This window comes from Aedes aegypti, chromosome 3 (genome assembly GCF_002204515.2).
Source record: "Aedes aegypti strain LVP_AGWG chromosome 3, AaegL5.0 Primary Assembly, whole genome shotgun sequence".
NCBI lineage: Eukaryota > Metazoa > Arthropoda > Insecta > Diptera > Culicidae > Aedes > Aedes aegypti.
The window spans coordinates 342876367-342986054 of record NC_035109.1 but is presented as its reverse complement, the minus strand read 5'-3'; the positions used below and the strand labels follow the sequence as shown (position 1 = coordinate 342986054).

Below are 109688 nucleotides of genomic sequence, written 5' to 3'. Positions count from 1 at the left end.
AAAATGAGGAATTTGTATAGTTCTCTCGCACAACATCAAAAATAGGGATGTAATCTATAGCAGCGACATGAATTCAGACTAAAATAACTAAATTTTCAGACATATTCATCGCTATCAAAAAACGATGCAAATGTTCATATGTCCATGCACTATGTGGGTAAAATGAACAGCTGATGGTGGTAAAATGAACATCATGAAAAAAACGTGAGCAGAACAAATATTTCTGAAATTTGTTATTGCCTTACCGAAAATACATCTATTAATGATTGTAACCCATTCAAAAAGATTTCTAATGATATCAGATTTGACATTATATCATAACGATATTCACCTCACTGAAAAACCTCAAGTCTTCCTAGCTTACGTCAGATCTAATCTTAATTTTCGTTGATATTTTCACTTCAATTGACCTACATATCGACTCGAACACTCCGGTTTATGCTCTAAATATTCCGTGCATTATAAAAATTCATCGAATTTTGTTTTTTCTCGGTAAAAGGTACGGTGTTCATTTTACCACCCCTGTTCATTTTACCCCCCCTTCCCCTACAATGGAACTTTTATTATTTTAGTGAGATTTTCCTCAAACATTGTATTTTTCTTTGCACAGCAACAAAATTAAACTATGTACGGTGTAGACATATTTTATAGCTTCAAGCTATATTAGAATTTGCAGAGGAAATTCAAGTTTGAAGTTGCACTGCCTCTTAGGTGTCCAGATTTCGAGGCAAAACGGTATGTGGAAGTTCATCACATTAATAATCTCAGTTAAGAGCCTTCCTTAGTCGAGTGCCAAACGATAAACGAATGCAAAATGGAAACTTTGGCAAAGAAAGCTCTCAGTTAATATCTGCGGAAGTGATCATAAGAACACTATTTGCTTATGCTAAATAAAAATACTTTTCTTGAACGTTTCTTGCGAGAAATTTCCCACGCATCGCCCTTTGTAGAAACGCTGAAGAAAATCAGATCCAAGGTAGAAAACGCAATTGTGTAAGTTCCATTAAGTGAGATAAACGTCAATCTATATCAGGACTAAACTATATTCAAATATTTTTCTTAATTTGTAATACAATGTTTGTCGATTAAGATTGGTTTAAATGCATAGTTGCCAGTGGAAAAAAAAAAATATTTGTGTATAGCATATTTTTTATTCATAAGATAATAGAAATTGTTTTCACGGAAAGCAATATTCAGAAAACGGGGATGCGAAACCAATCGTGCCTATAATTTTGCACAAATATTTTGACGCCCCAATGAATCCGATTAAAAATTTGAAAGAAAAAAATTTATCACAATTACTCACCCGAGTACACCCGGACACATTCGGAACAAAATGGATAGCTACAATTCTCTTAGACAAAACGTTTTGTACGTTTCTGCTTATATAACTGTAAGTAATAAAAATTCTTCAATTCATCGAGAACAAATGGTATGGTTTGATTTGCATAATACACAACATAAGCATCCCTACAGCGTGCAATCATATCGCACACATCACTTTTTCATAATAGGTAACCGATCGGGAAGTTTGCTACTTCCACCAAGATTATTGCATGTCGCCCCCCAAAGCATGCCACAGTTCTATAGAACTACTTGAGCATACAACACACCCTAACTGGCAACCGGCAGTACCTACCTATAGGGAAAATTGCGAGGCGCATATGCTCTACTCTGCCCATGGAACGCGATCGGAGGTGAACGCTCATCGGGATTCATTCACGTTCGGCGCGTGGTCACCGATCAGTTTCCTTCGTGAGTTCAAACCGTGCGGTCGTGAAAAATCGAAAAACCAGTCAGCAGTTTTGGAAACGTCGAATTTTCTTCCACCCTTGTGCATCGTCTTTTCTCCCTCCCACCATTCAGGGAGCATAGTGGGTGGCACTACTGTGTTTAATCGGTATACATCATCGTTCGATATATCTACGTAGTCATATGCAAATTGGCAAAAAGAGCAGTTTGGGAGCGCTACTGACTGGGGCCTCCTCCTGTGTAAGCTGGCTTCCATCCATATAACTGCGACGGAAGCTGTGTAGCGCTCTGGCTGCTCTGGAGAAAAATCAATGCCAATCGGTGTCAGTGAAAATTTCGGAAAAGCTAGTGTGTGGATGGTGAAAAATTCGCTTAGCATGGCAATTGGATTACAATAGATAGCGCTGGAGTTTGAAGTGCACGGCGTGATGCTCTAGTGACTACAAGCGGATACGGAAACAACCCTAATTGGAAGCGGAAATTGCACTGATGAAAATTTGGATTTGCGACTCATCATTGTCGTTGTTGTTGCGGGGTTCAAATTCACGTTACATAACTGGAATCCTTGTTTGTGATTGTGGAAATCGAACTCTTTTAGTGAATTCATTACGAAAACTAAAATTGGAACCAACTCATAATATTTACCTTTGCCTAATTGCATAACATCCAAAAATTTTCGTCCAAAGGTTTTTCGCCTTTCTAAAACCTTGATGACGTCTGTTGGTGCTGGCAGGGAGAAAAAATGTGCTCTTCCTCGCATACAAGGATTTTCCGGGTTCGGGGTGCGAAAGCATAGCTTACCGTTTTGCGATGCACACAGTGGTTCGGCGAGAGGTGTTTTTAGGGTACCGAAATATGTAGTCCGTTTGTATTAGTGGCTTTCTTCGAGGTTAAATGTGTTTTGATAGTCGTCAATCAATATCAAATATAAAAAGGATTCAAATTGTTTGCGAATCAGTGGTAATATTTTTGTGTGATTTATGTCATATTTTTTAACGAACCTGTTCTCTACTCTTCAGTTTAGCGCAAAAAATGTTCGAATTTCCAATAAAGAACCCCATCGGTATAGTAACAATTAAATTTCTTAGATTACGACTGATAACAACTCGTTCCATGGATATGTATTCAAATCCAATCCATTTGGCTGATTGTGCAAATTCTTTTGGTTATGCTAATGTTCATTGGATTTAAAGGTTAAGAAACGCTGCGCTATTTAAAAAAATGTCGAGCAAGGTCGTCGCTCAGAAGGATGTCGAGCTGAATAAACTTTGGTAAAAATATTTACCCAATTTTAGTTAAAGCACGAAATCGATTGTCTAAAACAAATTTAATGCAAAAGTTAGAATCCATAGTGGAGCAAAAGTTGGCTGATTTAAATATAATGCATCAATGTTTTGGAACAGGCATGCCTACGCATTATCAGCTATGCGTCACTACGTAGCATAAAAATATACACTTAATTTGGATCTAAAATTTATTTCAAATAGGGTTAATTGTAGTATACCCCAAAACAGATATTTTCCGCAAAAATGGTATGACATTTTATATTTTTCTGACCTATTTCGCATGATCAGTGAAATCAAATACAGTGTCATTTTGATTTTGGCAACACGTCCAAAAGTTTCATGTTGCCGAAATTGTACTGTCTTTTCATGGTACAGGGTTCTTTTTCTAACACAATTTATTGTGAATTGAGAAATAAAGTTATCCTACAACCTAAGTTTTATTTAAATTGTAGAAATTGTTGATAATAATTCCCGGAATCTGACCAGTTTTGGAAAACCTCTTCCATTTTGGCACGGTGTTAAAATTAATGTTGTCTAAATCTAACGGTTGCCAAAATCGAATGGTTTCGTGTTGCCAAAATTTTGAGGATAATATGTAAATTCTTGGTGATTTGCAAGTTTTTTCGTGAGAAACTATATAACTTGATCTTTTGTAATACTATGGTACAAAATTAATGTCCACACCTTTGTGCAAAAACTAATGCTTCACAAAGCATTTTTATGATTAAGTCTGCCAACTTTCATATTTATTTATGTGCTTATATTTCTACAGAAATCAGTTCTTAGGTCCTAAAGACAACGAATCAACTATGTTTGTAACACTTTCGTTATCAAAAAATTCTTTTGTTGATTTGAAAAGTATTATATCTGGTTATATATAAGAAACTATGATTTTTTTATAAAGAATGCAAGCATGTTCGAAAATTCTATAAAATTGATATCAAATCGTGCAATTCAAATCAAAATATGTCTCATACAAAATATCAAGTCCTACATTGTATGCTACTTACTTGATAGTTGATTAGCAACAATTCCTAGCTATTGCGTTGAATCTACGCCGAATGAAAAAGTCTTCTCCATTGGACCCGGTTCTGGGCCAGTCGCTTCCAATCGCCGTGGACGTTAAGCGACCTTAAATCCACCTCAACTGCAAAAAGCCATCTAGTGCAAGGTTTGCCACGGAGGCGACGGCCTCTCCCTGGCTCTCTGCTGAATATTAGTTAAACTTGACGTTCCTCCAACATGCGAGCTACATGCCCAGCCCACCGCAGCCTGCTTACAGCTGCAATACGCCTTTTTGCCCGCGGGTAGCATCATTTTCGCAAGTCACTAGTGTTCCAAGGTACACAAATATTTCAATTTCTTCTAAATTATCACCACCTAACACCACCTCACTACCAACATCATCTATGGGTCCACGGTGTCTACCAGCGACAATGTATTTTGTCTTTGTAGTATTGAAAATTAGCCCAACTCGCGTTGTCTCCATGTTAAATATGTCGATATCGTCCGCAAAACCAAGGAGCATATATAGTGCCGTTCCTATGCACACAAGCTATCCTTCTTGCTCCTTCTAACGATATATTAAACAATACATTTGAAAGTGCATCGCAATGCTTGAATCGGTCTAAGGTTGCGAATGATATTGAAATCTCATCCGCAACCCGTATACTTTATTCGATCCTTCCAACGAATCCTTGGACGAACCAGTCTAATTAGCTTCACCGGAAAACCATGTTCCATCATTGTCTCCTACAGCTTGTTTCTTTTCACTGAATCGTACGCCGCCTTGAAATCGATGAACAGATGATGAGTCTGTTAGTTATAATCCAGGAATTTATCGAGGATCTATCGAAGGGTTAACATTAGATCTGACGTTGATCGGCCCTCACGAAAACCAGCTTTGTATTTGCCGACGAAAGACTCTTCAATCGGTCTCAATCTGTATAACAGACAGAATACGTGACATTATTTTGTACACCGATTTGAGGAGCGTTATTCCTCGGTGATTGGCGTACTCTAATCTATCTTTTTTGAACAGAGGGTAAATGAGGCCATCCATCCAGCTAGCAGGCAATTCTTCTTCCCTATATCCTTAGTAGTATATGATGAATTATTCTATGCAACTGCTCACTACACTGCTTGAGAAGCTCGGTCGGGAGCTCATCCTTTCCAGCAGCCTTGTTGTTCTTCAACTCTTCAATCGCCTAGTAATGTTTCGAAGTGCTCTCTCCACTTGGCAGCCACCATCGTTTTATTTGTCAGCAATTACCTTAGTGATCCGAGACAATGTTAGGACCCCTGAATTTCGTAACATCGATGACATCTGAGCAATGTCGCAAATATGTATCACCATGCAAGTGCCTCCAGGTGTTCTTCGGATTATCCAAAGTAGGTGCTGCTGATGGCCATCCCACTAGCACCAGCGATGGACCAATGCACGAGTTCACTAATTTGACGTTTGAGCGGTGCCGAATTCACTCGTTACCATAGTCACGTAAATAACACGGCATCGCTCAAACGTCAGATAGTGAACTCGTGCATCGGTCCATAGTCACTAGTCGTAGGCCGTTGTCATTGGTAACGGAGTGAAGGCTTTCCTTACCGATGATTGGACGGAAAAAGTCCTCTCTTCCATACTGCACGTTTGCATCTCCGATGACGATTTTTACGTCGTGTTTTGGGCATCATCAACATTTTATGCTAGGTAGGGTAAAATATCAAAACTTTTAATGAATCATAGCTTAAATTTCATTCAAACATCAATAAAAACACGTACCGGATAGTGATGGGCGATTTTGAGTCAATTTTCCGAACAACGATTTTTGTTGGTTCCGAGTGAATCGATTTTTTTTTTTTTCATTTGAATCATTTCGATTCAAAATTATGATTTTTTTTTTCAACTTTTCAATTAGTTGATTAACTATAAACCTAGTGTTGAACCAGCCTTGAAATATTCCAAACGTTATTTAATTGAAGGAATTTAATACTCAAATACCATAGCTTGAAAATCAAATCGATTCAAAAACATAGATTCAAACGATTCGATTAATTCGGTGAATCGATTAGACATAACGAATTTGAATCGATTCAGTAACATCAATGTTCTTATTAAATTTGCCCAAAGCTAGAGCCGGAACATTTCTAAATGCTGCGACGGATTCAGCAATCTCAAATTTACTGGAGACATATTATTTGGTTTTTTAATCATGCGAAAAGGTTATTTTGATTCCGCTTTGCATCAGTGTGAGCGATAATGGTATAATCTTTCTAAACAATTCAGTGATAACAAACTGCAACAAAATGTAAACTTTTCTACAGCTTCGATTTCTCTCTTTCTTTTGTAATTTTCTAGAAGATTTTAACTCAAATCTAAAAATTTCAATGTTCCTGTATCCAAACGTTTGGTAAAGGGTAAGGTGCCGTTTTGAATTGCTCAGAAAGTATAATATTTTGTTGGTTTTGATTCCCATTTTTCCATAACAGAAAGTTTTCCAGAAACCTAATCCATTATTGGACAGAAATTGCTAAGTGGGAACATACATTTGAATAGAATACAAGTCTCGTTAGGTGAAAAAAGAGCAGTAAATAATACTCTTCACTAAAATCAGTATTGTATGGAATAGATAACTCGTATTAATATCTATATCATATACGTAGGTGCTTAAATGTTCTTGTGTATAAATCTATTGTCCTAAATTACCAAAGTTGATACCGAGAAGATCCAATTAAGCCAACGTTATTTGATACTTGACTAGAAGATACAGTACATATAGTGATTGTACTAAAACTTTAAAGCGAGATAAATAAGTCATGTAGACAGCATCTAAATATTAGCTTTAGTTTCAACTTGTGAAGTTTTGATCTGCTTAAAGAAGTTGAAGGTATGTAGACATAACTTTTAAAGTCATATTTATGAAAAAGATCCAATATCAATTGAATTGAATTGTAAATCAGAGAAAACCATTTCAGAGGCAATTCTAAAACAGTGGGGATACATAGTCCAGTTTATTTGTTTTTAAACAGAGAACTAATACCGAAATTTCCAATCAATTATTCCACATTCAATGTCTAGGGTAGGTGTATCACCACGGGAATTACTATTGTCACAGCTGGTACACTTTCCTCAGTTATTCTTCAGCGTATGGTTTGAGTGTGCAGTTGGAGTTCTTATGAACTTGAGGAGACAAGGGTGTGAAAATTACCCAAAAATATTGATAAAATTATCACTAGAAGTAAACTAATCCTAGAATTAGTTTCAACACCGCAAACTAATTGAACATGCTCACGGTAAAGTGGGACGCTATTCTAGCTTGGAAAACAACACATTTTTTGTATTGATTTTATTTTAGCCAGTTTTCGGAAGTAATCGGTCAGATTTCCATTTGGCCCAGATTTCCCAATGATAATAAAGAAGTTTTTTGCAATTCGAACATCTAAATGAGTGTTATTTGTTTTATTCATTTATTCTACAACGGGTGACATAAGTGAGTCGTTGGAGTTTATTTTGAATTTCAGGGGAAATGAGAGTCGGATATGAAACTTCAAAAATGTCAATATAGGTAAACCAGTCATAACCTGATTTTACACACCATAAACTGATCCCACCAGTCTGTTGGTGTACTTCATAAGTTATGCTACTTTCTCATCTTGAATTTTCAAGTCTCCTAAAAGTGCAGGAAAAAATGTTGAGACAAACAAATTGTATCATGGGTAATGTGATCATGATGAGAATTTTATCTATGGAAATAAAATGAAATTAAGGTTCTCTGGAAGATTGATGATTTGATTTGGAATGTCACTCATATTGTTCCAACACTAAATTATCTTTCACCAATATTACATTTTAGGTCGTAATTCGGGTTGCGCACAATACGAAGTATTCGCTTGTAACGTTTCTTAGCCTAGTGGTAACATCCGCGGCTGCAAAGCAAAGACATGCAATAAATGTCTCTGCTTGATACACGGCCGTTGTAGGATCTTTTCGTAATGGAAATTTTCTTGACTTAAACGATCACTTCGACATCTGGTGGCTAGTAGGAGAACCGTTAAAAAAGAGGATGGGTTGAGAACGGACCGTGTGCAGCATATGAACGAGCACACAATTTACCCTTTTCTCGGAATTGTTATTTTAAAGACAATCAGAGAGCATTGAAAAACATGATAAGCTTTTTTTCCTTTGAAAATGTAAAGATCCGGTCAGTGCTCATATACGATTAATGGGATAAAATTGGAAAATTGATGTTTGGCAACATAGGTTATAAACTTTCGGATTCTTTGTTAGTGGTTAAATTGGTTGCGAAATCACGCGTATCGCAAGAATGAAGGGTCAACATGATTATGCCAATAGAAAATAGTTCACTAATGAATTGATTATGACCTAATTCTTGGGTTGAAAAATTGAATTTTGGATGTAAACAAACATTTTCAGTGACATTTCTCTCCTTTTTCCCCAGTGACCTCTTTGATGGTGGCGCATTATATTTGCCTATATTAAAATCGTATTGAGACCATGCAAAAACAATTCTCCGCACTCCAAATGATGATAAAAATCTTCAACATTATTGTCGAGACCATGATACAATCAATATTATTCATTAAAAAACTGAAAACTGAATGTTTTTTAAATTTTAAATCTGTGAAATTATTAGAAAGTCTTACATGTTGTGCCTTAAAAAACATCCAGTTTTTCTCTTCAAGTTCCAATTCTCCGAAAAATTCGTTTTTTCCTGAGCCACTGTTCACCGAACTCAACTGGGTATCAACCCCCATTTGCCACTGTGTGCGTGCCAACGGGATACGAATCCTTCGGGGACCGAGTCAAAGTGTTCACCAAACACCAGTGGTCGGTTATTCGTTCGTGCCCGAGTGTAAGTGAATCCGAACCCCGTTCTGAATTCGATGGAATATTCCAACCTTGCACGCCATTCACTTCAACAATAACGCGAGGGGTGTCCCGATGGTCTAAGTGGGGCGAAAGGCGAATTTCATCCCCATCAGGTTTGGTCGCTCACGTGCTTCTGCCGGTGAAATGACACTCACACATATACAGTGTACCAGACAACATTAGTCATAAGAACCAGTGCGGTGGGTTGTGGTACGTTGGGGGGTGTTTGCAGAGCGGGAAATGTTGTTGCGAAACGTGTGTGGAGGCGTTTCAAGAAGGACTGAATGGCGAAACTGTCGCGTGGGTGGTTTGCAGATCGTTATCAGGCAGGTGGCGATTTTGTGTTGTTGTTAGGGCTTGATATGGTTTATTAAACACGGTATGGCGTTGAAGGGTGAAATAAGTTAAAATCTCATGAGCGATGTAGGGGAGAATGTTTCAGAATTAATTAGTCCGGTTTTTATGGCGATCTACACACTCAATCACATTGAGGAATAGTCATATGTACACTACCCATCATAAGTATGGAATCGCGTATTGCAACACTCATACTGAATAACGCAACACCTTGAAAAGATTTGCATCACCTAAAATGAATATTATCTCATTTTTCTGCGGTGCTAGATCAATGTATATTTGAAGTCATCTTTAAAAATACGTCTTTGAACCCCTGCGATTTTTTATTTTTATTGAAAAAACTTTTATGACTGGAAGTTGGGCGATGCTAAACTTGAAAGTGCTGCAATGATTAAATATCGTTTTCCGTTATCTAAAATCGATCTAAGCACGTTTAAGCAATTTATTCGCAAATTTATGCATTTTGTTGTTTGAACTTTTTAATTATTATGGTTAATCATTCCTATCTTTTTTATTTTTTCTAAAAGCCTGTCCTGGTTATCGATTTTTGACAATAAAAAAAACGAATTTTACGATACTTTTGAAAATACTTAAATGTTAATTTATTCTTGGAATATATTTTATTTTCCGTGTAATCAATAAAACAACAGATTTAAAATTATTTCGATATCATCAAGCTATTCTTCTGTGACAGGTTGATTGTAAAAAAACACCCAGGAATTACGACTGAAAATACTAAAACCCTTTATTGTTTGAGTTATTGGTGAAATAAGGCGCGTCATGGTGTGGGTTAGATTCCCGCATTAGACTTGTTGGGGAACTAGGTATAAAATGATCTTTAGGGGTAAAACGCGCCACCGCAATATCTCCATGACAAAAGATAATTTAGTCAAATCCGATCATTCCATACGATATAAATATAAATTTTAGTGCCTCCCACGGAAAACACTTCCCGAATTTCACATAAAAACAACCCAAAAAACGATTTTGGCAACCATAGGAGTAAATGGCGTGGAGCAAATTACGCCAACCTAATGGTTGCTCAGAAACCATCGGATCATGCAAATTCCCAAACTCAAATGGGACATAGAACTTATAGTATCTGCCGCATAATACAGAAAATTGCTGGATTTTTACATAAAAATTCGTTTGGAATTGAGATGACGCGTTAAATCGTTGATTATGGTTTCATTGCTTTTAAATTCAATTTCTAAGCTATGATTGCCTCAATCCAATGACTGGTTTTAGTAATTGTTAACTAATTTATGTAACTTTCCAGTGAACCCAATTATATAACGTTTTTTCCGATATTCACAGTCAAAATTGAGTTTTTTTTCTATACTTACTTATTTAGCTTTACATCAATTATCTTGATAAATCCTCGCCAACAATATTTCGCCAATTCCCTCGGTTCATGGCCGCTTCTCTCCATCCTCGACTGTGACCCACGCTCTCCAGGTCCTGGTGTACCTGGTCAATCCACCTAGCTCGTTGCGCCCCACGCCTTCTTGTTCCGACCGGATTCGTGGCGAACACCATCTTTACAGGGTTGTTGTCCGGCATTCTTGCAACATGCCCTGCCCAGCGTATCCTTCCAGCTTTAGCTACCTTCACGATACTGGGTTCGCCGTAGAGTTGAGCGAGCTCGTGGTTCATCGTTCGCCGCCACACGCCGTTCTCCTGCACGCCGCCGAAGATCGTCCTTAGCACTCGGCGTTCGAAAACCCCAAGAGCTTGCAAGTCCTCCTCGAGCATAGTCCACGCCTCATGCCCATAGAGGACTACCGGTCTTATGAGCGTTTTGTACATCGAGCATTTGGTGCGGGAGAGAATCTTTCTTGACCGCAGTTTCTTCTGGAGCCCATAGTAGGCACGACTTCCGCTGATGATGCGCCTTCGTATTTCCCGACTAACATTGTTGTCAGCCGTCAACAAGGACCCGAGGTAGACGAACTCGTCCACCACCTCGAAGTTATCTCCGTCTATCGTAACACTGCTTCCTAGGCGGGCCCTGTCGCGCTCAGTTCCGCCAACCAGCATGTACTTTGTTTTCGACGCATTCACCATTAGCCCGACTCTTGTTGCTTCGCGTTTCAGGCGGGTGAACAAATCTGCCACCGTTTCAAATTTTCTCCCAATAATATCCATGTCGTCCGCGAAGCAAACAAATTGTCCGGATCTCGTGAAAATCGTGCCTCGACTGTTAAGTCCGGCTCTCCGCATGACACCTTCAAGCGCAATATTGAACAACAGGCACGAAAGTCCGTCGCCCTGTCGTAGTCCCCGCCGAGACTCGAACGAACTGGAGTGTTCGCCCGAGATCTTCACGCAGTTTTGCACACCGTCCATCGTTGCTCTGATCAATCTTGTGAGCTTCCCGGGAAAGCTGTTCTCGTCCATGATTTTCCATAGCTCTATGCGGTCGATACTATCGTATGCCGCCTTGAAATCGATGAACAAATGGTGCGTAGGGACCTGGTACTCACGGCATTTCTGGAGGATTTGCCGCACGGAAAAGATCTGGTCCGTTGTCGAGCGGCCGTCGATGAAACCTGCTTGATAACTTCCCACGAACTCGTTTGCTATAGGTGATAGACGACGGAAGAGAATCTGGGATAGCACTTTATAGGCGGCGTTTAGGATGGTGATTGCACGATAATTTTCACACTCCAGTTTGTCGTCCTTTTTGTAGATAGGGCATATAACGCCTTGCTTCCACTCCTCCGGTAGCTGTTCCGTTTCCCAGATTCTGACTATCAGCCGATGCAGACAAGCGGCCAACCTGTCCGGGCCCATCTTGATGAGTTCAGCTCCGATACCATCCTTGCCAGCGGCTTTGTTGTTCTTGAGCTGTTGAATGGCATCCTTAACTTCCCCCATAGTGGAAGCTGGTTGATTTCCGCTGTCCGCTGTACTGACGTAGCCATCGCCTTCGTTGTCCTGACCTTCTGTGCCCGTGTTCTCTGCGCCATTCAGGTGTTCATCGTAATGCTGCTTCGATCTTTCGATCACCTCGCGTCCGTCCGTCAAGATGCTCCCATCCTTATCCCGGTACATCTCAGCTCGCGGCACGAAGCCTTTGCTGGATGTGTTGAGCTTCTGATAGAACTTCCGCGTTTCTTGAGAACGGTACAGCAACTCCATCTCTTGGCATTCCACCTCTTCCAGGCGGCGCTTTTTGTCCCGGAATAGGCGGGTTTGCTGTTTCCGCTTCAGTGTGTATCGTTCCACGTTTTGCCGCGTACCATGCTGCAGCATTACAGCCCGCGCTGCATTCTTCTCCTCTAAAACCACCTGGCACTCCTCGTCGAACCAATCGTTTCTTGAGCTCCGTTCCACATATCCGACAACGCTTTCGGCAGCGTCGTTAATGGCTGCTTTGACTGTCCTCCAGCAGTCCTCAAGAGGGGCCCTATCGAGCTCGCCCTCATTCGGCAACGCTGCCTCAAGATGCTGCGCGTACGCATTGGCGACATCCGGTTGTTTCAGCCGCTCGAGATTGTACCGGGGTGGGCGTCGGTACCGTACATTGTTGATGACGGATAGTTTTGGGCGCAGTTTCACCATCACCAGGTAGTGGTCGGAGTCAATGTTGGAGCCACGATAGGTTCTGACGTCGGTTATGTCGGAGAAGTGCCGTCCATCGATCAAAACGTGGTCGATTTGCGATTCTGTCTGCTGAGGTGATCTCCAGGTGTACCGATACGGGAGGCTTTTTTCTATAGGAGGCGCTATTACCTCGTCTTCCCTTTGCCTTTCTTCTGAAATGATTCACTGCTGTGCCATCCTTGACCGTTGTATAGTGTAATGTCGGTTCAGCTCGATGGTTTGAGACAACATCCTATGTGTTTTAAAACACTGTTGTTTTGTTTGGTCCCTTTAATGTCGAGTCAGGGAGATTTGACTGTATTCCTTGGAAAACTCAGAACATCGAAATAATAAAATTACTTCAAAATATCAATTTATTCAAACAATTTCAAAACTTTTGTAGTGAAACATTCCGCATAGATTCAAGCAAAATGGGCATTTGGCATACTTAATAAGAATTACAGTCAACTCTCCATAACTCTATAAGGTACCGCGGGGCAAGTGGGAACGAAAAAAACGATAGTTCAAACAAATTGTTCAATAAAATTTTCAAATGTCAATATTTTTCAAATCCAACAACACAATCACGTTTTGGCAACATATTTGCTGGTGTGTGCATGAAACTAATCGAATGATTTCGAAAATGTGAAAACCTTAGAAGAAAGTTTTAGAATGAGCCAATGGACGCAGTTACCTCGCTAAGCGGGGCAAGTGGGACACATCCAATTTCATGCGTCAATCCACATCAGTAAGTCAACCATTACAATAATAGGATTGATGTCATAGATTTTCAAAATATATCATTTATAAGTTGTAAATTAAAATGTAGCACAAAAACAATCAATAATTGACGAAATTATAAATATGTTTTGTTATTATTTATATGCATGGCAGAAAACCACCTTATGAGATGGAATGGTTTTCCATCACTACTCAATTTGGTAGAAATATCAAATAAAGTTCAAATGACATAGAAAAGTAATCGTTCTCATGATGCATTTCAAATTTAAGCTGTGTGTTTGTTCAATTTTGAAGTCGTATTTCAAAAATAAAAAAATTAATAAAAAATAAAGAATAATAACACTTGTCTTCTCCCTCTTATGCAATTACGTAATTTGAGGTTGATCTTTTTTGATAAAAATCATTTGTTTGAATGTTTTAGTGCTACTCTCTAGCAAAATGTATGAAACGTGTACGAAAAGTTTTGATTCTGGTTTTTGTTTTGATAGGTCCCACTTACCCCAGGTACAAATATATATTGGGATAAGATAGACTATCGAAAATTTCATTTGAAATAAAAACAAAATACTGGTTTATCGTTAGCAGCTTGTAATAATACTAAAAATTATAGCTTACTGATGGAAATTCGATTTAAAACACGTTTATTTTTTGCGAGTCAATGCAAGACATGAAACGTGTCAATTTGTCATGCAAGTTGAAAATGGCGCTGAACTGACAACTGTTACATGAACCAAATGGTAATAAAAATAACAATATGTTTAACATCTATTAATGATTGTAACCCATTCAAAAAGAATTCTTAAGGTATCAGATTTGACATCATATCATAACGATATTCACCTCACTGAAAAACCTCAAGTCTTCCGTGCTAAAAATTACGTCATTTCTAATTTTCAAACGTGGTTTTCTTAAATCTCAGTTTTCGTTGATATTTTCACTTTATTTGACCTACGTATCAACTCGAACACTCAGATTTATGCTTAAATCGTCCGTGCGTGATAAAAGTTCATCGAAATTTGTTTTTTCTCGGTAAAAGGCACGGTGTTCATTTTACCATCCCTGTTCATTTTACCACCACTTCCCCTATCGAATTAAACGACACAAAACCAGTGCAAATGCGATCCAAGGGACCATAGAGTTAGCCATGAAAACCAACTTTTACTATGGTTCTCTAACTCGATATCGAGTTACGAAATATCGAGTATGGGAAAGTTGTCTGAATATGCATGTTTAAAATGCCTCCTATTCTTTTATGAATCGACTTTATACTAAACGTCCTTAGAGCCCTTATGCGAAATGATTCACCCTAAACCACACAGTCGTGTGTAAACTGTCTTATCAATGGAAAATAACTAAATTAACCGGTACGAAAAACATACATTGCGCCACCGTAATCTTGTATGTTTCATAGAACTGTTATAATGCTAAATGCCATATACGGTGCTTCCTCTGTTTTGATGCAGTGAGTGCCGAAAGAGTTAACTTCAATTATCCATCTCTCATGTAAAATTTATAAGGGATAGGACTAAAGGCTTGTTCAAATTCTATGAAAACTCACTTGCATGGATTTTGTTTGAAGGGCTATCCAGAGTTTGAAGTATCACTGCGATGTCAGGAATATTATTAGACAAACTTGATTCGAACCATTCGTGGAGCGGAATTGTTACATTAATGAAAGGCAAATGTGAATTCAACCATCGAACGGTTTATCCATGACATATCTTTTGGGATATATCTGCTGTAAAATTATTTTTAGTTTTGAAGCTGAAAACATTTTCTCATATAAACCGTCGACCTTCCTAAAGATGCAATGAATTTGAATATGTAGCGTGTAACGTTTGCATCTCCAATCAGTACGTTAAATGTGTTCAAATGTTTCATACATTCGCAGCATATTTCTCCCAAAAGCCTCCGATATGTGGACAACTCAGTAGGGGTATGGCACTTTCAATGTTTCCAAACAAAAGAAACACCATTGCTTCTAGACTACCAACTGCAACGTTGCTTATCTTTTGTTTGTTTTCCCTTTCTACTGTATACTGTCATTTCGATACTATAGCGCACTATTCTTGCCAAGCACACTAGGTATAGAATTCGCGCAATTGGTGCACTTGACATCGTCGTCATCCGACGACAACGACAGATCACATTTCAGCGTGGGCTTGCACATGCTGTTGTTGCAGCTTCTGCGAGGAAATGCCATCGACATCGCCGCAAACGAAAAACCATTCGGAAAATGTGCTCTTCAACCTCCTGTAGGTGGTTGTGTTGGTTCAGTGGGTGGTGGGTGGCGCCCGTGGAGCCGTTCCTTTCTCTCTCTTCCATTAGTTCACACCAATACACAGAACGGTGAAGGCTAGGATGAACTTGGCTCAGTATTCTCTTCCCTGGTTCAGACTATCTCTAATGGTGAATCCTGGGAGCGTTGGTTCGGAGTGAACCCCCAATTCACGAAGCGCATAAATCGACACGAAGGCCAATAGCGGTATCGTTAGTAGAACTAAAGGGCTGATTCCTCTAGAAGACCGAACCAGAGCAGCTCAATGCAATGGCCTTCTTCATTCCGTAGTCAACCTTCGATCGTGCTGGTCGGTTCAATAGTGCCAGTGAAGCGGTTTTTGTTTTCAATCAACCGCCCCCTCGTGTCGTGTCGTGTTCCCCTCTCGCTCAAATACGAGGTCGTCGTGGAAAATCTTGTCGAGTGCGTAAATATTTCAGGCTTGTTTTGAGTCGCCAGCTACTCAGTAATCAACATAGACGGACGAAAGGAAAATTATAGATTTGCAAGAATATAGATAAACATCTCTCCATCGAAGGGAAGAAAAGGGGAGCCACTTGAGTGTGTGGCCCACCCGGCCACAGTTTTCCCCACCCACCGGTAGCCGAAGCGGGCTGCAGTGTTGGGCAGCAGTGGGTGGATTCCATGTGAGCAAAGTGCTGCTCTACTATACTTGGTCGGAACCAGACACGGCGGCAGGCTGATATCGATTTTTTCAACCCTGAGAACGGAGCGTGGTGAAATGTGGGAAAGTGTGGAAAAATTGACGTGTGAGATTTCCGGTGCAATCTGTATTGGGCTAGGCTCGTGTACCATCACCGGCGCGAGAAAGCGAAGTCCATCAATCAATACGGGAAATCGCAGAAAGGAAGATGCGAGCCGGAATCAAAGTGCCGCGTCGATTATGCATTAAGTGTCGATAGTGTGCTCCATTGATTGGAATGAATTGAGATTGATCACATCGTGGATCAAATGTGTGAATAATTGGGGTGGAAAGTAGGCCTCGCGCTGTTTTGATTGGAGGAAAATTAATCGATGGACTTTTTTCTAAACTGGTAAACTAGACTGATGGTACGAGAAAATTTACATGCCTACGATATTTCCCTAGAGATTTGAAGCACATTTAATTGACAATTGCGTCGAATGGCGAATGATATGATATATGGAAATAAAACGAACTTTGACAATATCACTGCAGAACACGGTTTTGTCTCAAGTACCAAGATATCGCTATTTACTTAATTGGCGATTGCTGATTCCATTGCGGTTTACAAAAGTATCATAGCAAGTCTAGATATCGATATTGAGATATCGGATGTTAAAAATGCAAAATTTGACGATTTCAGCCAACTTGCATGCAAGTTCTACAGCTTGTGTGACGATTTATTTATAGTTTCGATGTTCAAAAGATATTTTTTATGCGCTGTCGAGGCAACACATTTAGAAAAACTTAACATAGAGATACAACCATTAATTCGAAAAGCTAGGTTCTGATATAACTTTCCCGATAATTTCGATTGTCGTTTTGAGTGTGATGAATTAAAATCTCTAACACGCTTTAACCATTTCACAAGTCTAATTGTGACAACGAAAATAATAAAAGATTGACATAAGCGCATTTTTTTGTCATTTTAAACCAAAGCTTTTGATACTTTGAGTGTTTCTGTTGAAACATAGCTTGGTAAATATACTTTCATAGCTGCCTATTTGCCTTTTCAATGCACTGGACAGCAGTTTCCGTTACATCAAACTGACTTGCGGAAATTGACTCGCAATAAATCTGTTTTTTGTCATTGTCTTACCAAAAACCGCTGGTGAAAAAATTTTCAAACCACTTCCAAAGGATGAATGTTATTTGATATACAGAAATCTTATCAAAATTAAATTTCTACGTTCCTTCTAGGCAACTACGAAATCGTAACTTATTCTTGACAAATCATCATCGAACAAATTATGCCAGAAACGGGCCTCTAAATCAAATGATGGCCATTTACAATCAACATTGCGAAACTATTGACTTTACCATGTCTCGGCAAAATCTAAAAACATACTTCAAATCCATTAGGAGGAACAAATAACTCTCCAAAAACTTATGCATACCATATTTTGGTATCATACCAAAATTAGGTATTGTTCAGTTGTTAATACCTCAATTTGGTATTATAATGGTATTGAAAACAAATCTTTAAAAGAATTAAAAATACTTCATTGAGGTATTAAACAGCTATTGAGGTCTTCTGGAGGTATTGAACTACTATAGAAAAATTTCATTTTTATATGAAAATCCATCAAGTATTATTGAGGTATTACAATACCTGATCTAATTATCAGTTTGGTGTTCGTAGAATATGCTTGAGATATTATATGAGGTATTTTACCTCTTATGCAGGGCTCATTCATACCTCATTCAGGTTGTAAGTATTGGAAGTTATCTGGTATGGAATACCTTAGTTTGGTATTCAGAAGTTATTTTCTTCTGCTCGGGATCCTTGATGCATCTTAAAAACGTGAGGATAATGCGATTTTAACGCACTCGCGATCTGATTATTCCTAATTAATAATTTATCTTAAGAAATCAAAAGTTTTAAAATAAAATGTCCCAATTGGAAATTATTTGAAGTTATGAAAAAACCTTGAAAACCAATCCTGGCATTGAAAGACGAAAACAAATTAATACTAACAAATTGCGAAAAAGCTTGCTATGCAATTTGAAAGCCCACACATTTTTAATTTAGGACTCCGATTGATATCCAATCAAAAATCAAATTACTCGGGATTTCCAAAGCATTCTCAATCAAGAGAAAGTTTTCGAATATTCCTGGACGACTGATTTGTAAGAAGCGAAAACTATTGTGAAAAAAATCAAAAATAAGAAGGCCGCTGGCGAAGCGGATGACATAGACCTCCAAAATAATACAAATACGGCTTGCGTGACATCTGAAGTAGATTGCAAAAAAGTATGGATATTTTTTCTTCATACTAACAAAAATGAAAGATTTCTCCTAATGCTTCCACAACTCTACTTATAGTATTCCCAAAAATACCAAAAGATCTTCATTTGAATTAATAAACAACCGAATTTTGTACATTACCATTTAATTTCGCTAGAGTTTGTTTCCTTTGTCAGATACGCGTATTTCGACCTGAACTGTAAGGCCGTCCTCAATGTCGTATACTAGATTTGACTTTTATAAACCTTCAAGCAGACATGTTGTTACTATATGAGGGATCCTAATAAATACGTCAAACGAAGTTAAGTATCTATAGCTCATGCTAGATAAATATTTAAACTTCAAAAACAACATTGAGGGCATTCCAGCTAAATGTAACAATGAACCATGAAATGATACTAATAAAAGCATTAACGTGCTTGTCTCTTTAAAAAAAAGAATCAAATTAAACTTGTTTAGTGTTACGAACTTGATCGTTTGTTTTCTGCATCAAAATGGTTTCGCAGACTCAATTCGATGATAATGCTGTATTTTATTCCAGCCAATTGTATATTTTGTAAAATGTACGAACACGTTTCATCGATTGCACTGAAACTCCAAAACTCGTACTGTTTAACGAAAGATTAGAACCTTATGATTCAGAGGTGGATATCAGTATGACATAGATGAATTTCGATTACAAAATGCTATGTATAATTACAAAACTGTTTACGTACATGCTATGACACGGTTTCATTGCCGAAAATAACGAATGATTTCTTCTGAATGGTAAAGAGGACGAGCTGTTTAATTTTCTTATAGTTAATAACGTGCATATAGCAGGTATTACCGAAACGTATTTAAAACCTGGATCTAAACTCCAGAGAGAGCCTAACTTTTTTGTTCATCGTTATGATCGACTTGATGGGGCATGTGGGGGAGTTGCAATCATCATTCTTAGGCGTATAAAACATCAACTGTTTGCTTCATTTGAAACTAAAGTTTTTGAATCTTTTGGTGTTTCAGTTGAAACACAGCTTGGTAAATATGCTTTCATAACTGCCTTTTTGCCTTTTCAATGCTCTGGACAGCAAGTTAATTAGCTCCAAACTGACTTGCAAAAATTGATTCGCAAAAAGTCAAAAAATTTTGTCATTGGTTACTTTAATGCAAAACATCGGTCATGGAATAATTCTCAAAGTAATTCCAACGGCAGAATTTTATTTGATGAGTGCTCTTCAGGATATTTCTCAATTCAATACCCTGATAGCCCTACATGTTTTTCCTCTTCTAGAAATCCATCTACGATTGACTTGGTCTTAACCGACTCAAGTGATCTTTGTAGCCAATTAGTTACTCATGCTGATTTTGATTCTGATTATGTCCCTGTTAGATTTCAAATATCCCATGAAGCGATTCTCAATCCTATCAGCTCCACTTTCAATTATTTTCGAGCCGACTGGAATACATATGAAACGTATATTGACTCTAATCTTGATGTTAACATTTCTTTACAAACTAAAATTGATATTGACAATGCTCTTGAAACTTTAACAAATTCCATTGTTGAAGCCAGGAGTATTGCAATTCCAAAATGTGAAGTAAAATTTGAATCCGTGATTATTGACGATGATCTTAAACTCTTGATCCGTCTTAAAAACGTGAGGCGATGGCAATTTCAATGCACTCGCGATCCTGCTATGAAAATTATATGACAGGATTTGCAGAAAGAAATCAAGAAACGTTTTGCCCAATTAAGGAACACAAATTTTTAAAATAAGATTTCTCAGTTGGCTCTAAGCTCTTTTGGAAATTATCTAAAATTTTGAAAAAACCTCAGAAGCCAATACCGGCATTGAAAGAAGAAAACAAATTATTACTAACTAATTGCAAAAAAGCTCAAAAACTTGCTATGCATTTTGAAAGCGCGCACAATTTTAATTTAGGACTTACTAGTCCAATTGAAAATCAAGTTACTCAGGACTTCGAAAATATTCTCAATCAAGAGAACGTTTTCGAAAATGCCTGGGAGACTGATTTGGAAGAAGTGAGAATCATTATTAAAAAATTCAAAAATATGAAAGCTCCTGGCGATGATGGCATTTTCTACATCCTCATCAAGAAACTTCCAGAAAGTAGCTTATCATTTTTAGTTGACATATTTAACAAATGTTTTCAATTAGCTAATTTTCCTGACAAATGGAAAAATGCTGAGGTTGTTCCAATTTTAAAATCAGGCAAAAATCCTGCAGAAGCTTCTAGCTATCGTCCAATCAGTTTGCTTTCATCCATCAGTAAACTTTTTGAAAAGGTCGTTTTGAACAGAATGATGGCCCACATCAACGAAAATTCATTTTTTGCCAATCACCAGTTCGGATTCCGCCATGGACACGTGTAACAAATTTGATTCGTTCCAACAAATCTGAAGGCTATTCTACTGGTCTTGTTCTTCTAGACATAGAAAAAGCATTCGACAGTGTTTGGCATGAAGGTTTGATCGTAAAATTAAAAAACTTTAATTTTCCAACAATTCAAGAATAATTCAAAGTTATCTGTCAAATCGTACACTTCAGGTTAATTATCAGTACTCCAGATCTGAAAGACTTCCTGTAAGAGCTGGTGTTCCTCAAGGCAGCATTTAGGGACCAATATTATACAATATTTTCACATCTGACTTACCTGAGTTCAGTGATGCATTTTGAACTGAACGCGAGCCAAAAATGAACGGAGCACGTTCAAATTTTGAACAAGAACGCAGTAAACATTGAACTTTCGAGCCAGAGCCTGTCGTTTCTTAGAACGCAATGCAGTACAACAGTAATCAAAACTTGGGTTTAGGTTTAAAACAACTTTGGCACGTTCAGATGCCGTGAAATCTGTCAAAACCATCTGCGTTCAGTTTTCTGCTCTCTAGCGTACACATTTTTGAACTGAACAATGAGCAAGCCTACTTAATCACTCCGTTCAAAAAATTGAACTGGAACGCGAACTGAACGCGTTCAAATGCATCACTGCCTGAGTTACCTCAGGGATGTCAAAAATCCTTGTTTGCGGATGACACAGGCCTCTCCGCCAAAGGACGAAGCCTGCGTATCATCTGTAGTCGATTGCAAAAAAGTTTGGATACCTTTTCTTCATACTTGCAAAAATGGAAGATTTCTCCTAATGCTTCCAAAACTCAACTAACAATATTCCCACATAAACCAAAAGCTCTTTATTTGAAACCTTCAAGTAGACATGTTGTCACGATGGGAGGGGTTCCAAAATTGGTCAGATGAAGTTAAGTATCTAGGGTTCATGCTAGATAAGAATTTAACTTTCAAAAATCACATTGAGGGCATTCAAGCCAAATGTAATAAATAATGTAAACTTTGTCTCAAGAACAAGCTTTCGATATTCAAATAAATTATCAGGCCAGCCATGTTGTATGCTGTTGGCATAGTAAGCTCTCAGTTAATAACTGTGGAAGTGCTCATAAGAACACTAAGCTGAGAAGCAGGCTCTGTCCCAGTGGGGACGTAACGCCAGAAAAAAAGAAGAAGAATGTTGTATGCTGTACCAATATGGACTAGCTGTTGTAATACCAGGAAGAAAGCTCTGCAAAGAATTCAAAATAAAATTTTGAAAATGATTCTGAGGCTTTCTCGCTGGTATAGTACCAATGAGTTACATAGAATATCCAATGTTGAAACATTGGAACAAATGTCAAATAAAATAATTAATAATTTCAGGCAAAAATCATTGCAATCTTCTATTGCCACGATCAATGCGTTATATGTTTAGGTTAAGTTAGGTTAAGTGAATTAAAAACTTTTTTTCTCTCTTATAAGCAGGTGAAATCAACTCACCAGTAAAAAATCTGAACTGCTACGGCAAATGAAATGTAATATGTTGTTAACAAAATGTTAATAAAATCTTAAATTTGTTTTACCAAATTAGGATGATAATGTTGTCTAATAACACAGAACACCTTGATATAAGAATTGAATGGAATGTTTGGAATGATACTAATAAAAAATAAAAAAAAACGAATGATTTCTTAGTTCAAATGAACGGGTTGATCATATAAAACGAAACTTATTTTAAGTAAGTGAAATTTTTTAGTTCATAAGTTTAAGGATGATTTGGATGACCATGTATAAATAACTTATGTTTTTGAAGCTCTCAGATATGCTAGAGATGGTACTGATAATATATAACATAATTTATTGCGCACCAGCTGTAGTAGACTCTGTAGGTCATGCAAACCTTACCGTCAGAGTGGCTTGACCTGAATAGCCGTTGCTTTTCGGGTTGGAAAACATCTAGACCATAAAGTATATTATTTTACCACGAGTACAAAATTGGGCAATATGCAAATAGCGCTCTTCACTTATTATTGGAAGTACAAGTAAAAAAAAGATGATCTTGAAACGGTTGGTTTGATGAGGAGTGCCAAAAGGTGACAAATGAGAAGAATGTTGCCAGAAGCCGGATGTTAGTGTCAGGTACCCGGAAGAATAGAAAGCGATACAAGGTAGCGAGAGCAGCCAAGAAAAGAATTTACCACAGAAAGAAAAGTAGTATGAAGCGCAGAACAGCATGGGTCAAAATGATATGCGGAGATTTTACGAAGCTGTCAATGGTGTGCGGAGAAAAACAATGTGCAATAACCGTGAAGGTAACTTGCTGGCAGACAAAACCATGGTGGCTGCCAGATGGAACTTTGAGCGTTTGTTGAACGAGGAAAACTTTAACGCGTCTGAGAACAGATGGGTATCAGCGACGATGAACAAGCTGTGGAGCCCTCGACGCTAGATGAGGTTAAAAAGGCAATCAGAGAGTTGAAGAACAGTATGGCTGTTTGAAAAGACGTGCTCCTAGCCGAACTGTTCAAGCAAGGTAGTCAGCAGCTGTACGAAATACTGCACCGTACTCTGCTAAGGGTATGGGAGGAAGAAGAAATACCTGTTAGCTCGAGGGTCTCATCTTCCCTCTGTATAAAAAGGGACACAGAGTAGAGTGCGTCAATAACCGATGAATAATGCTTCTAAATTCGGTGTACAAAGAGTTCAACAGGTTGAGGCCGTTAGAGGCCCTAGTAGCACATATGTTATAATAGAGGCAGAATAACTCTTATATAACCAGATCATATAAGAGTTATTCTGCCTCAATTATAACATGAGTGCTACTCGGGGGAGTCCTTCGTTGGCGAATACTAAACTAGTTTCCGTGAGTTCCGATCAAAAACAGTTCAAATGTTTACCTTGTGACAAATCCTTGATAAGTTCCGGGAATACAACTTGCAGACTCATCATCAGTTTATTGATTTCAAGGTGGCGTACGATTCAATGAAGAGAAATGAGTTATACCAGATAATGATAGAACATGGTTTTCCGACGAAATTGATTAGACTGATTCGTGCAGCGTATGATGGAAGCGAAATCAAGTGTGCGAGTTGCGAATGAAATTTCGACCTCCTTCGTAACCTTAGACGGATTGAAGCAAGGAGATGCGCTATCGAACCTTTTGTTCGACATTACTCTCGAAGGAGCTATTAGGAGAGCAGCCGTGCGAAGAAGCAGTACCATCGTCACGCAGTCACATATGCTCCTAGGTTTTGCAGACGATATCGATATTTTAGGAATCGACCGTCGTGCCATGGAAGAGGCATACGTTCCTTTTAAAACGGAGATTGCGAGGATTGGACTTACCACTAATGCCACCAAAACAAAGCACATGAACTCTTGCCGGTAGACAGCGTGGCCCCAATCATGATATTGGTAGTGAAGCGTTGCTGTATAGCGAACGATTTTAAGCAATGGAAGAATTTGTTTACCTTGGTATTTTAGTGACGTGCGATAATGATGTTTTCCGCGAGGTCTTGTAGCTGCGAATAGAGCTTTTTACGGGCTCGGTAGCCAGCTGAGGTCCCGTAGCCTGCAGACGAAGACAAAATTCGCGTTATACAGGACACTGATCTTTCCGGTTGCTCTATACGGCCATGAAGTCTGAATATCAAAAGAGGTGGACCGAAAACCCAAGCAACCAAGAGTTCGGATTTCACTTGGGCGGCTAACTCAAACGTTCACTTCTAGTTGATTTTGAGTTGAAATGAAACTATATTGCTGAATAAGAGAACATAAGGGATACCAACAGCACTTGATTCTCCAAAACGGTAACTTATGCACTTATAAACTACTTCGAGTCGAACTTTTTCCCTACTTTGTGGTAAACATCATTCTATTTAAGCAACTCAAATGAACCTAACAGAAGTTCGGTTAACTACTTAAAAACGAGAGCTGTTGAAGCCAAAACATGCCCTTTTATCTAAACTGTTGGTTGCTGGGTAAACGTTCGGGGTTTTGGAGCGTAAGGTGCTGCGAACAATACTCGGCGGTAAACAAGAAAATGGTATCTGGCGGCGCCGCATGAATCATCAATTGTAGGGTTCAGAACTACTTGGCACTTCCATGATTTACTTTGGCATGGGAGATTTTTGTCGGTCGAATTATCTGAAACTTTGCTATGAGAAGCAAATCAATACTACGCATATTGTGGCCAAATATGAGCTCAGTAGCTTTCAAAAACCCCTAGCACGACCAACCAAGGTAAACATCAGTCCGGCCCTCGGCCACACGATTTTTTCGACCAAATTGTATCGGTAGCCTAAATTATAAGATAAATTTTGACTTTAGTTCATAGAATACATAGATATACAACAGAGCGTTCATTTGAGGTAAACATTTCTTCTATAGGTCTATTACTGCGGACGCACCAATCATTTATGTTATAAAATGAGACAAAAAGGTTGGGCTGCCCTGACTTAAGGGCACTTAAAGTTCAGGGTGACTGGAAGCGATTGGCTCAGGACCGGATCCAGTGGAGGAGAATTAACCATTCGGCGTAGATTCAATGTAGCGAATTGTAGCCCAGCTTGTATCAAGTAATCTTGTAAAAAAAAAACTATGCTGGAAAACAGTAGAGACGTAACTTTGGAAAGGAGTAGATGAAAAACCAAATTTAGTACTATACCATTTAATTCCACTAGAGTTTGTATCCTTTGACAGATACGCGTTTTTCGACCTCAACTGTAAGCCCGTCTTCAGGCCTTACAGTTGAGGTCGAAATACGCGTATCTGTCAGAGAATACAAACTCTAGTGGAATTAAACGGTATAGTACTAAATTCGGATTTTCATCGACTTATAGGTATTCCACTAAACAGCTCAAAGATTTATCATCATTGGAAAGAAGATCACATGTGAGTCTGGAACACAGTTTACAAGTTCACGATGCAATTTCGCATGTAGGCCACATTTTTGCCTAATCACAAAAACGACAAATGTGTCACAATTCATCAATCGATATTGGAAAAATATCCTTTTTCCCTCTCTGTTTCACGTTCTACAATCTACACACATCCGCATTTCAACACAGCTTTCGGCGCGATACTCTCAACCAATGAAAAGGAAATAAATAGAACATTTGTAGCCACGACATGGTTTGACCGATATAGAGTCAAAAAAGTGCGCGGCATTTCTTGGATCTATATTTAGGTGGAAATAAAACATTTTCCACCACGCTTGGACATTTGCCATCTATGTACTTACGTAGAAGAACTACGTACAACTGCAACTAGGAAAAAAAACACGTCGCCACACTTATCGAATATTCCAATTATATTTTTTCACTGGACGTCTGTTTTTTTTTTTTGCTATTGCAATCTGCACTTGAATCTGCGTCGTAAACCGAAGTTGTACAGGAGTGTCGTCTTGTTAAGATTGCAAGTTATATCGCGAAAACCATCGAAGCAGCATAAATCTATGAAACTTAAGAAACTTTCAAACTCAACAAAAAAAATCACATAGAAAGGCACGGAACGATCCATTACACGGAATCCTTTGCGGAATTATGCGTCCTTGAGGCGTTTGAGAATGAAAAAAAAAATCCTTCCAGCTATTGTCTTCTGCCTGTCTGATGTTGTGCTTGGCATCGTTTGCCTCTCCAGAACTTGTTCTTTTACACAAAAGCAAACAATCGCGTTTGTCCGTCGTCATCGTCATCAACATCACGTTTCTTGTGCCCTACTCTCTCGAGGGGTTGGACGGTCGTCTTACTTGGCTCTCCAGGAGATCCTTTCAGCTCGGCTCACTGTAGTTATGCATGTAGTTATGTACAATGTTTGTCTGAAGGATCTGTGTGCCAAAAAACAGCCGTTGACGATGATTATTACGGATAGAAATATTGGCAAATTAGGTTAGAAAAAAAGAGTGAAATGCGCCGTATGTTGATCATGGCTCAGATTTGCGTTAAGGAGCAAGGAAAGCTAGTCAGAAATGCTCTCATTATGCATATGCTTTCGAAGATTGATCACAATTTGTTATAGCAAAAATGTTGTAGCATGTTATAGCAAGCCTACCCGAGCAGGAATAAATAACTCGCGCCTATCTGTGCATACCATATTATGGTCTCATACCATAATTAGGTATCCTAGACATTATTATGGATTCCATACCATTGCCCGGAATACCATTACCCGGAATGCAATTTACTGGAAGACCATTAACCGGAATGTACCATTACCCGGAAAAACCATTTACCGGAATGCACCATTACCCGGAAAGCCAAATCTTCCATTTCCGACTACCTTTATTAGTACATTTGTATACAATTTTTATTCTCTTTCATTGATGCTCAGCACAAATTATGTCACGCTAACCATGGACATTCTCGACTCCCTCGGTATCCATAAACACTTCTTCAAAAGACATCTCCAAACAGCTATGGACCAAATATGTTGTTCTTTTTGCCGGCGTTACCACACAACTAGGACAAAACCTGGTTTTCAGCTATTCTAGGAACATTTCTACAGTTAATAGCTGAGAGTCGTTTTTCATTCGTTCATAGTTTGACAAGTATGTAAGTACTTTAGCTCCAAAACGTCGCCAAATTTGCCAACCAGAAATAATTTTGAACTGGTGGTATTTAATTCTGCCAACCTCAGCTTGGTCTTTCTTAATAGCTGCATTTTGCCGCAACGTAGGCCTTGAGCTATAAACGAATATTACGATACCAAAATTTGATTGAATATGTCAATTTTTGGCGATTTAATTAGGAAAGAAACGCCTGAATAGATCGGAAAGCTATGTATTAAAATTTAAACTAGAAAACTAAACATTTCAGGCAAGGTTAAAAAGAATGAAAGGCATTATTTTTGTAAGGCTGATACAAATATTAACATTATTTTTTTCCGTGTCCAAGACTACTTGGGAGGTACGAGGGTGGTATAAAAATATATAAGGAACGAAAAAAAAAATAAAATGAAAAAAATAAGTTATTTTTAAAGTTTGAATTTGAACATTAATTGTTGAACTTTTTTCATTCGTCCTCTGGATCGCCATTTTTCCTAATTGACTGATTGAAGGGGGGGTGGTCAATAAAAGAAAATTAATATTTGTGTCAGCCTTATACATATTTGATGCCAAATATTAACCAGGTCAGTATAAATAAATAAAACGTCTTACAAATAAGGTAGGGTGCATTTGAGTAAATGGGACATCTCAGCATTTAAAAATGTTTTGAGTTATGATGGTTTTCTTATTCCCTTAAATTAAAAAAGTTTAGAACCCTATTGTAATATTGTATCAAAATATAAAAAAAAAACACTTATCTTGCGAGGAAGTGACATATAACAGTACAATTCACTTTTCAGCTTTATGGTTTAAGGAAAGCTAAAAAAATTAAGACGAAAGCTAAGAGCGTCTTGGTGATTAAAAGTAGGGACACTATTCGCCATTGTTACGTCCGCCTTCAGATTCCGAAATATTGAACCTCAATAGATTTCCTCAACACTTTTCCTTTGAATTTGCTTGATTGTGCTACTTGTCTGTACCCAGAATTCAATTCCAGGATAATACACTAGAAAGAACAATAAGCAATAAGGTGATGTTGGTCATTTCCGACTAAACACATTTTGCCAAAATTGCCAAGATCGGTGGAACTCAAAAGAACCGCCAAAGTAAAGTTAAATAGTTGTAGCCAAATTTCGCCAGTTCATCCATTACGAGCTGAAAAGATTAGTTGAAAGAACAGCTTATTTTTAAAAGAAGGGTGAATCATCTATGAAATGCAAATATATGAAGATGGTGCATATTGACATGATCAAGTATGAAGATATCTTAGACTCCTCTTCGATGCTTATGTATTTTGAAAGAAGAACCTCCCCTGTCCATTATCGTTGGTGGGCATTTTAAATATTTTTCAGTCAACATATTGACCGGAATTACCGTAAAACGATTGAAAGGACGATAATGAAAAAAGTCAAGAAATGGAGATATAATCTTCCGGTAAATGTTCCTTCCGAGTTTTCCGATAAATGGCCCATTCCGGTAAATGGTTTTCCGGTAAATGGTCTTCCGGTAAATTGCATTCCGGTAAATTGCAATCCGGGTAATGTCGGAGAACCGCGGATATTTCAGGATCCTGACCATTTAGAAGCCTGGCGTGTTTGGGAAAGTTGTTCAGTAAGTTAAGGACTATCACTGTACGAGCTAGTTGATTCAAAATTTTGCCACTAGGATGCGCTAGTGAGCATAAGACTTTTTTTTTGCAGATACTTCAGGATTCCAAACTTTGAAAAAGATGGCACTTTTGGCAAAGTTGTTCAGTAGCTCAAAAGCTATCATTATTTTAGCCAACCTCGAACTTCAAGGATTAAACAAAGAAAGCATTTGAGTTACTGAAAAACTTTGCCGAAGATGACATCTTACTGAGAGGTCGGGCTCCTAAGGTATTAGTAAAACAAAATTTTCATGCTTACTGGCATCACCTGGTGGCATTTTGCCAAAATTGCCAAGATCGGTGGAACTCAAAAGAACCGCCAAAGTAAAGTTAAATAGTTGTAGCCAAATTTCGCCAGTTCAGCCATTACGAGCTGAAAAGATTAGTTGAAAGAACAGCTTATTTTTAAAAGAAGGGTGAATCATCTATGAAATGCAAATATATGAAGATGGTGCATATTGACATGATCAAGTATGAAGATATCTTAGACTCCTCTTCGATGCTTATGTATTTTGAAAGAAGAACCTCCCCTGTCCATTATCGTTAGTGGGCATTTTAAATATTTTTCAGTCAACATATTGACCGGAATTACCGTAAAACGATTGAAAGGACGATAATGAAAAAAGTCAAGAAATGGAGATATAATCTTCCGGTAAATGTTCCTTCCGAGTTTTCCGATAAATGGCCCATTCCGGTAAATGGTTTTCCGGTAAATGGTCTTCCGGTAAATTGCATTCCGGTAAATTGCAATCCGGGTAATGTCGGAGAACCGCGGATATTTCAGGATCCTGACCATTTAGAAGCCTGGCGTGTTTGGGAAAGTTGTTCAGTAAGTTAAGGACTATCACTGTACGAGCTAGTTGATTCAAAATTTTGCCACTAGGATGCGCTAGTGAGCATAAGACTTTTTTTTTGCAGATACTTCAGGCTCCCAAACTTTGAGAAAGATGGCATTTTTGGCAAAGTTGTTCAGTAGCTCTAAAGCTATCATTATTTTAGCCAACCTCGAACTTCAAGGATTAAACAAAGAAAGCATTTGAGTTACTGAAAAACTTTGCCGAAGATGACATCTTACTGAGAGGTCGGGCTCCTAAGGTATTAGTAAAACAAAATTTTCATGCTTACTGGCATCACCTGGTGGCAAAATTTAGAACCAACTAGCACGAACAATGATAGTTGTTGAATTACTGAACAACTTTGCCGAAGACGCCATCTTTCGAAATGGCCAGACTCCTGGGATATTCACAAAACCAAGGGTTCGGGGATATAGAATTCGAGGTGGTAAAATCGTTTTTATACAGCATTCAAATTAAATCATACGAACACAAATACAAAGTAACGGAATAATGGGGCCTTCCTTAGCCTAGTGGTAACATTCGCAGCTACAAAGAATTGCCATGCTGTAGGTTCGATTCTCGGTAATGGAAATTTGCTTGATTTCCTTGGGCATAGAGTATCATCCTACCTGCCGCACGATGTACAAATGCAACGATGACAACTTCCGCAATGAAAGCTTTCGGTTGGAGCTACCTGTCGTTTAAGTTGTATAATCTTTAAATTTAAATTTAATTTGGATCCATATGATTCAGCTTAAAAGACTATTTTATTTTAAAGTAGATGTAGCAGCTATAGTGGTTTCCTATTTTGCCATTAATAATACTAAAATTTCAAATAGTTTTTTGTTGTAGTAACGCATCAAAAATATCTCAACATTATATCATTGTAAAATATTCAAAACTATAAACATTTAGAAAAGCGATATATGCCCAAATATAGAATGATTAAGACCATAACTGCTACACTTTCACTATACATACCTCATTACCACAGTATTCTTTCACCAACAACCAAATCCAGTAAAGTATGTAAGAATATCGATTGTTGAAAACGAAATAAAAAGGTCAAATTTCAACCGGGATCGAATCTCGCGTTGACCCCATTTGCAACATTAGACCATTATAACCATCATCATCCTCATCAATGTATCGATGTTGTTTGGGGATGGAAAACTGTTCTGCGCATTTTGAGGTTAACCGTAAATTCGATTCGAAAACCACATTGTCTTGTTTCCGTTGCCAGCCAACCTCATCCTGCTCCTTTCAAAAGTTACTGTAACAGAAAGGGGTATTCCATGTTAACAGTGGGTGGATATTTTACATGGGATGGCGAAAAGCGGTTTGGCTCTTCATCATGCTGCCAAGGACAAACGAAGCTCGGATTTTCGTCATTGTCATCGCTACCATCATTACTGTCTATCGCATAGCGAGTCAGAATTCCTTAACTGCTAGCTTTCGCAAAGACGTCTGAAGTGAACGGATGGAAAATACGTCCTTTCAGTTGAATGTCTCTGGGTTTTCCAGCTACGACGATGATGGGTTGAAAGGATCTAAAGAAAATCAGTGACCCAGTTATTTTCGGACTACCAAATGTATACGCAACTGCCTGTAGCCTCGAGTGCCATCCTATGGACGCACTAAACACACTACGAAGAAGATGTTACGCGAATAAACGAGTGTTTAGATTGCAAGATTGTGATTTGTGAGTTTGTCTCCGTTTTATTTCGAGCAGCATGTGAAATATTCAACACGCGAGCAGCTGGTTTAATCGATAGTTTGGTGAACTTTTGAGAAGAAGGTGAAGTTCAAGAAGTGATCGAAGCTCTAATTGGAAAAGTTGCAGAATCTGCGGAAAACGTCGAAGGAAACAACAGAAGCTGCTACCCGACAACCACTTGCCCGCCACTCTGGATAGTACCGTTCCTTTTCCGATCGGCACGTGACAGGTAAGAAATCCGCCTTCCCGGCGGCAAAACTGTCAACTCATTTAATCTCTTTTCCGTGATTGGCATCCAATCTTCGCTTCTATGGAACCGGTAGAAACTTTTGAATTTGCACTCGACTCCCGCGGTGAGACTCGTTGGTGGGTGAATTTTAAAGAGAACTGAAGAAAGTTAATCCATAACTGGGTTTTGCAGTGAAGAATTATGAAATTATTTTGAAAATTAGATTCTGCTATAAATCAATGCATTCATGTTTCGCGTTAAAATCGCGAAAGTGTTTCGTGTTAAAATCAATAAATTTGCTTTCAGTACTGATATGTAGATAAATTACTCCTTATCCAATGTTCCATGTTATTCAAACTTTTTTTTAAATAGATCAAACAACGTAGGGAAAATCTTCGACTTCTAAATTTTTTAAGCTAATCTTCGCTCTTACGAAATTTTATGAATGATTCATAAATTTTTGAGTCGTTTGGTTTTATTTACAGTTTTAGTAGATTTCTGAAATTGTACCTAGAGAATTCGATTGAGCACAAAAAAGAGAAAGAGGTGTAATTCTAACATTGCAAATATATCAACTCTTTGAAATTGTACCCATTTTAGTGAGCTGAATTACAAATCCGAACTTCATGTTCTCACCGTTTCTTGTTGATTTATGTATTTATTGAGAAAGTAAAATCCACTCATTGTAGAATTCTAACCAACAATATTCATGAACATTTTCGGTGCGATTTTTTCACTCTTACACTTGAGTACCCTTGAACACACAATTTGCGCAACAGTGAGATTGGGATGTCTCCCCATAATGCAAACACTGGATAATAGGTGGTGGTGGTAAAGTGTTTGTGCGTCAACAGTAGAAGATCTCCCACGAGGCGTCCTTCCTGGAAAAAAAAAAGTTGGAATAGACGGTCTCGAGGGATCATCATCATTTCTTCCTTGTTGTCTGAACACGCCAGTTTTTCCTCTGAATGGGTTAGTCCGTTTCGCATCAATATTTCTCTAGGACCATGTTGAAGCATGTGGGGAATGGGAGGATATACTAGAGTAGGAATCAGTAATGAAACATTCAATGTGGATTTGGTTGTCACGCTTCTTCTTCTTCTTTCTGGCGTTACGTCCCCACTGGGACAGAGCCTGCTTCTCAGATTAGTGTTCTTATGAGCACTTCCACAGTTATTAACTGAGAGCTTACTATGCCAATGACCATTTTTGCATGTGTATATCGTGTGGCAGATACGAAGATACTCTATGCCCTGGGAAGTCGAGAAAATTTCCAACCCGAAAAGATCCTCGACCGGTGGGATTCGAACCCACGACCCTCAGCTTGGTCTTGCTGAATAGCTGCGCGTTTACCGCTACGGCTATCTGGGCCCCTTGTCACGCATAATAGCCCATTTCCCCCGTACCATTTGTATATCGATGTAAGTAACAAGTTGATAGTGCTTGATTTAATTGTATCATGCAATTCATCACAACTAAATAACAAAAATAGGAATTGAATTGACAAAATTCCGAAAGAACTTTCATTGCAGAACTTCTTGAGAGATAACTTCCCTAAGAAAAATGCTAGATACAGAAGACACACAGTTACACAGATATTGTACGATATTTAAAAAAAAGGAAACACATTTCAACTTCAAAACTATATGGATGTAAAATTTAAGTATTCAGACGAACCAAAATAATCTGGTGTTCTCATCGGCACGTAAAAAATATCACGCGATATTTATTTTATTATCATTTGGTTTTCTGTGAACATACAACACAGTGCTACCTAAAGTTAACTATAAAAATACTTAACCCATACAATCCAACTTTTTTTTTTTGATCATTTAGTAATTATGATAACAGTCAGAAACAAAGCACTCTACTCATTGAGAATTAATTTTTAATGAGTTTTCAACCTACTCGATTGAAAAATCAAATGGTATTGTATTGGATGTCCGTAAAAATTTTTTCATTAGTATTGACGTGAACCTCTTAGTACAAAAAATAAATAATTTTAACAATAATTCTGGTCATTTCAATTTTTTATTGTCTTATCCTGCCGTGAATCGCATGTCAGTCCCATATTTAAAAAGTAGGCATTGAGAAAATGGCCTGTGAAGTTTCTGAACTCGTTTTCCATACGAATATTCAAAAAATTCCAGAGAATTGGAACATGTTCATGTTTTAATGAAACTTTTACAATTTGCTTTTCATTCCGGTATCTTTCCGAGAAAAATATATAGATTGTTTTTTGTGTGACATGGTGCGGAAATCTGTAGTGGGACTGATATGCGATTACATTTCATTACGGGACAATTTGACTTGCTGTTTTTTTCCGAATTTTTCTAAATCATAATATCTTATTAGTGCAGTTGAAAAAGCATTGGAAAATATGTTGAAACCTGAACTCAACTCAATGTTGTCCAAAATTCAGATGGGACTGACTTGCGATTCACGGCAGTATACCAAACGTTTAATTATGTGCTTTAAGTTCAACAATTTGACGTAACTGTACAAATAAATGTTCAATTAAGCTTTTTTCATGCTATATGGTTTTGAAATTTCGAAGTTTACAAGTACATGATGAAACACAAATTAACAAATTTAAATTAAAACTGTGAAAAGAAACCACGTGTTCTGGTGGGGATCAAACCTACGACTCCCTATTCGCTAGATGGGCGCTTCAACCTACAAGCTGTGGATTTTGAGAGACCCAGACGCTCGAAAGCGAACTGAACTCGATTACCTAAAAGCACATGGTATTGGTATCATCAGTTCGCAGTCTAAGCTTCGTTCGGATGTATGAAAGATATATTTAACTCATACATTCAATGTGTCAAAGGTACAACTTATACACCCGAAGAAAGTTTAGACGCAAAAAAAATGTTCGCATATGTTCTTCGAAAATTATGAACAATTATGAACAACCTATTACCCATCTAAAAAGTAAATTCGACCAAACGTCCATTCCGTCGATCGTACCGCTTATTAACAAATGGAGGAATTCCACGCTTGAGCTTGATTGGTCGCCCGTGGTTGCTACTCCAATGCACAGTGGTCCAGGAATCAGTTTAACGTGGAGAGATGCATTATGAGCTTTAGAATGAAACATTAGACGAAAACGGTCTTACACAAAGTTGTTTGTATTAGTTAAGTCCTTTGTTTGGTGTTATTAAAAATTAGGGTGGTCTAAGTTTTCATAGAAATTGTGTAACTAACTTTCTTATTTGTAGAAATTACATGCTTCAGCAAAGTAGTAGACCATTAAATTTTAAGCAACTTTGCCAAAAAAAGTTTCCTTGTATCTCTTAAATTGACCGATTCAGAGCTTTTTTCCTACGGTGACATGGGGTGGTTCGAACAAAACTGGTTTTCTGGCTCTAGCGTTTTCAATTCAAATATCTTTTCAAAGTAGTCTATGGAACACTTTTAAAGCTTTAAAAAAATCGTAATTTGGTGAGTGTAAAAACTCGCTATCTCCTTCCGTTTGGGAGTTATTATGGTTTTTCTCACAAAAACATGCCTATTTTGATTGTGAACATCTCTGATTGGGGCAAACATAAAAAATATCTCTTGACGGCATTCAAATGAGAAAATAAAATTGTAAAGTACAGTAATACCTCGATATAACGTAACTCGATTTTTATTTTCGTTACGTTATACTGAGGTTACGTTATATCGAAGCTATTTATTTTTTTCTAAATTTCGTTACATATATATTATTGAACTAGCAGGCATTTTAAGTTTATCTTACATATTTTTTTGAAATATTTTTCCGTGTGTATTTTTTTTTTATTTTTCTATTTGTTTTATTTTTTGTTTTTACCTTTTTATTGCAGTAATCCCTAACGAAATGTATTCAGGAAAAAGCTTTGGAGGAATCCTTGAGCACTCGGAGAAACTATAAAAGAAATTTATAAATGAGATCTATCAGATATCTTTAAAAATGTTAATTTTAAGCAATCCATGAACATTTCTAGCAAGCAGCTATGGAATTTCGAGAATTTTGTTATGAGGAACTCGTGGTAAAACTCCTATAGCAAATCTTTTTGTAATTTCTGGACATAATTTTAGAATTTGTTTTTTTTTTCTGAATTTATGAAGAAATTACTAGAAAACTATCAAAAACAATAACTATTTCGAGTAATTTTTCATGCAAAAATTTCTGAACGAATACGTTGTGGAATAACCGGTAGAATTTCAGGAGAATTTTCTGGGGGATCTCAGGAGGAGGATGCTCATTTTTTGAAATCCCTGAATATATTTTTGCAATTAAAAACAGCCATAGAAAAATTTCTGGACTTATCGTATTAAAGAATTACTTGAAGAACCCAATGAAAAAGAATCATTGAAATCATTTTTTAGAAATTCGTGATGGAATCAATGAAAGATTTCATTTCACAAAGAATGAAGAACCTAAAGTAGTATAATATATAATATAATATAATATAATATAATATAATATAATGTAATATAATATAATATAATATAATATAATATAATATAATATAATATAATATAATATAATATAATATAATATAATATAATATAATATAATCTATATAAATAAAAATGGAGTGGTGTTTGTATGTCACGAAATGGCTTCCGAACGGGTCAACGGATTTGAATGATAATTGTTCCGTTTTGATTGGCAAGGGTTCCGACATGTTTGTGCGCATAAAAATCCCAGGATATTCAACGGAAAAGTCGGAAAACGAGCGTGAAAGGAACTGTCATTCTGTATGGGACGAGGGACGGACCTGGTGTAGTGGTTAGAACACTCGCCTCTCACGCCGAGGACCTGGGATCGAATCCCATCCCCGACATAGTCACTTATGACGTAAAAAGTTATAGTGACGACTTCCTTCGGAAGGGAAGTAAAGCCGTTGGTCCCGAGATGAACTAGCCTAGGGCTAAAAATCTCGTTAATAAAGTCAAAATCAAAACCAATCTGTATGGGACATTTCATAGCGTTTTTCAATAGCCTACTTGATGGCAAGACGAAGTTTGCCGGGACCACTAGTACAATATAATATAATATAATATAATATAATATAATATAATATAATATAATATAATATAATATAATATAATATAATATAATATAATATAATATAATATAATATAATATAATATAATATAATATAATATAATATAATATAATATAATATAATGGTTTCTGCATAAATATTTGTAGAAAGTTCTGAAGAAAAAAATCATAATGAAATTGCTGGAGAAATGCCAAGAAAATTGTTCTTCAGGTTTTTGGATGAATACCTGTACGGTGTTTTGGAATAATTTGTAGAGCATTCCAAGAATTACAACTGAATTGTTCTCTAGAAGGGCCGCTGGAGAAATTCAAAATAATTGAATTTAAAATTCCTAGTATCCAAAATTCCTTAGAAACAGTTTTTGGAGATATTCTGGAGAAATTCCTGAAGGGATATTTGAACCATTTCTTGGTAAAATTGAATGCGAACTTTCTGAAATTCCTCAAGGACTTCTTAAGACAGGAATCCGTTAAGTCAACATGATGAAATTTTCCTAGAAACTCTCAGAGAAATCTCTGAAATTGCTTTAAAAAAAACTGGTGGAATCCCAGGCAGCATTTCTGAAGAACATCTTAGAAGTTTTAAACATGAATATCAGGAGGGTTAACTTATGGAATTTCTGGAATTTCCCTGTCGGAATTATTTTAAGAATATGTTTGAAGTTTCATACATGAATACCAGGACAGTTTAAGATAAGCCCATGGAGCAATTATTGACGGAATCTCTGGAGGCATGCCCAGAATTCGTGGAGAAATTTCGATATCGATTTATGACTGTATTCAGTGATAGTAAACGCTTGAATTGCTTTGATTTAGTATTGGTTGGTGTTTGACTCTTAAAAAATGTTTATAGCAGTTCATAATCCATGTTTTTAATAAAAATTGGAAAAAAATAATGGAATCCAAAAAAGTTGCGTTATATTGAGGTTAAAATAACGTTATATCGAGTTACGTTATAAAGAGGTAACATTATATCGAGGTTACGTTATATCGAGCTTACGTTATATCGAGGTATGACTGTATATAAAAAATAACGGACGTGTTATTTTTGTATTTCTAACAAAATATCTAGAAAAACAAATAATTTTTATCACAAAAACTCCAATAACTTTTGAACTAAAATAGATATCATCAATATTTTTGCTTGAAAATTTCAGTTCTAAAAGTCGTTCATAGACGACTTTGACGAGAAATCAGAAGTACGAAAGATAGGGCTTCAAAAAATTTTTATCATATGTATTTTTCTTTCCGCGTAAAACTGCTTTCTGGACCATAGTGCAGTGTCGCCAGATCAGCTGCAATTACACAAGGAACCAATCGAATGAATGTTTGGGATTTAAAGACACCCTCAATGTATAAGTGCTGGTGATCTTCTATTTTCTAAGCAACAATGACGCTTGCCACGTCAGGATGCTGGCCAATGAGGGGAAGGGGAAGTAGTTGATGCTGCGTTAAAACGGCTCCCACAGTAGACCGTATATACCAATGTGTCTACGCGAGTTCATGCGGGAAGGTGTATGGCTGGTATGTTTTTTTTATGGCGTTAAGGCCTGCTGTTTGGTTAGCAGACTGCTGGAATGATGGAAAAATGGAAGCGTAGCAAATGCTATGAATGAATAGATCAACTGTGATTGATTAAGAAAGGAAAGATACAACTACAAAGTGCGAGGAAAGGGACGGGCCTGGAATTAAACCCATGACCTTCTGATTATGAAGCAGAAGCGGTAGACTACCAAACCCGTCTATTACAAATGGAGAAATTCCACGTGCTATGAACTAAAAAAAAATCTGGTTAAGAATTCATCAAACATCATGTTTTGGTAGAACAACGAATATATCCTAAATGAGACCCTCGTGGAACCTGTGTTAGTGCTCTGGAGATGCCACAGCAAATAATACCTAGTTAATTCTTCGTTTATTAACACGTTCTTTCGAATGCTTATAGACTTAGACGACGCACGGTATGTGTTGATCGTTAAATGGAAAAGTCTCCATGCAGGCCCTGGCGAAGCCTGTGCTAGGTGCTCTGAATTGATCACATTAGTTGACACGGCATCTTTTGAACATAAATTGGAAATTCGCCAGAGAAGCTTTATTGGAAGTTGTCCAAGTACTGAGAGACAAGTTCTGAAGCGTGACTGTTGATACCGACTTAACTTTTCATTATTAGGCCTTGTTCTTTCGATTTCCTGAAGATTAAGTCGTCAAGTTTACGTTATTTGGGGTCGCTGAATTTATTGCCGTTTTCTTGATGATTTGGAAAAGTATTGTGTTTAGCTATAAAAAAAGAAACGAAGAATTTTAAATAGAGACTGCAGAAATGTTCAAAATTTCGATTAAATCAATATTAAATCAGGAAATTTCTTTCACATGTTATGTTTGCTCTGCTGTGTAATTTGCCTTTCTATCTTACCCCAGTCGTTCCAACTTGTTCCGGCGTACCTTAATAGTAAAAAATGATGTTTAAAAATTTCAGTGGAACATGCTAGTTTGACTGCGTTTTTCAAAAAGGGAATGGTAAATTTTAGGTACATACAAGAATATTTTTAAAATTGTTTTTGCATTCTTATCAAACTTCTCAATTACCTTTTCATTTAATTTTCATCTTTTTTATTGTGGAAATACGAAGTACGACTTCGATTGATAATCACTCTATTCTAATTTTTGACGCTTTTGATGTACTTGTTACTGAACAATACAATAAACAGACGCTGATACGAGTCATTCTTGTGTTTGATAGCAAGAACTTTGAGGGCCCTCAATTGCCTTATGATGAGTTCCACGGCTATAAGCAAAGGCAAACTAAAAGTACCGTAAAACTAACTTTGATAGTACAAACCCACAACTTATTAAACGAAATAACGAAGTTAATCAGTTAAGTAAAATGAATGCAAAAGTAAAGAGTATTAGTATGACACTTAATGCCAAAGCTCTTTTCGTTTGAATCATGTGCATTTGAGGATTTATATGCAAATATTAAAAATTTAGAAGATTTTAGCATTTTTGAAACGCTTACAAACAATCTGTTCTACGATCACTATTTGATGAAATCATAATGAGTTCATCACTTATCCTTGACAGCCTAGTTTTAGTAGAACGGTCTCAAATCTCTTAGCGTAATCCATTTTTACAAACTGGGAATATTTTTGTAATCTGAGTCAGAAATTTCCATATAGCGTTAAACGCCTAGAGATATGCAACGCTCTATAAATGTTCCGTAATTCATTCAATTTTGTTCGATTTATACTCCGTAATCAAAGTTATCTAAAACAGAAAACCGACTTTCGATTATATGACAAATAATACATCCATTCTGAATAAATAAATCTGAATTAAAGAATCGTTGTACCTACCACACGATAAAACAGATATGCTCATCAATCACTTATGTGAAAAATAAGGTCCTTACAATTTAACACTAAATTTAGTATGCCAAATCTTCGCTAATTTTAATCGAGATTAGCACAGCCGAGTAGTTGGCAGACAAATTTCATGAGATCTCAAGAAATAGAAGCCGAGTTTCAGAAAATCGTCCTCTGTGGGCTTAAGAAAATGATCCGCTCAGCCGAGCTCGTAGCTTAGCTTAGCTTAGCTTAGACTGACTACACATATCAATGGTTGCTATTCCGTGATTGACCAAAGTCAGTGAAGATGCACAAAAAATCAACTAGAAGTTCGGCTGGGATTGGCCATAATCTTCTTCAGTGTGCATAATTCAGTGCCTCTATTCATACATGGTCAATAACGGCGCCGGCCACGTCCTTGCAGTCAGGTGGGGTTGAGGGAAGGAATGTTAGTGTGTAACCTTTGCTATTTGGAGACCGTGTTTACCTCTGCATCTCCACAAAGGTTACTGGGAGGGATGGTTGTTAATGGGGAGGATCGTTGGGTCACAGGATTCACTTTGATAAGCGATTAGACCATGATAAACGATTATTTGTTTACATGCTTAGGAATATAATATATTCAATTGACATGGAAAATTTTAAAATAGGAGTAAATAATGTCGTTACATGAAGTGACGAACCATTGAAAGTTTGTTGAACAAATAGGTAAAAGCAACATTCCTACAGCTGTTATGACGAAAGCATGTGTAACAATATCTTACTCAAATTGAAAAATATAAATCGATTGGCTGGATCATCACATAATATTCTTATGCCGACACTTACAGTGGCGAACCATTCAAAGTGTTTTGAACAAAATTAACGTTTTGCAAGTCTATACTTCTAGCACAGACAAACAGACCAAACCATTCAAAGCCTTTTTTTTATAAAAATAAAGGTAAAAGGAAGGATTTTATACATAAAAATATGAATTAGAGTTTATGCCGACACTTACAGTGCCGAACCATTCATAGTTTGTTGAATAATCATATTTATGTCCCACCGTTGTAACGATTGAATGTGCGGTCACACATATTTTATAGATTAAAAAAGCATGAGCTCACCAATTGATCCTTCATCCTTGATTGAGCAGCCACAATTTTCAGCTTTATTTGAAGCATACATACTAACTGAGAAACGCGAATATTTTTTCGCACTCGCGCCACGCGGACCGAAAACAATTGGTCTTGATTCCGTCGCTCGCCCTGCAGGAGCATGCCATGGAATCGGAAGACCACACACTACTAACCAATGATCCGCTCAGCCGAGCTCGTGCATAAAAACTAAGTTTGTAGAGAAGTTATTAAAAAAAAAAAGTACAGGAAAAAGTTTCGCTGAAACCGTCTAGGAAAAACGGTTTTTCTAACAAAACTCAAACCGGCCGCCAAAAATGATTAGCTCTAAATGACATCCTTCCTCTATACGATGCCACTCCCAAGTAACATTGGCAGCTGAATAACAGTTTATTCAGCTGTAATTGGATGTATAAAGAGCTTTTAGCTGAAGAATCTGTTATTCGGCTACCAATTTTACTTGCTATGTGTTTCAAGGGAATATCACGTGAAGAAATACCTGACAATTATAATAAAACAGGCTTTAAAGCAAACAACTTTGCAAGCTGGCGTACTAGGGAATCCACCAATTTGAGTGAACCGATCCTCCTTTATTTAAAGCATATACTAGCGATTCGTGACATACAATTGGAATTCTAACGATATGCCGATGGCATCCTGGATTGTGCAAGAATTGCTCATAGGCATGCTGAAGGACGTGCTTTATTGGTCCCTACTTGAAAAAGGGCATTTAATGTATATCATAATCCAAAAATAGCCTAGCAAATCATTTTCTCATTTATCGCTATTTCATAGTTTTTTCTTTTCTATGTCCACAGAAAACCGTGACATTGGAGCACAGAAACGGACCCACAGCAGCCACGTGGTACGCAACGGATCCACCGGCGTTAACAGAACCGTCGATCCCGTCAGAGGTCCATTCCCAACGGCAGCAACGTCCAGCTCGGATACCGCACCCCCGCCGGCGGTCCCCATTCGGCAGCACTAGTACAAACTATGACCACTAAGGTGGACGGCCCTGGTGGTCCTCGGAACAACGGTCACGAAATGGCACCGCTCAATACGCGGGCTCGGGGCGATGGCACTCACGGTGTGACCATCATGCTATCGCCACCGGATCGAAACTCAGTCGGATCTCGGGAGGGAGCTGGTCTCCCCGATGGCGATCCAGATCGGGCCGCCTGGTCCGGAAAGATGCAATTTTTCCTCAGTATTATCGGTTATTCCGTCGGGTTGGGTAACATCTGGCGGTTTCCGTACCTGTGCCAGCAAAACGGTGGAGGTAAGTCATTATTCACTCTATATGGTTGTTGTTTCGAAATTTGGGTTTGACACCATTCGCCCGTTGTAATTGAAAGCATAACTTGGCAACGTGCCATTCTTGCAGCCAGAGTTGTCCTTAATTCTGCCCTGTCAGTAAAAGCAATGCTGCTAGCGAGCTACGAGGTGGATAATGGAAAATATTTCAATTCCTCAAACACATCCTCACTTCATGGGGACTATTCCAAATAAGCAAGTAAATTTATCTAAGTCGAATTAATTGTAAATTGCTTGAGGGATACACATGCATAGCATCCATTCGTGTTGGCTCGAAGCCATCAAACGACCGAATTCGGGGAAAGCCGTCTCCCACATGCATATTGAACGATGCCGATCGTTGAACTGCCAACGCGAATTAAAATGTCAGGTTTATGTCTCATAATTGAGTAAGTGATACATAATTACAATAGTTTCTAATCGGTAGCTTCATATACGAATCTTTTGGAATTTAAGTGAGTTTTCATATTTCACAAATTTTGATACTACTATGTACAATGTACATGTACATTATACATTGTATTGAGTTTTGTATAAAAATATCAATATTTTGCCCAGGGGTTTTAAAAACAAAGTTTAAGGCCTCGTTGCCGTGCGGTTAGTGTTACCAAGCATTTAGCATCATCGAGTCAAGGGGTGTGGGTTCGATTCCCGCTTCATTCCGGAAAACTTTTCGTCAAAAATGTATTTCGACTGTGCCACTGGGCGTTGCATGCTAGTCCATTGCCTAGTGTGGTGCTTCCTTCGAAGGGCAATGGGGCAATTCGCCCACTGGAAGCATTAACGTGTCTTTCAACTGTTCGTCAGAAGACGAGTATCAAGCTTTATGACTTTTTATTCGCCCATTGTCTAGCCTTAAGATCCCAAGAAGAAAAAAGGTCGAATCGATTTGTATATGTGAAGATATTTGGGCTCTTATCCTTAGGTGACCCGTCTTACCCATCCTGACCGTACTTAATGAGTAGGGAATTTGACGTAAATGTAATTTTCGTAACGTAAATGGAATTCATGCTTTTGAAATTCTGATTGCATAATTTTTCGTAAAAATAATATCAAATAGAATACAAACAAGATTGCTTGACAAAGTCTGTATAAGCCACATGAACTTTATGCTAATTTGCCTTGGCCACGAGTTCCGTGGGAACCAGGCTTTCAGATATACAAGCGTAACTAGTGTCCTTTAAAAATGTATACCCAACTAGGCTCATGATTTGAGTTCAACTACCATTTAAAGTTAAACAAAAATTTCTTTATTTATAAGAATCACAGCATGACTTTATTATTATGTAAATTTATCGGCTTTTTTTTAACGCGGTACCTATACTCAGTAAAGTAATGAAATGACAAGATGGATAGAATAGCAAGCGAGTGACGACAGAAATGAAAAGAAGTTGAACATTTGTTTTAACAGGGCCAAACAACACAATCAAAACGAGAAATTGTTGATTAACGTCCTGGCCTTGAACGGCTAGATGTGGTAGTGTTAGTCACTACGAACACTAGACAGGCAAAAATTTGTCGTCTCGACCTGTTAACTATTGTTATTGTTCGGTGTATATAACTGTTCTATCGATCGTTGGCATATTTTCGGAGATTGATACGAAACCCGAGCAGAAGAAAATAACTTCTGAATACCAAACTAAGGTATTCCATACCAGATAATTTCCAATACTTACAACCTGAATGAGGTATGAATGAGCCCTGCATAAGAGGTAAAATACCTCAAATAATATCTCAAGCATATTCTACGAACACCAAACTGATAACTAGATCAGGTATTGTGATACCTCAATAATACTTGATGGATTTTCAAATAAAAGTGAAATTTTTCAATAGTAGTTCAATACCTTCAGCAGACCTCAATAGCTGTTTAATACCTCAATGAAGTATTTTTAATTGTTTTAAACATTTTTTACAATACCATTATAATACCAAATTGAGATATTGACAACTGAACTAGGGCTGTGCAAATATCGATATTATCGATAACATCGATATTATCGGATCGATTTTATCGATACAATATCCGATATCTCTCGGGCCGATATTTTTCGATAACGATAAAACTATTATCGATCCGATATCTGGTCCGATAATCAGAACAGCATTTATTGATTATATTAAATAAATGAAAATTATTGAACCATTTGAGATATCCGTTTGGTATGGCAAAATATCACTACAAAATTTAAATAATGAACTTCATAATACAAAAGTTGGTGTCTACAAAGCCGGAATTGATTCCAAAAAACTCTTTTGAACAATATCGGACATCGGTTCGATATCGATAATTTCAAATCCGATATATCGCCGATACCGATATTGAATCAATATGATATCGCCGATACCGATAAATCCTCAAAGTGCACAGCCCTAAACTGAACAATACCTAATTTTGGTATGATACCAAAATATGGTATGCATAAGTTATTGGGGAGTTATTTGTTCCTGCTCGGGAAGTTACGTTACTTATTGGATTTTTATCGATATGGGCTCATCTTCGACCAAGTTTTAAGTTCAAGTACTACTGAAGGTTATCCAAAACTTGCTTTGAATACAGGTCTTCAGATCTACAAGCGAAACTAATGATCTCTGGAAGGTTCATAAACAACATTTATACACTGATAAACTTATGGAAACATTTTCTGTCAAGTTTTGAGTTTAACTAACGTCAAAGTTATGCAAGAAATTCGAGCAAAGAGCAATCAAAATGCTAATCTACTGCGTGTCTTATTTAAATGATTATTGGTTACCTGGGCATATTCATTTTGAAACTTGATAGGATACATTTCAATGAGAAATTTTTAAACAACTTCAAACAATCGTTTGTTTTTAAACCTGATAGGGCATATTTTATTGAGCCTATTCGGGTATAAACGTTTTTCATAAGCATCAAAAAAGCCACTGGTTATGCATGTAGATTTGAAGTCCTAATTTGCAAAGAGTCTTGGATAACCTTAGATGGGAGTTGTACCTTAATAATAATTTGATCACTATTGTTTGATTTTACATGAGCACAGATCTCTTGGCTTAGCACAAGTTTCAATGTTGCTGGAATACAGAAGACACGCTAAACTTAAGCTTAGAAAATCGATTTACGCAATACTACGTAATAATATGTTATTTTTTTTTAGAGTTTTGTAGAATATTTTTGCAGATTTAAGCGGAAGCAACTCAAAATCAACAAAAATGCGATCTTTACAATTATACTCTTATTTTCAGCTTCTGCGTGTGGCATATTTGTTCCATGATTGATAACATTTGGTATATTATTAGGACAAATATACTGCGTACGACAGTATAATGGTCGCAAAAGAGAGTGGATTAATCATAGGTTAGAATCATCTTATTCGTTAAAAAAAAACACGCTATCTACCCAACTCAAGCTAGTCAGTGGTAACAACGTTCATGGCTAGGGCCCTCTCAACCAATGCAGATGAACAATATGCAGCGCATTGGTAAAGATGGGCAAACCATAAAAACGACAATAATAACTCACATTTGAGTTATTTTGCATATTGTCCCAGTGCACGGCATGAATAACACGGCATCCAAGCTGCAATGTGCTCGACTCGACTACCGATGGCAGTGCATTTAATAACAATGAAAAATTTGTTACCGATTCTCCGTACCTTTACTAGCAGCTCACTGAACGCACAGACCCGTCAATAGATCAATGTCGACGCGAAACGATAGTGCCACTGTACCTATCCAGTATATTGCCAACGCCGGGTCGAGAATCAGTTTCAATCAATTCCAATCAGAGTCAATCGCAAATCTATTAGCTGTAAGCGATCAATAGTGCGCAGCACTATTTATCAACAACCAAGGCGTCAATTTCTATGGAGACGCATGGCACTTAGTATGGCACCGACCTGGCGCAAATTCCTCAGAAGTGAACTTGACCAAGAAACACCGCGATGATGATTTTGTTTGTGATGGGAGTCATGTTCCGAGAAGTGTACCAACGATACTTTTTGATTTGATTTACACTTCGACGGACAGCCGGGAGGAACACTGCGTGAAATTATGATCCCCTGGAGTGTGAAAGCATGGACGGACGAGTCCCGTGAAGCATTCTAGAGCATGGTGGTGCCGTCAGTGCAACTAAACGATGTAAACGCAAAATATGGGTCAAGTTGTGTACATCCTTCACGATATGTCCATCGCTTGATGCATGTGTAGAATGAGTAGCCTGGCAGTAGCAGCGCTGAAATAAATATGTCCAACGAAGCGACAAGTCGGTATATGAGCACATATTGCCAACCCGCGCCACTTTTTGACTAAGGCGTAGAAAATAGATTGCGTTTGCATGTTGGGTATGTTCATATGGACTTTGTCAGGTTTTTTCAGAAAGGTTCAACTATACGTTATACTAGTGAATTCACATTTTTACAAATTTTTTGGGTTCTGTTACTTTTCCCCGAATGTCGGTTCTTCGAATGTCGTTTTCCCGAATTTAAGTATCCCGAGTACCCCATTTCCCTGAATAACCTAATTCCTCGAAAAGTTTTTTGCACTCTTCTTCTCTTTATTGGCATTACTGGGACAGATCCCGCTTCTCAGCTTAGTATTCAATAAGCACTCCAACAGTTATAAATTGAGGGCTTGCTTTGCCAAAGTTTCCATTTTCGCATTCGTATATCGAGTGGCAGGTACGATGATTGACACTCATATGATTGACCTCATATATTATTGGCATAACTTTCATGGGATTGTGCTACTTTTCCCCAAATGTTTTTCATGTAACGGCAGTTCCTTGAATACCCCATTTCCCCGAATAGCTCATTTCCCCTAAAAATGTTTGGCATTATTATAATTTTAAACATATTAACACCGTAAACGAACTGGTCATCTAATATGCACCCTTCTTTATTTGATTGGCGGTTCTTTCGAGTTTCATCGTCCTCAACATTTTGGTAACATGTGCTGCATCGAGATTGATCAAATACCTCCTTATTTTGATTACTTATCGTTCATCCTAGTTCACTATTCCGTCACTGAAGACTATTCGTCTACCAGTTGAATGCAGCAATTTTCGGGGAAACGGGTCACTCGGGGAAAAGGGTCACTCGGCAAAAAATAGCACAATCAGGGTGGAAAACGACCCAATCATGTATATGTATCGTTATTTATAGTTTACCACTCTTTCCTTGAAGTTTCTCAAGGTCATTCTAACAACTTCATGAGCTGCATCACTTTTTGGGAAAACGAATTATTCGGGAAAATTATATTCGGGGTAATGAGTCATTCGGGGAACTTGCGTTCGGGGAAATAACATTAGGGAAGAATAGCTCAATCTTATTGTTGTTATCCTTTGTGTCTCTGTATTGTTCAACTGTTCTGATTCATATTCCAGACAGCTTCAAATTTCAAACACTCTATTTTTGGAAATTTTATATACGAAATATTTCAATTGTTGCACTTTAGATAAGCTTAAGCATTCTCCATAGATATTTATGAAAATTTAGAATAGCTTGGATGTCTTTCAAATGACTTAGTGAATTCAATTTGTGATTTGACTTTTATAATAATAATTTTATGAGCTGTCCGTAATTTAAATCAAAACATCGTGAGGAAGAGTGTGGAATAAGAATCAGGAAAATTTCACATATTTCTATTTATTCAAAATAATTCAAGTTGCGAAACCAACAACTTCACCAACTATAATAAGTAACCTATAAATCGTATTTCAACGATATTTACCGGCACACTTTAGAGGTGAACACCTCAAAGGTATCCCAAATTGATTGATTAACTATGTCACATTTATGAAAAGGTACACATTATTTAAAATCCATTTTTTTACCCGATCAGATGAAATGACATAGAACTTAAATTGTGTGCAAAATGTGTTCGGAAATTGAAAGTCTATTTCACCCTTCATCTTCTTCTTTCTGGCATTACGTCCCAACTGGGCCAAAGCGTGCTTCTCAGATTAGTGTTCTTATGAGCACTTCCACAGTTATTAACTGAGAGTTTTCTTTGCCGATTGACCATTTTTGCATGTGAATATCGTGTGGCAGGTACGAAGATACTCTATGCCCTGGGAATCGAGAAAATTTTCTTTACGAAAAGATCCTCGACCAACGGGATTCAAACCCATGACCCTCAGCATGGTCATGCTGAATAGCTGCGCGTTTACCGCTACGGCTATCTGGGCCCCCTTTTTTCACCCTTCATTTAAATTGGAAAATCTAACCTGAACGTCTGAAAATATGAATTATTTGTTGCTCAGCATTTCAGCAGCGAGTGAAAGATTATAACATCTATTTCAAATAAAGCTGTTGATTTGTACGGCAACAGGCTGTTAGAAGGAAGTCAATGAACAGTATCTTGTAAGGGTTTCACAAATTTGTGACGATGTGCTGCAAGGGGGAAGGGATCCATATTCTTTACAGTACTGGATGCCGACGATGAAGCTTTAAAATGCTGTAACTTCGCCAATTTTGAAGAAAATTTCAAGAACAAAAAGAAACCGATACACTATGTATTTATCTACGTCAAAATGAGCCGAGATTCTGCTGTCACTGTGAGCCGGTATCTTAAAAAGAGGACAAACATGATGAAAACGCGTAATTGATTAAAACAAATTTTCGCATATCCTCAAAGATGACAAAAATGAGACTCAATTCATGCCAATTCTAAAGTAATGTCACGAGACCACATTTTATTCTGATTGAGTATTAATTATTAAAATACGAATCTTTTTACATCTTCCAATAAAAATGAAAATTAGATGCATAGAAAATTATGGTCCTTTTTCTATGTTTGTCTGGAAAGATCGAAGGTACACAACAAAACAAAACTAGCGATTTTTATCAAGTCTGCCTTGATTATCGTTGGCAAGTTGGAGTTATCTTGCAGTTTGATTTAAAAAAAAAACTTTTGTTTTATTGCCTTGGTCATCCGCGAAATTTCAAGAATGTTTCCGCAAATTTCCATTGCCCCTACTAGTGACGTGCTGATTGCTTCATACCATAGAACACTTTTATAAAAAAAAACTGCAGTTGATAGTTCTAGCAAAGAGCTGCATTCAGATATGATTATTTTACAATGAAATACTTCCATTAGTTTATCGTCAGGACCAAGACCCTGACCGCCATCACTTTCCACGAACTTCGATTACACCAATAGATCGTATCCAATTTCCTGCCGCACAGGAATGAATTCCCCCAATAATACCGATTGAGGGTCGATGTAGCAAACTTCCGCATCCGGTTTCCATTACAGACATCACTGCCACAGTTCGCTGCACGAAACCTCATCCCGCTGCCGAACAACTGCGAACCATTCACAGCTATCGCCCAGTCTTTCCTTTACAAGCGGATTGGAATACCATACCTACATGTAGATTGACTTCCAATCAGAGCTTTCATCCTCAGGGTGACTTCCCGTTCCCATTGATTGATGAATGGTATGGGCAATAAGGACACGTGTGTGGCCCACATCCTTGGCATTGGTATTGGCGGACTTTGATGCATTCGTTTGATAAACAAGTTCAAGTTTAATCGATTGAATCCGTATCGGTAAATAACGCGACAAACTTCCTCAAGCGTACAGCAAGTCACGCATCCCATTATTTAGGTATAATCAAACGACGTTGTTTGGGCTTAAAATATAGCAGTGCAATATGGGCAGAATTACATATTATATTTTACATGAAACGTAACGCTATGAAGGACATCAACTCTCCTTACTTACTTTTACTGGCTCTACGGCCTTCAAGACATGACCGGCGCCACAATATTACGCCAACTAACTCGATCCATGGCTGCTAGCCTCCAGTTTCTCGATCGCCCTACATTTCCAAGATCCTCACAGCTAAAAATATGTTGTAAATTTAAGTTTATTTTCATGCACATATTTGGAGCATCAAAATAAACTGAGATGTCAACGATAAATCGCTTATTTTTCAATCAAATGCACTTCTAATTTACACGATCATGCAGCATTGAAGCATCTTTAGTTCAAAATTAAACGAAATGCTGTAACAATAGATGAATTTGGTTTTTTTTTATTCCATGCCTCAGTTTACACCAAAAAAAAGACACGGACACCGTCTTCAGCCATTTAGCTGCACAGACTGTTACTTAACACTAGACAACGGACAAGCATGCTCTAGTAGCACAGCCGAGAAACATTCCTGACGAAAAGTTTCAATGGCTAAAGCGGGAATCGAACCCACACCTAATGACACGATGCACTTAAATGTCTGACAACACTAACCGCACGGCCACGAGGCCCACAACTAGATTGGTCAAACCACCTAGCTCATTGCGCTCCCCTTCGTCTTGAACCGGCCGGATTTGAGGTGAACACCATTTTTGCGGGATTGTTGTCCGGCATTCTCATAGCGTGTCCAGTCCATCGTACTCTTCCAGCTTTGGTGACTTTCTGGATACTGGGTTCACCGTAGAGTTGCGCAAGCTCGTGGTTCATTCTTCTCCTCCATACGCCGTTGTCACATACTCCGCCGAAGATCGTCCTAAGCACACATCGTTCAAAAACTCCTAGCACTTGCAGGTCCTCTTCGAGCATTGTCCACGTCTCATGCCCGTAGAGGACTACCGGTCTTATCAGCGTCTTGAACATAGTACACTTAGTACGGAAGTGAAGTTTACCAGACCGCAAGGTCTTGTCGAGTCCGTAAGCACGACTTCCGGCAATGATACGTCTTCGAATTTCTGTGCTGCAATTGTTATCCGACGTTATCAATGATCCGAGGTAAACAAATTCGTCCACCACCTCGAACTCATCCCCGTCGATTATCACGCGTCTGCCAATGCGAGCTCTATCGCGCTCGGTTCCTCCAGCCAGCAGATATTACGTCTTCGACCTTTCTACCTTCAATCCAACCCGATCTGCCTCACGTTACAACCTGGTATACTGTTCAGAAACCACCCGGAACGACTTTCCAGCTGTTTTGTTGTTCTTAAGCTGTTTGATAGCATCCTTAACTTCACCTATTGTGGGAGTTGGCACGTCTCCCTCATCCGCCGTACTGACGAAGCCATTCCTCCTGCTGTCCTGCTTGGTCTTCTTCCTCTTCGCCGTGTAGGTGGTTATCGTAATACTGTTTCCATCTTTCAATCACCTCACGTTCGTCCGTCAATATACCTCCATGCTTATCCTGGCACATTTCGGCTCGCGGCATAAAGCCTTTTCGGGATGCAATGAGTTTCTTGTAAAACTTACGCGTTTCTTGAGAACGATACAGCTGCTCCATCTCTTCGCACTTCACCAATTCTTCCAGGCGGCGCTTTTATCCCGGAATAGATGGGTTTGCTGTCTTCGCTTCTGTTTGTATCGTTCCACGTTTTGACGGGTGCCTTGCTGCAGCATAATCGCCCGCGCTGCATTCTTCCCGTCCAATACCGTCTGACACTCCTCGTTGAACCAACCGTTCCGTCGATTTCCTTCCACGAACCCAATGGCACCTTCCGCTGCGTTGTTAATGGCTGCTTTGACACTACTCCAGCAGTCCTCAAGAGGAGCTTTGGTGAGCTCTAACTCTTCCGGCAACGCTGCTTCTAGTTATTTCCAGACATTTATTTTATAATTCACGCAATAATCCTAAAAAAAATGTCTAGGTTTCATCCAATATATTCGTAATGTTTTTTTATTGACGTAGGACTACGTCTTTGTTTTCTATATTGGGGTGCACTTTAAAAGTACGGAAAATGAGACATGTAACGAAATTAGGGGAGATTTTGAACGTTAATAACTCAGATGTTTATGAACCAATTATTACGATTTTAGTATCATTCGATCAGAAATGTATCTACGCATCGTTAGTAATATATCCGATAAGTGAATTTTGTTGTTAAACTATTGAAAATTTGATAAATGTTGACCCCTTTCTTATCCAACCAATCACGTTCGAGCACTTTTCGACGGTGTCGCTTCCCACTATAAAAGCAAACGGGTCCCTGCTTCTTCCCTCAGTCTTCTTTTTGCGGTCGGACTGTGAACACGATCGGGCGAGTCATTCTCGCTTTGCTTTTGCACCCGCGTCACAGTCCAATTTGTGTCGTCGGAAGAGGAAGACGCAAGATTGATTTGCGGCGGCGATGACGATGGCTTGGGCGCTTCTCCGAGCGGCAGTACTTCGCCGCTCGGAGAAGCGCCCAAGCCATCGTCATCGCCGCCGCAAATCAATCCGCGCTCCCAGATTTCGACTCGTGATCGGTGGTTAAGAAGCAAGCCCGTTAGGAACCAGAAACCAGAAGCCCCCAGAGTTGCTGATCCGAGGAGATGCTGCTAATCGAGCGTCGGACTGGTGAAATCGCTTTCAAGAGTGAGCATCGTTTCCGGATTTCGACTTGTTCCAGGGAATCCACAACCCGTTGCTGTTGTGCGCCATCCACGTCACGAACCATTCAGCTGGTGCGTCGTATAAGCAAATTCCCCGTTTGACCATGGCAATCAACTGATAATATCCCGTAGTGCTATTTATCTGTAACCGTATCGAGGCTAAGAAAGCCATCGGCCCTTGTCAGGGCCATCAAATTTGTGGAAAAGAGTTGAAGGAATAATATTTCCGACCTTATTACATTTTATATTTCTCAATTAATCTCGCAGCTTCGTACAAAATTTAATTTGTTATGAATAATTGATGGCACGACAATTTGAGACTATTCGTGGATGCTGCTGCAGTGCCGTCGGGGTAAATGCTCAACATTTCACAACGATTGTAAACTAGAGTGGAATTTCCGACAGTGTCTTTGATTTGCCATATTTTATGAGAACACTTTGATTACGAAAATGATCACATGTATCAAAATTGCGTCATGTTTAGAATGCTTTTGAAAAGAAATTTCCATTGAACAATTTTCATAATTTTGGCACCATGGATCAGAAATTTACCTTCATATTGAAGAAAACTATTGATTATCAATAGCGAACTATTGAATATTTAGTAATTGTCAACCCTTTCATTCATGTTCGATCAATTTCTCACGCATTATCATTTTTCGCAATTATCAAGTAATTCTAAGTCCAACTCATTATTGGCACATTTGAATTTCCCAGATTGTCGATTAGAAAGAGAAGAGCACGAAGGGGAGGAGCATAATCTGCTAATCTAAGGGTATATAGCATGCTTCCTTCGTTGGATTCGGTTTCATTCCGTTTCGACTTCCGAGCTGGTAAGAATTCATCCGAACCTGCTTAGCGAGGAGCATCTCGCAGCCAGAAGCCTGCTTAGCTGTTGATCAGCGTCTGGTTTGTGAAATCGCCCTAGATTGACCCGCGCTTCTAGATTTCGACTCAAGATTTCAAAATTGAGCTACATTTCCAGATTTCGACTTCAGCCGTGTGATCCACTACCTGTTGCTGATGTGTGCCATCCCTACCACCAAACATTCAGCTGTTTCGTCGTATAAGCAGAGAACTTATTCAAATGTATACACTTGTGTTGAGGATTCTCCGTTTAACCATGGCAATCAACTAATAACATCCTGTAGTGCGATTCATCTAAGACAACATCCGAGCTAACAAAGCCACCAGGGCCACCAAATGTGCGTAAAAGAGTTAACAGAATAATATTTCCGACTTTATTTATCACATTGCCAAGCAATGAATCATATTTCTCTCAAACCATAAGACCAACAAAGCGATGACCGGAGCTTTTATTACAATCCTATAGACACATTACTATTAAATATTCGCTATTTAGTTTAGCATGGTGAACATTGAGGAACTACTGTTCTTTCCAATGCTATCATATATTTCATAATATACCGTAAGGCGGGGTGACATTGGGCCATAAGCAGGGCCGGATTTACAAATGTGGGGGCCTCGGGGCCACATCTTTGTGGGGGCCATTCATCAGAATTTTTTTTTGATATGTTCTTTGGAATGGACTACGAGATAATTTCATTAATAACTTATGCTAGGCAAGGTTCTAACTACCAGTCGCCAGCTTTAAACTAGCTTGAAGCCTCATAAACGTACCACAAATTAATTTCAATTATGGGTTACCAAATACTGGAGTTTTAATAGTAAGACAACTCTTGTAATTTGTTTTGAAGTATTCTTTCGTGTATGGTTATACGTTCATGGGTAATGCCTATGTAAAGGTTGATTTTTTTTTTTGAAATTCGATAATGTTCACTGATTTATAAATGTATGGAAATTCGCCCATTCTCACCTCACCCCATCGAGTGGGTGACATTGAATCAAAGAAAATGGAATTGGTCTATATTAGGAACGAAGCAGAGGAATTGTCATCTTTTCAAGTTTGATATTATTCACCAATGGCAATGATTGTGATGGAAATCACTATAAAATTTTAAAATAGTGTTCACTCTTCTAAAAGTTCAATGTTTTATGGCATCCCAAATTAGCAATTTAAAAGAGCGTTATTTTCAAGCTTTTCTTAATGATTTATTGAAAATTGACTACTTGTGTCAGAAATCTACTTTTTGGTTGGTAGCTTTTGACCTCTAGAAAGAAGGCTCCAATAAAATTATACATAAATATTTCAAATATTTGCTTAGATATCTCAAATTATGTTTTGATCTATTATGAACACTCTGACTAGCCCTTTGTCTGCTCATCAACGGTGCTATTGAATAAAATGACATTTTAAAATATAGGAACGATCATACTCTAAAGGTTAAAGAACTATTGATATTTATAATTTGTTTGTAGATTTCTTATGTCTTACACATTGAACTTTTCTGGCCTTTTTGTCATCGGTAACATTTATTCGTTTTTTTTTTGTTTGCTGTTCTTTCTATTTGTTTAAATTAAAAAAAAACATCGTAATGCTTTGCTCATGACCGCTAAAGCGATATTCAAATAAATTAAATAAATTGTGTTCTAAAATACTTATGCCCTTCAAGCATACTTAAGTAAATCTTAAATAGAGAGAATGTGTGTGGATGCCGAGTGCTGGAATGCAGTAACTACGGCTGTCACTCACATTATGTTAGAATTGCAGCGCCTATGGCGCGCCGACCAAGAGTTGGCTGCAGAGGATTAGCCCTGCTGAGGCTGGTCCCTTGAAACTATAACCTATCAACTATTGGGTGAATAAATTCTTTACAATTCATGGAAAAGGTTCAACAAATATGGTAGAGACTCAATAAATATGATTAAAAATCTTTTAGATTTCAAACAAAAGGATGACACTCTAATTATTCGACTCACATAGTTGTTGAGTCTTTCTAAACTAACCATCCACGAAAATTTAAATATTTTGCTTTAGTATTTTGATTTGTGTTAGTCTCACCTAGTGACTTCTTTCAAAACTTTAGATGTGGATTAAATAATGTGATACCATTTCATCGTTTTCTGGATAATATACAGTGAACACAGCTGACGCTGAAATATTTCTAACTATGATTTGTGGGGCCCCTAAAATGTGGGGGCCCGGGGGCCATGGCCCCCTTGGACCCCCCCGTAAATGCGGCCCTGGCCATAAGGGTGACTTTGGGCCAATGTTTTTACAGCAACCTAATGCCAGAATAATGAAAACAATGTGTCAAGTTTCAAGAATACGTTATAAATAGCCAATTAATGGTCATAGATTAGTTTTTTAAAGTTCCTATTAACCATGAGATGCATCGAAAGAGGCGGTCAAAGTCACCCCCTAAGCCCAATGTCACCCCGCACGGCGATAATATCAAAATCATCATACAACCTGAAGTGGAATTTCACATCCTCATAGAAAAGTATGACGAATGATTGACCAAATTGTAATGTTCATACAAAACGTACTCACGTTCTTCGGATAAATATAAAGTATATTTGGGACATGATTAAACGCACACTTGGCTGCAAATCGTTATATGCATAAATATTTACGAAAGTTTCAAGCACTGAAAACAGTATGAAGTCAAAACGAGCAACAAGAACGACATCAAAATCAATTACATAAACCGTCGTGGTCCTACGTCACCAGTTCGTACAACCCCATAGGGATGTACCCTTATAGTTTTTTTCAATCAATTCATTCCAGGATTCCTACTGAAATTCATCCTTCTTTTGTGTAAATGCGGCTTTTCTAAGTTTTCTCAGGAATACATCAAACTACTCCTTCAAAGATAGTGGTTTAAAAACTCTTCATAAAAAAATACTTAATAAGATTTATTAGAGATTTTCTCAATGGTTCCTACATAAACTACTCAAAATATTTCTCAATAGATTTTCCAAACCTTCTACTAAGTATTTGTCTATTCAGGTCTTGGGCGATACTTCTCCAATGTTCAACAGCAAATCATCTGCAATCCGAACACTTGATTTCGAACCATCCAGCGTTGCACATATCAGTTTATTTAGTTTCGCCTATGTTCAGACATTATCTACCACAGCTTATTTCTATTCACTGAATCGTACGCTGCTTTGAAATCAATAAACAGATGATGAGCCTGCAAGTCATACTCCTGGAATTCATATAAAATCATTCGCAAGCTAAACATATGGTCCGCTGTGCTGCATTATTGCATCTGATAATAATTTCAATCAAATAATCTGTGTATTTTCTAAAGAACAAAATTCAAAAGTTGACTTCGGAAGATTAACTACAAGATTACGGAACGTATACATTATTTTATCCGAAGAAACAGTGTGTTTGATGAACCATTATATGGATGAATTGACATAAAAACATAGTCACTTCAATAGCAACCTGGTTTATATGCTTAATCATCCGAATAAACAGTTTGAAACCCGGATCTGACCTAACCCGATACAATAATTTAACAGCTATCCTGGACCCAACCCGAATCCGAAAAAAAAATTGTAACAATTTTTGTAAGAAAAATTTGTATAAAAACCGAGGTAAAAATAAATAAATTCAAATTTAGTCAGTTCTGATGAATGAGGAAGATTTCAAGTTGCTGCTGTGTTCACAATGCTCCCAACCCGACTTTCTTTCAAGCCCGAACCCGACCTATATTCGATAGTTTTGTAGCCTTTCAAAACCAACAAACCCAAATCCAAACGTATTGAAATTTTGAAACCCGAGACCTATCCTCTTTAGATTTTTGGTAATCTTAGCATATTATTTCTCCGATCACTTTTGAAAAATTTTACATGATATGTGATGGATTTTTATTGAAATTATTGTCGTATTCCTGTTCCATATTGTATCCCATTTGGAATACTTTGACTGGGTGTTGTTGTTGAGTTTCATACAGGATTCCTTGTGACATCTTATAAAGAAACACGCCAAGATCTTTGTTGAACTCCTACCGATATCCCAGACAATCAGAATGTACATATAACGAAATCACCTTTTGCGTTATGCAATTATTATTATGTGCAAAGATTCCGTCTGAGATGTCGTCAGGAAATCTTAAGTAGAGGCGATTGTGCATTTTTATATGATAAAAAATGCCATACAATGCGAGTGTATAAAATTCATTGCGAAATAATCTGTACTCTTATGAGACTCAATCAAAGATAACAAAGTAGATTTGACAGCGGATTGATTCAACTTGCTTTGTACAATTATATGGAACAAAACAAAGTGCACTCATGAACTCACGTGATTTTCCACATGAAAAGATTGACTCGTGAGATTTTTTTTACTTCAATTAAAAATTCCTAGGACATCCCCATCCTAGTTCTAGGAAGCGTTGTTGCGGAAACTGCTGTACTGTCTGACCCACATAAATTGGATGGTCCTGATTGGACGTCCCACGTGAAATATATCGCAATGAAACTATAATTTGATATTAGATTGGAAATTTGCGAACCGAAATCGGATCAAATCGGCAAACCCAGAGAACCACGGAAACCACAAACGAAACTTTCTTTACGACCGACGCCGGCCGCCGCCTCCAACTATGTCCAGCTTAGTTGCAGGAAGGAATGTTTTAGACTGTCGACTGAGTGCAGTGCAGGAAGGAGGTGGCGCTAATGTGATGCAATCCTGGACAAAAATAGAACGCGGCTCCGATGGACGACAAACATGCCCTTTGGATCCGGCTTGCGTGTTGCGAAGTTTTCCAAGAGAGGGAAGGGAATTAAGCTGACCTTGAAGTAATGCTAGGGAAAATAGAAATGTGGTGCACCCATTGAGGCGCGTTTGTCTGTATATGGATGGCTTAACGACCGGGCAATGGAGAGTAGATGATGCAATGTGTGGATTTGTAAGACTTCTCGTTAAAGAGAATCTTCAAGTGAAACAACACAACATTTCTCGTGAATTAAATTGTACCAGGTATATGTCTGCTGATTGTACTGCACAACTTCTACCGAGAACTGCGTAGCTTTGTGTTCTAGAATATATTTTTAAAAGGTCTTTCTCTTCTTCTTCTGGGCACTACGTCCTCACTAGGATAGAGCCAGCTTCTCAGCATAGTGTTCAATTAGCACTTACACAATTCAAGTTTTTTGGGAGTCAAAAAATACAAACCAATCCTATACGAATTAATATATTTTCCCTGTTGGACGTAAAAATAACCTGAAATACTGTTGCAAAGTTTCAATACACTAGTCTAAGGAATTCACAATAATTTTCATGAGCAAATGTAATATTGGACAGCAACTAATAAACGCACAAACTGTGATATGATTCGGGAAAAAATGTATATGCTATTTTCAAGAAAAGCTGGAAACGCGCTAATCTACCACCGTAATACACATTCCGAAAATATCTGTCAGAAAAGCCTGCCGCAAAATTTAATGCCTGGCTCCATTTTGGAGATTGAACGATAAATAATAAATAACACAGCGTAACAAAAATGACATTGTTGCGTGTCTCAACGATCAAATTATGTGTCTCTAGTAGATTTGGAGTTGCTGAATCTGATGCCATTCTCAGAAATGTTCCAGCACGTCACAATTTTTAGCTACAGGTCGCCAAAGTTGTATAAAACACTGGTTTTATTGATGTTTACATGAAATTTAAAGTACAACTTATCAAACTTTTTTGTAATCTAATGCACCAAATATGCAAAATAAAACTTAAACTTTCATTTCAGATGTAAATTGATTGAAAGTGCACGATTAAATTTCGATTAATCCGATTTTTTCAACATGCTTGCAGTCTCCATAGAAAATTCTTGGTTTCTCTTATATGGCAAAATACAATAATGTTCTAAACCATCAAAAAATAACTTTTCCGCATCGGAAGTGTAATAAACTTTGATGAAAAGTATTGTTATACACATAAATTTTGAATTATGTGGCAAATTAAGCAAAGATATTGCCGTACAAGCTGGCAAACTTGCATGCAAGTTGACTGAAATAGTCAATTTTCGAATTTTTAACAGTCAATATCTCAAAAACTAGACGTGCCAGGACATTTCTGAAAACGACAATGGATTCAGCAAGCCTTAAATAAGTGAATAGCGGTATTTTGATGCTGGAGACAAAAACGTGTTCCGCAGTGTAATCTTAGATTGGCACCTTCAGTGCACCAACTTTTCACCAATTATGTAACCAGAGAACGCCTGGAGTTCTTAAAACCGTTCACTAATGTCATTAGTAGATTGTAAGCGCTCAAGCCTCCAAGCTCATCGTTATAATCGGTTTTCGCTGAACTTGAGCTAACAAAGTATCTAACGTAGAAGTAGTTACAAGGGGGAGGGGTACCGTTTGGTCTCAAATTCCAAACAGACTCATATTCCGAACACTCGGTTTTTGTATGGCTATTTAGTTGAAATGTTTCCTTGAAATATGTCATCAAATTACAAGGAAATGGCGGTCGGTTGCAGTTCAATTTTAACGTCTTCACATCTATTTTATGTCTCTGGAGTAGTGATGACTCTCTAGTTTGAGACCAGTAGAACTAGCTCAAATAAATTTATTTGCGAAATTATTCATTTGAATACGATTTATTCATGCTGTTCGGAATTTGAATCAAGGTGTTCGGAATATGAGACAGAATAAACACAGTGTTCGGCATTTGAATCAAAATGTTGTTCCATACTTTCACGTAAAAACAATACTAAACTAGTTAAAATCAACAATTTTATCAGCACATCCTACAGCTAACAGTTAGACTTTGTGAAGAAATTGACATTTTCACAAATATCAGCTAATTTATGCCTATAAGATGCATTTGAAGTCACTGTTGGCCTTAAGTGTTCGGAATATGAGTCAAAACGGTATCTAAGAATGTATTGCATCAGAATTATAAAATATACAGTAACACAGTTGATTCGTTGCTAGTGGTAACGAAATGATTAACACATGTTTGCGATTGTGTGGAATATAAAAGATGTCATAGGGGAAAGGGTGGTAAAATAAACAACTTAAGGTGATGATAAATCAGATTTGGCATCATATCATAACGATATTTTTCTCACTGAAACAGCTCAAGACTTCCGAGCTAAAAAGTTACGTCAGTTCTAATTTTCAAACGTGATTTTCTAAAATCTTAGTTTTCGTTGATATTTTCACTTCAATTGATGTCCGCATAAACTCGAACACTTCGATTTATGCTCTAAATTGTACGTGCGTGAAAAAAAATCATCGAATTTTTTTTTCTTGGTAAAAAACACGGTGTTCATTTTATTACCCCTGTTCATTTTACCACCCCTTCCCCTGATTTCAATCACTAGAACATGGCTTTGATTTCATGTGAAGATTATGACCACTAGTTCCCGACTTGGTTGAGTTACAATTACCGTGCTGCATCAATATCCGGACACTTAAGCTGTCACAAATGTTAAAGCCGCATTTTCAAAATGTTTCTTTGTGAATTTTATGAAATGTTTTCATGCAACAAACAGTTTAATGATAGATCTTAGTGAGAATGATGAATTCTACGATAAAAATTATTATTATGTCATTAAAATGGTTAAAATACAGAAGCATGTCTTGTCCTTAAATCCGGACACCAGCAAGTCTTGTTAATAAATCCGGACACTTTTGAATCAAAATCCGGACAGCTCTATTTTAACGTAGCATTTTCAAATTAAACCATGCTAAGGCCAACAGAGTTTAAAATGCTTTCAATAACTTAAGCAATGGGAATACAATATAATCATTTTAACATTTAAATGTAAGTGAAGTTTGTAGTTTAATTACCTGATCTGAAATGCCTGTGGTTCGAACTGCAACAATCACTGATTCATTATTTTTTTCTGCCTAAAACGATGCACTGCATTGTTCTTGTTATTCATTTTACATGTTTAAAACATGTCAAAAGCTTCCTTTTTAATATCTATTGGTAAATACGTTCCTACACTATCAAACTACACGATATTCAAGCAATGTCCGGATTTATATACACTTGTTTCGAATGACGGACAGCTCGTTTTCACTGTTGCAATGCAAATATACGTTTATACCATTTTTATGAAATGTGTTGTCACTGAACTCTTCAACTATCACTTTGTAAACTTTTTTCAAGAAACACTACACGAATAGATTAATTTGAATGCTTCAAAGTTTGCTAAATTTTGTGGGTGCATTCGTTGACGCAATCACAAAAATCACCTGTACCGCAAAGAAAGGGCACTCAACTGAAGCAACTTTTTCGTTTTTGTTGTTATTTATTATTTGGCAATGGTAACTAGATTATAAATGAATGTTAAATGATCAGCAATGTTTATGGAAGAAGCTAAGAATTGAAACTAACATATTAACATTTAATTTAGCTCTAAATTAATGAATATTACAAGAGTGTCCGGATATTGGTACCGTCCGGATTTTGATTCACCACGGTATGATTTAAAAAATCTCATTTTTGGAAACACTCTCTATAGAGCTACCGTTTCGACTCATATTCCGAACACTTAAGGCCAACAGGGACTTCAAATACATCTGATTGGCATAAATTAGCTGATATTTGTGTGAATTTTAATTTCATCGCAAAGTCTTCCTGTTAGCTGTTGGGTGTACCAATAATTATGTTGATTTTATTAGTTTTAGTATTGTTTTTACGTAAAAGTATGAAACAACATTTTGACTCAAATGCCGAACACTGTGTTCATTCTGTCTCATATTCCGAACATCCTGATTCAAATTCCGAACAGCACGAATAAATCGTATTCAAATGAATAATTTGGTAAATAAGTTAATCTGAGCTTGTTCTATTGGTCTCAAACTAGAGAATCATCACTACTCCTGCGGTATAAATTATATTGGCGACGTTCAAATTGAATTGCAATTGACTGCCATTTCCTTGTTATTTGGTGACATATTTCAGCGAAACATTTCAACCAAGTCGCCATACAAAAACCGAGTGTTCGGAATATGAGTCTGTTCGGAATTTGAGACAAAACGGTATACCGTGGTGAATCAAAATCCGGACGGTATCAATTACCGGACACTCTGATAATATTCATCAATTAAAGGAAAAATTGATATGTTAACATGTTAAATTTATATTTTAACTTTTGCTTTGAACAACGCTGATCGTTTGACATTTATTAATTATCTAGTTACCATTTGCAATTAATTCAAAATAACAAAACAAAAAAGTAACTCGGGTTGAACGTCATTTATACGCGGTGCAAGTGATTTTGTTGTTAGCGTCGACGAACGCACTCACAACGTTTGGCTGTGAAATTATACGCTTCGTGTAGTGATTTTGAAATAATTGTGCCTGAAGTGGTTGCTCAAGTGATTAGTGACAACACATTGCCGAAATATTAAGAAAACACGCGTTTGAAACAGTGAAAATGTCGACAAAAAAGAGGCTGTCCGGAATTGGAGTCAAGTATTTTCAACCCGGACATTGAAATCAACTATTTAATTATAAGGTGTAAGAACATAATTCACAAGTAAAACTGGAGGAAAACTTTCAAAACAATCTATACATGTGGGATAAGCGATGGAAAATATATAGAGCGTTGTTATATGCAGAAAAAATGAACTAATAAGTAATTGTTCCTGTTCCAATCACAGCCGTCTCAGTCCAGGTAACCAAACCACACATTTGCTCACATTTTAATGTGTTTCAACCATTAGGAAACCTTTACATTGCTCAAATTTGTTAAGAACGTGATAAATTCAGTTGCTTAAAACATGTAGGGTTTATTAATGTATGTCAAAACATAGCTGCCCGGATTTAGATTCAAAAGTGTCCGGATTTATAGACATGATTTGTTGCATGTGTCCGAATTTAAGGACAAGACAACCCTCATTGTTTTAATGATTTTTATGGTAAAATCTTCAATTTTATCGGAATATTGATAATTTTTGCTTACATTAAACATGGAAATATTCGTTGTATAAAAACACTTTGATATTTTTTGAAGAAAACCTTCTCAAAACAGATTTTGAACATTCATGGCAGCTTTAGTGTCCGGATGTTGATGCATCATGGTATACTGGGCCAGTCTACGCCTACAGCATTTGTAGAATTATCTTTCTAATAAATTTTCATGTTTTTTTTTTGTCAAAGACCAAATTATTTGCAAACTTGATAACAAAAGTCCTGCTAAATGAAGAAATAATCTCTAAAGGCTTTTATAATAAACATTAAAAGAAGTTTGTGTCAACATTTCTAGCGAATCAATTCCAAGTTCTGCTAAAATGTATCATCGAAACGGAAATCGCGACAATTGCAGAGCCCTATATCTTCGTGTGATAATCAGCGTTCTGCTAAATTGTTTTATTTGATGAAAGTAATGATTTTTGTAGAATTAGGGGAATTAGTGGCATAATGGACACGTTAAGCAAATGTTCTTTTTAAGACCATAAAATGGCAATGTTTTTAATTTACCCCGGCTAGTTTTCAAGCTTGATGTTAGTACAACGTGCTACATTCATTCATGATGATAAAAATCATATCATATGTCAGAAAAGCGAGATAGAAAATTTGGTCGAAAACAAGGCTGGTAAAAAGGTATCGGGGCGAAATGAACACTTGCATAAAATTTAATTATTACAATATATTTAATGACTGTCAATCGTTCCGATATATTGAAGGGCTCTCCCTCTATCATAATAGCTAAAAAGAACCTTTCTGGGTTCGTTACTTTGCTCAAAAATTAGATTTTTTTCACGGCCTTGCTTATGTGCCAATTTGGAACTGAGAAAAACTTTAAGTCAAATTTTTAAGGGTAATTGAAGCAAAAAATAAACTTTTATACCGTCAAACATTTCAAATGCATTACAGATTTCATGCAGTGTATGAACTTTTTATGAAGTATGCATATTCTCAGATATCGAGGGGGTGTCCATTTCGCCCCGTATGTTCATTATGCCCCTAATCCCCCTACACTAATTGTTTTTGAAATATTTTTAATGCGATTCTCAAATTACAAAATTTGAGTTTCTCAATAACTCAAAAGTTTATGTTCAAAATATTAAGAATTGTATGCTAAGGCAGCCCAACCTGAAAGTGGCAGCTCAGTCAAGGATGAAGGATCCGAGGGTGAGCTCGCTCCATGATTTTATTTCAAATCTTTTTATTATGTATGACTTTGAATAGCTCGATACTATACGCGTCGATTTTCTAAAGGTTCACTTTATTCAACAAACTATGAATGGTTCGTCTTTGTGAGTGTCTTTGAATCCAGCTTTTTACGCTAGCCTGCTATAATATTTGAATCATCCCCTTTTGATATAACTTACATATCTTCTTCTTCTTCTTGGCATAAACGTCCTCACTGGGACAGAGCCTGCTTCTCAACTTAGTGTTCTTATGAGCACTTCCACAGTTATTAACTGAGAGCTTTCTTTGCCAAAGTTGATATTTTTGGATTCGTATTCCGTGTGGCAGAGGTACGATTATACTCTATGCCCAGGGAAGTCAAGGAAATTTCCATTACAAAAAGATCCTGGACCGACCGGGAATCGAACCCAGACACCTTCAGCATGGCTTTGCTTTGTAGCCGCGGACTCTAACCACTGGGCTAAGGAAGTCCCCCTCTCAGTGTCGTTTGATCTAATAATATCATTCAGTTTGTTATACAATATCATCATTGTTATGCAAAAGTCTTTAAAATTCTTCTCCAAATTGAGTTTAAAAACTATTGGCTACAGTGTTTTTTTCCCTATCGTAATTCTAAAATTTCATCTAAACATATTTAATTTAGTATCAGAAATTTGAAGTATCGACAGAAGCCAGTACTATTCTCCATTTGCCGCTTTTGTATGGCGTAATTTTTGATTATATGTAATTATATGACAGGACACCCTGAATTATGAGTTCCAAAAACATTTCGTGAAAATATGTATTTGTGGGAAATTGGCTATGCGAGGAATTGGCATTCGGGGAATTGGCGTTCAGGGAAACGACATTCGGGAAAAAGTAGCACAACCATTTTTAAGGTGTTATAAGGTTATTAAAAATAAAGGCCAATGATAAACGATCAACTTTTAGAATTCATCGGTAAGCCCATAAAATATAATTAAAATGATATTATTAAAAAAAAACAATCGAAGAGCAAAAAAAATATTATAACTTGTATTTGAACCAATCGTTCAAAAAATAAAATTGCATTTGTTTCTTTAAAAAATATGATTGTGCGATGAAAAGATGTCCCCTAAATTCGTTTCCCTGAAAAGTTATGTAATTAAGTAATAGTAACATGATGGATAACTAGAAAGAACAAGATCATTGCGTTCTGAGTTATGATGATTATAAATGACCAGAAATATTAGCATAAGTAAGTGTGAACCAAAGTTGTCATAATGATGTGAAATAAAATATCAGGTTTTATAACCTACTTAATTTAAAAATAATTTTTCAAAATCGTTTAAAAACCAAAAATGTTTTATGGGATTTCATTCCGTAATTGAAAATGTCAATTAGGTGAAACAGTTTAGAATCTAACTTCTATGATTACACTGAAACTTCAAATGCACAAATCTCGCTAAAGAAGCATCCAACAAGAGTGCACTTTTATTTTGGCTTTTCGCACTAGCAGAAAGCTTAAAATGAGAATATCAGGAATGTTTGCCTACTATTTCTCCAGTTGAGTGCCTTTGAAAGCACGAGTAGGGTGACAAGTCGGCCATTGTGACGGCCATCTTTGAATTCCGAGATGTTTCACCTTAGAACAGACTCATTCCACATGCAACCTAAAAACATGCTTTCTATAATATCAACTTTTCATAATGTAAGTATTTGTTCTTTTTGGATTGATTGAAATCCATTTGAATAATGAAAAAGTGCAGTTTCCTTTATATAGAAAATCGTATTCAAAGTTCATCACACCAGTTCACAACATAGCAATGGACCTTTGCACGGGTTCACTATTTGTCGTTTTAGCGGTGTTTTGTTATTTACCTGATCATGGAAACCAGTGGATTCGGCACCGCTCAAACGTCAAATAGTGAACTTGTGCATCGGTCCAAAAGCAATAAAATAACACCGCTCGGTCAATTGACTTTCTTTCTCGACAGAGTGTCATATTGCATTGTCACACCGAAGAAACCTGAATTACCTTCAAAATTGTAATTTTAGCCATTTCTAAACACCGCACCAGCTCACAATTCCCAAGTTCTAAATAAAAGCTCAATGAGAAGTTATACCGTCACCTGATCTACGATAGTCCATTCATTGGAAAGTACAACGGTATCAATAGCTGTCCTCCACCCACGCTAAATGGCGCTTTCGTTGAATGGTTGCGTAGTTTCACCCACACCGATAACATTTATGAATGAATCGTGCCGTAGTGGCATTGGTAACACCAATTTTTGAAAACTGGTCAAAGATTTGTCAGCTGATAAATCCAAGTATCGCATTAGAGCCTGCATAAAACTACTGTAGTTAGTTCATAGACAAAAAGACGCAACAGTTCAACGTTACTGTTAAATATGTTTCGTCAAAAAGGCCATGGATACTTCTTCTTCTTCTTCTTGGCATTACGTCCCCACTGGGACAGAGCCTGCTTCTCAGCTTAGTGTTCTTATGAGCACTTCCACATTTATCAACTGAGCATTCTTTGCCAAAGTTGCCATTTTCGCATTCGTATATCGTGTGACAAGTACGGAGATACTCAAATGACCAGGTGAGTCAAGGAAATTTCCATTACGAAAAGATCCTGGACCGACCGGGAATCGAACCCAGACACATTCAGCATGGCTTTGCTTTGTAGCCGCGGACTCTAACCACTCGGCAAAGGAAGGCCCCATGGATACCATAGCTGCTAATATAAACGAAAAGACTCAACTTATCTATTGTGGCATTATTTAGATATCCTGGGTTAGAGCCTGATTCTCAGCTTCTTTTGTGCATTGGTGTTTCGTGTGGCAAGCAAGTTAGAGAAGTTACAACAACGCTAAGGAAAGCCTCGTTTGTTTCTTTAATTAAATGGAATTTATGGACATTGCAATATTTCTAAGTACTAAGTTGGTTTGTCTGTGCCCATTGATTCGAACTCGTGATCAATAAGCCATTTGTTATTTCCACTTGTTGTGCTGTACCTGACTATGTATACTCCAGATTGCGTGAGCATCCATCAACGATACATCTCTACGCCTAACGAAACCCAGCAAAAGCATGCCATTCTGAATTGCCCGCTGCCCAGTTTCCACCATATTTTCCACCTAAAGCGGTTAAATGAATGACTGATGGCGTCTACATACGGAAGGGTAATCAGTACTTGTAGATCAAACGCCGCCCTATTGAAAGCACATTTGGACCCTCAAGATGAATTCCATGTGAAATCGGTCAGTCACACAACTCGGCCAACTTCAATTTGCAGTAAATTTTACATTTTTCGGTATGGTTCTATAAGTGTTTTCCATTGATAAATCGATCATTTTGAATCAAGAACATCTTCTGAGAACTCTTTTGCTCGCAATTTATTTGAAAAATTCTAGCTCCGAAACTGTTATGATTTTAAAGAAAAACGTTTAATGAACCGTTTGGGCTACAAGAAAAAATATATATATATATACTAAAATAATATTGTTATCATCATGAAGAATTCAAAATCAAAACATAAATTTCAAATTACACAAAACCTCATTTTTAATATTTTATAAATTTTCACCATACAATTACATTAGAAAACAAATTTTGAGGACAAAATTTCATGGTGGAGAACTATGGAAAACGCTTATTCTACTATACTATATATAAATGTGCAAAATTTAATCCAAATCGAAGACTATAGGGCACGATTTCTGATAATTTCGACCTATTCTGGATGGAATTCATCTCAATCATTCACTCACTCACTGTTTGTCCGTACGCCTGCCAAAGGAATGCACGTGCACGATCAGCGCCAATTATCGGTTAATTGATAGGACAGCGAAAAGCGCTCGTCGGCAGCCAATTTGCAGCGTTGACACATAAATTTGTGTGAACGGACGACGATACCCCGGCGTCTCATTGCCGCTGACCCGCAGAACTTCTGAGTCTTTCAATTGCTGTTTGTCATCGAGCAGCTGATTGATCGAATCACAGCTGAAATTAAAGCTTTGTGCCGTCTCTCCTATTTCAAGATCAAGTTGAGCGCCACCGCTAGTTTGATAGGGAAGAATGGGGTTAAGTTACGCCCTACCCAATCTATACAGACCCAACTCCAAGTTTTAAGGTGAAGATCAGGGTTGGGAAAAAATCTGAAATTCACTCTACAGTAGTCAAATAAAGCCAATCACAGTCAGCGAAGCCAGTGAAACTCACACCCATCGCTGCTGTAGGCAAAAAGCCATAAAAATTGCAAAACATCCGTTGCTAAGGGCAACTCAAAATTACTGTAGAAAAATATTCTATTTCTCGCTGCATTTCCCGCATTCAGAGCCTTTAATGACACTACTGGTTTAGAGAAAATCATGTACCCGATATAGGCTACTTGATGAGATTCACGATTTTAAACTACTGTAGTGAGAGAGCCACGTGATTTTCGCGAAATACAAGCCTACTACTATAACCATTCCCAGCACTGAGTGAAGATGAATCGAAACCATACCTCGAACCACCAAGAGCACAAATCTGAAAAACCGGATAGTGCTTGGATTCGAAAACTCGATCGATTGGTTACCATCAACGAGTGACCAAGTGAACACTCCCTTTGGGGTCGCCTGTTGTTTGAATGATAATAGGCCAAAGTCCAATAGGAAATGCTTAGAGTGCATATTTTGCACCATCTCACCCTACGGATTTGTTGAATGGTTGGCTAGTTGCATTTTGTTGCAGACACCAACCGACGCGACGCTGCGCTATCGTAGATGAATGCAAATGTTTGTGTTTTTCCGGTCGAGTGAATGCATGTCGCTAAAAATATATTAGATACCTGATTCGGAAAACTTAATCCATTGCTTTAAAGGGCAGACATATGCATGCAGATAGATGAAAAATAAACTAGTGCATTCGAAAACACGTCACTTCTAAACAGATTCATTGAAGAAGCTTGTTGTGGATGTAATTGCGCATCATTACAGAGAAGGTGAAAAATGCATATGGTTTGCTTCATACGCCGAAACGAATGAACTTATGGCTCTATGTTTAGATGAGCGATTTATAGCCTCTATGTGTGACATTGAGGCGTACAGCAAACACCCCGTGATAGCGAACACAGTATCAGTATTGCACTTTTGTATGTATGGTGGACTTTATCCCCGTCAATTCGAATGTCATTAGTGAAATACAACCCCGGGCAAAAGTTTGGATCACCCCTCATGAACATGGCAATTTTAGTGCTAATTTCTCTTCCAAATTGAGATCAATTTTTCAACTTGACTTGCTTGACAAAGTATAGAGTATCTCTAGGTTCCCTGTATAGATGCAATAAATGCAAATTTATAAATGCGCAAATGATTGATTGACAAATAAAGCTGTAACAAAAAAAAACTTTGCTGTCTCCATAGCTGAACTTTGTTCTAGGATTCAGATTCTTACAGGTGTCTTATGGTAAATTATCTGTTTGACATCAGCAATTTGATGTCTGTGGTCGGAATGTATCATACTGCACCAACATGTATCAGTACGAATAAATATTATCCTAATTTATTGCCTATTCACCAGCCGAACGATCAAGTGATTAAACCATGTGGTTTCTTCAAGATTTTATTACCTTCTCAGTATCTTTGTTAGATTCTATATCATTGCCCTAACAGATTCATGTAAACATACAAAAAATCGTTTATTACAACAAACATAAACATAACACAGCTTTCGGTCAAAAACTGTGAAAATACATATTGAACACTCTGGTCCCATTTGGAACGTAACGCCAGAAAAAAAGACCCATTCGAATGACAATTCGTATATTGTTAGCTCTAAATTGGGATTTTCAAAAGACCTTACTGCCGTATTACAACTAAACTAACATGTGAAAAGAACGGCACCATATTTACAAACTGAAACTTCTTCGGTAACCCTCAGGAGTCACTATGAGCGATCAGATGGCCGAAAATCGAAAAAATAGAAATGTTCTGATAGGTTCATGTAGGGCAAACGCTCCCTTATTGGAGGTAACACCAATAGTGGAAAAAAGTGTGTTTTGACATTTTTCGCTATAATAAATGATCATGTTATATTTTCCTATGAAGTACAAGGCAAAAATTATACAAATAATCGAATAATATTCATGAAATTTAACAGTAAAACTATTTAAAACGATTGTGCGATATTTGCCAGAAAACCATTCGCCAGAAAACTATTCGCCAGAATGACATCCGCCAGAAAGTACCATATGCCAGAAAACCATTTGCCAGAATGTACCTTTCGCCAGAAAACCGTTCGCCAGAAAGTACCATTCCCCAGAATGGACCATACCTTAGATTTTATTTTTATTTTTTCAGATAATTCATGTTTAAAATTGTAGGTAAAATAACCGAGCCAGAGCGTTAACAAATTTTGTTTGATTTTGGTCTCTTGAGAACCATCTCCAGTTGACATAGTAAGTATCGAATATCCGTTTTTTGTAATGTGGTTCTAGTATTCTAATTCTTGGACTAGGTAAAATGACTTTCGTACGGTTGAAAAAATAACGACTTCTCAGGCATTCCTTTGTAACTTTATCAATATGAATTAAACAGCCAGCGCCTAATCTCCCCCCGGAACTAGAACTAGAAAAAAGAAGAAGAACGCAGAATAAAATAACAATTCCATTCAATAAAAGCTGCTCTACTATGTATGAAAGATACTGTTCATTGGCGTTAAGATTTGATATTTGATATTGACTTATAATAAAGTAAGGGTTTTTTTAATAAAACTTGTGCAGAAAATTATGGTTTGGAAGACTTCACAAGAATCTCTTTTCTCCCTTCTTTTCATCATAAGCTGTTCTTTAAAGTTTTGTTGCTTCTTAAGGATTTGTTCATTAAATATTTACAAAATTACGATGTAAATTGCAGCTATTATCGATATAATATGTTATAGTTAATAGTAAATTCCATTTGATTTAATAGTAATAGTAAATTCCGTTTCTGAATTTTCAGTTTCATTTAAAATGTTTTTTTTAAATGTAAATTGTATTAGGGAATTATGGCTTAGAAAACTTCAAATGAGATTCTCCCTTCTTCACATCATAAGCTGTTCTTGAAAGTTGTGTTGCTTCTTAAACATATTTACGAGATTTCGATATACGTTGCAACTATTTGTTACATCTGTTCAATAAAGTAATTAAAGCATCCACTCACAAGATTTCAGGCAAATAAGACAGTTGTAGAATTTATAATAACGTCATATTTTGTACGAATTGGAAAAATTTTATTTGCCCCAAACCATATCAAATAGCGATAATTTGACAATTACTCTTTTTTGAATACTTTTTCATGTACTTTAATTTATGTGACATCACTAAAAACCGATTGTGCTACTTTTATTCGAATGTCGCTCCCTTGAATGTCATTTCCTCAAACGCCAGCTACTCGAATGACACTTTTCCCCGCAATCCATTCCCCCGAAATTTGTATGGATCGTGTTATTTGAACAGAACAACCCCCTCTACCCCATTAAACGACAACGTGGTTCATAGACGGTATCAAAACAAAATGGATACAAAATGCAGTTCAAAATGGATACAAACTTCGGTGACAGAGTGGTGAACTAGAAAGAACGAAAAAGAATAGAAAATAAATGCAGAGTTTGGTGAAACTTTAACCGCTGATAAAAAAAGAAGGGTGGATATCATATAAACAGTTCACCACCTTGACATGTATAAAGTTATGAGTGCCAAAAACTTTTCGGGAAAATAAACCACTTGCAAAAATGGGGTATTTAGGGAACTGGTGTTCTGGGTAACGACATTCGGGGTTTCGATATTTGAGAGAAAGTAGCACAAATCTAATAAACCGCTCATTGAAAAGTAGCATTCGCAGAGAAATTTTCTGGCAGTTGTAAAAACAATATTGTCAAATTCAATATTCTCATGAAGAACAGCTCGCGGTAAAAGGAAATGCAATTTTCTCAAAGTTGAAAATAGGTGAGACAGCTTAGAATATTGCATCAATACTTGATAGGCGAAAATCTCGCAAGAGATGTAGAATAGCAGTGTTATATTGTCTGCACTCTGTGCCTTAGCAAAAAGCTTAAAATGATGTGGTAATTTAGTGCTCTTGAAGATGTGAATAGAGGCAGTGGTCGTCTATAGTGACGACCATCTTTGGATTCCGGGTTATTTTACCATGAAATAATCGATCAAGATCGGCAAAAAAAATAATTCTGGGGAATGGTACTTTCTGGCGAATGGTACATTCTGGCAAATGATTTTCTGGTAAATGGTACATTCTGGCGAATGGTTTTCTGGCGGATGTCATTCTGGCGAATAGTTTTCTGGCGAATGGTTTTCTGGCAAATATCGCACAATCTTTAAAACAATTAGTTTGCTTAAAATTGTTGCGCCTTGCACCTATAGTGGTGTATCAGAACCCATAGTGGAGGGTCCCATAAGAAATCAATGGTTTGCGCCACTAAAGGAACCATTCTTAAAACATACATCCACTAAAAGAACAGTGTTCCTATTGTGGGTGCAAGTCTTTTTGGTGGGAAATTCCAAATGAAACGTGAATACATTTGCATGATAGAAGGCTTAGAAATCTATCAGACTGATACGTTGAAATCATATATTTCATGATTTTATCATCATGTTTTAGCAGTTTTCCCTTAGGTGCACCACTAATGGTACATATACCCTATGTTCATCATTCCATAATAAATTATTCTGTTAAGATATTTCTCGAATATTAGAGTAAGATCTTTTGTAGTTTTGTCGATACATAATGCTAAAATTATAATTTATACACACTTATACTTGGAAATCAACCTCGATAAACGGATTCGACGGAAACTCAACATCTGATAGGTGCAGAACCACTTGGGCACTTCCATGATTCACTTTGGCATGAGGGATTTTCCTTGACCGAATTGTCTGAAACTTTGCAATAAGAAGTGCATTAATGCGACGCATATTGTGGCCCAATATGAGCTCGGTAGCTTTCAAAAAACCCCACTGCCGAAGTGAATCAAAAGTGCCAAGAATATGATCCGGCTCCCTACCTCGGAAATAATCTCGACTCAAAAATGAATAAACAATTTTCATAAGCAAAAGTCTGGAATTTACTGCGATTTTCATATAAATTCTTAAAATTTAGCAAATTTCGCGACATTTCGTGGGATTTAATTTCAGTCTCGTTGGAGGCCAAACTACGCGTATTGAAGTTAGCAAACATATTTTTGGCAGAGTCGGTTAAAACTAAATCTATAGTTTCGTGTGTGCTATAATTGAAGGAGCTCAATCATGTTTTTAGCAAAAGAAAGATCAAGTTTCTTACACAAGCTCATTTTCAAGCTCCATATAAAAGATCTTTAAGAAGTTTGATTCTGTTAAAAGTTGATATGTATGCTGCTTAGCTCCTGAAGTTTTATCTTTTTGAAAACCGTTTGAAGCCTTAAAAAAAACAACGCATCTTTTGAAATAATCTCGTCAAGCTTCGCTCAGTACTTTCCCTAGTACAGTTCTGAAGGTTCTGTATTGAGTACGAAGATTCCTTGTTCCAAAGCTTGGACGGATGTTCCTTGTTACAAAAGTTTGGACGGATGCACAAGCATTAATAAGAACACTTGTTTAGGTTTAGAGCTATTTTCACTCTTCATTGTTCTAGTAAATAGCTTGTCAATCTGCTGGGAGAAACACATTTAGGTTTCTTGAACACACTCGTCAAGATTAACAAATTAGCTATTTTGAATTTGTAGATATACTCGCCATTCCACTGTTGTTAGTGATTGTACATAAGGCCGTTTGGAACAGGGTCATTTGGCATAAAGTCGATTGGGATAATGGTCATTTGGCATAATGAGTGATTTAAAGTAAACAGATTCAAACAAAATACATTTATCATACATAATTAGTCATTTCTTCTGAAAATTGATTTTTTTTCCTTGAACATCGGCATTTTTCGAAGTTATTTACCGAGATTGGCATCCCCGAGCACATACTAAAAATTCTGACAAGTTTTCAGCCGACTAGAGTACAATGCAGCCACAACTAGAGTGCACGTGCTGTAGCTTTAGGCGCAGGAGCCTCATTGCTTGCAAGCGCACGGGCGCGCTGTACATTGTGAGACCTTTTTTGGTGCGCCTCATTTTTATTAAGATGTGTCTCATTGCTGTCTCATGCGCTCCGTCACATGTGCTGTTTAAAAGTCAGCGCAATAATTGAAGTGATTACAAAAGTTTTCAACGAAGATTGAATTGTAACTCTTGGGTCGCGAGTCTTCGACCATATCATGTAGGCCATCTAGACACCTGCAAAATGAGGCGAACATAGTTGCAACTGTGCCTCTACATGTAGAGCTCGGAATCCATAGATGGCCGGCACAATGGCCAACTTCTCCCCTACTCACTGTGCACTGTTGGAGGATGCTTTCTTCGCAAGATTTGTGCCTTTGAAATTTTAGTGCAATCTTAGAAGTTGGTTCCAAACTGTTTCACCTTAAGCAGTTGTTTCACAACTTGGATACCGGATGGCAAGCCGTAGCACCGAGCAGCGCATGAGACGAGTCTCCCCTAGAGCACATCACCTAGCGCGCGCTTTTAGAATTTTTGTGAGCCTCCGTTTAGCGCAGCACACTAGGATTCCGCTGAGTTGAGAGAAGGTTTGGGCAAAAAAAAAATTTTTTTTGAGTCTTCAAAAAATCTTACTCCAAGAGCTGCTGAGATTCAAATTCACTAGAGCAAGATTCGTTTCACGCGCATTTTCTGTTCAAATCCCAGCATGCAATGAATCATGCCACGTGTATGAGAGGATTTAATCCCAGGATTCAATCCTTGATCGATCATTTGCCGGTGAAATGAATCGAGTTAGCATCGATATTTTCTTCAGATCCGATCGAAAATTTATGACACTTGGGAAGTTTCTAAAAGTTGCCAATGATACCAGTGAGCGGAATGTCTTGCGACAAATTTTGGTAGCATTTTGACCTGTATGTAATGACTCCTCAGTTAGCAAGAACTATTAGAATGCTTCATCTAAAACAGAGAATGATTGAGATGCAATCAGGAATTTTGAAAAGGATTAACGAAAAAGCATATCTAGATTTAGCAAAAATAGTGCTGAGACCGTCACGTTTTTAACTCAATTTACTTCAACATGAGTGGTAATAACTGTCAGTAGTGCCAAACTTGCAGTGCAATGTGTGGTTGGATACGATTTTCAGATATCTCACGCAACGAACCTAATTTCATTGCCTTCCTTTCTGCTTTGCCTCCCGTTCAGCAGGTTTCGTTTGTCATAATATCCTATGAAATATCAAATGTTCATATTCGAAATGAGGAGCATTTTATTTTCACTCGAATGATTGGCTATGAGCTCAATGACAGGGATCCAATCCTGGGATTGAATTCTAGCACAAATCACGCACGCTAAATTGAAAAATAAGGATTTATAACGATCTCGCTCATTAAGATGGATTCAAAGCATGCTTGTTTAAATCTGGGAGCAGAAGGATGCTCTTAGAAGACTGGGCAAAAAGAATTGGAGCCGTTCAAAAGATCCGAATCACTCAAAAGAACGAGTGATCCGTGACTCTTTTTTGGCGAGAGTCGGTTCATTTGATCACCACGGATCAGTCAAAAAGTGACCCGGAAAGAGTACGAACCAAGAATCGGTTCCCCTATTCTCCTTCGTTCGATTCTCGGTTCGATTATTGTAACGCTTGACACTTGTCTGCTTTGCGCGCCACGGCACACATGCAGCTCCGCTCTCTCAGAGCATACACAGCCAAACAGCTACTTTGCCCCACCAGTTGCAAACAGAGCCAACTTGAATGGCGAAGCACATATTGATTCTTCCTTCGGGTAGGGGAAAACGGCCGAGTATCGTGAGTTTCGGGGAAGAATGATAGAGCGAAAGATAGTACCAAAACTATGACGCATGCCGCGCAACAGAGAGCGATCTGCTCTTCTTTCCGTTTGCTCAGTTCAGTTCGCTCTTCTTTTGCGAGCCGCTGAGCCTCTGAACCGTTCAAAAGATCCGGTTCACTAAAATGAGTGTTTTGAATCGGATCCGTTCACTAAAATGAGCCGTTTTGCCCATCTCTAGTTTGGTTGGAGACTCAGTACATTTATGTGCTCCTGAGAAACATGTAACTCTACTCACAACAAATGTCAAACGCAATTTAGGTTGTGTTTATGTGATGTTTTAACCTTAGCGAACTAAGAAAAAAGTCTTAGAAGCAGCTTATTTTAAACACATTAAAAAACGAAATCCAGAATATTTTTTTTTTTAATTTTCAACAGTGGAATTGTTGTAACATCATATTTTCACCAAAAAAAATTGATTGAAAGTAGGTTTATGTATGACTGAAATATTCACGAACAGGTTTACAGTGATGATTAAAAAGCATAATTTGATACAAGTACAAAACACTTGGTAAAAGAAGGATAAATTTATATGCAAGACATCATTCAAAAATTGCCTTCATGTGAGAGCAGATGTTTTAGTTTAAAAGCATAATTTGTTCGAACGCCATTTTTGAAAGTAAATATATCTGGCTTCTAATAAAAATTTTAATTTTAGGAGTGCTAATCGAAAGAATTGTTTTTTTTTAAGGAAGGGAAATTTGTAATTGAATCAATCATTTTTCGTGCATATCTCAATTAAAAACATAAAAATGACTTCACGAAATATTGTTATATCACAATAAAACTCTAAAGAGTAGTTTATGTTCAAAAGAAGGAAAAATAGTAAATAAAACAAGAGAAAATTTGACGCCAAAAACAAGTACAACATTAGAATAGTAAAAATGGCATTTAGTATCATCAGAGTAACGGCAGCAATCGATTTGTCTGAATTGATTTTTCTAATTTCTGATAACTTGGGCAGATTAATGTATTTGTTTGTCGCCCTTATTACAGAAGCAAGTTCAATATCATCTTCAAAACCAATTATAATCGGAACAATATAGCTTCAACGAACAGCCTATGTTTAAAAAAGGTAAAATTCATTTGAATTTTAGATGATAATTGTAATAACTATAACTTTTGTTACAAATTATTGTAAAAAAAGACCAATTTTTTAAAAAAGGATAGATTTGTGAAAAAATATCAATCGCTTCAGCGCCAAAATGTATTTCCTATAGCACAACTCAAAAGAATTCTTTATATTTGAAAGAAGGGCAATCTCTGGTTAAATAATAATGAACGATTTGCAATATTTTCTGCACTGTCAGTTTTATTAAAATATCATCTTTCTTGAAACAAAATAAGCCTAATCGTAAAAACGAATGTCACCTTGAGAAATCTATGATTTCAGATTCATTATGCTAAACGACTATTATGCCAAACGACCATTATGTCTAACGAACGTTATACCAAATGGATTTATGTCAAATGACCATTATGTTAAAAGACTTTATGCCAAATGGCTTTATGCCAAATGGCTTTATACCAAACGACCTACCACCGTTGTTTGCCAAATATTGTTTTAATCAGGCTTCATTGAAAACACTTGCAACTTTCTTGTACCGTTAAAGTAGCATGTAAATGTCACAAGGTCTTAAAGTTACAACTACAATTGTGTTCAGAATAACAGTAGTGGAAGCCGATTTCCATACAAAATGCTCAACTTTGACATGCAGTAACTTTGTTTCCTTACGCGCAATCGGCATGAAATTTTGGCAGAGAACTACAAATATACTCAATTTAATTATCACAAAATATGAAATTTTTCACACTGAAAAAATTGAAAATTGAATAAATTCGTAATTAGTTCATAAAACGAGTTTTCGCCTTTTTGAGTCAATACACGCCGTAAGAAATTATTGTTTACTAGTGGTCCCGGCAAACTTCGTCTTGCCATCAAGTAGGCTATAGTAAAACGTCATGTAATCACAAATACAAAATGGTACATTGGACCTCTCCCGATCTTACGATTATTCCGAAGACTTTCCCGCACTTCTTCCTCGTACGAACACGTCGCATCCTTTTCCAAATGCAACAGTGAAAAAATTTCGTCAATCCGATGATCCGTTATCAAGCCATTTCGTGACATACAAACACCACTCCATTTTCATTTATATAGATTGTTTAGATAAATTATGCTTTTCAGTATCCTAAGCATATAATTGATTTATTTGGTTGCTAATCTGGCTAAAACATCCACAAGGTCTTCCAAGAACTCCTCAGAGCTCGGGCATATGATTCTACATGAGTAAATGGAGATCAATTTATCATTTCTAAGTAGAGGAGTATCTCACAACACTGGACCCTAGACGAATGTTATGTTTCGAAGCACTATCTGTATCGTCAGAATCCCCATCCAAAAACTTACTGCAATGAATTCTACTGGTGTGATCATCGATCCTTTGGTGGTTATTATTCTACAAACCTTTTACTGTTCATACAATCTAACAGGGCATTGTATTGATAAATACCGATATTATTGGTCCTCTAGGGACTCAATGAAATACAGGCCTAAGGGTCTACAAGCATAAACAGTTGCATATTGAAGTTTTTTTTAATAATGGCATAGATTCTTAACCTTTTATATAAATAAACTGAGTAGTGCATCGATGATGAGCAGGGTTACAATAAATTATTCAGATGAAGTAGGGCTCATGAACTTTCAAAAATCACATCGAGGGCATTAAAGCCAAATGTAACAAATATATAAAATGTCTGTATCCACTTATTAACAGAAAATTGAAACTTTGAAGGGTTTTCCCGGGACTAGCATTAATTTTTGTCGCAAATCTTAGGATAAACAAAATGGCGGGGTAATTGACACTCTAGATCTATTTAGTATCTAATTTCATCAAGAGTTCCTAAATGAACTCCTCCATAGGTTACCCGAAAATCAATTAATTCCTATACATGTTTAATTAGAAATTCATCTACCGTCGTTGGGGGTGACAATGGGTCAAAAAGGGATATGTGCGATTTATTTTTTGAATAACTATCGCAATTTAACTCCAATAAACTTCAAATTTCGTGTGTATGTACTTTGATGGTACATTAACAACTGTTCAAAAAATTAAAGACAAATATTTATTCACAGCGGCACCACAAGTGAATGAAAAATGACCCAATCTCACCCCATAGAGGGGGTGACATTGGGTCACTGTAATTGAAATAACTTGTTTTTAAGAATATGATTTCAAAACCATTCACAACTGAAAAATATTGCCAAAAAACGATGCAAACAAGACAAAAAGATATCTAAGATGTTTCACAAGTATGATGAACCCACTTAAAAGAAAGATTATACTGAGAATTGAAGAGCTATGAGAAAAAAATATGTAAACCCAACATATATCGTCAAGTTTACATAAATTTTCTTGGTTTTTCCCTCAAATTGTCTTCAAAGTCTCATCCCCATTGCTATAAAGCCCATTCAGTTTCCCCGAAGGTGTACTGAAACAGTGACTATTTTAAACCTTCGCAAATAGTTAAATTTCGGTGCGACATTCCACGATCAATAAATTTCAGGCAGAAGTTGACGTCATAATCCCAGTATTTCAGCGATCCAACTCATTTGTACTTCCGTGAGATGTTTCTATAATATGAAAACACTGATAAATAATCAAATTTAGAAAAAAAACACCCTTTTGATAAAAATTTACGATGTTGGTGCGCATGAAACACAGTTGCTGGTTTGAGAAGTTGTCAAAATGCGTTGTATTGTTTTTCAATGCACGGAATACTCAAGTAGACTTGTTTGATATTTCAGAGCTGCTGTATTTAGAAAGAATAAACACATCTTAATGAAAAAAGAAAACACCCGGCATCGTAAAATGTCAAAAAAGTGGACTTGGAATTTCATTTACTATCGTTCTTGCTTGACCCAATCTCACCCCCATTTTCAATGTTTTAGACATCGTACCGAAAAAAATGATTTTTTGTGGGAAAATCTAACAGATTCCGGAAAATACCTGTGATGTGTAATGAAAAGACTTTCAACATTCTACTAATACAACGATAGAGGCTAGAGTACATGCGTGATGCTTTGTACAGGAGAAATTTAATGTTGTAAATTTTATCTAGTTTCAACATGCAAGTTTGTTGATGTAGTACACAATAACTACTATTTCTAAAAATGTATATTGTTATGAATTATGTGTAATAATATGTTCCCTAACATATGAATTATTAATTTTAGTAATATCAGCGTTATTAGCTGAAATATTTCACAAAACATATTTTTCCGTTTTGACCCAATCTCACCCCCTAGACCCATTGTCACCCCCATCGACGGTAACTATTTCCTCTAGCATTGCTTCATTATGACCCGTTGTGTTCATTACACCTATTTTGAATTCGCATAATAATTAACGTATAGTCAGAAGCCGCACAATTCGGTGGACAACTAGTTTGTACACTTTCGAAATGAATTACGTATATATCGTACAGGTACATATGGTATATGTATGTGACGTGACACTTTTTCGCAGTCATGACATACGGTAGAACGAAAAAAAAAACGATCAAACACGACTGTTTGCTTCCGTCAGCTGTTGACGGTGGCATACCGGTAATGTCGGATGTTTTATCGATCAAATTGGACTTTGAGCTGTATTACGTACTGTTTCTATTGGACAGAAAAAGAGACAAGTTTGGGTAGCTACTCTTCTAGAGTAATATTGCGAAGTAGATGTAGACTACTGTAACATTATTAGAATGCTTGACTTTAGGTTTACTTATTAGATTGATCTAATATCATGCCACTATTTGAATACTACTTATTTTTCAAATTCAACGCTGTAAAAAACTCTGGCAATTTCAACAATCAAAGCCACCACGTATATACCATAAGGTTCCTGTGCTTCGTATTTACCTCCCGTCAAGCATAAGCATCTAAATCTGGTCTTATTGATCCACAAGCTTCCGATAATTACAACGTAACCATAATCCAATCAACGCCACACATTTACTCGTCGTTAGCTGTCTGCTAGTTACAGCGTGCTTACCCGAGGCTAAGCTTTCGTCTGTTTGCTTCATTGTTTCCTCTACAGAAAGAGCAAAAGCGCTAAGCAGCCACATGGCGATTCGATCTATGACGATACTTTGCTTCTCCCCCTTCTGCACAACGCCACTCATTATACACTCTCTGCTGCTTCATGATGGTGTCAAACCCCCGAAAAACTACGCGCGAATCATAAACGTGATTTGGCGCTGACGTAATCGCGCTGTAAAGCTAATCACATTCTTTCCGTTCTCTTTTTACAGGTGCCTTCCTCATTCCGTTCATGATAATGTTAATCCTGGAGGGTATCCCTCTGTTCCTCATCGAGCTCGGAATGGGCCAAAAGATGCGGCTTGGTGCGCTTGGGGTGTGGAACACGATACACCCCTGGCTCGGTGGCATCGGTATCTCGTCCTGCATAGTGACGCTCTTCGTGGCGATCTACTACAACGTGATTATTACCTGGTGCTTCTACTACTTCTTCAACAGCTTCCGGGTAAGTGTTCGTCTGCGCTAGGCGTAGCATGCGCAAGCGTAGCTAGAGACTTGCGCCTTGAGATAGGCAAGTACGCGGCAGCACGTGCTACGATGCGTTCGGTGAGGTAACGCATGATTTGATGTTATGTGTGAAGCGTTTTAATATAGCGGTTCCATAGTGTAGCGGTTATCACGTCTGCTTTACACGCAGAAGGTCTCCAGTTCGATCCTGGATGGAACCAAAGTTACTTTTTAATATGAATTTTCCAAAAATGCAAAATGGTCTAGAGAGCAGATTTACGAGGAAAGATGCAACTAATCGGCTCTAAAGCCTTAGATTGTAAATCTTCAGTCTTAATTGAGCCTTTTGCTTGACATTGTTTGTCAATAAAGTGGTCTACATATTCATATACATTATGATATACACACAGTTAAAAATATGTTACGTCGAGTTCGATGTAACAAAATTCATATTCACCAAATTTTTCCATTAGTTTTTAAAATTATAGGTCGGCCTCAGTATGACGGTTACGTACGTATGTCATGCAAGAAAATCTTGTATGTAAAATTAAATAAAATGTGACATAAACTTACATGTTTTCATGTTCACGCTAGGTGTAGTGGTTAAATTGACAGATTTTGAATTTTTACTCTATTTCGAACTTAAACTGGTTTTGTTATTGGAGCGTTTTCAATTAAATTACTTCAGAGCACTATAGTTAACCCGACTTTTCTTATATTTGTTTCTAGGTCCCCCTACCGTGGGCAAGCTGTCCGCAGTTCAATGGCACCGATCTGCCCGAATGTGAACGATCGTCGGAGACGGCCTACTTTTGGTACCGGACCACGCTGGATGCTTCGCCCAGCATCGAAGAACCGGAAGGTTTCAAGTGGTGGATCGTGCTCTGTTTGCTGCTGTCGTGGACGGTGGTGTTCTTCATCGTGATGAAGGGCATCCAGAGTTCGGGCAAGGTCGTGTACTTTACCTCGCTTTTCCCGTACATCGTACTGACGATCTTCTTCATCCGGGGCATCACGCTAAAGGGTGCCGGTGCCGGACTGATGCACATGTACACTCCCAAGGTGGAGAAACTGCTGGAACCGACCGTATGGTTAGACGCGGCCACCCAGGTGTTCTATTCGTTTGGGTTGGCCTTTGGGTCGTTGATTGCGTTCGGTAGCTACAACACACCGAAAAACAATTGTGTCCGGGATGTGATTTTAGTGTCGGTGTGCAACGCCGTTACGGCAATCTATGCAAGTGTGGTAATATTCGCCATTCTTGGATACAAGGCCACGGTTGGTGTTGATAGGTGTATTGCAGTGTAAGTTTCTTCTTTGTGATGCACATAATGATCGTTTATGGGTAATAAATGTTACAATTCAAATCCCAACATGCATACAGGAACAAAGGTATTTTGTTTAAGCACGGTTTGATTGACTCGATACATGTGGACAACGCAATTTATGAGGAGAAAATGAACAGCTTAGATTCGATGACGAAGACCAACTGGACCTTCGAGCACTGTAGTTTAGAGGACCAGCTGGACAGTGTAAGTATTGTTATCGAGAGATAGAAAAAATTGCGTTTGCACTAACAATTCACCAAGTTCGGATGGATGGCAAAAGATATCTTGACACACCAAAAAGCGTTTTATTCCTTAATAAAATTCAGGATTTACAAAAATACTTCCATGACCTAATGCGCTGCTTTGCAGTAGTTGCCCAGAACTTCAGCCATGGCTAACGAAAAAGAGTTTGTCGGCATATTCTTCAGTCTCCTTGCCGATTTTTTTTCAATCAAAACGTGCAATACTCCCGGAATTTATCTAAACACCTAAAGCGGCGATCGTAGCGTACACGGGTAAAAATGCGGCACTCTAAAGCGGAAGAAAGAGCCATGATTTCGGGAGGAAGGTGTGTTTTCATGTTATGAAAATACACCATGACCAAAACTTATGAAATCAATTAGCCAAGAAAAATTTCAATTTAAATTTTAAAATTATGAAGCATGTATGCTGGGAATCATGAATAAAATTCATGGCAACATAAGCACTATTCATGGATTTAGTCATCTGTCATGCGAAAAGCAGAAATTTTGGTCTATAATCCGGATATGTTCCGGAAAGTAATGCAGCAATGCCTGGACGAAGGTCACTTCTGAAGATCTAGAGCTGGTGCTGCTACCGAAGCCAGGAGAACTACCTGATGATCCATCTTCATATAGGCAAATATGCTTGCTGTATAATAAACTGGGCAAACTCTTGGAACGGGTCGTCCTAAACAGGGTGGCTAAATGTACGGTGAGCGAGAACGGACTATTCTTGACTATATTATCCAGATTCTGCTGAGCTACCTAGAGAATTGGGTGTTGGTGTATGCAACCGACGCCGGCCGAAAGGAGTTAAGAGTAACGGCGGGAATTCCGCAAGAGTCTATACTGGGTCCGAAGCTGTGGAATGGGATGTACGACGGGGACCTACCCATGGGCATCGAGATCGTCGGCTTTGCCGATGGACACGGTCGAGAACTGGATGAATGGAGGAGTTATGCTGAAGATAACCCAGCACAACACGGAGATGCTAGCTGGGCGTGATGATAGCCGATAGGCTAAACTTCAACAGCCACGTCCGACTATGCAGGAACCCTTATTTGCATATGATAAGGCGGCAAAGGCGACCAACACACTTACAGGGATCCTGCCGAACGCTCATGATCCAATAAGGAGTAGGAGGTGTCTTCTGGCTGGCGTATCATCGTCGATCCTGAGATACGGTGTTCCGGCCTGGATGCAGCACTGCAAATCAACCACAATCAGGACCAGTTCAACAGCAGGTTCTGTCTCATGTTCATGAGAGTAGCGAGCTCATACAGAACAATATCGTCGGAGGCAGTATGTGTGATCATCAGGTTGATTACGATTTGCATCACCCTGAGAGGAGAGACATCGAGTGCTATCAAAGGAGAGGTACTAGGCAGGTGAGGAAATTGGCGAGGATCGGCTCAAATTTGGAACACGGAAATCGACAGCAAGCTTATCGATTTCAAATCGACCAACTTGAACATGATGATTAGACTGGCCCTTAAACAAAAAAGTTGTAAAACCCACCAGCTAGTGGTCATTAGATCTATGCACCCATAGGTTGACGCATACGAATTTGAAATGGAAAGCTTCAGGAACTTATGTGGAAAACTATGTTGTCGGACGATGAATCAGTCCATGAAGCAAAACTAAAGAATTAAATGTGTAATACTCACGAAGTTTGTAAGAAAATCACAGCAAATCGATATATACGTTCATGAATCGATCCATAATTTTAAACACACGGATCAAACGTGTGGATTTTTATCAGTGCAACAAAGTGCCCTGTTGCAATCCAACTCAACGATGTGCAAGTAGGCTTTTGCCAAAACGACCAATGAGATGTGGTCTTTTTTGACAGGCAATTGGTTTCGTTTTTGTACTTTGACCTGACACGTCTTAGATCTCTTAGTACTGCTAAAGGTACCCACGGTTTACAATATTTATAAGTTTATATACAGTCGACTCTCCATCTCGATGTGTTCCTGTCGATTTTTTGTTCCCATTTTTCTCCATCGAATGAGGAAATGTGAGAAAAATGTGAGGAATGACCTACAACAACCTACAACCAAATTTGATGAATACACAAATGAAGAGACTGCCTTGTCTTGTTTATGCCGTGAAATTACCTAAGTTTGACAAATTATACACTTTTCACGGCATTCTGGATTGTATTCTATGTACAAAAACATGAAACAAGCAACATGGAAACGTCTTTGCTGCCACAGTTGCATGTGTTTATCGTATGACAGGTACGAAGATACTCTACGGTCTGGGATGTCGAGAGATTTTTCAACTCAAAAAGATCCTCGATTTATGAGATTTGAACCCACGACCCTCAACTTGGTCTTGCCGAATAGCTGCGTGTTGTGGGAAATTTGATAAAAGTAAGCTCTTACTATAAGGGTATTGGAAAATCTTTCAATGTCTTAGGATGCACAGTGACACAGATTTAAAAAAAAAATCATGGCAAATCATGCAATCTAAATATTTTACTAAAGATTGTTTTGGAGTATGATTAAGGGCTGAAGACTCCATTTTGGGTATAGTCACATATTTTGGTACTCATAGAACGAAATTCCTATTTTTCATACTTTTTCTGGCTCTTACCCGACCAGTGGCTTACAACAGAGTTGTAACAGATTTTGTTACTCAGTTAGCGCATTTTTTCTAACCAAATGTGTTATACAGTCGCCTCTCCACATCTCGATATCGAAGGGACCATCGAGATAGGGAGAGATCAAGACATAGAACAAATTTCTAACGAATACTAGATTGTCAAGAAAATCAAAAACAAACAGATGTCATTTCGTCTTCGCAAATTGTTTTGAATCTCTAAAATCTAGTCTAGTAACCTTTGATAACGGGCATATCGACATACGGAGAGAAAATTGGGAACGAAAATCATCGAGATATGGAGATATCGAGATAAGGAGGATATGGAGATATGGAGAGTGAAAATGTATGCAGAGTGAAGGGATCGAAAAAATCATCGACATAGGGAGAGATATCGAGATGTAGAACATCGAGATGTGGAGAGTCGACTGTAATTCTGGCTGGTTTGTAGTTAAAATAACAAAAAATATAACACAGTTTCTTCTACATTAAACAAAATAGAAACAAAGTATGTTATAATTAAAACAAAAATATAACTCATTATGCTTCGAATCACACAAAAATATAAATGAGTTTGCCATAACTGAAGTATAACAAAATTTGTTATTTTCTTTGCTTTCAATTTGTTTTATAACAAATCATGTTATAATTTAGTTTTGAATTAAAACAAATTTGAAACAGTTTTTGTTATTTTAACTGATTTTGTTTTAATTGTGTTGTTATTTCCTCCATCAACTCAAGGTGCTTCCAACAAAAAAGTAACAAAATTTGTTTTCAATAACAAATCTTGATATAATTGTGATATAATTTTGTTTTAAGCCACTGATCGGGTAACTTAAAATAAAACGTTAAGGCACAGTTAGACAATAGAAATTATCTTCAATCGAGTCTTGAGAGCGCGTTTGAGCAAGATATCTTCGCGGGAGGAACGAGGAACAATGTGTACAGTATAAAGAAGATGGTCTTTAATTGTTTGACACACATACAAGAATAACTGTTAATTTTATAAAGTTTATAAAATTCGAAAATAAATTTGCAACCGGGAGTGCTGAGTCTAAGTAAAAACAAATGCAGTTATTTGGCGTCCGAACATGTCGGAATTTTTTTTTTTTAATTCTCGTAAACGTTCTTAACTATTATAGATCGAGCCTGCTTAACCTTTTTGAACCGCGGGTCAAATTTCAGAAATAATATCACACGGTAGGCCAAAGCGTTTAAAATATTTTTGTTAAAACGAATAAGCAAACATTATATCTTTTGGAAAAGTTGACAAGATAATTGCTTTTGTGTATCCTACAAAGGATTCAGTAAGAATCCTTCTCAGTATTTTCTAATGAGCTTGCAAATAAGTTGTTCAAGATAACGTCAGACTTAAGCACAAGCGCGTTAGCACTCAATTTTATTAGGAATAAGGTCAAAGATGTTATAAGAATCCTACTAAGAGTTTTTTTTTTTTTACAATGCCACCCATCATTATGTGACAATTCTGCCTATGATTATGACGTGACATGACATTTTGCAAAAATCCTACACAGAATTCTGTAAAAATTGTTTCTACGATACCCTCAGATTCTTCATTCTGAAATCTTCTTCTGGAATGTGTAAGATATCTTCCAGGATTTTATATGAATCTTGTTCAGAATCGGTCAGGAATCAGCCCAAGAATGTGGAATGTGGAAACTCTGTACAGAATTTTGTGAAAATTTGATACTAAGGATTCTGAGAAATCCTTCTAATGATTTTGTGAGAATTTTACACAAATTTTCTGTGAAATGAATTTACAGAATTTGTAAGAATCAAGTCTTTGCAGTGATACTGTGTTCGACTAATTAAGCCTTTTCTACGCTTGATTGAAGGTCATTTTTTCTCATCAGTGAAGAAAGTCATGACCGAGTGCTCTTGCAATCTTAATAAAACTATTCTGACTATTTAAACGTATTTTTTCGTATAATGAACATCAAATTGATTCTTGCAGGCTAGATTTATGTGTAGAATAATTTTAACGCTTATTAACAGTTAATGCTATGTTTTCTAGTATTTTCATAATTTGTAATTGCATCATTTTGAATTATTTAAGATATCAAGTAAACCTAGAATAAAGGAAAACTAACTTAAATAATCACCACTTTGAAACATAAGTTAAAAGTTCAATCAAAAGTTTCTCGTGATTTCTGACAGATCGATAGTAAATTTGTTTGCACTTAGTTTTTCAAAATGTTTCAATTTAAAAGCTCTTGTCGAGTAAATATACAAAGAATGGGATGATAATTATGTCTTGCTAAATTTGAACTTTTGAACACTTATTATGTCTTGCTAAATTTGAAATTTTGAAACACCCCCCTAACCAAAAAAATTCTAAGTATGCTGTCAGATGGAAGTTTTCAACTGATTCTGAATTGAATTTCAGTGCTTACTCAATTCATTTACCACTGCTAACATACGAACATGAATTGAATCTTGGAATTTAATCCTCACATACTCCCATGAATCGCAAATCAGTCCCATCTGTAAAAAGTAGGTGTTGAGAAAATTGCAAACCCATTTTTCATGCGAATTTTCAAAAAACTCGAAAATGTTTGTATCTCAATGAAACTTACACCAATTGCTTCTCACTCTGATACCTTCCGAGAAAAATTGGAAGGTTACCAAAATACGGTTCATTTTTGAGTCAAACGGTGCAGAAATCTGTAGTAGAACTGATGTTGATTTTCATTATGGAACAATCCAACTTGGTGGTTTCCCTAATTTTTCCGAACAAAATGTGTTGTCTCGTTAGTACTGCTGAAAGGTCATAGGAAGATATGTCGAAAACTGTTATCAACAAACTCATCTAGATATATAAATAAAAATGGAATGGTGTTTGTATGTCACGAAATGGCTTATGAACGGGTCAACGGATTTGAATGATTCTTTCTCCGTTTTGTTCGTCAAGGGTTCCGACGTGTTTGTGTGTATAAATATCCCAGGCGATTCACCGGAAAAAATGGAAAAACTAGCGCGAACGAAACTGTCATTTTGTATGGGACGATCAATAGCGTTTTTCAACAGTCTACTTGATGGCAAGACGAAGTTTGCCGGGGCCACTAGTTTTTAATGAAAATGTAGATTGAACTGATTTTATTGCATGGCTGGAATCGAACAAAACATGGGCGCGAAATATTTCTCTGGTGGTTTTTGATCTCAACAGCTCTTGGAGCAGGATTTCCTCATTTTATCTGAACCCAACTGAACTGTTGTGCATAGGCTTAAGGTGAAGATCCATCGAAGCCAGACCTCGAATTGTCAAGAGCACAAATCCAAAGAACCAGACAACCATTTAATCCAAAAATTTGATCGAATGGTCACCACTTGCTAGTGACCAGTGAGTTAAATTTTCAGCAAGAACGGTTGTCTGATTCTCTAGATTTGTGATTCGAGGTTTGGCTTCGAGGCATCTTTAGCTTATAGTTTTACGAACAATTTCAACTCTATCTTCACAGGCCGCCGAAGGAACTGGACTCGCTTTCATCGTGTTCACCCAGGCTATCGTTCAGCTGCCCGGTGCACCCTTCTGGGCCGTCCTGTTCTTTACGATGCTCCTCTCGCTGGGACTGGGTTCGCAAATTGGCATACTGGAGGGTATGCTGTGTACGATATTCGACATCGATATCTTTAAGCGGATCAGAAAGCCTTACGTCACAGGTAGGTGCAGCGGTAATCGTGGTGGAACTGGTCCATAGGGTGGCCCATACCAACCTTCACAACAAGAGGATTAACAGCGTGATCTGTGTGTAACGTGCTTTCTTGTTTGCTCTATCGCTTTTTCCGTTATACCGAAAATAGGAGTCGTGTGTCTATTTTGCTTCACGGTGGGATTAGTGTTCACCACAGGAGCGGGAGAATATTGGCTCAAGATGTTCGATTCGTTTGCCGGAACGATTGGCCTGGTTGTGGTGGCCCTCATGGAAACCATTGCAGTCATCTACATCTATGGACACAAAAAGTAAGAAAATGCATGTGCTAGCCCGGAACGGTAGATTGAGATGAAATTTTCATATTGCAGATTCACGGAGGACATCTATCAAATGACTGGAATCCGACCTGGACCCTATTGGCAGCTAACCTGGAGGTATATAGGGCCAGTCATCATGTTCTTAATTCTACTGTCCTCAGTTCTGAGTATGGTACTTAAAAGCCCTACCTACTCCGCGTGGAATGGCGAATTGGTAAGAAGCGAGCAATTCAATAAAAAAGCTCCCAGCAAATAAAATCCCACCATTCTGCAGGGCATCACCGAGAACAAATCCTACCCGGACTGGGTGATGGCCATCGCGTTGGCCATGATCGTCGCATCTGTGCTTCCGATGCCGTTGGTGTTCCTACTTCGACGGTTCCAGATCCTCAAGGTGGACCTAGACATCCACCAGGGCTCGATCCGAAGAAACGAAACGACGGCGTCTACCAAAGAGATGATTGACGAAGACGATGTAAGTGATAGTGTAGCGTATTGTCCGTACAGTTTCTTCGCCATAATGGCATATAGTAATCGACTTGACTCCTTGTGGAGTTTTCTTCCTTTCTCAGCTGGGAAGCAAACAATTCCCGGAATCGAGCGATTATAACGTCATTCTCACACGAACACGCGAACTTAGGTTTATTTTTACGATTTGTTTGGTTGATTTCGACAGAAAGTTGTTTTCCTTTTATTTGTTCCGCATTTTCCTTTCCATTGTAGGTCTGCGTTCATATGACTATATTTGGTTTTTCTCGACCAGTGTACACGCGCATTAATCCATGGATTATTTTGTCAAGTTCGCTTTCGTGGTCAATCACGTATGAAGTTATTTTTGTGATTGCTAACGACGGAACATTGTTGCAGTGGGTTATTGCTGTTATATTTCACTTCGATAGAGCAATGAATAGGAAAAAAGAGGTTTCAACGGTAGAAAGCATTAGGTGATAACTGCGTCGAAATTTATTTCCTATAACAAAACTATATCCATCAGGAAACCGGATTAATGGGAAAATTGATTTTTAATCCCTGACGACGATTGTGTGCTGGAAGAGAATAAGTAAGGTACGAGTAACGCTAAGATCAGCCAATCTTTTTGGAGATCTAAATTTCATTTCATTTCAAATTTCATTGAAAAACGATATGTGCAAATAGCGAGTTACCACATTAATCTTTTTTTTTTTCTTTATAAATTTATTGGAAATTTAGTTAATCTCTATCGGCCCAGCGAATGGAAAAATAAGTTGAAACTGCTGCCAACTCGGCAGTTTTTGACGGATTGCCTCAGTTTTGCATTGGATACGTCTGGATTATTACGGTGGATCACTGGGTCAACTCGGGTTAAAATGACCCCAACTTCCTTTTCAATCAACTTTTACCCATGACTCCAACTTCACTTATTTCTACAGTTTTAACTACGGACGTTATGTGAGAACTCAATTACACAATGAAACTAGCTTTTGCATTGGGTATTTTTCCGGTTATTTATGGGACCATCTTGAAGTCGGCCGAGGATAAGTCAATTTTATAGTTCTTTTTAACTGTCGAACTGTGGGCGTAGAACTTCAGCTTTTTCTAAAGCTACCGTCGTTGGGGGTGACAATGGGTCAAAAACGGATATGTACGATTTATTTATTGAATAACTTTCGCAATTTAACTCCAATAAACTTCAAATGTGGGCTTCGTGGCCGAGTGGTTAGTGTCGTCAGGCAGTAATCGCTTCGTGTCATGGGGTGTGGGTTCGATTCCCGCTTCAGCCGTCGAAACTTTTCGTCAGGAATTTTCTCGGCTGTGCCAATGGAGCATGCTTGTCCGTTGTCTAGTGTTAAGTTACATTCTGTGCAGCTAAATGGCTGAAGACGGTGTCCGTGTCTTTTCTTCTTTCTTTAAAATTTGGTGTGTATGTACAAGACAGTTTCACAAAAACCAAAATTTCTGGGATTCAACCAGTCACCCCCTAGTCCTAGTTGCAGTACTAAAACAAACAACCAGACAAATGTTCATCCAATTTGGAGAAGATTAGGAGGTGCCTCAAGTCGAATTTGTGTTTTTTGGCTCTTTTTTACATTCCAAAAATTCTAACAAGAATTTGGAAATAGGAAAATCAAAATAAATACCACCACGTATTATTACTTAGTACTTTACAACTTTTGAGAACACTGTATGCCGATTAGATTAGGTTTGACCTCATAAAATTGATTTCTGTTCATTAAAGTATCTGTAAAACATACATTTCTCTACAGTTTTTGTTCTACAAGATTCTTAACCGCATGCCTTATCATAAAAGTTCAACCGTAGTATCATTCCTTTGTAATTTCTGAACATTATTGTAGTACATCATGTTTGTACCCGAAATACAGATAAATTGTAAAAAATCGTCGGAAATACGACATTCCTTATTCCCCTGCATTTAGAGCTGCTGCCAAATGGCGCAATTGCTGACATGTTACAAAATTGAACATAGTAGCTTTGCTTTTTCAATGATGGATGATGATTGAAGAAAACAGCTATCAAATGTCATCAACGCAGTCGTGTTTCAAACAACATTCGCATTTGATGCCAAGCTATTACATATGTGATATAGCCCCGAGGTCAAGCTTCTCGACTACTGATCTTGATGATCGGAGTTCAATTGTTATTCAATGCACGGAATCCTCAACTAGACTTGTTTGATGTTTCAGCGATGCTGTATTTTGAAAGAACAAACACATCTTAATGAAGAAAGAGTATACATGATACCGTAAAACGACAAAAAAGTAGACTTGTGATTTCATTCACCATCGTTCTTCCTTGACCCAATCTCACCCCCATTTTTAATGTTTTAGACACCGTACCGAAAAAAATGAAATTTTTGTGGAAAAATCAAAAAGATTCCGGAAAATACATGCGAGTTGTATTGAAAAGACTTTCAACCTTCTACTTATAAAACAAAAGATAATAAAATACATGCATTATACTTTGCACAGGAGAAATTTAATCTTGTAAATTTTGTCTAGTTTCAACATCCAAGTTTGTTGATATATTAAACAAAAAATATTGTTATTAATTACGTGTAATAATATGTTCCCTAACATATGAATTATAAATTTTAGTAATATCAGCGTTATTAGCTGAAATATTTCACAAATCATATTTTCCCGTTTTGACCCAATCTCACCCCCCAGACCCATTGTCACCCCCATCGACGGTATCTCAGTTTGGCCGAATGCCGTTTGGCCGAACGCCATTTGACCGAATGCCATTTGGCCGAAAGGGTCATTTGGCCGAATGCCATTTGGCCGAATCATGAACAAAAAAAAAATGGCTACAACGCTGATGTGTAGGATTCATAAGTGTGACACAATAACTGATAAGCTAGTTAACTTGTTGATTTTTATGATGTGATGGGACGTCATGTTTGCCACTATATGAGCTCCAAGAGAGTGATAACATCGACCCTTTAATTCAGGACGAAGCTGTGAACTCCACACTTCGCGTCAAGACTCTGAGGTGATGATTGATTCGCCACTGGATTACCACCGGTGTAATAATTTCATCAGATTGTTTTCCTTCTTTTAAACATAGGCATTTCTTAGTTATACTGGTTCCATTACTATCGGCAATAGTTTAGCTTATATTTTAATTGGGATTTTTTCCTTCTTTAAATCATCGGCAGTTCTTTGTAGTTGTACTGATAAAATGATTATATGCATTACACTTGCTTAAATTTTCATCAGAGATTTTTCCTTCTTTTACCTTCTTAGTACGGTTCGAGGGATCGAAGCAAGCCGATCGATCAGAAGAACGAATAAGTTTTAAACCGTTTCAGTTACTGTCAAAAGCTAACTACAAACGCAATGCCAAAACATCTGCTAGTGGCTATTACCGCTAGCATCGAAGTGAACAACTGCTTACATTGAGGATGTTCTTTCAACACTGACTGTTTCTTCAACTAACACTAAAAAGCTTATGTATATCAATGATGATTTATCCTTTTTTATGAATAAGGTGAATAAGTTCTTTGGAATTCATCATAAACCCATCCTAACTGTAATTCACTTTCGTTTTCAATTTCGGCCAAACAGCATTCGGCCAAATGGCGTTCGGCCAAATGACCCTTTCGACCATATGGCGTTCGGCCAAACGGCATTCGGCCAAATGGCCCGGAACCATCTCAGACATGGTCGTAGAGAATTATTTGAAGGATATTGGACACCTAGCTGACAGGTGACTAGTGACTTAGTTGTGAGCCATTTTTTTACAATATGGAAAAATTTCGAGTTTAGGGAACACAACAATTTTTCGGAAATTGTAAAGTAATGGTGAATGCATTCCGATATAATTTCTGATACCCTCAAGTGGTCTTCTACGAAATTGCAAAAAAATGTTGTACGTGACTCGTAGCAGAACTCGATTTTTACTGCATTCGTCGAAATTATCCTACTCGTCGAAATTATTACGACTCGTGCTGTAAAAATCATCATTCTGCAACTTCTTCCGTACACTACTATTCCAGGTTATTATTAATTCTAATCGTTTAATTCTTAACAATAAAAATAGTTGCATTTTACTACAAACTCAATTCCGTCGTTAATATTGCGTGAAATCACATTCAGATATATGCAATAAAATAGATAAAATGACGTAAATCATCTAATCATGTTTGTACATGTTATTACAACAATTTTATTGTACTTTTATGCAATGTTCACGACGCGAGTACTGTGTAGCAAAAACAACGTGATATTAGAATATTTTTTATATGATGGTTTATTCGTTAGAAGCTATGTTGATCTTAGGAGTGCCCTAGAGAGAATTGTATTAGTATAGTCAGTTGTAATTCTTCTGATGGTAATTGTTGTATTTACGCAGACCAACATCAGACGATTGTGATAATCTGTACGAGCATAGCAAACAATGTAATAGTTTTCCTATTAATCCAAGGATGGTTTGAGACATAGCATAACGTGGGGAGATTCTTCAGTTCTTTTGAATTAACTTATTTCAGCAAATAATCCTTTATGAGAATTCCATTTGATTACTGTTTATTTCAATTATTAAGAAATATAAGAAATACATCAGAATCATCGAAACAACCAAATGGTTAACAAAAAAAAAGGATTAATATATAAAAAATATGTAAACGCTTTTTGCAAATACGACAATATGACATGTTAACAAAGAGCTTGGCAGTGTAAGCACAACCATACATCTGCAGCTAGAGGAAGCGACTTTTGTTCTGGTACTTTGATATCGTGTGCTGATTGGAAATATGCTGTCTCATGGTGTCCATATATGATGACGAAGGATGGTTTCTTTTGGATACAGGCTTTCAGTTGATTCATGTTTCAATTAGTTTGATTAATTATTTTGTTCGGTCAAATTATCAATTGTCATACATACTAACGAGGAAGTAGATGTAACAATGAAATGTATGAATCAAACAGAAACTAACAGTCTGAAAATTATTGTTCTCTTCTCTCTTTTTGTATATTTATTCTTCCAATGGCTAACAAATTACTGAAACACACGCCGCTGATTGTCACAATTTTTATAACCATCACTTAATGTTCTCTGTGCCGCCAAAACACTTGCCATTATATATGTAATAAAACACACACATTACCACAACGTTTTGCAAAACGTACGCTACGAAATAGGTGGTCAGTCCAGACTTACCACCGCAACAGTCACTGGCAGGAACGCGCTTCACCATCGGAGACTTTGATGTAAGTTAAGCCACATTGTAGCTCATAAGCGCTAACATCATTCATCTAACAAGACATTGGCAATCATTTCATTGCTGTTCAATTTCAATCGGCTTTATGTCTCATTTTACGATCATCGATTAGTCGATTCATCTTTCTGATTGAAAGTGAGATTTTTCCATAACAAAAATCATGAAAATATGTTCATCCACTTCAAAATCTCAGAGCTTGGATCAGAAAATCATAATCATTGGAATGTCAAAATCTCACTTTCTTTTCATGAACCATCGCAAATATTTCTATATAAGAAATCAGGTACTAATCAACATTTTGGTCTCACTTTTCATTCCCTGTCTTATTATCATTTTCCTTTTCCTTAGATACGATCATAAGTTTTTCCCTAATCATACTTCCCGAAATCTATGCGATAAAATTTCAACCATCGCAAAAAGTACGACACCCCCTTTCCTCAAACCCTTCAGAACACCACCATCAATCAATAGACGATGTAGCGGTGCATTGTAGTAATAGCGTAGCAACTTCCACTGGTCGTGATCATCATCTGAATGTGTGCGTAGCCAAATCGAAATTCAAACAACTCAGCGCTATCTGAAAATCAAAATTTGACCATCAAGCTCATTCCGCCCACTCAAATCCAGAAACACTCAGTCAGTATGTGTATGTGTGTATCTCACGTTGAATCCGAATCAAGTAAACGCTGCAACATGGCTTCATTCCCATTACCTATTTGAAAGTTATAGACCAGAACCGATGACAACAGTAGCGTGGTGGTGAACAACAAGGTGAGGAAAACTTCAACGACAACTGCACTCCCGTCAAGCATGGCGATCACGGCAGCAACCACCAGAATGACAACGACAACTTCAGCACTGAAACCGATCCTTGCAACCACCGGCAGCAATCGAAGCAACGTCGTTAAAAAGTAAAAAGCACATAATAAATGCAGAAAGAAACGGAGTCCAGTAATTTGTAAACGAAAAATAACAAACATACAACACAAGCGCGTTAACGCTAAAAGGATAAAACCAAACAATTGAGAAGAACAAAACACAAAAGCAAACACACATATACATAACGTAACACAAAATTCAAAATTACTTAGTACACCAATAGATGTTTTCCTGAGTACTACTGTATTACAATGGATTGAAGCTCCTCGGCCACCAACCACCATCTTCATCATCGCCTGCAACAACAGCAAGAGCAATTGGAATGGCGACCGTGACAGTTACCGTACATTTGAACAACCTCCCTCACTACTACCGATCATTGAAACCGAAACCGAGGATTCTGATGCTAGTTCGTAGGAATGACTATACAGTGTGGCTCTAAGTTTAAGAAGGACGATGACGATTTGTTGACAATATGGTAACTACCCCGGCGATCATTCCTGAAGTACACACCGTAGTGTGTAGTGGATGTTCTTATTCAATATTACACACAAAAAAACGTCACGCACAAACCTCGCCTTTATTGTGCTTTTATCTGTTATACTTTTGTTGTTTATGATCGTTTAATCTGATGCATGTCACACGTGCTTATTAATAATCTTATTTCCAATATTTTTGCATGATAAAAAATCAATACGTCCTATTTTCTTGTTGTTCTTGTTCATAGTACTAGTCTCGCATTTAGTATCATATGGGTGTAACTGCAGTGATCGATTTACTCTCTGTCTATAACTCGGTTGGTGATATGGTTTCGAGCACTTTTGTTGTTCCAGGAGAAAATGGACTCACTACATCGTAAAACAATGCGAAACCAGATTTTTCTCTTAATAATCTATTGTGTAAATCAATCTTCTTTGTGGTAGGAAAAGCGAGCTATCATAACTGAAGTACAGAATATTTTATTCAATTCAGTGATTAAAATGATACAGCAGTTCAAGCGTGTGCTAGAATAAGAGCATTATTCGCCTGTTCGATTTCTCTGCATTGATCCTCTCTTCTGTGAATAAAAGTGACAATATACGAATTTGTTAGCATTTTTTAACTTCAGACCGCTTGCCAGCTATGCAATATTGCGTCCTAAGGTGATGCTCACAAATTTGCATCACTTTTATTCACAGAAGGATCGATGAAGAGAAATCGATCATGCGACTCACGCCCTTATTTTAGCACACGCTTGAGTACAGTTAGACCTCCTATTAGACGTTGCCATCCACTTTCCTCATAACCCGATTTCCGAAGCTGATTTTTCGTTTGGGATTGAGACATTCATGAACTTCAACTTCACCTGGATCGATTGGACGACAACTCAAAAATTGCTAATAGAATCTTGGGATTTAGATACTTGAGCGGTACCGGCGAAGTAAACGCGTAGCTGTTCTGCAAGATCATGCTGAAGCTCACGGGTTTCCGAGCAGAAACATATAACAGACAGAAACATATGTCTATTATAGCATACTATTTTTTGATATTAAGTATTGCTCAGTAGTCCGTATCACAATTTGGTATCATCATGGTATTGTAATTTTTGTTTGAAGCAAATCTTGGTAGGTTATTGAGGTCTTACCAAATAATTGGTAAGTTATTGAAGACTGCTTGAAGTATTACACCTTTATTGCCAAACTCAGGTCTATATAGAAGTCTGTCATGCATTATTGCAATACCTAATCTAATTATCAGTTTGATGTTCTTAGAACATACAGGCAGGCCCGAATTTGGGGGGGGGGGGGGTGTCTAGGGGGCTAATGCCTCGGGCACCCCGATTAATACTTTTCAATATTTTCCTTTTTCTCTTGGCTTTCCAATATTTAAGTATTGTTTTTTCTTCACCTAATACTGAATCTCTCAGTTTGGTTTGGTCAATGATTATGCTTCAATATATTACAAGAAAACATGAATTTTAAGCCAAAATCTTAAAAACTTCTCGAATTAGTTTTAAAGAAATGTTGGAATCAACAGTTAGTTTTTTTGCAGGATCTTAAGCTAAACCTGTAAAGCACTGCTCAATTCAAAAAGTTTATTGAATTCGTATCAAAACTTAAAATTTCAACATATTTGCAATTCCAACAAAAAATTGAAGTTTGAGGGAAATTCTTTTGTAACAGGGTAGGCAATATTTTTAAATACTTTTCTATTTTGTATGCCATAGTTGATGAAGTGTTCTTTGAATTCAGTATAGGCTTAGCTTTGAATACAATCCATAGAATATGCAGCACTGACAATAACCCAGACAACCAGAAGTCGCATAACAATTTACGAACAAAGTCGTTTACTCATACAAATTGCATCACATCCGCACTAAATGATGGATTAAATCGTTTCATCGATGAGTTTCCTCGCATAAAACGCTATTTTATGAGTTCATATGTACATTTCGTATCGTCCCGTATACTCGTACAAAGTAAATCGGATAAATCCGTAGAAGCTGTCAAATAAATTTTGTTATCATAAATTAAGTCGCATAAGAGTACAGATTAGTTCGCAATAAAATCTACACACTCGCATTGCATGCTTTCTTTCATCATATAAAACATGCACGTATATCGCCTCCACTTTTGTACGTATAAGGCCTTTTCACGATATCTTATACGTGAAACATTACACATATAAACATCGCATAACACAAAAGGTGATTTCATTATGCATGCATTCTGGTTGTCTGGGAAATAAGTACATAAACGCCGGTTCGAAAATCAATATGGGACAGTTAGGCTTTTATGGGCAGTAATCTGTTATATGAGAGTTTTCAAAGCGTCTTTCAATAGCCGACTTGATGGCAAGGCAAAGTTTTCCGTGGCTACTAGTTTGAAAAAGATATCAAGCTGACCAGTAACGCAACCAGGATTTGGTTCTAGGGGAGTTTGGACGATAAAATGGAAGTCCAAATAGAAAGTCCAAGTTTCTAGATTAACATTTTCTAGATTAACATTTACAACAACATATGCAAGTTTCAGTTTGTCTCGTCCGCTCTAGCCATACCTTTTTGTATAAACTTACACCACTAGTTAAAAGAAGTTTGTCTTTCCAAAAATTTCCAAAGTATACCTACGGTGGATAAAAAAAGCTTCGTGTTCTACAAGATGTTTTATTCTTTTCAAATAAGAATGGTAAGAAGTGTATATGAAATTTAACCATTCTGATAACGATTTCAATTTTCATCCATTGGGATTTGTTCGAAAGTTCAAACAAAACTGTTTCTTCAGTTATACTTATATTTGGATGCAAATACATTAGAGTGATAGCATTCAATCACTATTCGTCTGTTTTGTTCCTTTTATACTTTTACAAGTATTTCAAGGACGTGAATGAACTTTCAGCGCATTAAGTACCACTAGGAAACGTTGCGAAATTAGCAGTTGGTCGAAAAAAATCGGCTTGTAAAGAGCGTTTAGTAAAAAAAAATAGATTTTTTTTTTCAATTCTATAGCAAAAGCTTTTTGTTTTCAACGATTCCCTATTTTTTTATTAAAAACATAATGTTTATTCTTCAAAAAACGTCCATAAATATTGGAGAAGCAACTTAGTCGCGATGCTCTCACAAGAGCGTTAGACGGCACTGACATCCATCTTCCGGATACAATTCCACGAGGGTCAACTGCTTACTGTATCCTAAGCCCGCCAATATTTTTATACAGTAAGGCACTGAGGGAGCTGAAAAAACCCTCAATGGGATGGCACTGGGGAAAGTTGGTTGGGTTCCTTTTTTTCGGCCCGTACAGCGTTTCATAAAACCGTACAACACGCTCGCGGAGTGCTTGCTGTTTCGACGCCATCTTCGATTGAACTGACAGCACCCGAGCAAAAAGAAACATGCCACCCATTTTTAGGGAATCCAGAGAGCAATTCTCTTGAAGAGAAAAAAAATACGATCTTTACTTTGATTAAGAAAGGTATTGAAATCATTCTCGTTTTTTTCTGAACAACCGTTAGACAAATATTTCGACATTGATTTCCCATAAGGGCTTATCTGCATTCATCGATTCCTGTTCATCGTTGCTCTCTTTGCATTATTGCAGAACACTGATTCAGGTTTCGTAGCATGTTTTCGTGCTGTATGATAAGAAATCAGTTAATCTTGCTTCATAGACAAGGAATATTGCAGATTTTTTTATGAAGGTGAAGTTTCTAGCGAAAGAGAAGGTCGATAAAGAGAAATCGCTCATGTCATTTAAGTCCTTATGAAGGAACAGTTTTGATTTGTGATGTTTCAGCTCAAAAACAGCTATCCCTTCTGCGCTTTTGTATAACAAGAATTTTATTCGTAATCATTGAAAACAAAAGAACAACAATTCACGTGCTCTGAACGTTGTAAAATTTGGCTTAAAGCTGCATCTACTAAAAGATTGTTGAAGCTTTGGATATTACATCAACCAGCTGTTAAGAATCTTGATACTTGTATGTTTGAAAATATCTCAATATACAATAAATGACAAGTTGTGGAATGTATTTTAGGGATTGTTCTTCTTCTTTCTGGCATTACGTCCCCACTGGGACAGAGCCTGCATCTCAGCTTAGTGTTCTTATGAACACTTCCACAGTTATTAACTGAGAGCTTACTATGCCAATGACCATTTTTCCATGCGTATATCGTGTGGCAGGTACGAAGATACTCTATGCCCTGGGAAGTCTAGAAAATTTCCAACCCGAAAAGATCCTCGACCGGTGGGATTCGAACCCACGACCCTTAGCTTGGTCTTGCTGAATAGCTGCGCGTTTACCGCTACGGCTATCTGGGTATTTTAAAGATGCAGACCCTATTTTGTGCAAAGTTACTATATTTTGGATTTCTTAGAACAAGTTTCTAATAAAATAACTGTTTCCCATGAAAGCTCTCAACTTTTTCACAAAACGAATGTTTAGGCAAAATTAGGCAAGATGATTCTTTCTTAAGGTGAAGATGAATCGAAGCCAAGCCTAAAATTTTTAAGAGCACAATTCTTGAGAACCGAACTCTCGTTTAAGCTGAAAACTTAATCGATTGGCCACCTCCAGCTTGTGACCAATCGATTAGGTTTTCAGCTTAAACGAATGTTTGGTTCTCCAGATTTGTGCTCTTGAAAATTTGAGGGACCATCGAGATAGGGGAGATTGAGATATAGAACACATTTTTAATGAATACTAGATTGAAAATTTCTCCGTCACTAGGAAAGTCAAAAACAAACGGATGATATTTCGTATTTGCAAATTGTTTTGAATCCCTAAAATCTAGTCTAGTAACCTTTGATAATGGGCATACATGGAGAGAAAATCGGGAATGAAAATCACATCGAGATAGGGAGATATCGAGATATGGAGAGTAATAATGTATGCAGAATGAAGGGACCGAAAAAATCACCAACATAGGGAGAGATTTTGAGATGTAGAACATGGAGATAAACATGAAATAATTGAGTTTGTTTTTTTGAATATATGCACGTTTTTAGGGTCAACACACGAAAAGAACCATTTTTTTTTAATTTTTCGTACGTGTTCTTAACTGTCTGATATCGTATATGAATGTTTGACTTTTTTCAATCAAAAACATATTTGGAAATTGGGTTTCCGACAGCTTTTTAGAAAACTGGACTTCTGTGAGGCGTTCATTTAAAATGTTCTGTCGACGATATCCACGGCATCCGCGAAGCAAACAAAGTAGCTGGATCTTATGAAAGTCATACCTTGGTTGTTAAAACCCGAGCTATTTGGTGCATTCTTGGCTGCCAAAGTGAATCATTAAGGTCCCAAGTGTTTGAACAGAAAAATAATTTGTTTGTCGTACCGTTTTGATTTATATTACGGTCACTTAAGGCCTCAATGAAGTATAACTCATCAGAATTCATATAAAATAAATCATTCCGTATGATTCATCTTCGTATCAACTTCGACATTTAACTTTCGAATGGTGAGTGAAGATTTTGATTCCACAACATATATTACTTTAAATAAATAGAAATGTGTAACCTTTTCATGATTCTTATTCCGGACGATCCCTCACTTTTGCCCCATATTCCGGACACTGTGATTCAAATTCCGGACTGCTCATGAAAATAATAGATAGAAAAGCCAAACCACCAATCGAAATCGTCAAACCACTAAAGAGACGTCTAAGGCAGTTGGGCATTATAAATTTGCATAGATATCTATGAAAAATGCTTATTGAAACTAGCCTTGAAAGTGAGAACATTTGAGTGGCAAAAATTGAAACATTTCGTGTGAAATGTTTCCCATACAAAATAGAGTGTCCGGAATTTGAAGCTGTCCGTAATGTTGATCAAAACGGTATAAGGGAAAGATGCGACTATCATAATCTTTATCAGTTTTCGAGATAACAAAACCTTCGATGTTTTTCTTTAGTTTTGAGATATAACAATTTAGTAAAAACAAGTTTTAAAACAGAATTCTGTAAGACGAAGCTATGTCAGAATTACATTAACTGGAAAATACATTTACTAAATTTAAGTTAGTACAATAATCGCATTTGTTTATGGGGCCATATTGTATGCAACATTATTGAAATATCTGATGTATTTTAGAAGTTCTACTTTATTGATAATAGTTTACAATTTAAAGCATGCTTGTTAACAATTCTGACAATGCATTCTTCGTAAGCAAGTGATTTAAAAACATATAAGTTTTTCTTTTCGGATATATATGCGCTCATTCATTCTCAGTGATGTTGATTTATTGTAGACCTCTGACAACTTTCGTTCGAATTTATTCCAAAGTTTAATATGCACGATCGTAGTACCAACCAACTGTAAAAACCTTCTCATTAATGAACCAACGTTCATATCCATTTTCTCTCTCTCTTTCTCGCGTTCAGGATGATGATGACGATGATTTCAGTGGGCCGGCCCTGGGTGGACCGGTGAATGTCCGCAGTGACAGTGACGACGAGGACGAACCGCCCACCATGGGCAAGATGCTGTCGAACAAGTCCTCACCGTTGACAGCCGCTGGCGTGGCAGCCTCCCATCAGACGTTTCAGTTCAAAAACCAGCACCACCTGACGCCCAACCCTTTGGCTGCGAGTCCGACCCGGAAAAAGCCCTTCAGTATGGAGGTGATGGATTTCTAAGTATCCTGGACTTCCGGTTATTCCGAAATCCTGCTCGCCTGTTAAGGTGTGTGTACTTAAGCAAGAACAAACAACCAAGCTCAGCTATATTTTTATAAAGGTGTTTTATGCTACATTGTGTACGTGTACAGATTTCCCGACACAAACACATTTGTTTGAGAGATTACTCGCATATTCGTCGGTATTTTATATTGTATGGATTATTATTTCATTTGATCGTTTCTTTTCTAAGTTGTTTGTATATATCTATGTGCGATAGTGAGAAGTTTGTAGTATTGAGGCTACTACCAAAGAAAGCAGCCCCTATTGACGTACTGTTACGCTAAGTTAGTCGAGTTACTCTAGATGCTAGAGTATAAACCGTGTGAGGTATATGATCGCATATAAAACAGTGTGCCAGAAAATATTTAGTGAGCTACTTACGGTGAGCCAAAAAGATTTTTTTATTTTTGTTCAAGTTTTTTTTTTTGTAATCGGAAAAAAGTTACGAATCACCCAAACAAATTTAAGCAAGCTCCAGTTATCATCGTTATCAATCGTCGAAAAAATCCCTGCACTTACGTTACAAGATAAACAAATACGAACGGAAACAATAAGCAAACACTTGATATTACTCAATGCATACAAAACAAATGTAGTTTATACAAAACACAGAACGGAAAACAAAAAAAATGTAGGATTTTGAAACAGAAAGTATGTAGTTTATTTTAACACGAACGACGGTTTTAAAGATAAGTTTGGAAAAGAGCAGTTTTTGACACTCGATTCGGATGTATTCAATTTTTCTGAGTATTTTAGTAAGTGATATAATTTGTAAGTAGCAAAACCGATGAAACCACATGTAGCAGAAACAACAGGACAACAATAAGCAGCCAATTTGACGATTTTAGAATGTTAAGAGAGCAGCTCTCTGCCCCGAATGAATTGGATGATAAAAGTCGTTTCACCAAACTGAACTATGCCAGCAAATAACTTATGACAGACGTTGAAAATTAATATTAAGTGGAAAAAGATTGAACAAAATATCACTAGACCGTAGTAGACTGGTTCATTTGAGAGACTTATTGATCGTATAAATCTTTAGGAAACTATTCAGTCTGGTTAGGTTGCCACTGTACTCTTTCGAAGTTATCGCATCTACTCGAAATAATTTTACCAAAATTGCACTTAATGCACAATTACAGTTTATGAAATAATATTCAAAACCAAAAGAATTTGTACATAGAATGATGTTCCTTCCTGAGTTGTTCGACCTGAATATTTAGTTTAGTTAAGAAAAACTATAAGCAGCTGAAATGATATGAGAAAAAAAGATGGAAAAACAATAAAAATTGTGATCAACATTATATTTAATGAGAATACAACGTGTAGCTTGTAAGTTAATGTTGTAAAAGTTAAGCAAAGTAAAATGATTACAAACCGAAAATAAGTGAAAAGTTAGTTCTTAATTATGACAACAACCTAGCATTGCATCAGGAATGTGAAACACATCCAAATTTGATAGGAAATATGACTCATCCGGGAGTACCTTGAAATTCAATCGGAACCGACAAAACGTTGCAATTCCATTACCCGGTAGAATTAACTGGATCGACATTGACACAAATCCTAATCTGGATGTGATTGAGAGGATGAAGTTTTTGCTCATTCAAATTAACAGTTTTTTATGGTATGTTTTTAGTCATCTTCTTTTGTCTTTCGAAAGGTTTTCTACGGCAAAAGGAGAAACGTGAAAATACCTTCATTGTAACGTTTCGAATCTTTTTCGTATTTTAGGTTAAACAGTCAATTTTATTTTGCTATTGTTGCACAATTATATTGCAGTTTTCAGAATAAGTTTTCAACAAGTTTTTGCTTCTCTTTTCAAAGATTTGGTTAAACTAACAATTACATTTTGAATTTCAGTTAATTAATTATAAGAGCAATATTTTAAGACAAAACGTGTAAATCTTCCATTTAACTGCTACAAAATGAGCTTTGCGAGAACCAAATGCATCGTTGATTGGATAAGGTATTCTGAGAGAAGTCCCAGTTATGATTTGTCGTAATTACCAAAGAGAATCAACGATGCATTGTCATTCAGAAATTGGTTACCAGAACTAATTTTACCTACAAACAAAAATCAAATACGTTTTAAAGAAGTAAATCAACAAGATGACTGTGAGCAAACCTAGTATTAAGGCCAAATTAGTTCCCGTCTATGTTATTATCAGTTTCAATAACTGAAGTACGCATGTTCAAAGTAGAATTCTATATTTAAAATAAAAGATAAATAAGCAATTTGAACCCAATACTCACAATAGTACGCGAACATCATTCGATCGAAAATTCAACCACTCGTTATCAATCTGGACTAAATTACAGAATCAATCACAAAGCATTAGTAATAGATAGCAGACAACCAATTCTCAACAGTCAATTGCTCCACCAAAACAGTACACAAGACTACAATGGGCGAATCTGGTTATAAAGCATCCTCTCGTTGGCATTCATGCTTTAAATTTGATTCATTCAAAAAAAACTGCTCTCATAGTCAAATCAGTTTATCGCAGCATTTTGTTTTCGGCCCTCATGACGAATGGAACCCATTTAATAGAGTATCCCATTAGGGTGATTCAACTGAGTTAAACTATCCTACATTTCGAGTAAAACGAAGCATTCTTACCTAATTTAATGAATCGGTTGATTTGACCATAGAAGAATTAATATTAGAAAACTCAACATGAAACCCTAGCTTAACACGAAATTGAGTAAAAACTAATTGTGGCTTAACGAAAAAATATCTTTCAAGATGGAATTCAAAGAGATTTTACCTTCGGGTGAAAAACATACTACCGAAAAAACAAATGTTATTATATAATAGCATTCATCTTAGAGAGTTGAAACCAAGTTTAACTGAGACGTTTGAGCATTAATCTCTCCCCCAATTGGTGGGATGCTTTGGTTGGAAAATATTTTCCCGTGTAAAGTATGTACCATACTACTACGCTATTAGTCCTCCATCCCCAAGTCCCCGTCTACTGTATCAGATGTAGAACACTATTGATTAGGAAAATTAGGCCATCTAAAGTAATCGTTTCCACGTAGGGCAAACAAACACAAGTAAAACATTTAACGTGTTAATGGTCTTTGTAAAAGACCTCCCAGCTTTAGAAGTGTCGTCGTTTCTAATGGAAACTCAAACAAAAGAAAGAATGGAAGTTAATCGTAGCTACCGAACACCTACCTATGACCGTTTTTGGAAACTGAACTACGTAAAATCGTAAATATCCGTGTTCCCACCCTGCCTCCTGTTTCGCTTCAAACTCACAAACGCAACGTACATATAAAGACACATATTTCTCAATTTTGGATGCAATCTTTTCATTTGTTTTAATTTACACAAACTGAAAAACACACAATCGGGTTTTCTTCTCCCATATGATAAAATCATTGAACACACAGAAAACCTGGCCCTACCGCCTAGTATCATCCACTATTAAGAAATGTTGCAAATAGTGTAAATTACAAAACGAAAATTGAAAAAAGAACAAATCTACAGAGAAGAAGAAAAACAAACTGAAAGTTATTATGTAAGGGAACTACTTCAAATTGACAAACCCACAGAATAAACAGAGAAACCATAGTTCGTTAAGGTGAAATTTGCGTTACTGGCAAGGCCGATTTCTATTAATCCGAAATCCTTTTCTCTTCAGAGTAAATTCTACAGTTTACCACCTGATACCTACCTACATGGAACATAGGAGACTTTTTCACAATTTACATATGGGGCAATTGAAAATTACAATCGATGATGGAAGGGATTTTTGTAGTTCGTCAAAATTTCAGGCCTCTGTCAAAGATCTTCCTATAGATTTCGTCGCATATCCACCAAGAATCATACAGAGAATCCAAAAAAATAAAAGCAATGAATCTTCCTAGGGTTTTGCTAATGATCTTGCTAGCACTGTTGTGAGTTGAGTTGTTTAAAAATTATTTCAGTAAGTTTTATATTGATCATCTTTTTAATGTATTCGAATCCTCTAAAATTCTAATCCTTCGAACCTGCAAAACGGTGAGTCGACTACTAGGAAGGAGCGTTTAACGCAGCTCTGGTTCCAACCTCACGCTTCCATGGGTCAAACGATGACAAAGACCGCCAGCTAAGGGTTGCGTACTTAGCTGGTAGTGCAGCCTGTTCAATGTTGTCCTTCTGACATCAGCTAGATTGAGGAGGTACGTCTCAAGCGTCTGTTCACCAGGAGGTGCGGCTCAAACAGCGTCTATTCTGGTATCCAGCGGAAAAACCCGTAGAAAACCTATAGACGGCGGCAAAGAATTTGGGAGAGTACCTTGTAGGCGGCGCAAAAAAAAGATGTGATCGCACGATAATTGGCGCAATCCAACTTGTCGCCCTTTTTGTAGATGAGACACACGACACCTTCCATCCACTCCTCCGGCAATACTTCCTCCTCCCAAATCTTGGCATTACCACCGTATTTTAGCAACTCGCTCGGTAGTTAGTCCACCCCAGCGGCTTTGTTGTTTTCAACCGTCTAATCTCCGTATCTACCTCTTGGAGATCTGGAGGCGGAAGTCTTCCGCGCGTCATCCGCGCGTGCTCCCAAAGTTATTTCCGTGCCACCTTCGCTACTGGCCACATTACCATTAAGGTGCTCGTCGTAGTGCTGCCGCCACCTTTCGACCACCTCTCGTTCGTTCGTGAGAAGATTTACGTCACAGTCTCTGCACATATCGGCTTGTGGCAGAAAGCCTTTGCGCGAACGGTTAAGCTTCTCGTAGAACTTCCGTGTGTCTTTAGCGCAGAACAGCTGTTCCATCGCTACGCGATCTCGTTCATCTTGATGGCGCTTCTTTCTCCGGAAGATCGAGTTTTGTCTGTTCCGTGTCTGTTTATACACGCTAAACTTGTCACGCTCAGAAATGAGTGCCGAGTACACAAAATCAGCCTCTCTTCATGCAGCACAGATTCTGTGCAAAGGGGGCTGTACACAGTTTTGTGCAAACGGTGGTAAACAAACCGAATGAGTGAAATGCGCACAGAGGAGGTACGCTTGGAATGCGGAATTTGCTTCCATTTTTGTTTTGCTTCTGAAACCATTAAAAAAACACATTCAAATTTTCAAGTTTTCAGAGA

At 37.4% G+C, this 109688-nt stretch overlaps 1 protein-coding gene and 1 non-coding gene across 6 annotated transcripts; both read left to right on the top strand.

The window, feature by feature from the left end:
* The first annotated feature begins 1734 nt into the window (after positions 1–1734).
* Positions 1735–108192, top strand: LOC5579118 (sodium-dependent neutral amino acid transporter B(0)AT3). 5 transcript variants are annotated; one of them, XR_002502489.1, is made up of 13 exons: positions 1735–1900; positions 31928–32141; positions 42457–42920; positions 82437–82669; positions 83401–83975; positions 84056–84203; positions 90328–90529; positions 90671–90830; positions 90891–91053; positions 91114–91314; positions 96479–96547; positions 97288–97915; positions 104297–108192. XR_002502489.1 is itself a non-coding variant. In XM_021854027.1 (12 exons), exons 3-12 carry the CDS (start codon positions 42635–42637, stop codon positions 97285–97287), a joined length of 2043 nt encoding a protein of 680 aa, XP_021709719.1. In that variant the 5' UTR covers positions 1735–1900; positions 31928–32141; positions 42457–42634; the 3' UTR covers positions 97288–97396. The 5 variants fall into 5 exon arrangements, 3 of the variants coding, with proteins under 3 accessions (XP_021709719.1, XP_021709718.1, XP_021709717.1); XR_002502490.1 differs by lacking the exon at positions 1735–1900 and adding an exon at positions 16161–16312; XM_021854027.1 differs by lacking the exon at positions 104297–108192 and having other exon boundaries at positions 97282–97396.
* Trnav-uac lies at positions 82820–82892 on the top strand. Its single transcript has one exon. It is a non-coding gene; the product is annotated as a tRNA-Val (tRNA).
* Positions 108193–109688: the final 1496 nt, after the last annotated feature.

Bases quoted from the DNA above. Each gene is read 5' to 3' on its own strand.
- LOC5579118 (XM_021854025.1), top strand. From the start codon at position 42,635: ATGACCACTAAGGTGGACGGCCCTGGTGGTCCTCGGAACAACGGTCAC. The intron at 83,976-84,055 runs GTAAGTTTCTTC...ACATGCATACAG, and splicing joins GTTGATAGGTGTATTGCAGT to GAACAAAGGTATTTTGTTTA. The intron at 90,831-90,890 runs GTAAGAAAATGC...TTCATATTGCAG, and splicing joins TACATCTATGGACACAAAAA to ATTCACGGAGGACATCTATC.